A 144,179-nucleotide genomic window follows, 5' to 3' on the forward strand; every position below is an offset into this window, starting at 1 on the left:
AAAAAACTGCAGTACTCAGAACATCTTACATTTTAAGGAGGTACCTGGTTGATACCTAGGATGCTGGCAGCAACCCGTGTCAAACATTAGCACCAGTCAGTTTGAATGTTCAGTTGACTGAGGTTCACGTTTAATGAATAAGATAATAATTCAAAAAAATTCAGACAGACAAGCACCTGCAACATAACACCCTGGACTTAACAATTGTTGATAAGAAAGACAAAAAAGTCTAGATAGTGGACGTGGCAGTGCCTGGAGATAGCAGAATATATGAGAAAGAACTGGAGAAGATAACAAAATACAAAGACCTACGAATAGAAATAGAAAGACTGTGGCAAAGGCAAGCAAGTGCAGTACCAATAGTAATAGGCGCCTTGAGTGCAATCCCAAAACAACTGGAGCACCACTGGCACTGACAAATTCACCATTAGTCAATTGCAAAAGGTGGCCTTACTAGGAACTGCTTCCATCCTGCGATCTGTAATACCATCAAACATCCACATCTGCCTTGGTAAGGACTAGATAGGTAGACAAAAATGCCAAATCCAGTCTGAACATCTGGCTGACTGCGACAAATAATAATAATAATAATAATAATAATAATAATAATAATAATAATAATAAAATAAATAAAAATAATTGCTGTGCATAAAGTTAAATGCATATTCGAAAACCACTGTTCTTAGAATAAGAATGGGGAAAAGGGGTCATTCCCCGATCGGATTAAAAAAAAGCCCACTGAATTTCAGCAGGCGAGTTAGAGGACGCAAGGGAGGGAGGAATCGCGAGAGGAACCCGAGAACAATATTTGGCCTTCTCGAGAAGGCACGGACTCTTGTGGGCGGAAGTGAAATCCCTTTTCAAGCTATGCTGCAGGCAGTTCGGGCGCGATAGGCATCCTAACGGTTTCCCTCCGGCCGCCCAAGGCAAGTTGACTTGAACATGCGGACGCGGGACCCAAGAGCATTCTTTCGCCAAGAGAGGTGCCATATTTTAACGAAAGCGCTGAAAAGACAGGCACGGCAGACTTCTGGCTTATTTCCACGAGGACTCTTTCGGAGGAAGAAAAGCGAGGGAAGGACGACGAAAGCCACCGCCACGGAAGCCCGGCCATGAACGCGCCGCCGCCGCCGCTTCCCAACCGGTGGCGCGCCCCGGTCACAGGCGACGCGCGCAGCCGGGCCTGTCACGTGGCCTCCCTAAAGAGGAGGAGGAGGAGGAGGAGCCTGGGCCGGGCTTTGAGGGTCGGTGTCCTAGAGGTCCGGGTCCGCACCGACCGCCTCCCCGCCCCGTTCTCCCCCGCTATCCTCCTGGCCTTCCTCGCCTGGGCGTCCGGTGGCGGGGAGGGCTGCCAGCTCAGGCGCTCTGCAGGCGCGTTGGGCGGGAGCAGCAGCGCCACCAGGTGAGCGCGCGGCTCGGGGCGGTTGTGTCGCGCGAGGCGGGGCCGACCGGGTGGGCTGCGGAGGTGCGGGGGTGGGGGGTGGGCGCGAGAGAGAGCGGGGGAGGGGGGCCGCCTGAGCTGCAGCCCCGCCGGGCGAGCGGCGAGCAGGCCGGCTGTGGGAGGGGCTGGTCTGACAGCCGTTGGGCAGCGGGAATGCGGGCCTGGTCAGGGGCTGCCGGGATTAAGGGAAGGCAGTCGGACGGATGGGCCTGCCAGGCTGGCTGGGGAAGGGCGAGGAGGCAGGGAGGGGGGAGCTGGAAAGCCGCCTTCGGGAGCCCCCGCATCTGGAGTTGGAGGGTGACGGAGTCTGCCTGGGCCAGGTGAGAGAGAAGAGGGGAAGCTGCTCTATTGAAAGGAGAGGGAGTTTTAGGCCAGGCGAAGAGATCCTGGCATTGGGCCTGGCTGCCTTCCCCCCCCTTTTTTGGGGGGGAGATTGTAAGAGAGAGGGAGCTCTTGGATGAAACGGGGGCTCCAAAATAAAGCACAATGGCTGTCCTTTTTCCTCCCAACGCCCAGTAGCTTAGGCCAGCGTTTCCCAACCTTAGGAACTTGAAGATGCGTGGACTTCAACTCCCAGAATTCCCCAGCCAGCTATGCTGGCTGGGGAATTCTGGGAGTTGAAGTCCACGCATCTTCAAGTTCCTAAGGTTGGGAAACGCTGGCTTAGGCAATCTAGATTCGATTGCTTGACTGCGCTGTGCAGAGTACTGTTGCCTCATTTGATTTCCTTTGAGGGCTTCCTTTGAGGGACGTAGTGGTAAGTATCCAAAGGAGCACGTGAGCTGGGGCTTGCACTGGGAGTCCAAAAGGGTGGACTTCCATTTCAGTGAAGCTAATCTACCTTGCTCTGTTTCCACCTTTTGTTGTAAAATCAAGACAACAATAATTAGCCATTTGTCTTGAAATTGATTGGTCTCTCCACAGGATATCCAAAGTGATATGTGTAAAATGGGTTTATACTGTTTTTCAGAATCCAGAGGGACAGTAACCAAATAATTTCTCTGTATGCTTGACTTTTTCCCCGTTAAATAAGTCACACAAATTCATTTGACATCAAATTTTATTTATTTAATCCCATTTATATCCCACCCTTCTCCGAAGACTCAGGGCGGCTTATAATTTAAGCACAAACCAATGTGCTTAGCAATAGCCTTCATTCTATGTATATGCCTGCTTATTAGGGCTTTCACCCCCCACCCCAGCAGCATTATTACAAAGTCAGCTTAATTGCCCCCAACAATCTGGGTTCTCAAATGCATAAAGGATGGCATTCTCAGGCAGTAATTTAAACATTGGTGCATTGCATCAATTGCCTATTGTTTTGTCTGTTGATATTAGAAAATGACCCTTGATCTGACATCTAGATGGCTTGATGATTTTGCTGATGTCATACTGGATATAGTAGTGTAGTTTAGTTATTTCAATAATAAAGTAATCTGATATTCTATTAGTTGTGATTTATACTTATTTTGTGTTTGAATAACAGTCTCAACTTAATTCAGTTTCTGATTATGAGATATACATATTTGTATTGTGTTGTCATTCTTTCTGGAGAGGTTTTGTTTGTTGCTCTGGTGGTGTTCCATTCGATTATTGTACCAGCCAGGTCTAATCCTTCTTAATTTTTTTGAAATCAAAATTTCATTTATTTTAAAACGTATTTTGAAATGTGACAGGGCAAGTAATATAGGAAAATTTGTGAAGTTTGATACAGCTTACAATGTTTATATGGAAATATGTTTACATAACCACATTTTTGTATTATAATTTAAAGACATAAATTGTCCTGAGATGACCCCTTAATCTAAGATAGGGGAACTAAGACCCTGAAATCTTCAGTTCTGTTTTATTTGCTTATTCCCTATATTTGAATAATGTGTTTTAATGCCTTGTTTTCTAAAAAAAATATATCCTTAACCACAGTATGTATTTTAAAGATACGGTTAAAGTATAAAGCAATCTATATTCTTTTTGATTTGCAAGTCATAACATAATTACTATTTATTTTTATATTATGAGCTTTCAAATCTTAATTTTTCACATTTCTTAATATACAGCCAAATTCTGGAAATGGTCTATTCCATATTAGGATTTGGGACGGATTGTATAAATATACTACTTCTCTATGTGCTAATGTAGTTTTAATTTTGGTTTGCTTGCAGTAATTGCCTAGTTTGTTTTGAACTGGAGTGGGAGGCTATATTAAATCTAAATAATATATTAAATAATAACACCTATTGTAATTGCTGCTGAAGAGGAAGGTGCAAATGTTGTTGTTGTTGTTGTTAGTTGCGAAGTCGTGTCCGACCCATCGCGATCCTATGGACAATGTTCCTCCAGGCTTTCCTGTCCTCTGCCATCTTCTGGGCTCCATTTAAGCTCACGCCTACTGCTTCAGTGACTCCATCCAGCCACCTCATTCTCTGTCGTCCCCTTCTTCTATTGCCCTCAATCTTTCCCAGCATTAGGCTCTTCTCCAGTGAGTCCTTCCTCCTCATTAGGTGGCCAAAGTATTTGAGTTTTAGCTTCAGGATCTGGCCTTCTAAAGAGCAGTCAGGGTTGATCTCTAGGACTGACCGGTTTGATCGCCTTGCAGTCCAAGGGACTCGCAGGAGTCTTCTCCAGCACCAGAATTCAAAGGCCTCAATTCTTTTGCGCTCAGCCTTTCTTATGGTCCAACTTTCACTGCCATACATTGCAACTGGGAAGACCATAGCCTTGACTATACGCACTTTTGTTGACAGGGTGATGTCTCTGCTTTTTAGTGTGCTGTCTAGATTTGCCATGGCTTTCGTCCCCAGGAGCAAGCGTCTTTTAATTTCTTGGCTGCAGTCCCCATCTGCAGTGATCTTGGAGCCCAGGAAAATAAAATCTGTCACTACCTCCATTTCTTCCCCATCTATTTGCCAGGAATTGAGAGGGCCGGATGCCATGATCTTGGTTTTCTTAATGTTTAGTTTCAACCCAACTTTTGCACTCTCCTTCTTCACTCGCAACAAGAGACTCTTCAGTTCCTCTTCACTTTCTGCCATTAGAGTGGTATCATCTGCGTATCTTAGGTTGTTGATATTTCTTCCAGCAATCTTAATTCCAACTTTTGATTCATCTAGCCCTGCCTTTCTCATGATGTGCTCTGCATATAAGTTAAATAGGCAAGGCGACAGTATACAGCCTTGCCGGACTCCTTTCCCAATTTGGAACCAATCAGTGGTTCCGTGTCCAGTTCTCACTGTTGCTTCTTGGCCCGCATATAGGTTTCTCAAGAGACAAATAAGATGTTCTGGTACTCCCATCTCTTTAAGAACTTGCCACAGTTTGTTATGATCCACACAATCAAAGGCTTTAGCATAGTCAATGAAGCAGAAGTAGATGTTTTTCTGGAACTCTCTAGATTTCTCCATGATCCAGCGTATGTTGGCTATTTGATCTCTAGTTCCTCTGCCTCTTCGAAATCCTGCCTGTACTTCTGGTAGTTCTCGATCCACATACTGCTGGAGTCTAGCTTGTAGGATTTTAAGCATAACTTTACTAGCATGAGAAATGAGTGCAATGGTGCGATAGTTTGAACATTCTTTGGCACTGCCTTTCTTTGGAATTGGAATGTAAACTGATCTTTTCCAATCCTGTGGCCACTGTTGAGTTTTCCAAATTTGCTGGCAAATTGAGTGTAGCACTTTTACTGCATCGTCTTTTAAGATTTTGAATAGCTCAGCTGGAATACTGTCACCTCCACTAGCTTTGTTGTTGCTCAGCTTTTCTAAGGCCCACTTCACTTCACATTCTAGGATGTCTGGCTCGAGGTCAGTGACCACCTCATTGTGATTATCAGGGACGTTAAGCTCATTCTTGTATAGTTCTTCTGTGTAATTTTGCCATCTCTTCTTAATCTCTTCTGCCTCTGTTAGGTCCCTGCCATTTTGGTCCTTTATCATGCCCATTTTTGCATTGAACGTTCCCTTCATCTCTCCAATTTTCTTGAAAAGATCTCTGGTCCTCCCTATTCTATTGTTTTCTTCTATTTCTTTGCACTGTTCATTTAAGAAGGCATTCTTATCTCTTCTAGCTATTCTCTGGAATTCTGCATTCAATTGGGCGTATCTTTCTTTTTCTCCCTTGCCTTTTGCTTCCCTCCTTTCCTCAGCTATTTGCAAAGCTTCCTCAGACAGCCATTTTGCTTTCTTGCATTTCTTTTTCTTTGGGATGGTTTTGGTTGCTACCTCTTGTACAATGTTGCGAACCTCTGTCCATAGTTCTTCAGGCACCCTGTCTATCAGATCTAATTCCTTAAATCTATTTGTCACCTCTACTGTATATTCAACGGGGATATGATTTAATTCATACCTGACTGGCCTGGTGCTTTTCCCTACTTTCTTCAGTTTAAGCCTAAACTTTGCAACAAGAAGCTCATGGTCTGAGCCACAGTCAGCTCCTGGTCTTGTTTTTACTGACTGTATAGAGCTTCTCCATCTTTGGCTGCAGAGCATATAGTCAATCTGATTTCTGTGTTGACCGTCTGGTGATGTCCATGTGTAGAGCCGTCTCTTGGGTTGTTGGAAAAGAGTGTTTGCTATGACCATCGTATTCTCTTGACAAAATTCTATCAGCCTGTGCCCTGCTTCATTTTGTACTCCAAGGCCAAACTTGCCTGTTATTCCGGTTATCTTTTGGCTTCCTACTTTAGCATTCCAATCCCCCATGATGATAAGGACATCATTTTTTGGTGTTAGTTCTATAAGGTGCTGTAGGGCTTCATAGAACCGGTCAATTTCATCCTCTTCAGCACCGGTGGTTGGGGCATAGACTTGGACTACTGTGATATTGAATGGTTTGCCTTGGATTCAAACTGAGATCATTCTGTCATTTTGAGGATTGTATCCCAGTATTGCTTTTCCTACTCTTTTATTGACTATGAAGGCTACTCCATTTCTTCTGAGGGATTCTTGCCCGCAGTAGTATACCTGATGGTCATCTGAATTAAATTCACCCATTCCTGTCCATTTTAGTTCACTGATACCTAAGATGTCAATGTTCAGTCTTGTCATCTCTTGTTTGACCACGTCCAGCTTGCCTTGATTCATGGATCTTACATTCCAGGTTCCTATGGAGAAAAAATCTTTACAGCATCGGACTTTCCTTTCATCACCAGACATATCCACAGCTGAGCGTCCTTTCGGCTTTGGTCCAGTCGCTTCATTATTTCTGGCGCTACTAGTACTAGCCCTCTGCTCTTCCCCAGTAGCATATTGGACGCCTTCCGACCTGAGGGGCTCATCTTCCAGCGTCATATCGTTTTGCCTTTTGGTACTGTCCATAGGGTTTTCATGGCAAAGATACTGGAGTGGGTTGCCATTTCCTTCTCCAGTGGATCACGTTTTGTCAGAACTCTCTGCTATGACCTGTCCGTCTTGGTTGGCCCTGCACGGCATAGCTCATAGCTTCATTGAATTACGCAAGCCCCTTCGCCATGACAAGGCAGTAATCCATGAAGGGGAAGGTGCAAATATAATCCATTAAATAATCTGAGCCGATAGGGTGATTTAAAAGGCCTATGAAAAGCATTCAAAAGAAAAGTTTCACAGAACTTCTTAGTGTAAATGAAACACTGTCCTACAAAACGTTGAAGCATGTCTCTTTGAAGACTGTATCTGATGAGATCACATGCATGCAAAGAGATCCCAGCAGAACTGTTGTTTGTTCATGAACACAACTTGGAACAGCTTTTGAAATAATACTGCAAGCCTTGCAAAAGATGGGCTATTTGGATGCTAAAAAGAGAACACTTTGTTCACCTTGTTCAAATGTTTTGCACAATTGTATGTTTGAGCATCTAATTCTAAGTACTCTGAAAAAGTTTAGTATCAATAACTTCGTTGCTCTTTACAGAGTTTTTGTATAAGTCACTATATATAAAAAAATCTCTATATAATCTAAATATTGACTAGTTTTTCTCAAAATTCCATCTATTAGAGAACCTTTGTTTCACCTAATTATGGTGAGAATATTTTGACTAATAGATTTTATATTTTTAAAAGTGGTTCAGTCAATGCTTTTTTTCATCTCAAAAATTATAGGTATGATCTAAAAGTTTCATGCTTATAGAAATTTCAGTTGATGGAAGGCTGTTTACTTAGCAGCTGCTTCTTGAGTAAAAGGGCAAGAAAAGCAGATTTAATAAATCTTGACTCCTATATCATTCTAGAAGTTCTTTCCAAATATCCAGTATAGAAGAATAAAATTACCTTCTTCATCCTTAACTTTCCACATAAACAAGAGTTCACAGTTCTTCCTTTCTTTTCTTCTCCTGTCCTCCCTCATTTATGTATTATCTTCATATTTCCCCCCTATTCCAACTTCCTTAAGTTTGCTGCCCTCCACATATACGGACTTCATCTCAAGAATTTTCTGTTTTTTCATACATCCAAAGACTGCCTATTTTTGTACAATTGCCCATATTCAGAAGATAATACAGTACAGGAGAAGACCCACCAGTGGAATAGAATAGCTAGTCTGCATACTAGTCTATGGTGGCAAAAAAATCAAAAGTCTGATAGCACCTTCTTGTGAGACAGATTGCAAATGTGTATCGAATAACAATTGTAATATATTAAAAATCCATTCTGTTTGTTCAGGCTTATGAATGTGAGTTCAACAATTTCCTACTCAGAGTTGGTATTGTTGTTAGCTGCGAAGTCGTGTCTGACCCATTGCGACCCTATGGACAACGTTCCTCCAGGCCTTCCTGTCCTCTACCATCTTCTGGAGTACATTTAAGCTCATGCCTACTGCTTCAGTGACTCCATCCAGCCACCTCATTCTCTGTCGTCCCTTCTTCTATTGCCCTCAATCTTTCCCAGCATTAGGCTCTTCTCCAGTGAGTCCTTCCTTCTCATTAGGTGGCCAAAGTATTTGAGTTTTAGCTTCAGAATCTGGCCTTCTAAAGAGCAGTCAGGGTTGAACTCCTCTAGGACTGACCGGTTTGATCGCCTTGCAGTCCAAGGGACTCGCAGGAGTCTTCTCCAGCACCATAGTTCAAAGGCCTCAATTCTTTGGCGCTCAGCCTTTCTTTTGGTCCAACTTTCACTGCCATACATTGCAACCGGGAAACCATAGCCTTGACTATACGCACTTTTGTTGACAGGGTGATGTCTCTGCTTTTTAGTGTGCTGTCTAGATTTGCCATGGCTTTCCTCCCTAGGAGCAAGCGTCTTTTAATTTCTTGGCTACAGTCCCCATCTGCAGTGATCTTGGAGCCCAGGAAAATAAAAGTTGGTATTAAAGTCCTGCTTTTCCAAAATAGTTTTAAGTCTGCTATGGAGTGTCTTGGCAGGTTGAAATGCTCTGATATTAACTTGTTTTGAGTCCTGATGTCAAACTTTGTATCCATTAATTATTTTGCACGAAGTTTATTCCACTTGGTTTTCATAGAATCCAGATGGCTATTGCTGGCAGATGATGGCATATATCTCATTAAGGGTGCCTTTACACACTCTTCCTCCAATCTTGTGAGTATTTGTTGGACCCTGTGATAGTGCTTTTTTTGTAGATATGGAGGCAAAGTAGTCATCTAGTTTTATTGCACAGTTTGATTCCCATGCTGCTATCTTTTTCTGTTCTTGTTGCTTGTGGAGAATATACTTCAGATTGGGCGGTTTTTTGTAGCTAGGTATAAACCTGAGAAATTACAGTGTAATTTCTGTTATGTCCTGTAGCTTATTGATAATATCTTTGAGCGATTTGAGCTCTTAGTGGTGTTCTGTTTTTTAATATGTTCTTCCTGGGAATTGATCCGGCATTACGGCTTTGTCTATTGTCTATTGATCTCACTGAATGGTAGTTATCTCCTGGATGTCTGGTTTAACTCTGTGCATTTGATGAAATGAGCTGCAGCTCACAAAAACTTATGCCTTTTAAGAAAATGTGTTAGTTGGAAAAGGTACTGTCAAACTCGATTTTTTACCAAATTGAGAAGGCTATTCTAATCTATTAAACTTCAAAATTTTGCAACAAAGTAAATCTCTTTTTAAAAAAGCAAGCAAAATAATGGTTAAGCTATTCACTAAGGATTCCATTCACTTTCACAAATATTTTATTTCCATTGTACACTTTTCTTATCACATTCAACAATTATCAGTAGTTGTGATCCTATGTAGAGTTAAAGGCCCAAGCTATGGTAACTCATGCCCTTATATCAGTTTAAGTCACTAAAATATGCTTTATATGGGTCTGCCTTTGAAGACTAAGGTACTTGGAAATTATAGTTGTTACAGTATGCACTATTCATGCATTGGCAGATAAAAACTGCTATAGTCACGTAACACTCATATTGCAGTTTTGTCTTGGTTCTCAACAGGTTTCTGGGTACAATTCAGAGTGCTGTTTTTGACATTTAAAGGTCCCCATGACTTAGTTTCCATCTCCTCCAGGGACAAACAAACAGACCATTCCATTTATTTGTTCCAGTCGGGTCTCTTTGGTACTCCCTATATAAAAGAAAACAGAATTGTGAAGACCCAGAGAAAGTGTTTTTCTCTGAGCGTTACAACTTTAAGGAATATTTTTCCCAGTTGTCATCGATCCTTACAACATAACTATTAAGACAAAACTTTTTCTTGGGGTTTTAAAAATATGTCATATTGATATGATTCACTGCTTGGCACTTACAATAGTTATTTTACTACTTTCACTGTTTTTATTTTGTGTTTTTTTGGCACCTTTTGTTATCTATGTAAACCATTAGCTACTTCAACACTGGCAGTGTACAAATTCAATAAATAATTTTGAGCAGGTTGATAAAGACCAAAAATCTCATCTTCTACCTTAACATAAAACCACATTCTAAATTTTTGCTCATGTAGACCTCTTGCATCTTTTCAATCAGATTTTTACCAACTTCCTCATGGACACTTTTAATAAACTAAACCCCACTTAATTTTTCATTCATTCTTGCTACCTTCCCTTTGCATAAAGAGATTTTAAGGGCATTCTTCTAATCAACCAGCCGATCTATAAGCATGACACATCCATATGTTAATATTTTGCAAGTTTATTATGTATATGTATGTCCCTTTTCTTCACTTCTTTTTTTGGTGCTACCATTTTTAGCAATTATTTTAGTTTCTTTAACATATTATGATTCCTACATAAATCTCTAAGATAGATTCCCTCACTTCAGTTTCAGTTCAAATCATTTCACTACATTTATTTATTTATAAATAATACCATCATATTAGAGAGAATTGTTTGGCTCTCTTCACTAACAAACTAATTCTATCAAAATAATTGCATTTTCTCTGCCTCTTTTAGTGGTTTTTAGTGATTTTTTGTTCTCTGGAGTCATCATTTGTAACTATCTTTTTCAAGAACTGATCTTGGGAGAAAATGCATGTGGAAGAAAATAAAAGAAGTAAACAGAGTGAAAGTAAAACAACTGCAGGAAGAGAAAGTACAAATGGAAACTATGTTACAATGCCATGATTTACATAAATTTTTATACACATGTATAGCTGTGTTTTAAAAAGTATAAACATATCTGTAGTTTTCCAGCTATAATTTGCCCCTTGGCTTTGTTTGTCTTTCCCATCTTTTTTCATAGTCTTTGTTGCCAAGGATTCAGAGGATTTATCCTTTTTTGCATTTGTGTCTTAATATTTGTGCATTTCTTGATAATTATCTTCTGAATTTTAGATTTTATTTTAAATTGTATGTTTATTTTAGGGCATATGCTATAGTTTTATCTATTTCCTATTTCAACACTTAGGAAATGCTGATTGAGAAACCAGTTATCCTGTATCCTCTGAAACAGGAATTTTAATGTGGAGTACAGAACAAGAATTGGCTAGATCAAGATACAGAATGAAAAATAAGGATAACAGTGAATGAATTAATAATTAATCATTCTGCTTCTTAATAGGATAGAGCAAGATATTAGAATAACTAAGCATGCTGGGTGCCATTTTGAAAGCGGGTTTCAGACAGAAGTCTTTAAAATCAGGGCCTTTTGGAAGCAGCTGCAATTTCCTCTATCTCTCAGAAGGGGGCAATTTTCTAAACTTAGTGCTTTGATTTAGGACTACAGGTACTTTCAAAATTTCATTCCTGCAATATCTGATACCTGATGTTTAACAAATCATAAAACTATGAAACAATAAAGCAATACAGCAATAAAAGAAGAAGTGAAGATAGCAGATATGAGGGAAGGGAGGTAGCCCCTCAGGTAGCTGAGCTGTTTGCCATGTAGGGTTTTATAGACCAGCACCTTGAATTGTACCCAGAAGCAAAACGTAACCAGTGCAGCTTATGAAGCAGAAGTGTTATATAGGCATACTGAAGCCTGTCCATCACTGCCTGGCCACTGGATTCTGGATCAATTGAAACTTTGAGAGGGTTTTCGTGATAGTTAGCTAATTGTTAGTGATGGGCAATTTTGTTTATTTGTGGATTTGGCATAATAAAACCCTGAAATATAATAAAACCCTATAAATATTTAGTATTTATAGCCTGAAATAGAGAAATTGCAGGGAGCCATGGCAGCTTTCTTCAGGTGTCTGAAAGATTGACATTAGCAGGTAGAGTAAACCTGTTCAGTATTGTTCCGTAAAAGAACAAAAAAACCCCACTAAGCTTAAAATTACAAGGAAGCAGATTTTAACTAGGCAGCAGGAAGAATGTCCAATCCATAAAAAATGTTCAATAATGAAACAGATTACCTCAGGTGGTAGTAGATATTTCTTCCAATGGAAGTATTTAGGTGGAGGTTGGATGACCATCTGTGGGTGAGGCTGTAATATTAGCTTCTTGCCTTGGACACTGGGTCGATTTCCACAATCCTTTCACACCTTTTTATTATAGGTGGTCCTCATTTAGTGGATTGCAATTGCGACTGGCAGTCATTAAGCAAAGCAGTTGCTAAGTGAAAATCCTGTGAACATAACTGTGCTTATGTTTTTAGTTCAACTTTCCTTGGTTTTTACAGTGTCAGGAGGACACAACTCCAAACAGTCCAGTGAGCCTAAATGGTGGGGAAGGTTTCTGGAACTCAGATCACAAAGAAGCTGGAGTAAACAGGCAAATCTTATAACCCTTATTCCCCATTCCCCTGCCATTTGGAATGCTCACCTAATGCTGGGATAATTAGCAAGAGGGGAATATTTGTATTTACATACATTGGAGAGGAAGGGATTACAAGAGAATAAGCAGGAAAACAAGAGGGAATACTCAACAAAAGTAATGCACTAGTGCTTGCTGTATGCCTAGCACCTCTGAACCACTATATACGTTAGGAGCAGAGGACAGGGTGGTGGCGTACAGGTGGCTAAAAGGACCAAGATGAGGGGAGATGGAGGGAGGGAGTTAAAGTGCAACCTTGTGGTTGTAAATCTGGATGGGTTGCCAAGTGCCTGAATTTTGATTACAAGACCATGGAGATGCTGCAACAGCTATAACTTTGGGAACCAGTCTTAAATACTATTCATTCAGCATTGTTATATTTTCAAACGATTGCTAAATAAATGGTCATTAAACGAGGACTACTTGTATGCATTCAGAAAAATACTCCTAAATATTTTAATATATACTATTGTAGTAGTTCATAGAATGAAGCAAAGTGATTCTACATTGATCAAGATGAAAAATGTTAAATACAAATGTGGAGGTGCAATCTTTCTATGTGCAGCAATTTCATATGTGCTTATTTTGTCAGGATTTTTCTGATTAAGGGAAAGCTGATCTAATCCTTACTTTTAAGGTAGGCAAAGCCTGCCATCTCTGGATGAAAGAAACTTAGTACTGATTCCAACTTCAGTTGGAAACTACCTGGGATTGATTTGTATATCTATTGGAAAATGAAATGAACCCTTTTTGTTTTTGTTTTTGTGTGGAAAAGTTTTGTAGTGATAACACAAAAAAACTTGATATAAGAAATATTCTATAAATTGCTTGTGTCAGCCCTTACATGGAGAAAGCATAGAACAATCTTAACGAAAAGTGTAACTGGACATGCCATGTTGCAATATGGCTATTCTTATTCAGTTTCTAGACAAATAATTTGATAATTTGAGTTGCTGTTATTTGGTTTCCATCTCCAATTTAAAACTGCTTCTGGTACTTTTATTTCTGCTTTGAAGCTAGTGACACTCAGAGGGTGTAATACTGGCTTAGATGACAAAATTTTTATAATTCATGAAAAGTTATAAAAAGTTACACTCTAAGAGAAGCTTTTGTTTGAAAGTATAATACTTGGCGAAAAGAGATTGTAATACATATTCTGTGTCTATGCATGTGCATATATTTGCAGTAAAACTTTGAGCTTTGTAAACTATTATTATATAAAATGTTTGCAAGGCCAAAATTGATCAATATTATTTTACAAATATATAGTAAAGAAGTTCTGAAAATCAATGTAAAATAAGAAAGAGTAGGTGAACTAATAGGTATTTCGTGTATCTCTGAATCTTTTTATTCAGATCTCTTTTTTAGGGACCATTATATTGGTATAGTATCTGTGTTGGAGGTCTTTGTTCCAATAATACTAAAATAGTTATAGTTATAGTTTATTTGATTTATTTGATCTATTACATGTTCAGCAAATCAGCATTGCTAATAGCATAGAATCACTTTTGCTTTGTTACCAAATAGCTTGTGGATGCATTAGCAATAACAGTGATTTTCAGGCTTCTGGATGCTATTTAACATTCATTCATTGAAGGGGAAGGGAATATCTCATTATTCTCTTTTTAAAATATGTGGCATTTTGTATTACGACCGGACAATGGTTTGATACTTTATGAAAAGGTAAGAGAATTTGAAGTTACTTTCCCCTTTTCTGTTGTTTTACCTAATTAGGGTTTGCCTTCTTTAAAAAGCTTTAGGCATTTATTTGTTAGTATTATTTGGCAGCAATAATAGATTAAATTCATATTTTACAAGTTTTCTATCATTCTCTAGTTATTCAACAATACTAGTAGTCCTTGACCCACAACCATTCAGTCAGTGACCATTCCAAGTTATGATGGTGCTGAACTAATGGTGGTCACAACCTGTCCTAAAGTTCTGACCATCCCAGCATCTCTGTGTCATGTGACTGTTATCTGTCTGCTTAGCACCATTTGTAACTTTCTTCCAACTTCCCCAAATGTCAGTAGAGAATTTGGCAGGGAAGATCAGAACTCACTGGTGTAAATAATGCCCACCCATACATCCTCCCCTAGCCCTTCTTCACTCACACCTTCCTGAACCTGTACAATGTCTCTCATGCATTTCCTGAATTCTCCCCAGCCCGCATGGCATCTTATGCATCCTCCTCAACCCTTCCTCATGCCTTCATTCCATGCCCCTCATGCACCTTTCTTGTGCCTCTTGCACAGGCTGTCCCTTCCTTGTACCCTTGCAAACCCTCTCATTTCCTGTCCCACCCAGCAGCAGCTACTTAGCTGCCTGCAGGCCGGGGACTTGCAATTTGTTTCACCTAACAATCATGGGATTCAGTTCACAACAACACTTGGGACTGCTTTAAAGGTAAAGGTTCCCCCGCACATGCATGCTAGTCGTTTCCAACTCTAGGGGCCGGTGTTCATCTGCGTTTCAAAGCCGAAGAGCCAGCGCTTGTCCGAGGACGTCTCCGTGGTCATGTGGCCGGCATGACTAGACGCCAAAGGCTCATGGAACGCTGTTACCTTCCCACCGTAGTGGTCCCTATTTTTCTACTTGCATTTTTACGGCTTTCGAACTGCTAGGTTGGCAGAAGCTGGGACGAGTAATAGGCGCTCACTCTGCTACGCGGCACTCAGGATTCAACCCGCCAAACTGTTGACCTTCTGATTGACAAGCTCAGCGTCCTGACCCACTGAGCCACCACGTCCCCTTGGGACTGCTTTACTGCATCGCTTAACAATGGAAATTCTAGAATTGCTGTCATAAGTCAAGAACTACCTGTAACTAATATAATAACTATAATGTGATAACCTGTAAGAAACAGCCTAGTAATCATTTGGTTTACTATTTTTTTGTTTTTAAAGAGGTTTGTGGGGAATTAATTGTTTCCTTTTCTTGGTCATAAAGGTCTGTTCTTATCCAAGAAGAATAACAGGACCTCATCCAGAATCTAATCCAGCTCTCAACTATGCTGAGTGGTTTTGTGGATAATGTGATGGCTACTCAATTTAAGATGATTGTGGATTTATGACTAACAGGTATCTAACCTCATGTAAAGAAAATTAGTTTATTTTATTTAAACAATTTATATGGCTTCCCATCTCCCAAAGTTACTCTAGGAAGTCTACAAGAGTTTTAAAAAAGCAACAGTTTAACAAATATTAAAATTTAATAATATTAAGCAAATAGCAAACCACTACAATGTGAGGTTTTATTGTATTGTATACCAATATTCTTTATTAATGAAGTTATTGCAATGATTCAAGATGCTGACATAATGTTAACATATATTTGGACTGCCTAACTTTGTACAGTGCATTCATTAATCTTGAAATTACAATTTAGAAGAGATTTATGTATACCTAGCTCACCTAGAATAAGTACCATAAATGTGAGTGAAACTTGCTCCTGAGTACTTTAGATAAGATTACATTTTAAGTTAGTCATTATTAATGTCAAAGTGGGAGACCTGAACTGTCACTGGCCTAAGAAAGTGATGAAGTTTAGGATTTTTCTTACACAATGGAACAGAGCTTTAAGTTTATAGGTTTTATAAAACCTAAAATGCATTAATTAAATCTTCATGCAAAAGGGTAGCTTTTAAATTAATAAAGCTTGGTCCCAAACCTCAGAATAAAATAGATTTCACCATCCTATCATATTAGAGAACTCATTATTTTATATAACATGCATACAAATCTCTAATATGTTTTAGGAAGAGAAATGCATTTTTTTACTATTATTAAACAATTTAAAGATAGAAATCTTTGTCAAACTATAAATCATCCTGAAATATAACAGTAGATTTAGAAATTTATTCTACCAACCCATAGATTATAGTGTATAATCTGTTTATAAAAATATGTATAGTGGGGATAGAGAATCTTCTTAGAATGGGAATTGGGAAATATTGCTTTTATTATCAGAAAATGATTAAGGTTAACTTTTTTAAAACACCTTTTTGTTTCTGTCAAATCTTTCTTTAATGAAAATGGAGCTTCTAAAAGCATGCACCAAAAACAAAGAATAGGAATAACAGCTGTTTTATTCATCTAAGTCAGAAGTAGGGATCCTGTATCTTCCTGACATTGCTAAATTACAATCCAGTTCCCTTTAGTACAGGCAAGTTGTGATGCAGGCTGGAAATAATATCTAAAAAGTCATAGATTACTTAAACCTATCCTAAATTACTGGGATAATTAGTGGTGCTGATATTGTCAACTTTGTGAAATTCATTAAAATTAGTCTGCCTGAGGCTATTCAAATTCAACAGTGCACTGATGATGTTACCTAGTTGGGAAATGAGTTATCTGCAAGCAAACAACCAAGCTCAGAGAGCACCTACGACTCCACTCTTCAACCCTGAGCTACATGTATTCTCTTTTGTTGCCATTCAACATTTCTCAGGTCTTAACTTCAAATCAAGAAATCTTTGCTAGTTTAATAATCTTTGCTTCCTGGAGTTTCATCCCATACCAAGAGAGTTTTCTCTGCACTTGGAGATTCAAGGAAGTGTCTAGAAATAGTTTATCAATTAAACTTTAATTCAAATATAATTTAGGAACTGACGTGTATGCTTCTTCTAGAAACATTTCTTTAATTCTCTATTTGGTTTAACAATAAAATCTTTAGAAAAGTTATGCATGTGTTTTACTGGGAATTCCATTAATTCAGAATTGAGAGGATAATTTTAATGGGATACATTTATAGGTTTGCCCCGGTAAAGAACAAAGAAGATTGGATTCCCATAGTATGTTGTAGCAAATCAGCAACCTATATGCTGCTATGGCTCAAATGTTATGGACCTCTTTAAGTTCTCATCAAGCTTCTGATGCAAGATCACCTGGTAGGCGATTTTTTCCCAATTAACATATTTAATATTACTATAAATAATATTCATCTCTCTGATTAATAAAAATACTTCACTTTAATATTACAGGAGCCAGGGGGTTGCAATCAAAAGAGCTGTTTTGCACTGAAATTTAAAACGTTTTTGCAAATCCTTTTTCTATGTATTTAATGATTTGCATGCTATACAGTGATTGGATAAAGCTACTTTTGCAAAGTCAGCACCAGGAAATGAATAATTAATTTGGAGAACTTTTTAATTGCAGTCTTAACTTATAGATAAATAACATGAATAAAATAATTCCTTATATTTAAACATGTAAAAACTAAATATTAACCAAAATAACACATGTTAAACAATATATTTCTTTTTTTTTTATAGATTCGCCTTAGTACCTGATTAATTTCCAGTGCAGGATCTTATATTATCATGGTTTGGGGTGACATATCCAATTTAAAAGATAATTACAGTTTATCGTGCTCCTCAGTCATGGAGGAATTGAAAGTGGATCTTGATTCTGTACAGAAAGAAGATGATATAAAACCTAACAGCCCTTCTGATGATTCTATAATCTTTGTAGCTTTTAAGGGCAATATAGATGACGATGACTTCAAGCAGAAATTGGGAGTCATTTTGGACAATGTTCCTGGCCTTTTACGCATGGGTACTTCACTTTTTTATAATTTCAGTTTTCATATTGGCTTTTTATAAGTAAAAGTAATATATATAGAGAGAGTTCAGGTTGCTCTAGAAAATTAGACTTCATTGGAATATTTTTTTGGTAAAACAATACTATATTGTAACCATTGGGAAGATCAGTAGTATACCGTATATACTTGAGTATAAGCCGAATTTTTCACTTTTTGGGCTGAAAAATTCCACTTCGGCTTATACTCCAGTCAACAAAAAAACTTACCGAGGACTTGTGCGCGGCCGAGGCTTTGGTGCTTCCGGGATCTCGCGTACCTCTCCCAAGCCACCACCGTCCGAGACCTGCCGAAGTTTGGGGAGGTTTGGGGAGGTGCGCGCGCACCTCCCCAAACCTCCCCAAACGTCGGCAGGTCTCCGTTCCTCCGCGCCCTGCCTGCCTGCTTCTTTCCACAGCGGAAAGAAGCAGGCAGGCAGGGCGCGGAGGAACGGAGACCTGCCGACGTTTGGGGAGGTTTGGGCGCCTCCCCAAACCTGCCCAGGTCTCCGTTCCTCCGCGCAGACCTGCCAACGTTTGGGGAGGTTTGGGCGCCTCCCCAAACCTCCCCAGGTCTCCGTTCCTCCGCGCAGACCTGCCGACGTTTGGAGAGGTTTGGGCGCCTCCCCAAACCTCCCCAGGTCTCCGTTCCTCCTGCCGACGTTTGGGGAGGTTTGGGCGCCTCCCCAAACCTCCCCAGGTCTCCGTTCCTCCGCGCAGGCCTGCCGACGTTTGGGGAGGTTTGGGCGCCTCCCCAAACCTCCCCAGGTCTCCGTTCCTCCTGCCGACGTTTGGGGAGGTTTGGGCGCCTCCCCAAACCTCCCCAGGTCTCCGTTCCTCCTGCCGACGTTTGGGGAGGTTTGGGCGCCTCCCCAAACCTCCCCAGGTCTCCGTTCCTCCTGCCGACGTTTGGGGAGGTTTGGGCGCCTCCCCAAACCTCCCCAGGTCTCCGTTCCTCCGCGCAGACCTGCCGAAGTTTGGGGAGGTTTGGGTGCCTCCCCAAACCTCCCCAAACGTCGGCAGGTCTCCGTTCTTCCTGCCGACGTTTGGGGAGGTTTGGGCACCTCCCCAAACCACCCCAGGTCTCCGTTCCTCCGCGCAGACCTGCCGACGTTTGGTGAGGTTTGGGCGCCTCCCCAAACCTCCCCAGGTCTCCGTTCCTCCTGCCGACATTTGGTGAGGTTTGGGCGCCTCCCCAAACCTCCCCAGGTCTCCGTTCCTCCTGCCGATGTTTGGGGAGGTTTGGGCGCCTCCCCAAACCTCCCCAGGTCTCCGTTCCTCCTGCCGACGTTTGGGGAGGTTTGGGCGCCTCCCCAAACCTCCCCAGGTCTCCGTTCCTCCGCGCAGACCTGCCGAAGTTTGGGGAGGTTTGGGCGCCTCCCCAAACCTCCCCAGGTCTCCGTTCCTCCTGCCGACGTTTGGGGAGGTTTGGGCGCCTCCCCAAACCTCCCCAGGTCTCCGTTCCTCCGCGTAGACCTGCCGAGGTTTGGGGAGGTTTGGACGCCTCCCCAAACCTCCCCAGGTCTCCGTTCCTCCTGCCGAAGTTTGGGGAGGTTTGGGCGCCTCCCCAAACCTCCCCAGGTCTCCGTTCCTCCGCGCAGACCTGCCGACGTTTGGGGAGGTTTGGGCGCCTCCCCAAACCTCCCCAGGTCTCCGTTCCTCCTGCCGACGTTTGGGGAGGTTTGGGCGCCTCCCCAGGTCTCCGTTCCTCCGCGCAGACCTGCCGACGTTTGGGGAGGTTTGGGCGTCTCCCCAAACCTCCCCAAACGTCGGCAGGTCTCCGTTCCTCCTGCCGACGTTTGGGGAGGTTTGGGCACCTCCCCAAAGCTCCCCAGGTCTCCGTTCCTCCGCGCAGACCTGCCGACGTTTGGGGAGGTTTGGGCGCCTCCCCAAACCTCCCCAGGTCTCCGTTCCTCCTGCCGACGTTTGGGGAGGTTTGGGCGCCTCCCCAAACCTCCCCAGGTCTCCGTTCCTCCGCGCAGACCTGCTGACGTTTGGGTAGGTTTGGGCGCCTCCCCAAACCTCCCCAGGTCTCCGTTCCTCCGCGGAGACCTGCCGACGTTTGGGGAGGTTTGGGCGCCTCCCCAAACCTCCCCAGGTCTCCGTTCCTCCTGCCGACGTTTGGGGAGGTTTGGGCGCCTTCCCAAACCTCCCCAGGTCTCCGTTTCTCCTGCCGAAGTTTGGGGAGGTTTGGGCACCTCCCCAAACCTCCCCAGGTCTCCGTTCCTCCGCGCAGACCTGCCGAAGTTTGGGGAGGTTTGGGCGCCTCCCCAAACCTCCCCAGGTCTCCGTTCCTACTGCCGAAGTTTGGGGAGGTTTGGGCGCCTCCCCAAACCTCGGCAGGTCTCCGTTCCTCCGCGCAGACCTGCCGACGTTTGGGGAGGTTTGGGCGCCTCCCCAAATGTCTGCAGGTCTCCGTTCTTCCTGCCGACGTTTGTGGAGGTTTGGGCACCTCCCCAAACCTCCCCAGGTCTCCGTTCCCCCGCGCAGACCTGCCGACGTTTGGGGAGGTTTGGGCGCCTCCCCAAACCTCCCCAGGTCTCCGTTCCTCCTGCCGACGTTTGGGGAGGTTTGGGCGCCTCCCCAAACCTCCCCAGGTCTCCGTTCCTCCGCGCAGACCTGCCGACGTTTGGGGAGGTTTGGGCGCCTCCCCAAACGTCTGCAGGTCTCCGTTCTTCCTGCCGACGTTTGTGGAGGTTTGGGCACCTCCCCAAACCTCCCCAGGTCTCCGTTCCCCCGCGCAGACCTGCCGACGTTTGGGGAGGTTTGGGCGCCTCCCCAAACCTCCCCAAACGTTGCGCAGACCTGCGGACGTTTGGGGAGGCGCCCAAACCTCCCCAAACGTCGGCAGGTCTGCGCGGAGGAACGGAGACCTGCCGAGGTTTGGGGAGGCGCCCAAACCTCCCCAAACTTCGGCAGTAGGAACGGAGACCTGGGGAGGTTTGGGGAGGCGCCCAAACCTCCCCAAACTTCGGCAGGTCTGCGCGGAGGAACGGAGACCTGGGGAGGTTTGGGGAGGTGCCCAAACCTCCCCAAACTTCGGCAGGAGAAACGGAGACCTGGGGAGGTTTGGGAAGGCGCCCAAACCTCCCCAAACGTCGGCAGGAGGAACGGAGACCTGGGGAGGTTTGGGGAGGCGCCCAAACCTCCCCAAACGTCGGCAGGTCTCCGCGGAGGAACGGAGACCTGGGGAGGTTTGGGGAGGCGCCCAAACCTACCCAAACGTCAGCAGGTCTGCGCGGAGGAACGGAGACCTGGGGAGGTTTGGGGAGGCGCCCAAACCTCCCCAAACGTCGGCAGGAGGAACGGAGACCTGGGGAGGTTTGGGGAGGCGCCCAAACCTCCCCAAACGTCGGCAGGAGGAACGGAGACCGCGCGCAAGTCCTCGGTAAGCTCCGGGCGGTCACTTGCTTCGCGTCTCCTGAGGGAAGGGGGGGCGACTGGAACGGGCGTGTTTCGTCGCCTGCTGGGCGCCGCGATTTGCCCGGGGAACGCGCGGGCTCCGAATGGCAGCGTGGAGTGAGGAAGCGGACAGCCAGGGCTTCCCCGAGAGCCGCGGCCACACAGGGTATTCCTGTGTATTCAGGCTTGCAAAATGGCGGATCCAGCCTCCGCCGGCGGCGGAGGCTTGCAGAACGGCGGATCGGCTTATACTCGAGTCAACAACTTTTCCCAGTTTTGGGGGGTGAAATTGGGGGTCTTGGCTTATACTCGAGTCGGCTTATACTCAAGTATATACGGTAGTTATTATTCTCCTTTTTTAAAAAAAATACTTTGTTAAACACAGCCTGTGTGTTTACTGCTGTGAAAAGCAACTACACATTTTATTTGCTATGGGAGGCATCAATTATTTTTGAGGTTTTCTCTTTTTTAGACCTGAAAACAGATAATGTTTCATTAATGATTTTTCTTACTTCATTCTCTGTCAAGTGAAATAGGTTTTTGCAGCTGCTTCATTTTTAATTGCTTTTTTATTTGAAACAAACAATATATGTTATATTTGAAGTATACACAAAATCCATCTAAATGTAGGATCTTGTATAATAACAGCCATGTTAAGCAATCAGTATTTCTGCCTCCAAATAGATTCATTTTATTAAGAAAACTCAAGCTGTTTTTGTTTTGGAGGAAACACTGGCACATTCAAAAATCATTTATGAAATGAAATCATAATTTTATATAAACTAATACTTTGTTGACACCAGGCCTTCTTTTTAGAAATCAAATGTAATAAATGTATGTGATATATGCAAACTCATACAACCTATTAAGATTCATTACATATAACACTGGTTTAAATATCTTCTGCCAATTAAATCCAAATCTTGGAGTCGAACTTCCGTAATTTTTGCACTTCAAATAGAACAAGTTATTGAGACTGGTTCTACCAAAGCTTTTTTTTTCTGATGATAAAGGTAGGTTCTTATGAAGATGGCAGCTAGCCTTAGTTTGAGAGTTAACTACAGTAATTTTATGTTTAGTTGAATGGTTCCTTTTATAAACTAGCCTGGAGTTGCTGAGATAGTTTCTTAGCCTCTTGTTAATAATCATTTTTATATAAAAAAATCTGCCTTGGTATCAATGAACAAAAGTGAATAAAGCTTACCAACTTCTAATCTCATGTATATTGGGTTGCAATTCTTCTAGTCTGTTATCTTTTTTATTCTGTAACAAGAATCTACCAAGTTAAAACTGAAGAAAGTAGAGCCCTGGAACAGTGTACGCGTTACTTTTAATATTCCTCGTGAAGCAGCTGAGAGGCTACGAATGCTAGCCCAGAACAACAACCAACAACTTCGTGACTTGGGAATTCTGTCTGTTCAAATCGAAGGTAATTGCAACTACTTTGTGGCTGGGTTTGAGCCATATAAAGTAATGCAGCTAATTTTATTTTTTAATGGCTTTTATTAGCTTTTTAATAATTTGATCAAAACAGTAGGACTAAATAATCTTTTGGGATCAGCTACACTCTCCCAAGTTCATTTCTTTACCCACATCTTTGTTACTAATGTGATTAATGTGAATGCTAGCTATGAAACATGACAGGACAGCTCCATGTCATTTTTGGGAGAAATCACCTAACAGGTAAAATGAACATGAATCATTAAACTGTCTTGAGAACAGGAATAGGAAATGTAATGCTGTAGTAACCTTGCTTTCTGTGACAGCTCTCTCTCCCTATGCTATATATCCTTTCCCATCTCAGTCATCATTTGAGTAGCTCTGGGAATAAACTTTTAGCAATTATTTTTAGAAGTGACAAGAGAATCAGTGCTTAAAGATCCAATTATGCATGCATAGAACTTATATATAGCTTTTAGCAACAATGCCATTGTTAATAGGATGAAATTTGTATACAATTTGCCCTGCTTGCGTGATACATGAATTATTGGGCAGACCAATTCATTACTGAAAGAAAGGAAAAATGATGTTTTCCCTTCAATTATTTGAATGGAGAAGCATCTCTAGGAAGTTTGCCTCTGCAGTAGAATATCTGCACGTAACAGTTGAAAGAATTGATTACAGACCTAAAGTGAATTTCTCTAGCTAATTGTTTCAAATTCATATTCTTTTAACTTGCGTATAAGACTTTTGAACTTCTAAAAAAGTTGCTTTTTAAACTTCCTGCTACAAGCCACATTTATATTCTCTATTGCTCCTAGGTGAAGGTGCCATCAATTTATCATTAACTCAAAACAAAAGTCAGGATTTAAGGATTAATGGGCCTGTTGGACAAGGCAACCCAGTACGGATGGAGACAGGATTTCCTATGCCAGGAAGTCAAGGCAAGTTTAGTTTTTAAAATTTAGATAATATTCCAGGAAATTTGCAAATACCATAGCTTATTTTACAACTCCAGACTATTTCTGCTCGATATGGAAGGCCCAGTAGCAAGTAAAGTTTGAAGAGAAAAGGTGTAATATGTGTCATCCTCTGGGGCTCAAAGACGATGTCAACTGACTGGATAAGTCAGATATGGATGTCAACTGTGAAATAAGCATTTGATATAAATAAACTGATGCAAGTTTATTTCTGTAATAAAGCACGGCTTGATTGCAGAAGCAAGTATAAGGAAGAAGTAAAAAAATTGGATTTTAGCTTCTTTAAAAGAAATACAGAAAAAGATCCCTTCATAAAAAAATTATAGGAGAGAGAGAGAGATGTCCTTTCAAATGTTTAAATCCTATAGGTCTTAATTACATTAGGAAACATATGGACCACTGGTAGGTTTTAGGAACAAGCACATATAATGTTGATAATGAAAATATTTCATAATTATGTTCATAGTAAATGAAGAATGTTCATAGTTCATTACATAGGTGAAGATGTATGCAGTATCATTGCTGGCAAAAATCCAGTTACTACATTATGAATGAAAGAGATATGGGCTTTCTTTTTCTTTGTTCACATTCAGCAATTAAGCTGAAATATACTAGAAAACAGGAAAATCGTGCACTAATAGTAGAACGTGGTATTTATGTTTGTGGTATACAGTATTTTCCTGTGTATGGTCTAACAAATACATATAATTGTTAAACTGCTTGGGTGTTCTTTTTCTGTTTTTGTTTACTTCAATCAGACATGTCCAACTCACGGACCGCATGTGGTATTGCACCGCTAGTAATGCAGCATCACAAGATTATTAATTTTACCATGATGTAATTTATATACATTAACTACTGTATATTGTATATCTTATATGTGGCCCAAGACAATTCCTCTCCACTCGTGCGGCCCAGGCAAGCCAAAAGGTTGGACATACATATTTAGATCCAGTAAGGAATGAGTTTAAACTGTATTTCAGTAACTAAACATTTCAGTGCTGTTTTTTAAGATGTTTATAATTTGATATTTTAATGTAATATATAATAAAAATATGTTCACATTTCTAGGTTTAATTCGAATAAATAATCCTGCATCTGTGATGATGCAACAGAGTGGGAGTGTAGCATCCTCTGTGATGACAAATACAGCTACCACAGAACTACAACCCAGAACACCTCATCCAGCATCTCAGTCAGGTAATTTAACCCTTGCAAATTCTAAATGCTACTGTTTTCCATATTGGTGAATATCTCCATGGGAAAAACATCGTTTTCCTGTTTGCATTAATTTAGAACTATTTTGCATGTATAGAGAAGCAATTTTGTTTGAGCAATAGAGCCCCAATGAATTTTTCCAACTGTGTTATCCCATTACAACAACCTCATGCTATTCAAACTACTGCTTGATATTCAGAAATGCCATGGTAGATTGGGTGGAATGGATGGAAGAAAAGCTCATTTCCTGAGCAAAATTCCATTCTGGAACCAAGTTGCCCTCTAAACTGATCTTCCACTAAGTTAGAAAAAGTACAGAAGTAGAAAACTCAGTAATCAGAAATCTCACACACATTCTCTAAAAAAGAACATCAGAGATTCTTAGCTTGAGAAAGGGGGGATATGATCAAGATGTAAAATCATGCATGCATGGAGAAAAGAAACATTTCTTCCTGTGTCAAAACATTGATCAGAGGTTATAGAATGAATTGATTGGAATGGACAAAGGAAAGATTTCTACATACAGCAATCTTAGGATAGATTAATAGAAGATATGTCTATGAAGACCATTAATTTTTAGACTTTTAACTTCTGAGTTGAAGGTAATATGCCTTCAATTATTAGTTGCAGTGGGGTAAAAGTAAAAGAAAGGTGTCTCTCCCTGCTATTTGGGAGCACCCCAGAGTATCTAACTGGCTATTGTGAAAAACAAAATTTGGACTAAAATTGATCTTGGTCTTGGCTGTTCTTATGTTCTTCCCAAATGCAGTGTTCTACATCTGCTGTCATCTCTAGATCAGGGCTTTTCAACCTTTTCACCCATTGTACCACTTTTAGGATAAGGCACTCTCCGAGTACCACCAGTCGCCCAGCAAGGTGTCAAAAACGTGACCAAAAAAAAAGAAGGAAAAAACTGATAAAGTACAGGTAGTCCTCGACTTACAACATTTCGCTTAGTGACTGTTTTAAGTTACGATGTCACTGAAAAAAGTTACTTATGACCATTTTTCACACTTATGACTGTTGCAGCATCCTCAGGGTCATGTGATTTACATTCGGATGCTTTGCAACTGATTCATACTTACAACGGTCAGTGTCCCAGAGTCATGTGATCACCGTTTGCAACTTTTTGACAAGCGAAGTCAATGGCGGGTGGGGGGCAGCTGATCACTCAGGTTGCAGGGTGCCTGTGTGGGGGGAATCCATGGGTCTCTGGTGGAGGGAGGTGGGACTGGGGTGAGTGCCCTCCATCCCTCCCTCTCTCTCATTGTCCCTTCTTTCCTTCCTTTCTTATCTCCTTTGTCCCTTCCTCCTTCCCTTCCTCCCTTCCATTGTCCCTCCCTCCCTCCCTCCCTCCCTCCCTCAGGTTACAGGGTGCCTGTGTGTGTGTGCGGGGGGAATCCATGGGTTTCTGGTGGAGGGGGGTGGGATGGGGTGGGTGCCCTTCTTCCCTCCCTCTCTCCCATTGTCCTTATTTCCTTCCTTTCTTACCTTCTTTGTCCCCTCCTATCTCCCCCTCCCTCCTCCCCTTCCCTCCTCCCTCCCTCTCTTCTCTGGGAGCTTGAGGTTGCTAAGTGAGGCCAGTAAATACTTGCTGCAAGGAAAGCAATTGGGACGGCGCAGCAGAGGGAATCGGCGTTTCTCAGCACATGCTGATCAACAGAAAGCAAGCTGAAACAAAGAGAGGGAGACTGTCAGGAGCGCAAGATCAGCGCGGGCTGAGAAACGCCGATCTTGTGCTCCTGGCAGTCTCCATCGATTTCCACTTGTGAAGGTCGGGGCCAGCCTTACGGAGTCACCAGAGCTCCCATGGGCCCGAGAGGACGCGTACACAGGGCCGCTGATCAGCTGACGACTGTACCACCGGCCCTGACCTCCGCTGACGGACTCGAGTTGGCGGAGGTCGGGGCCAGCTGTACAGAGTCACCAACAGTGGAGGGGGGAGGGAGTCAGGTGGGCACGTTTTTCCCTCCACATTCTGATCGCTTCGCCTACCTTGGCGCGGATCAGAAAAAAAATGTGGGCCTTGATTCCCACCTGCTGCTGGGGACTCATTGCCACTTTGCTTTCCCCTCCATAAAGAAGGAGAGGGAGGAGGAAAAGAAAATGAACACCTACCTGACAAGGATGTCTCTGTCCCCTTCAGGCTCAGGCTTGCTTCTGGGGGAAGGTTGCTGACAATGAGTCCAAGGGGAGGGTGGGGCCTCACTCTGAGCCTGTGCTCTTCGCCTGCAGGCTTCTGGCAAGCAGCATGTTTTCCGGCAGCAAGTGAGCTGGTAAGGAGCGGGGGGGGGAGGAGGCAGGTGTGAGGAAGGCAATGCCGCGTACCACCAGCCAGGTGCTCGTGTACCACCAGTGGTACGCATACCACCGGTTGAAAAGCCCTGCTCTAGAGAACATTGCTAGAAATGATGGGTCCAAGAATTTGGAAGAAACCTTTTTTGAGTAGAGTGAGCATTAGCTTTTGAATTTTCAAATATTTATACATTTTATATCATTGTTAACCTCTGATACCATAAAATTTGAGTGAAAAATTACTGAAGAATGCTACTAAAAAGGCAATTTATATAAAAGAAGATGGACTGTGCTTGTTCCTCCAAATAATCATTGGGACATATGTTTGTTCTGCTGCTACTTGTATGGAGCTAGTTACCAATGAATTTCCTTTTTTATTTTTATTTTCATAGATACAGCAGATCCACTTTTATCAAGCCTCACTGTCCAACAGCAGAATCATCCATCTGGCTCTGTGATGCCTCAGCTCCATTCTGTACAGTCAGTTCCTGTTAATAGGCAAATAAATCCAGGCAATTTTCAGCAGATGCAAGCTCAGCAGCAGATTCAGCCACAGCAACAACTGCATCCACGCCCTCCTCCTCCACAACAACAACAGGGCATTCGACCTTCATTTACAACCCCAGCTCCAGTTCCAGTTCCTCCTCCTGGTTGGAACCAGGTACCTTCTGGAACAGCTCAACTTCCTCCATCCCAAGGAACAATAGGTGCATTGACAGTTAACCAGGGTTGGAAAAAGACCCCTTTGCCTGGGCAAATGCAGCAGCAAATCCAAACCAGACCCTCATTGGCAACAGTACAAACACCTGCTCACCCTCCGCCCCCATATCCATTTGGAAGCCAACAAGCTTCTCAAGCACATCCAAACTTTTCTCAAATGAACAACTCTGCTCAATTTACTGCTCCTCAAATGAAGAGTCTTCAGGGAGGACCCTCACGGGTTCCTACTCCACTACAACAGTCCCACCTGTCCAGCAAGTCTCCTGCATCCTCTCCCTCATCTTTTCAGCAGGGTTCTCCTGCCTCTTCACCAACAGTTAATCAAGCACAACAGCAGATGGGACCAAGGGCCCCCCAAGCTAATACTCTCCCCCAGGGATTCCAACAATCTGTAAATTCTCCTGGCCGTAACCCTATGGTACAGCAGGGAAATGTACCTTCTAATTTCATGGTGATGCAGCAGCAAAACCAGGGTCCACAGGGTCTGCATCCTGGGCTTGGTGGTAAGTTATCATATTTAGGAAAAATGTTTGTGTATTTTTATAGTAAATTGATGTGTTGTAACTTCATCTGAATCATCATAAAGCATTATATATGAGATAATAAATGCCAGAAGTATACCTGTAGAAGTTGTTTTGCATCTGCACAACAGATAAATGATGGATTTAAAATGATCTTTACCCCAAAGAAAAATTACATGAATTGTGATTGAGCTGCGCAGATGTTTAGTCTTGTGCTTGGGAAAAAGGGTACTTCTATTTTTAACCATGGTTTTATGGAGTGTTGTGAACCACCTAGACCCATTATATGAAGCCATATAAATCCTGTAAAGACACAAACCCCTGAAAAGACACAAACTGCTGAATAATATGCAGTGTCTAATTTCTATGCCTTATCAACTGAAGAGTTGCCAATTCCAGCTGAAAGCAGTGCTGGACATTTTTTTTTCTCACAACTAATGTGCATCTGTGTTTGAGGAAAAGAAGATATATATAATACAATCCCACCTATCCAGTGTTAGGCAGTTGGGCTAAAATTAAGAATCCTTTTAGAAATAGAAGTATTAATAGTTGATTAATTAGCAGGATGGGATATAAATGAACAGAAGAGAAATCCAAATCAAATCAATATTTGGTGCTTACATCATGCTTACCTCCTTTTGACACCAGAAGATATCCAGGAGTGCTATCAGCACAAGTGGCAGAAACCAGTGCGACCCAGGTACACCTATCTACTGTCCAGAGAAGTCTGGCCAGAAGTGGTCTTCATGGAAGAAGACCAAAAGCCATACTTCTGATGCGAAGACAAGGCTCAACAAGTGACTCAACTATGCATGAAAACATAGGAATTGGGGCGTAGAAAAATGGCAGGAGGTGCTTGGGTCTGATGAGTCAAAATCTGAAATATTTGGCTATAGCAGGAGGCAATTTGTTCACCAAAGGGCTTGAGAGCGGTACAATAATGAGTGCCTGCAGGCAACAGTGAAGCACGGTGAAGGTTCCTTGCAAGCTTGGTGCTGCATTTCTGCAAATGGACTTGGAGATTTGGTCAACAGTGTGTTTAATGCTGAGAAATAAAGACAGATACTTATCCATCATGCCATACCATCAGGAAGGCGTGTGATTGGCTCCAAATTTATTCTGCAGCAAGACGGTGGCCCAAGCATACATCCAATGTCATTATGAACTATCTTTAGCATAACGAACAAGAAGGCCTGGAACCGATGGTTTGGCCCCTGCAGAGCCCTGATCTCAACATCATTAAGTCTGTTGGGTATTGTATGAAGAGACAGAAGGATCTGAGGGAACCTACATCCACAGAAGATCTGTGGTTAGTCCTCCAAGATGTTTGGAACCTTGCTGGATTCCTTCAAAACTTCTGCAAGTGTACGTAGAAGAATTGATATTGTTTTGAAGAGAAAGGCTGGTCACACCAAATATTGATTTGTTTTGGATTTCACTTGTGTTCGTTTACTTTCCATTTTGTTAATTGACAAAAATAAACTATAATACTTCTATTTCTGAAAACATTCTTAATTTACAGCATTTTTGCACAACTGCCTACATTTGCACAATACTGTATAGGTGTGTGTGTGCGTCTGTATGCACTATGCATAATAATCAGAACCTGTGCCAAAAAAGATGCAGGATTAGGACAAAAATTTCATTAATCATATAAATTAATATTAATTGAATTAAATACTTATTAAAATTAATTTCCTGTAAAACAACCTGTTGCATAATTAATATCTACATACATGTGTCCAATTTTTCTCATTTGCATTTCACAATGGACTTTATATGCATTTTTTTAGAGCTCTCTAGAAAAGAAAAGAGTATCTGGTGAATGTGGATCTTTGCTGCTTTAAAGTAAATTATTTTGAGAAAAAAACTAGTCTTCCTTAACTACTTCTTGATTGTGTGCCATCAAGTTGGTGTCAACTTTTACTGGCCACGTAGATAGATTTTCTTCATAGCCATCTGTTATGTATATTCCACAGCTTGACCTGATTGACACAAAAGGCTTTCTGTAGTGAAGTATATACTGACTTCTTTTTTATATTCTTTGGGTTTTTCCAATTATCTACTGTGCCTCAGTAATAACATCAGATGTTCCTTGGTCTTTTTTAAAGCCAGCTTGAATATCTGGTATCTCCTTTTCCATTTAGGGCTCTGACTTGTTTTGGATGATTTTAGGCATTATTTTGCTGGCATGTGACATTTGGAATGTTGTATGATAATTTAGATACACTGCTAAGTCTCCTCCTTTTTTTGGAATTGGAATGTAGTTTGAATTCTTCCAAACTGTTGACCACTGTGTGCTTTGCTGACGTAATTTAATTAGAATCATGTCTGATTCTTTCATCAATTCTTGTCACCTTCCAATTAGAGTGTGCTGGTTTAATTATCATCTAGTATTGTTGTAAGTAGGGAATATTTTCTATACTTGAGACTGAAACCCCTTCTGTGTTCAGAGATCTTTTAGAAGAATTTCTTTATTTTCCATCATTCCAGCCTCTTCAAACATGTTGTCAAATTTCCGGACGTATGGGCTTTTCAAATGGCTACTTCTTCATCTCTTGTCAAGCAATAACATTTGATGTTAGCAGCGTTGACACATGTTGTGTAATACTGTTGTTGTTGTTAGCTGCGAAGTCGTGTCTGACCCATCGCGACCCTATGGACAACGTTCCTCCAGGCCTTCCTGTCCTCCACCATCTTCTGGAGTCCATTTAAGCTCACGCCTACTGCTTCAGTGACTCCATCCAGCCACCTCATTTTCTGTCGTCCCCTTCTTCTATTGCCCTCAATCTTTCCCAGCATTAGGCTCTTCTCCAGTGAGTCCTTCCTTCTCATCAGGTGGCCAAAGTATTTGAGTTTTAGCTTCAGGATCTGGCCTTCTAAAGAGCAGTCAGGGTTGATCTCCTCTAGGACTGACCGGTTTGATCGCCTTGCAGTCCAAGGGACTCACAGGAGTCTTCTCCAGCACCATAGTTCAAAGGCCTCAATTCTTTGGCGCTCAGCCTTTCTTATGGTCCAACTTTCACTGCCATACATTGCAACTGGGAAGACCATAGCCTTGACTATACGCACTTTTGTTGACAGGGTGATGTCTCTGCTTTTTAGTGTGCTGTCTAGATCATGTTTTGTCAGAACTCTCTGCTATGACCTGTCCGTCTTGGGTGGCCCTGCATGGCATAGCTCATAGCTTCATTGAATTACGCAAGCCCCTTCGCCATGACAAGGCAGTAATCCATGAAGGGGTGTGTAATACTACATATCGTTTTTTCTAATATCTCTCTGAAACTCTTTTCTGTCTGAGATTTTGGTTTTTCTGGGCTTTGCCTTCTCTTCTAAGAAAAGCTACCCTGTAACTAAGTACCATGGAAGTCTGATTTTCATTCCTACCAGATCCCTGGCCACTGTTTATAATTTTCCAGGGGATAAGATCCCACATCTTTTTAAGCTTTTTACATGTATTATATATAAGACACAATACTCTGTGTCTTACATATAATATATAAATGGGTGTTATATTTTCTAACGGGATTGTGATAATTCACATTCTTTCTGTATATGTTGAACCCATTACCTTGTTCCTCTTTCAGTATTAAAAGCAATTATTATTACTTGTTAAATTTTTAGTCATATATTGTTTTTCGTAGGTTAATTTCCAGATGCCTTTCCATTCTTTTTCTTCTCTTAGTACTAGAATGTATTGGTTAATATTAATAAAAATCTTCAAATGAACATTTTTTTCTGTCCAGGAATGCCCAAACGTCTTCCAACTGGCTTTACTACAGGGCAAGCAAATCAGAATTTCATGCAAAGTCAGGTGCCTTCTGCAACACCAGGCACACCTGCAAATGGTGGCACAACCCAACTGCAAGCAAGTCAAAGTGTGCAGCATACAGGTCTGTTATGTTTTGTTGGATTACTTGTTTTGTTTTCTAGAGCGTGGCAGCTACTGTAATGGAGATGTAGTTTTGGCTACGGTTGTGACTAACAGCTATTTATAGTTGAAAACAAAACAACATTTTGTATTATATAATGTATAACAACTGTCAACTTATAAAGTAAAGGAGATAAATGCAGAGAAATAATTGGTTTCAGAAATTTTAGCATTCTGTTATTTGGTTTTCCCCAGTTGACCAATCTGTTGCATTTTAAAGCTGCATATTTTCATTTTGTGTTATTACACAAATATTAGTATAAAATAAATATTAGAAATCTATTTTATTTCAACCTTCCTACTATATATTTCAGGTCTTGATTGTATTGAGTTATTATTGTTTTTTAAGTTATATGTATTTGTATTAATTCAGTTTAAATATTTTTAAGGTGGTCAAGGAAATGGTCCTCCCCAGAATCAATTACAAGTTCAGCATGGTCCATCGAACATGATGCAGACCAATTTAATTGGACTTCATGGGAATGTAAACAGTCAACAGACAAATACCAATGGAGTTCCACAAGTTAATATAAGCAACATGCAGGGACAACCTCCACAAGGACCACAATCTCAGTTAATGGGGATGCACCAACAAATAATATCCTCTCAAGGACAGATGGTTAGCATACAGCCTCAGGGGTCTCTAAATCCTCAAAATCAGATGATACTTTCTAGAGCTCAACTCATGCCACAGGGCCAGATGATGGTAGCTTCTCAAAATCAAAATCTTGGTCCATCACAGCAAAAGATGACTCCACCGAAACAAATGATTCCCCAACAAGGCCAACAAGTGATGGGTGCACATAATCAGATTATGGGACCTCAAGGTCAGGTGCTGCTGCAGCAAAATTCAATGATGGAGCAGATGATGACCAATCAAATGCAAGGAAATAAACAGCCCTTCAATCCTCAAAGCCAGTCTAATGTTATGACGGGGCCAGCTCAGATGATGAGAGGACCAACTCCCAATTTACAGGGAAATATGGTGCAGTTCACAGGGCAGATGATGACTCAACAGAGCTCTGTAAATAGTAATCCTTCTCAGGTAATGGGGATTCAGGGACAGGTTTTGAGACCTACAGGACCTGTCCCTCATATGTCTCAACAGCTGGGTGATAACACCACTACAGCCAACAATGATGTGAATTTGACACAAATGCTACCTGAAGTTTCTATGCAACAAGGAAACATAGTACCTCCACACTTGCAAGGGATGCAGGGAAACAGCAACACACCAGGAAACCAATTTGCTGGACATGGGATGCCTTTCAATGCCCCTTTTAGTGGAAACCAAAATGGGAATCAGATTTCCTGTGCACAAAATCCAGGTTTTCCTGTCAATAAAGATGTCACATTAACAAGTCCATTGTTGGTAAACTTGCTACAGAGTGATATATCTGCAGGACATTTTGGTGTGAACAACAAACAGAACAATCAAAATGCCAATAAACCGAAGAAGAAAAAGCCTCCAAGAAAGAAGAAAAATAATCAGCAAACAGAACAAATTAAGTAGGTTTAAGATTTTTGTTTTCTACATAAAGTTTATTTTTCAGTTGAACATAGTATTCAGTTTGGGCTGTTTTAAGAATTTTTAAATATCAAAGCAATAACAGTTTTGTGATCAACATATTTAAGGATTGAAGAAATAATTAACAACAATTTGTATATTTATGTTAGTGGTTAAACTCAAGAACTTGTGCCATAAATGCTGCCTCATTCCAGAGGCAAACTGATATAAGAGTGATTCAGAAGTAATCACAGAAAGGAATGCTAACGAAAGTCTTAAGTTATCATCCAAAATTAAATACGTGTTTGTATTTCAAACATCTTCATTACTCAGGATTTCAGTTCAGTATTTCAGACAAGGAGAGAAGATAATTGAATCTAATAACGGGGATACTTTATTTCTATAGGATTATAACTATAAACATTTAAATCAAAATGCACTCACCAATATTAGATTGCAGCTATTCAGTATTCTTTTTTATTTTTGCCCCAATATATCATTATCATTATTATGACCCTCATCAAAATATTTAAAAATAAGAGCACTTTACAAACTAAAGTAAAACTACAGAAAATAGGAGTAAAAACATTATGCAGTTCTGCAAACAAGCCAGTAGCCACTTCTGGAGGGGTAGAATACATATTTGCATTAATATCTTCATAATTAATATGAATTTTCTTTTTGATCTGAAAAAAAGCTGGTAGGCCAACTCAAGCTAACTAAACAGCACTGTGGCATTAAAGTGGATTAACTGCATAATAATATATATAGGAATTTTGATGGGACAAGTAATAGTTATTAGTGCTTTGGGATTAGAGTAACAGAAATATGTAATCATTTTCTTTTTACATTTTCCGCCAATTTACACTGAGTAGTAGATTTATTCTCTCTTGATTAATAATTTAAAATGTTCATTTAAGTTCTACCACACCAATAACAAAAATAGTTCTTATCCACATATATTGACTGTATCCAAAGCATTAGTTTGGATCTAGTTGACGCAGCAATTGTATTGTATATAATTCCCTCATATAGTACAATGCAAATTTCCAACTATATATGTACAAATGGAATTAAATTTGAGGCAGAGTTTAGACAAATTGGTTGATTTCCTACAAGTTTAATTTTCTAAAGAAGGGGTAATGTGTTTTAGGCAAATCATGGATATCACTATATACCTGTTAATGTGTTGGCCACCTGCAATTTCATGTGTGCAAACCTGAAAGGCCATTCTGCAGACTTTGTTACACCATTATCTATATGAAATTCCTGGTCCTGCTCATTGCTCTATTCTTTTTGAAGACTTATTATATCATACTATAATGATTCACTTCAAAGATCTCTGCGTGGAAAGAAATATTGGCTATTATTATCTGAATAAAAACTTGCAGAAAAACTGGGGAAATGTTTGTTGAAAGAAGATAGAAAATAAAAATTGAAAATATAATTAGAAAAAAGTTAGATTGGTTAATAGTTTTTTTTAAAAGAATTATTGGAAAAATTGATTATGCTATTTTGATATGAAAGACTGTTGTATTTTTTTATAAGTAATGTGTTGGTTGATTTCTTTTAATGGGAAGAATTGTAAAAAGCAGTCCTTAGAGGCAGCAATTCTTAATCTTTTTGTCCCATGGTTGCGTTTGAGAATCTGGTGAAACATACTGGACCCTTCTCAGGAAAATGTTTAAATGTATAAAAGAAAATACATAGATACAAATTGTATGAGAAAAGGAACCAGTTATGCTTCGATACAGTCTTTTTCCTTTGTTCCCCCAAAACCTCCAGAGTCAATTTATGAAATATGGAGAGAGGTTAGGAAGTTAAGGACAACAGATTGAGACTGAAAAAGACCTGGCAAAACCGAGTGGCTTTGGGTGCACAGAGCGTCAGGATTCATGTGTTTGTCATCCTTAGTTTTGGATGGGGTTGCACTACCCTATTCTGACCCAATTTGCAACATGGAGGTTCTTCTGGACTCATTTCTTCTGCTCAAAGAGCAGGTGACATGCATGACCAGAAGAGTTTTAGCACAGCTCTGGTTTATGCACCAGTTGTGGCTTTCCTGGATCATGACTCTCTGTGCTCAGTTACTCAAGCCATTCTCATCTTTCACCTGGACTACTACAGTGCTCTCTCATGGGGCTACCCTTGAAATCCATTCAGAAGCTTTATCTGCTGCAAAGTGCAGCAGTGAGAGCAGTCTTTGAGCCCCAGAGGATGACACATATTACACCTTTTCTCTTCAAACTTTACTTGCTACTGGGCTGCTTCCAAGTGCAGTTCAAGATGTTATATATGACTTTTAAAGCCTTTTATTTCCTGGGTCCAGCTCCCTGATGAATTGTCTCATCCCGCTTGTACAAGCAGAGAAGGCTTATTTTGGATCTTCAGCTAGCGGGATCCAGAAGAAGAGCCTTCTCTGCTGCAGCACTTGCCCTTTGGAACATCTTACTTTCTAGGATGAGATCCATCCCCACCCTCCTACCCTTCTGCAAGAGTCTGAAGATGTGGCTCTGCCAGTTAGCCTGGGGATCAAATGAGGAGTTCCACATTGGAACTGGCTGTTAGATTGATGGCAGATTCCACCCCCACCCCCCCTTGTTCTCTGCCCTCTACCCATTCATCTTTTTGGTTATCATATTGATGTATTTATTCTCGTTGTGTTCCTCTGTCATTGTTTTCTTTATTGTTCTATTATTTTACTTCTGTTCTATTTACATTTCAATTTTTCTTCCTTTTTATTGTAACTGCCTAGAGTAGCCCTATGATGAGATAGGCAGCAAATAGATTTAACAAACAAGCAAATAAATAAGCATTCTTCTAGTGCAGGGGTAGGCAACCTTGCCTCTTTTATGACTCGTGGACTTCAACTCCCAGAATTCCTGAGCCAGCATGGCTCAGCTTGGAAACCTCTCCCTTTTCCCTCAGCATGGCTGGCTCAGGAATTCTGGGAGTTGAAGTCCACGAGTCATAAAAGAGCCAAGGTTGCCTACCCCTGTTCTAGTGGAAAAGCACCAGCAATCCTGTGCCTGCATGGGCTAATTATACACACTGAAGTACTGATTACAGTAAGAAGAAACAATTCAAGGCACAATCCGATATACATTTATTCAAAAATGCCATTAAATTCAGTTGGTTTACTGCATAGATTTGTAGATTTTAATCTAGTATAATACACACAAAGGCATCAGAGTGGTTCTTCAGGTTCCTCAGTAAAATATCTTTATACTTACCAATTTGTGCTGTTCAATGAGCCTTTTTAAATGAGAGTTTTAGTGATTAAATAACAAAATGATTCCAGCCAGGATTTAGCGAGTCACAGCTGTTAACTTGATGGTGTTATTTTGGAGTAATTTAAGTTTTAGAACATGTTTCACAGATAGTCCCTCATATAATGCATTGCAGTCATCCAATAATTCACAAAAAATGAATACTATTAAATTATCTGTTCAAAATAGATTATAGTTAGTATATCAAGTCTTCTACTCACTAACATCTCTTATATCTCTAGAAATTTTCATGAAAGCAAGAGCATACTTCATACCTGATTTTTAAAGGGAAATTTAATGCCATATTAATCTAAATACTATTCCAGGGCATTTATCAACAAGAACTTCATCTTATCTGATTTATAGTAGCCTAGTAAGAAAGAAAGAAAATAAAAAACCCCTAATGTGATGATGATCATATTATGCTCATAATATTATCATCAATCCATTTATTAGCTACAGGTGAATTAATAAATGTGAAGCTATATTACCATTATAGTTCCACCATGGGATTATTAATCAGAAAATAATATTGTGACTTAAGATCTTAGTTACAGAATTTCAGCATAAATTGATATATAGAATATACATAAGCTGTTCTATTTAGTCAGAATTAAGAAAATAAATACAAGAGTACTAAGTTTGGTTTGTAGGCAGCTGGGAGGGATGAATGGGGTTATTGTCCTGAAGTTTCAAAGAAAAAGTTTGAAGAAAGGATGAAGTGTTAATGGTTCCTACTGTAGAGATAGGATTCAAAACCCACTATATGTGGTCCTCAGCTTACGAGCAGTCACTTAGCAACTGTTCAAAATTACGACAGACCTCCCCAGAGATGCTTATGACCCAATTTCAAAGTTCTGACAGTTGTACGTCCCACTCCCACAATCACATGGGCAATCGGCCTTCATTTATTGCCATTACAGCCTTTGTTGGCCACATAACTTGATTTTCAGCATTTTTTGATGGAAACCAGCCTTTACTTCTGGTTTCTGGCAAAAAAGCCCTTGCCCATTTGCTAAAATGGGTTTGTTTCATGATTGCTGCATTCGCTTAACAACTGCCACAAAAAAATTGTAAAATTTGGTGTGGTCAGATGGTGATCCACCTAATGACCACTGTGACTTACAACTGTAATTCCAGGCTTTATTATAGTTGTGAATTGACTTCCTGTAGCATTATAGTTATCTCAGCAGTGAAAGGATTACTGTCATTTTGCCATTACAAAATGCAGAAAAACCAGACTGCTTGAAGCAGCCACCCTACGGAATCTAAGTTGAACTAGGTCTCACCAGTACCTGGGCAGCTGACATCTCCAGGTATGCCATCTTGTGTTTCTGATAGGGAAAAAAGGCAGGATACAAATGCACTAAAACAAATAAATTCAAATAAACCAATAAAACAAAAATAAATAAAATTCTTTTTACATGATTTATCATTACACTGAGCAAGACTACCAGGAGACGTGTGTGTGTGTGTGTGTGTGTGTGACTTGTATTTACTCAACATTCCCACAGTAAAAAGACAATTTTCTGACACAAAGGTTACATACTTTTACTTAAAAAACAAAAGATAGCAAAAGAAAAATGCAATTTGATACTTTTCAAATGTCATCAAATCAAATCACTTGGTTCATAAAAATAAAAACATCACATGGAATTTATTAATTGAAATTAATATGCTGCTCATCTCGCTAAAAGCAACCTGGCAGATTAAAACCTGATAAAAACAATATAAAACATTAAAATGACAAATACATTAAGAAAAAATTAGGTAAGGAATGAACCATTACTACAGATCAGGTAGAAACACTTATTTTTCCAAAGTGATAATTATTCCTACTTCCAAAGTCGTTTTTTATTAATTAGTCTATTATCCTCTTCCCACATTTTTTACATCATCATATGTATCATATTGAAGATTTTTATTTAGATTGTTTCCACTGAAGAAAATGTATCAGTAGAGCTCATGGGAAGGGAAGATTCAGTCTCCTGCTGATGGATGCTTTCTGCATCCCCTGACGTGCTAGCATTTGCTTAGGACAGCTTTATCTCAGTTTTTCTTCCCAAAGGGCTATGTTTGGAAATCAAAAGCCTAATAATAAACATGTACAATTTTTTTAAAAAAAGTAAAAAAAGAAGAGCAATTGCTTAAATGTTATTCAAAAGCTCAGATTAATTTAGCAGTCTAAGTTATGGTGCAAAATAAAATAATGGGTAAAATATATATTGCCTTATATGCAGAGTGCCATTTATTAATTTAATATATGCAATAGCTGGTTTTTAGCAGTAAATATTAGAACTCATGCAACTCACATCTAATTTTCTACCTGTTTTAAGAGTACTGCGTCACAAAAGTTAATATGTCCATTAAACTAGCTACTGTATTCAGCTAACCCTTTCAGTAACATTTACATATAAAAACTATGCCTGGCCCCAAATGTCAAAGTATAGCTATAAAGCAATCTTTCTCAACCTTTTTACTCAGGAGCATCCTTTGAAACAAAGTTCAGTTCTCAAGGAAACCTCAGTGTAAAAATAGCAAAAAAAATATAAAGACTTCACAGTAGAATTCAAGTCAAATCTATGTAATCCATGTTTTACAATTTTTTTTAAAAAAAACAAAATACTGACAGGCAGTAGCTGAATTGTGGGGTGTAAAAATTTCCACCACTTTAAGTGCTAGCATTGTGAAGTGCTGAAAGTTCAAAGAAAAAATTCAATCATGAGCTCTTAGAGAACCCCTAGTGACCTCTTGTGGAAGACCATCTGAGAAGGGCTGTTATAAGGTATAGCAGTAAAGCAAACAGCTCAGAAATTGATGTCATCCGCCCAGAAGAAATGATAGACTGTGTCCTGCCTATTGACTTTAGCCACAAAAAACCAAAAAAAGCATGAACTGTACATAAAAAGATTGTCTAATATATAGGGTGACCTTTGCTTTGTTTGTTCATTTTGTACTTTTATTTTGTACTTTTAGACATTCCTGGCAATTTCCTGGACTAGTCGCTAGATTTTTCTTGGGAAGTGGTTTTTCATTTTCATCTTCTTAGGACTGAGAGAGATGGATTAAAGGTCACCCAGCTGGCTTCTTGCCTATGGCAGAACTAGAATTCATGGTCTGGTGATTTTTAGCCTGATGATTTAACCACTGTACTAAACTGGCTTTCGTAGTGGTATAGATGCTGTGTTAATTAGGAGAAAGGGAATTTGGTTTGAAGAAGAAACAATACAATTGAGATTTAAGGAAAGCATGTGAAAAATTACTTTTGTAATCTTATGTTGAATGAACCAAAGTTAATGAAGAGAATACACTGAATTGTATTAACAACAACTAGGCAAAGATGACATTTCTTAGGTCTAATAAGAAATCAATTAAAATTAATTTATAATTTACTTTTTTATTGTTGTGCATTCAAATTAGTGTTGACTTTGGCAACGGCCTGAACTAGCCCCTGCAGTTTCTTGGGGAGGTTTTCAGAAGTGCCATTTCCTTCTTCCTAGGGCTGAGAAAGAGTGATTGGCTTAGTCACTCAGTCGGCTTCATGCCTAAGATGGGGCTAGAACTCATGGTTTGTAGCCTGGTGCCTTAAACTATTACACCAAATTGGCTCTTGCTAAGGTTTAAACAGATATATTTCTGTATTGATAAACATAGAATATATTCATAAAGTTAAAATAAGTATTAAATTTGCATTAGTCATGCATGTTTCTGTTCTTAGTTCTTCAGAATCACGCCCAGTTGGCCTTGAAGAAGCGGAACAGCCACCATTGCCAGGAGAGCAAGGTATAAATTTGGATAACAGTGGACATAAACTTTCGGACTTCACAAACAGGCCAACAGGTGATAAACATATTTTTATAATAAATATATTTGGTATATTCAATAATATATTTTGCAAAGATCCTAAATCTTATTTCCCTGCTATTTCAAACCCTTTTAGACACTGGATCAAATGCTGTTCTTTGTTAGGAGCACAGCAAAATGGTCCATAAACAAGTAGAAAATAAAAGTTTTCTTCCAGCATTACGGTCCCCACTCATAAACAACTGATAATTCAAAAAATTATTGTCTGGAATTAGGTAACAATATTTGAAAAATAAATTCTCCTATTATATATTTCACAGTTACAATCAACATTCATTATTAACCTATACTAGGCTACCGCTTTCTGAGAATCTATCTAATTCTCTTTTGGTCAATGACTGTTCACATACTAACACATTCTGTAGGTTAGATATGCCTCAAGTACAGAAATATTTTCTGACTTAAGTGCTAATTAAAGTGATTGGTTAACTCCATATTTCAATACTGATAGTATGAAGAAGAGTGAGAAAAATAAATGTTTATTATTTTTCTTAGTAGTCTTTCTAAACAGCACCACAAGATTTCAAAAGATGCTGCAGCTGCTTTATTATCTTAATTACTTTTCTTAGTCTTATTCATACCATAATAGTTACACTAGTTACATTCCTAATGTTGTTACATTAGAACACAGGTCTGCAACCCGCGGCTCTGGAGCCTCATGCGGCTCTTTCAGCCGTCTCCTGCGGCTCCCAGTCCTCTGCCATGTGCAGTCCAAAAAAAAAAAAAAGTGGGACTAAAAAAGTTCAACCAATCAATTCAAATATGCAGGGTAGGTGCATATCTTGCCTTGGCTCCACTCTTCAGTCAAATCCTGTTCTGCGCATGTACGCGCATGTGAACACATTTTTTGCGGCTCCCAGTTTTTCCTTTTGTGAGGGAACTGGTTCTGAGTGGCTCTTTCACTGTTTCAGGTTGCTGACCCCTGCATTAGAAGCTATGTATGACTTTAACAGTAGTTACTGTATCATTGAACATTTACCTGTTTCATTTTGACCTATAACAACACAATGTTTTTCATTGAGCTATGTGCGCTGACCTTAAAATCTTTCCTTGTTAGCCATTTGTAAGTTGGACCTTATTAGTCAGTACATAGTATGTAAAAAGTTGTAAGATGGGATATTGCCTCTACTTGCATTTCTTTACATTGAGCCTCATTTATATTTCTGTTGATTAGTTCATATGGACAGAAATCTCTTAGAGGTTTCTGCATTCATAGATTTTTTTTCCATCATAAATAATTGACAGGTTTGGTGAACTTAGGGGTTTTTCTTTCTGTTCAATTAATTTAATTAGCATCAGTCCTAATTCAATCCAGAGATACTGGGGGAGGGAGAAGAATCCACAGTTAGCTTCTCTCCATTCTTCATATAAACTTAACATTCTGTTTATTAATTATCTGTTGTGCCAATTTAAATGCGAGAGATTGTAACTTCTTGTCTTCCTGCCTAACCCATGATTATTATTTAAAAATGTTATATGCTGCAACAAAGAGACTGAATTTGACAGCAGTTCACATATTTTGATAAATGATTGCTTTTTCATTTACAGGCTACCCATCTCAGTCAGTTGAACAACGATCACTTCAGCAAATACCTCCTCAGCTTTTGCAACATGGTCAGCAACAGCAGCAGCAGCAGCAGCAGCCACCACTCACATCTCAACAGACGCAGCAGCAGCAGCAGCAACAGATGATGATGATGCTCATGATGCAGCAGGACTCTAAATCGGCCAGGCTTCCCGTTTCCCAAAGTGTCCATCAGTCTCGGGGCTCTCTAAATGTGGAAACACAAAGAATGGCAATGCAGCAGGGAGGCAACATGCCAGTTATGGTTAGTCTACAAGGTCCTGGTATAGTGCCTCCATCTCCTGATAAGCAAAGAATTCCAATGTCAAACAATCCAACTCTAGTGAACAATTCACGGAAGATGGTTTACACCGATAATACACAGAACCCTACCAGCTCTCCACTGGGAGATGTTTCATCAGTTTCCTCTGTTTCTGAAGGAAATGGACCGGAAGCGCCATCTGTTTCAGGTCCTCAGAACACTATAGCATCCCATTTAATAGTTTCACAAAACCAACTATTGATGGCTGGGCCAAAACCTGGACCTCCTCAGATGTCAACTCCCCAAGGAACAAGTCCCCAACAGCAGTCTAATTCTCTTCCAGGCCCACATTCGCATCATTTTCAAAATATTGCCACCACATCACAAACATCAAGACCTAAAACACCAAACAGGGCAAGTCCAAGACCATATTATCCTCAGACTCCCAATAATCGCCCACCAAGTACAGAACCATCAGAAATAAGTTTATCTCCAGAGAGGCTCAATGCTTCTATTGCTGGTCTCTTTCCTCCTCAGATAAATATTCCTTTGCCCCCCAGACCTAATCTTAACAGAGGATTTGATCAACAGGGTCTTAATCCAACCACTTTGAAGGCCATTGGCCAAGCACCCTCAAATCTCACAATGAATAGCCAATCCAGTTTTGTTTCCCCCCAGACCCACAAGTTGGATCCAATGGCTATCAATCCAGGAAAACAAACAAATGTAAGTGGGGCAAAGCGAGCCAGTCCAAGTAACAGCAGAAGATCTAGTCCTGGATCCAGCAGGAAAACCACACCAAGTCCTGGAAGGCAAAATTCAAAAGCAGCTAAATTAGCTCTGACTTCTCAGCAGAATCCCACACTTATGCAGAACATGGATTTACAGAGAAATATTATGGTTGGCCCACCTTTGCAAACAGCTATGCCCGGAAGTTTTCAAAATAATAGTATGTTAGCTGCTCAGAACCCTGCAATTCCCATATCTGTAATGGCTGGTATTTCAGAAGATAGCAAGGAAAACTTAAGTGTTCCTCAAGGTAGTATATGCCAAAATGTGCAGGTTGTCCCACTGAACAAAGATCAGCAGAACATTGAATTAAAAGGAGTTCCCAGTCAAGAAATCAAAATATTGATACGTGAAGAGCAACAGAAAAGAGAGGTGCATCTTGCAGAATCTTCTAAACTTCCCAGTCTAGAAGAAAATAACACTATTTTATCTCCAGCTATGCGTGAAGCACCAACATCATTAAGTCAACTCCTTGACAATTCTGGAGCCCCTAATGTTACTATCAAATCTTCTGGACTCCCTGGCGTTGAGGTGCCTCCCACAGTAACTTGTGGAGATGAATTTAAAAAGGTTACTGGCATACCCCATCCTCCACAAGATTCCTCTTCTAATAAAGATCCTATTTGTTCCCTAAACTTACCTACAAATACAGAATCTTGTTCAACTCCGGTACAACAAGAGTTGGGAGACATAAATTCAAATGTTTCTCAAAATATGTCTCCAGCGGTACAGAGACCTATTAGTTCTACTTCTCTTTCTTCATCAATTTCACCCAATCAAATAACAGTATTTGTAACTTCCAATCCCATTACATCATCATCTAACACTTCAGCATCATTGCCCTCTCATATGCAGCCCACGTTAATGTCTACTGTTGTCACCATGCCTAATGCTGGTAATAAAGTTCTTACTTCTGAAGAACAGACAGCAGTTCAAACTAACGCTCGGCCTCAATTTATTACTCCTGTTTTTATAAATTCATCCTCAATCATTCAGGTTATGAAAGGTTCTCAAACAAATACACTTCCTACAACCCCAATGACAACTAATTCTAGTTTAATATCACAGCCTGTTACAGTTGTTGGTCCTTTACATTTATCCCAGAATATAAAGTTTTCATCTGGGCCTTCTCCACCTAGCTCTTCGACTATTACTGCTGTCACAAGTATGTCAACAAACCGACCATTGGCTATTAATTCTTTAACAACAACTACTCGGCTTCCTTCTCCTTCATCAACTATTACTTCAAGCACTTCTTCACATCCTCCTGGTCACTTAAATAAAGATTTCAGTTTAGAGGAGATTCATTCTCAAACTTGTGCCTCTGTTGATCCATCCACAGAAACAGCCTCACAGTCTGCTGCTGCTGGGGTTTCTCCATCTCATGCACATAGCCCTGCGTCTTCCAGCAACAGGCGAAGTCCAGTTTCAAATGCTAAGGGAAAAGGCAAGGTGGACAGAATTGGTCAGTTTTTGCTGACAAAAGCATGCCAAAAAGTCACAGATGTTTTTGATAATGGGGAAGAGCAATATGCTGTGGAGGGAGAAATAGAATGCCAGGAACAAGATGTTTCAATTCCTAGCAGCATGGAGGCAGAACAGTCTGTAGAAATAGAAGACAATATTGTCGGAGCTCCGGCTTCCACTCTTTTGAAACACAGCACTTGTGGAACTAGTAATTCAAACGTTAGTAATACTGCTACTGTTCCTGCATCAGTATCACTAAGTTTACCAGGTGGCACTCCTTCCACTACTGTACTCTCAGTAGTAACCACTCCTGTGATGTCTGAAATATCTTCAGTTCAGACTACTAATGGTAACCCTGGTAGTATAACAGATGAACAGGTTGGGATTCCATCTGAAGATGAGAAGGTGGAAACCCACCATGAATTGCCACGTAATATGGGTATGTATTCAATGTACTTTCTCAGCCTTTCTTTCCAAAACAAATGCATTTCATTAATATTCTTCATACAGGAGTTTTAACTAGAAACATTTGGAAGAGACTACTGTGTTTGCATATGTCTGAGACCTGAAACTTTGGACAAATTGGCAGGGGAAGATATTTTATGAAAAATGTATAGTTCAGATGAAATATTGTTTTAATTTCTGGTTTAAAAAAATTCAGCCGTACTACTGCTCCAAAATTGAAAGTTCATGTTGTTAATGCTAGCCCTGCAGTATTAATTGTCTGCATTATTAAACAAGTAGCATGATTACAGTGAATTTGGGGGAAATATTTTTACATATCATACTTTGTTTCTTATTGTTGATATCCAGTGGAACATACTAATATTTTAAAATCCATACAAATGAAGAATAATGTGAAAGAATTGAGAGAATTTTAGTTTGTGATTCAGTTAAATGATTGAGTTAGTGTTTTTCACCAGTCCTTCAGCTGACAGAAAACTGAATTGATGTAAAATTTGTTTTCTACTTTGGTGATTCTTTTCTTACCTAAAGCACAACTTTGTACTTGTGCTTTACTTACTTACATCATATAAGACCGTGGTGGTGAACCTATGGCATGCGTGCCACAGGTGTGGCACGCAGAGCTCTCTCTGTGGGCACGCGCACCGTCGCTCTAGTCCTAGGTCTTCAGCTGGGTTTTATAAAACCTTTTCGCTTTAGGCCTCCGCTGCCGTGTGGGGGGAAAAAAAGGTTCAATCAGTCAATCAATTTCAACTTCTCGCATGAAAAAAAAAGATCTTGCAAAGTTGGAATTGATTGAACTTTTTAGTCCCATCCAATCTGCCGTTACCATCACAGCCACTCCCACCCAATGGGGCACCCCCACCTGGCACCCGATGATACATAAGAGGGTTTGGGGTTGCAGCTTGGGCACTCGGTCTCTAAAAGGTTTGCCATCACTGATATAAGACAAGGAGTGGTGAATTCCCGTGAATTTCTCTCCTTTCCCACATTTGTTGTTATTAAGGTTTGGATAAGAAACATCCAGGTATATATACATAATTGATAAGTTCTTATTTGAAGCATTGGAAACAGTTTTGAGGGTTGTAGTTGAATATTAGGAAAAGCCTCCTAGCTGCAAAAGTAGCTTGACATAAAATTTGGGGGAACATGATGGACTTCCTTTCACTTAGTATGCCCAAACCAAAGCTAAGCAGCCATCTGCCAGCAATGCTTTTGGATTCTTGCACAGAGCAGGAGTTCAACTCAGTGGTCTACAAGTTCCCTTCCTCCTTCATACTTCTGTAACTATATTTTGAAATGAGTCTCCTTAAATTTAGTTGGCTGATGCCAAGTGCATATGCCCAGTCTGTAGCAATAATGGATAACACTATTTGAGAATTAAGTTGTACTCTAAAGATTAATGACATTGGTTTGGATTTTGAAATATGTGGCAGTGTTTCATATAATGGACATTGTTTCTGGTGGAAGAAAAAAGGATACTTTTTTTTCCAATTCTTGTATGATACGATCTTTCAAATAATTGCAGAAGTTTATGTGTATGTTAATGAAAAGCAAAAGAAGTGGTAAAAGGGAAAATGAAACTAGTTCTCTAAAATGTTCTCTAAAAATGTCTCTAAATAGTTTTCTAAAAATGAGAGCTTTTTTGGCAGAGTGATGTTGAATACATGAAAAGAACTTGGGTGAGTACAATGTCACTGATTGTTATCTTCTAACTATCAGAGCATTGACTTGCCATTGTAATGCTGTAAAATTTCAGAAGTAGATATGGGCTGGGAACCATTTTGCTGCAGCAATTAAGATATCAGACTAGAAACTGGGAAACACTCTGAGCCCTAGGAAGAAGGCAAAGACAAACTACTTCTGAAAATGTTGCCAAGACAGTTGGCAGGACTAAACACTAATTTGAAGGCACAACAACAAAAGTACAATATAAATTACAATCCTAAACCAGGCAGTCACTAGTAGTCAGCACTGATTCTGAGCCCCCTCCCCAGCCCCCCCCCAAAAGAAGATGTGGGTTACTATCTAATGAACAGAAACCAAAATCTTCTCTGTGAAACAAAAACACTTTTGATGATTTAATTCCTAATTTTCAGTTATCAGAAATTAAGGTATTTCTAAGGATACAGTCATAAACGTACAATTGAACATGTATAAACAAACACAAAAATTGAAATTTGTGGCAATATTTTTATAGTTTTTAAATGTAACAGTGTGGTAGATATATCAGTATTTCAAGTTGACAAAGTAACTTTTAATGTACCAAAATTCAATTAATTCATATACTAGCCATCATTTTATAGTTAATAAATTTTTGCATTTAGCACATTATTTTATAGAGTTTTCCCTAGCTGGTTATAGTATTCTCAAAACATTGTAGAACAATATTTTCTGTTTCAGGAATTTAAACACACAAAATAAATCTCTTTTTCCTTCCCTTGCATAGTCTAAATGAATTTTATAGATAATGTTTCTTAAGATTGTAAAGTAGATTGATTTTTTAAAAAATTTCTTGCTTTAGCCTCTTCATGTCAGACTCTAAGTGCAACACCAGAGAGTGCTATTCAAAGAACAGGTATGTTTTTTAGATAACTTATGGAGGGCTTCATGGTATGTGTGTGTCTGTGTGTGTGTGTGTATACACACAAGATGTATCAAAAGTCAGGCACCGTAGGCTTGTCACAATATGTTATATTTATTTCATGAGTGTATATTTTTATAGAAAATGTAACTATATGCTCAAAGGTCATGCATCAAAGGAGAAAGGAAATGCTTAGAACAACAAGACAATCATTTTGAATATTTAATGTAATTTATATAATAAATTATTGTTGAGTCTGACTTTTGTACACCCTACATAATTAAGCAGGGTGTACATTATATATTAGATCCATTAGAAAAATTGTATATAAATTACAAGAATTGGGCCTTATGCCCTGTGAAACAAAATTGCCCCGAGATTCATATGACATCCCCCCTTGATCTTATTTAAATACAACTTCAAGACCTGGTTGTTTCCCCAGGCTTTAGGTCAGAGTGGATAATGGACCCAGTTTAAGTTAATATTTCATGTCCTGGCTCTTCCTTTTTACATTCTGTACCTTTACATTTTTTTATTCTTTTGGTGTGATATGTTGGGGGAACGTATACACTTTAAGCATAAATTAAACAAAATCCTGTGTATATGCAAAATTAATTTTTATGTTATATTGGATCTTATATTGAATTTTATACTGGACAGTTCCTTAGACAAAGGGATACATTTAAAGTAATTTTGAAAATAATTTATTTTGACTTTAGTTACAAGGTAAAATACTTTGATTATTGCAGATGAATTTGGTTTTGGGGTTTCTGCACAAAGAGGCCATTTGCAAAGTGTGTTCCCTGACCTAAATTCCTCTTCTAAGCATGAAAGCAGCTGCACCTAGAAACCTCAGTGTCAGTTCTTCGAAGACCTTCTCTGACTATCCTTGTATGTCCACATGTGCATGCACTATATCCACTGCTTTAATATTTTAATGAGGAATATATCACTAATGAGTGTGCCCTTCCAAGCACCTCTCAAATGTGATGCACAGCGCTACAATTTATTTTAAAACAAATAATAACCAAATGTTAAAGGAAGCTTGACCAAACACCAGGCAAGAATCTATATTTATGTTTGTTATGGAAGTAAAAGAAGAAGAAAAAAGAGTCTTGGTTTGTCTTCTATTTTGCATCCTTGAGCAATTGTCTGACTGATGGTGATGCTAAGTGCTGCAGTGTTCTGGATTCAGAGTTCAAGAATTAAATTGGAATTCTTAAATGTCTACTATGACAATTTTGCAGATTAGTGATGATAAGCCTATTAGAATCCACATGGATTTACAATAGATACTTTATTGTGGCATTTATCAGTGGACGTGTGATACACATACGTCAGGTTTTTTGCAATCTGTTTCAGGTTTTATACCTAGGGAAGTGGGCAAGTTGTTTGAATCAGTCCCATCAAGTGTAGGTTCAGTCTTTTCTCAGTTTAGCTGATAGTACCTCACAGGCATTGAATGCCTTATTAAGTTAAACTCTGGTGCCTGCTATGTCGAAGATAATTGGTATGATGCTCCCTTCTAGACAGACTATCTGGGCAAGAATTATATGAGAATTAATATACTTTTATTCTGCTTCAGATATCAGTTTGATACATTCTGAAGGAACATAGCTCAGAACGTAGCTGACCCTGAGCTGGAAATATTTAACAAAATGATAACGTTAGCATTGTGCATAGGCATTCTTGAGCAAAACTAGAGCATCACACACAAGCACAACTTGAGAATGTGGGTTGGGAATGGGATTTAATTTTTAATAACTGTAATTCAGGGCAGGGCAGACAGAAATGAAGGAAAACATTCTAACAGGTATATAATAAAATATCTTACCAAATTTTGATTACAGGTTTACAAGGGCACAGCTTAAATATCCAGTTAACTTACAGATAGTCAAGTAGAGGAGGATTCTGAAATCTAGTGAACTAAGTATAATTATTGTAATTTGAAAAGGCCTTTATTTTTGGATGAGAATCCCTGTTGTGCATGACTATTCTGTTTTATACATATTTCTGAATATTATAAATTAATTAGTATTGTACCCATCACTTATTTCAAATAATAATCCCAGAAATTATTTTCATACTTATAAACACACACACACACACACATACTTCAAATTTAGATTTGAATAATTCTTTTTCTTTTCAGATCTGGAAGCAAATCCTGCCATTATCACTGGCCTTTCGTAAGTAATTTGTTTGATGCTTTGTTTTAGTTTTTGGGCATATTTATTCTTGATCCCCTCTCCCCCGCCCCCCATATTAGACAGAGAGGTAATACAAATTAAGATTTGGTTCTTAGATTTGCATGTGAAATGGATTTTGCATTCCAAAGATATCCTGTTTACTGGCATAGGCTATAACTCATGTAGAAAGTGGTAACACTTCTCTAAGAACTGTTTATGAAAAAGCTTACTACAATTTGTCTTGCAATTAAAAGTTGTAAACCAGATAGTCCTTCTCTGAATGAAATGAAAGCTTTTTTTTAACATAACTCCAATTTCTGTGCTTTTTGTTTTATTTTTTATTTAAAAGTTATATGGCTACCCATCTTATGTACTATAAATGGTAGATTTTATAACAATAATAACATAAAAAAGCAATAAAATCACCATCAAAAACTCCTAACACTATAGAAACAAAACTCCTCCATATATCAGCACTTAGACTTACTGAGTTCCAGCCTTACCAATACCTAATGCTTGGGAAAGAACCAACTTTTTAAGGCCTTCCTTTTACGCATTATATTTCTGTTCAGAAGGCAGAAATAACGTTTTGTCTCACTCTGCTGCAGTGAAATGATTACCAGATCTAATTTTATTCCCCAAATGCAAACTGTGTGTACCTTGAAAGATTAGCCTGGGGTTTATGAAATATATGAAATAGTATCTTCGGTTATGTTATCACCTATTAACGTTTCTAGAAACATTTACAGTTGAAAAGGTAATGCTGAAAGTGTGTTGCTTATAGGTATTGCTTTTCTTATGCCATGAATTGCTTATAAACACCCAACTGTTATCTCCCTTCTATCAGTAATGAGTCAAAGGAGAATTGTGAAAAATCTAAAACTCCAAGTAGAAGAAATTCAAGGACAGAGGAACCTGCACTAGTACAGGAGACAATGGAGAATGGTCAGCGCAAGAGGTCATCAAGACCAGCGTCAGCCTCCAGCACTACAAAAGGTAGGGAAGAAAGTCTTTGAGCAAAGAAGCAAAGATAAAAAAAGTAGCTAGGTAACAATTACACTTGGTACATTTTGTTTTATAAGTGGTGTTGAATTTCAGAAATTCGAACAAAGATGAATTAAAATTAATTATCCAGTTTTGGCTTTTCTGTTGTCTAGTCCCTTCTACAGTGTTAAGTGCAGCAATTGCAAACAAAGCAAATGGCTTGATGAAGTTGCATGTAAAAAAATAGGCATCCTGGCCAAATTATATTTTTCAAAAGATCCCTAAATGAACAAAAAGTGAAACAATTCTGATGATACAAAGTTGTGCAGGGCCTTTTTTCCTCACTTTATATAGGTTCCAGAGAAAAAAAACATGAATATGGCAATTGCAGAAATTTGGATACTCAGCTTTTTTTTAGAGTAAAGATGAAATGAGCCCCTCAAAGTCGATTGACTTGTTAGGCCTATGGTTAGGTTATATGTTTGTTTTTAAATCAGTGCTGATTCCTGTGGATTGCCTGGATAACTTCCTGCAGTTTTCTTGGCAAGATTTTGGAAGTGGTTTGCTATTGACCTCTTCTTAGGGCTGAGAGAGAGTGTCTGGCCCAAGATCACCAATTTCGTTTTGTGCTTCCAGTGGCACAAGAATTCCCAATCTCCCAGTGTCTAGCCTCGTGCCTTAATCACTACAACAGGGTTATCAAATTGTCAGCCCGCAGGCTGGATGCGTCACATGGAAGCCGCGCCCACCCCAGCTCTGGCAATGGGAAAAAAGTTGTGATACATTGTGATACTTCATGTGACGCGGCAAGTTTGACATCCCTGCACTACACCAAACTGACTCTCACAGTTATTAAGCGAAGGCAAAGTTCCACAGATAGACTATTAGAAATCCTGGAGGAAATCCAAAACACACAATATGTGCAAGGGGAACTAATATTTTTGACCTAGAAGAGTTCTGCAAGAAGGGGGGGGGTATTCCAAAAGCAAAAATATAAGGACTTTAATCTGGCTGTATTAAATGTATGGAAGATGGTTGTTTTTGCCAAAGGAGGTGTTAGAGAGACACATTGGCAGGGTGCCCAGACTTCTGCACCTGCCATATTGCCCTTTTAATTATTTGAACCTGTAAACAAATTCAAAATCCTAAGCATGCTCTTACTTTTTCAAAAAGATTGGTTTAACTTTATTCTGGTAGAGGTTGTGTCTGTTCATTTAGGAAGTCACTGAAACTTCAACAGTTTTACTAGGGGTGCCTACACTAAATCTTTGTTAGATATTAAAAGGCTTAAAATAGTTTCTAATACACAAAAAATTGTATCTCTATTGGGCAAGTCTTGCTTTGCGTAATGTCTGAATTAATTTTAATTCTCAAGTTTACATATAATCACTTGTACATATAATAGGTAGACCCTAAGTTCTGTTATGGTATTGAAACCAAACTAAATAAAATCCAATATAAAGTCTATGGGTTCAATTGTACAAGAGGTTCAATTCACAGACATTCAGATGTTAATTCTGCAATATGACAGCTGTTGGCTGCTTCAAAAAATGAGATCCCCAAAGGAAGCTGTTCCCCACTTCTCTCCACACACAATGAAGTATGTGGGCTTTTTTAAAAAATGATTTAAATGAATAGATATTATAATTCCCATATGGAAAATAAAATATGTCATTTGATATAAAATTACATTCTATTCTCCAATAAGAGATACTCAAGAAAAGATTTTCTAATGATCATTATACTGTATACTTCCTCTTCCATTAACATTATGCCCATCATAATATAGAAATATTGCTTTGAAGTATAAGAAACTTTTATTCAAAACTACATTTTCAGCAGGTTTAGGAGGAAATATAATCCTGGTATAACTATCTCATCTGAAAAATTGGTAATCCTATTTTTGTTAACATTACTACACATGTTGTAAGATCTATTTAAGCAGAGTAAACATCTTAAACATCCATAGGGTTGGAATGTTCAGATTATGTTGATAATTTGTCCAGATATAATTATTTGCTCCTGCTTCTTTTTTAAATATTGTGATAGACACCATTGTTTATGGAATTTTAATTTTCTAGTATAGACTTCTACTCAGTGAATTAAATAAACTTAAATTATCTAAACATGGTGGACACAGAACAGAAAATGATTCGCTGTATCTATTTTTATGTAAATTATTTGTGAATAATTTTTTTCAAACTAATTTCCCTCCTGTAGAAACAAATGCTGGTGCTATGCAGTCAAAAAGAAGAAAATCCAAATGAATTACTGAATGGATATGCAAACTGTATAAATGTATGAATTTTACTTAGCAATTCAGAGTTATGATCTCTTGCTAAATATAAAAAATAAGTTCTGTACAGAAATTAATTTTATTATTATACATTTTCAATAAATGCAAACTTTTTTCCTCTAAAGGTGTAATAATGGGAAGATATCAGGCTATTTGTTAAATTTTCTGGTTTTGTAAAGTCTTGCTTAGCACATCCAATCTAGCGTGTTGTAAAAAAAATCTCATAATTGTAAATTTATTTTTGTGTTTTCACTTTTCATAGCATAAATAGAGTACAGGGTTGTCGTTTTTTAGACATTAAAATATTGTATTGTGCTGTTTGTCAAGTACTGTATGTGAATAGCAATTGAAAGGGTTGTATATGACCCAATCTTGGAAATGTAAATAGTTTTGTTATATAGTAGGTTTGATGTATTTGTTGTAGAAAAGGACCAGTGAAACATAATGAAATTGGGGGATTTGTGAAATGTGGATTATCCTAGTGCTCTAAATAAATGTCATTGACTTATACTTCATTTGATAGATAAATTATTTTGCCCCCACATCCTTCTGTATAGGAAGAAGGTTATTGGGGAGTTTCAGAACAGCATGAAACATTTCATTTCTTTCAGATTCTGATCTACAGTTGCTGCTACTATAATATTGAAGAAAACCTGGACAGAGCATTAAATCCAGTTTAGAAATTATCCTCATCTCTCCCATATTATTGCAAAGTGAAATACATCATCCAATAGTTGTTTGTTTGTTTTTGGAAAACAGGAAGCCTTGGTTCCTACAGTTACTCCTCCCTCTATTTATACAGAAACTTCCTCTGCATGAAGAAGACCAGATATTTACAATCAGGAAACTATGCAGTCTGGCCAATGTGTAGCAGCAAGTGGGGACACCCACACTTCAAAGAAAGTTGGTCTGCTCTTGTTAAACTCAAAATTTCAGGTATCTTTACAATTACACCACAGCATACTACAAAATAGTTTGAAGCAATTGTGTCCTTTTTACTGCCATCAAATTGCAGATGCAAAAGTAAGGCCATCTAAATATTGGACAACCTCTTTTTGTTAGCAGTATTTGTAATGGAACCAACTAACCCCATAATTCGAAGAACGGTGGTCTCAAAGGACCTCTGTATCTTAACCAACTGATCCCAACCTTTGGAATATTGGGCAGATAATTCTGTCTATTCTAGGGAGGGATTTACCTGGCTACATATACTTAACCCTTGTGTATGCAAATGTTCTCACAACTGCTGGTGCATAGTAAGTACTATTCTTGCGTAGTTTACAATGACAGTCTAAAGGGAAGTTTGTCTTGGCCATGATTTTTGATTTTTTTTTGTTGGTTAATACTAATGTACTGAAATAAATAAAAAAAGGACAGAGGTGCAAAAGACACACAAATCAACACAGCATGAGCAAATACCATGCATTTTTGTGCTTCTCTATTCTGCCTTGGTCAGACCATCTAGAACAGTAATGGTGAACCATTCGAGCTTGGCATGTCAAAACCTCAGAAAATGCTTAATTTGATTCTGCTGATGTGTCATTCCCCCCCCCCTTCAGCAAAAGAACAACTATTCTGTATCTCCCCTTCCTTCCCCATCTAGGCTATGCTGAAGAGCAGCACTCAGCAGTAGCAGTGCTGAGGTTGGGCCTAAAGTTGAGGCCCAGGACTCGACTTCAGCCTTAGCATCATTGCTGCCACACAAAAATGTCACACCGCTCCCCAAGGAGAGTAAGCCTTGGGGAATGGCGGGATTGTCCCCAAGGTCCAGTACTCCCCAGGTTCTGCCAAGTGCCGTTTACTTTCAGATGCTGTACTTTTTTTGTTGACAGGTCCCTGTGGCTTACCCAAGGCTGTTCTAGGTCACGCAAGGCCTTCATTCTTGAAGCAGATTCAGAGAAGGCTCTTCATGGCCTCTGCAGCCTCCAAAAATTGCATGAAAGCATGCCTCATTATTGTGTGAAATTTTCAAAGGGTCCCAAAGCTACGTAAGAGCACATCCCATTCTTGCGCAGCCTCCACAGCTTCTGAAAATTGTGTGAGCATGGAGCGTGCTTTTGAGAATTGAAGAAGATGGGTATTGGTGAATGCCAGTGTGTCACCCAAAACTTTGTGGTGTGTCACCTTTGACATATGTCTATAGGTTCGCCATCATTAATTGAAAATGTGTCCATTTCTGGACATTATATTTAAAGAAAAAAATTAATATATTGGATTGTGTCTAGAAAAGAGGAAATATAAAGAGTCATGAAGGGAAAAAATGTATGAATATCAGCTAGAGATGGTATGATGACAGGACATATTGGTTCAGAGCTTTTCTAGCCAAGAAACGGATTAAATTACATGGAAGTAGAAGCTGAGTTGATTTTTAATATCAATAGTAAGAGATATTCAACAAAGAAATAAACTGTTTGGGAAGATAGTGTTTAAACAGAAGCTAGATGGTAATCTGTCAGAAATGCGATTATTCCTGTACTATGGTTTACAACAGAGGTCCTCAACCTTTGGGGCACTAGGGACCAGTTCCGTGGAGAAAAATTTTTCACAGACCGGAGAGTTTGTGGTTTTGTGTGCTACCTGCATCCCATGGATGGGGCTTTGCTTGTTTATGTGGCATGCCACAGATCGGTATCAGTCCATGAACCTGCTGGGGACCCCTGGTTTAGACGTTAATAGTGTAACTACATGCAAAAATGAATTATTGTGCTACTTAAACATAATTAGCTAGATCTGGTAAGTATTAAGGCAAAACATTTTGAATTTGAAATATTTTAACTTTGGAGCACTTAACAGTAAGCTCTGAATAGATCTGAGATCCTTGTAATGGGATCAGAAGAGTCTTTCATTTTATCTACATATTAAGCTTGTGAGGTAGATTGGACTAAGAGAGAGAGTAGCAAGTTCAGATTCATTCATTCCTTCAAGTTCTGGGTTAGGATGCTGTGTGAGCCCATTTCAATGCATCAGATGCGAGTTATGTATGGCATTTTTTTATTCTGTTTATTTTCCTTGATATTTTGAACTCTGTTAGCCACATCAAGTCACTTTGTGACTGGGTAGCCATAAAAATTGAAGTGTTTGACTTCTATGATATTCATATAGTCTAAACCATTCCACCTTTCATTCACTTGTATGCAGAACCTTTCTTCAAATTTCTGGAGGGTTATACAGTGTGGCTTGTTTGTTGGCAAACACATCAGTGATGTTTTTAGTGAACCACGGCTTCTGCCTTCTGCCTGGATACTCTTCCATGAATCCCATGTTACCAAAGTGCATTTTTGATACAGCCAAGGTGAAAGAGACCACCAGATCTGGTTGGATCTTCTGGCTGAGATCAAGTGTAAATAGACTGCAGATTCTTGGGCATTGTTTTGGCTTCTTTGTGATTTTCCACAATGTTTTTAAACTGATTTTGATAGGCTAGCAATTTTGGAAAATATGTTATTGTCCCAAATTGTTTTCATTTCAAGACCTTGTCTCTGACTCTGAAGCCAAGAGCTCCAGAGCTTTAGAAATCATTTTGTAGGTCTTTTTCAGCCTGGCAAGCATCAATTACTTCAAAAAGAAGTAAAAATAGTTTTCAGCAAGATATGATGGGCTTCTAGAATCCGTATGGTGAGAAACTCATTGTAATGGTGGAGTGGGGGAGAGGGATTTGGGAGACTTATATACGGTAGGCAGGCCAAATCTCCCAGTTTAATAAAATATTCATACAATTTACCCTTCTTGGTCCTGTAAATGAATTGATTAAACTAGGAAGGCAATATGTCACACACGAACATTGCTTGTTAGATCACCTTGTTTATGAAATAAAGGAAAAAAGCACCAAGGCTTGGTGTAATCTTTTCACTCTTTCTCTGTAACTAGGAGCCACATGAAGCTCTGATAACCTACAGTGGCAAAGATGTGCAAAATTTATAAAATTCAAAAAGAGATGAAGACTTTTTCATAGAACTGTCTATGTCTACACCTATATATTTTACTATTTCTAAATTCATATGTTTCTTTAAGAGACAAAGATTAGTAACAGACACAGACATTTAGAAAATTTTCCATTCAAATCAAAACATTTTTGAAACATGTATTTTTAAGATAACAACAGTTTGTTTTGTCCCTGAGTCCATGCCTTAGATTTTCAAGATACAAAAGAAAAAGACAAAAAACCTAGAACTCAGCCAGTCTTTCAAGTCTGTCATTATAACAGTCTCCTACTGATTCAAAATCATTGCATAGCTAACTCAGCTTTAAATGTTGAATATTAATAATGCTCTTACATGTATTTATATACACATGCACTGTAAGGTGTTTTTGTTTTTAAGTACCCTTCTGTTGATTTAACATTACAGAGTGAACATTATAGACTTCTGTATAGTTGTGATTTTCAATGTTATTGCAATAAATTACATTTTGTAAGAGGACCAATTTTTGAATTGCAGCCATAGTGAAATAATGCTGGCATTTTACAAATGTATTAGATGACAGATTGCACAACAATTGGAAGTCTTTTATTACTGGTAAGTATTTGGAATTTGCTCTGCAATTGTGAATGTTGGTGTTTATACAGTAACTGGTGCAGATTCTATTTTATTTTCAGAAGTCAAATATGAAATGTAAATATGGTGTTTACTACCTCCATTTTACCTATAAAAAATCAGGATGTGGGGCCTCATTTTACCCTTCAATGAAAAAACAGCTGGAATTTCTCTTTACTAGATTCAGCTGCAAAAGAATAAACAGTTACGCTTGTTTTCTTTATTGGTTCTACACATATTGTTCAAAGAGGTTAAAATTCTAGTTATATTTTTGCATGTTGGGAAGCTTTGTTGCTTAGCTTTCAAATGGTGTTGGATTTAATTCTAGATGAGAAGAAGAAAGCATTTCTTTATTTTGATCCATGTTGCTGGAAAATATTTTTGAAGTAGAGAGCTGTGGAGAGGAGTAAAACTGATCTAAATAATTTGGGTTTCTGGGAAGTCCATGCTTATACCTTTATTTCGTCTATATTACAGGGATCTAAAATTATTTTGCTAGCCTAACCAATGGTCCTGCTTCTTACTACAATATAGTAAAGTAATTTGTCCCCAGCAATAGCCAGGCAGAACTATTGCAGGACATTGTAGGTAGGGCATGCTATAATGTGCCTGCAATTTGCTTTGAGCATCTCTGACCATCAGAGGCATATGACAGAACCTTGCTGCTGTAAACATATTTAAGGCATCTCATGCTTCATGAATCTGGTAATCTCTTGCCACATAGCTGGCATGTTGATTTCCCAGTTGTCTTTATAGCATTCAGTTCAATTGGAATAAGATTGCATTGTTGTAAGATAAATGTTATCACTGGTGAGGTCCAAGGCATGTGTGTATGCATGCATACATGCATGCCTTCAAGTCAGAAATATTTGTGCACATGCACAAACATACCTATAAATATATCAATTTGTCAACTGGCCATTCAGTCTCTTTCAGGTTAAAGTAAGACTATGCCTAGATTTCAGAAGTGGTTTGCCACTGCCTTCTTCCTAGGGCTGATAGAGAGTAACTGGCCTATTGGCAAGAAGTTGCCAACATGCTTTATTAATTACCTCACTCAAATGGTCTGGGAGAAGCAGCAGCATTTATCAAATTTTGGCTGATCTTAAAAAAATCTATGCACATTTAGGCCAGGAAAGTGCTTGGGCAATTACCAGCATATCCAATGGCTTTAAGCTAGACTGGGAAAAAGTTGGAGGCAAACCACTAACATTCTAGTAAAACTCAAGGAAGTCATTTGTAATTTAAAACAGCATACCCAACTTAGTACCACCTAGTTATGTATGTCATCTGTGGAAGGTCAACATTTAGGAAAAGCTGCTGATGTACAACTAGGGCTATAGTCAAACATAATGCATCTTTTAGTGACTTTTAAAATAGGAATCAACACACTGGAACATTGGAGGTGTTTTGGGGTTTCACAATCCAATTATCAAGTGTTAGATCTTTAACATTTGTAACAGTAACTTACATCAATGGAATTTATTTTAATTTTTCTGAAGCATTTAAATTTTGTTAAGTATTAAGTAGAAGAAGGCTGGGAAGCAAAAAAATTCAAAGGATTCATCTTTGTTGATCTGTAGAAATCGAACCTTCTAATTTTACGTTTAAATATCAAAATTTGATATTAAAATATACAGATATAGCTTGGCTAACAATGGCAACTTGGACTGGAGTTCCTAAGTGATGCAGTCATAAAACACAATGCCATGTGACCATGCTGCTTAGCAACAGCAGTTCCGGCAGTCCTGGTTGCTGCACCAGTCATTAAGCAAGGACCTCGCATGACTATAACTTATCACTTCCTGACACTTCCTCATTGATTGATTCTGAGAAGCTGGCAGGGAATGTCATAAGTACCACTCATTTAGCACCACCACAAATTTCAGCTACCCTTATAGGCTCACCAAAATGTGTACTCTATCCCCTAAATTTTCTCAGAAAGTTATATACAGTATTAAAATATCACATTAGTAATTCCCTATCTTTCAACTGATAAATCCTGCATGAAAATCTAGGCATCTAAAACATTTATGTTTGACTTACATTGATAAGTCATCTTGATTTCCCAATTTCCAACAAGCTGCTGTTACAAAGTAATTTAATCAGAGGATAAAAGTTGAGAGCACAAAATTAAAAGAAGTTAGAATAACTTGGCTTATTTGCATTTGAAGGGAACCGGAATGTTCTTTGATGACTATAATGTTGGTACATCTGACTTATATTTGCCTAATCATATTTGCCTCCTGAATTGTTTTCTCAATAAGTCTTAAGAAGCAGAAGATGCAGTTTGGGAATACAGTCTATTTTAACTATTTGAAATATAGTCTATTTCGGCCCTATTTCAACTGTAAATTAAATAAATGCTCTGAAACCAATATCAATTATATTTGCCATTCACATCATCTGTACCTCATGAGTCAGAATTCCTATAGCTTCCTGGAAAAGCATGATCATTAGCACATATTGACAAATATAAATATTATATTATTATATTCTGAAACAACCAAGATGCTGACAGAGTTGGTATTCTTGGCTGCTATCCTAGAGCTCAGAGATTGTGCCAAGGAAAAGATAAGAACTTCCAGTGATGAAGTTTTGAGCTTCTGCCCTGCTGCTATTAAGATTTCTTGCAGAGGTCTCCATAGCACTCACTGGTGAACACCAACAACTGTTCAAGGCAGAAAGGCCAATCCATTGGAGGTAAGGAATGAATTTGCCACCAGTTTCATTAGAGTAAGAATTAAGTGATTAACACCAGCTAATTCCTTGATAATCAGAATGAGCGATTTAGAAACTCTGTTCAAGTATCTGATTATGGACGGGAAAGAACAAATAGGTGAGAATGACAGTACTGGGGAAAGAAGCAAATCTTTTAATATCACTTGGATCTCTATTCTTTTTGCAAACCCTTTTTCATAGTTTTATACTTTTCTAATGTTTAAATGAATTGTTTTAATTTTTGAGATAAGTATTTAGGGTTACCATCTTTATTTCTGGCAGGATAGTGTTCCTCAAGAACATAACTGAATGGGTACTATAATTTATTTTATTTATTTATTTTAATCCCATTTATATCCCGCCCTTCTCTGAAGACTCAGGGCGGCTTACAATTTAAGCACAAACCAATGTGCTTAGCAATAGCCTTCATTCTATGTATATGCCTGCTTATTAGGGCTTTCCCCCCCAAGCGGCATTATTGCAAAGTCAGTTTATTGCCCCCAACAGTCTGGGTCCTCATTTTACCTACCTCTGAAGGATGGAAGGCTGAGTCAACCTTGAGCCTGGTGGGACGCGAACCTGCACTAATTGAAGTCTACCTCTAGATAGAAAGCATTCTATTCATTCATCACTTGTAAGTTTTAGATATATAGACCCAGGTCCATAGATCCATTATACTACATAATTCTTTTACCATAAGGATTTTGTTTTTGGATCATAACATTTTCCAATGGTATATGACAAATTACTTTGTAGTTAAGATTCTTCAAAGGTAATTAAAACATGAGAATTTGTCATTCAAAATAAAACTGTATAAAACTCATGATACCTGTGTTCTTCAATACATCTAAATTACTCCCTAGATTTAAATATAGAAATATCAGAGGAGAGAATAGAAACAAATAAACATATATTTATCACATTTCTACTTGTTCAGTTATATTGATATGAAATTCTTGTACTTTAGGGGGGCAATATTATCTCTTCATGTACAGTATTGATTTGGATGGTGTTTTTCCCCAGATCTGGTCAATAAGTGTGGCAAAACCAAGGATTACTTCTGCAGTGCAAATAAATCTCCACTTTTTAACTAAACTCAAAAGAGAGTTTCTAAGATGTTATTTTTTTAAAAAATATAAACAAGTCTTAAATTGTTCTGAGGTAAAAGTTCCTAAAATCAACACAGGAAATGAATTTAAATATGGTATCTCCATCATATTGAAAAGTATTTTTAAGAATAAATGTAGCTGAAAAACAGGATGTGAACATTCTTATTTTCCTAATTAGAAGGAAGAAAAACACGAACAGGAAAAGTACTAAATGAAAAAATTACCCTACCTCTGTTGTGGCTTTTAAAAAGTGTTCATTTTTAATGGAGCAACACTTTTCCAATTCAACCTCAAAGAAATCTAGCTCACTCGGAAATAATGTTGATTTGAAGAGATAATCCCCATGCTACAGGCAAGGAATAATACCATTCAGTGTTGAAATAAACTTTGAAGGGCAGTCCAAACTTTCAAAATTTAGATGCACATTTTTTAAAAGCAAGGTGGACAAAGAGGTGCCTGTGGATCCTAGTTTGCCTGGAAACGTTCTCTTTCCTATCTTCAGATTCTTGCCCCCATTTTGTAAAAGACCCCTTGAATTTAAATAAACATAGGAACAGCACAAAGTAAAGCCCCAGCCACTAGCATCAACTTATTTCATCAGAAATCCTCTGAGTCCCATTCTTAGAAAATCGGGTGTGGTCGCAACAAAAGCCTTATTGACCTTCTCAACCAGAAAAAAAGTATTGGGAAGTGGGAAGGATCCTGCATTGCTAGAGAGAGTAACAAAGCAACTTTGCCAAATTGGACTTCTGATAAATGGGTGTTTTGTGATCCAGCCACACTGCTGTGGAAATCCTTTTATGAGTACTCCAATGATAAGCTTTGAGAATTCTAACCCAAGTAGGTTTCTTATCCCTACTTTAAAGGGCACTTCTGTACTGAAGAGCCGACACATTTCTCTTTGGCATTCACTTATTTAACACTTCAAAATCCTTCCTCCTTTGATGTGTAGTGTAAATCTATATATTCATTAATGAACTAGCATTTTCTGTTTAGTATATTCTTCCCTATATACAACGTCTTTCAAATATGTTGGACTACAGTTTCCATCAGCCAGTGTGGGCCTTATGATTTCAACCCATCTAAATGGCACAAGATTAAAGGAAAACACTTTAGAAATGCTCCCTATGAAGGCTATGTGTATTTCTCTTGCAAGAGTGTCCATAATCAGCCTCATGGAAACATTTTTAAAAGCTGTAAGCCTGTAAATTTTTATGTTTCTTTTAAAATTTATGTATGCATACATGAGGCTCTTTACTCAACTTGATTTTTAGATATTTTTAATTAATAAATAACCAGAAGCTGGGATGCTGCAAAACAAGCATACCAGCTTATAATAAGAATGCCCCTAGACCTTACAGGCATCCTTTAAAAGTCCTTAGGAAATAAGGATTGGTGGGTAGCTACAGCAATGCTTACATTGAAAAATGCCCATCTGCCTAGAAAGGTAAGCTGGGGTAGAGGGGAGCAATCTCTTCAGTTGGCTTTCTGGTAAATGGGTGTTTTGGGACAAGTTATGGGACTTATTTGGATTTATCATGGGCCTTCATTTCCAGGTGCACCATTTTCTAAAAGTGCCCCAAAGCTTCCAAATGTGCCTCTGATCCCTCAAAGGTTTGCATCTTTTTCTAAACACTTGATCATTAAATTATAGAGCCATTAATAGTATTGTAAGAAACTCCTTGATAACCATGCAACTAACCAGACAGAGGAAAAGTACTCCTACCACTTTGCCCTTTTCATAATCACACATCCTCTGTAGTATTTGTAAACTGTTAGTGTTAATTGCATCTACTCAAAATGGGCTCTCAAAGTTGCAGTTTTGCATCATGTGACAACCTGAACAGAGAATTTAGGTTCTGTCTGTATTCCATTTGAAGTCAATGGCAAAATTCCCAGAAATATTCATTGTATTACCTTGCAGCGTCAAGGCAATTAAGGATACAGTATTCTTTGAAAATTCATAAGCAGCCATTACATTAATTCTTCAAAAGAAACAAATATACAAATTATTTATTTTTCACGGAGGGAAGTATGTTAAAATACATGTCATTAATCTTTAACTTGGGATCCGTTAGGTTTCTTTCTTATTTTTTTGTGTTCCATTTTGCACAGAAACCTGGTATCTCCAGTTGACATCACAATCTGTTAGGGATTTTTTTGTGTCATGAGCATGATGTCAAAAAGAAAGGCACTAATGTCACAGGCTCTCTAGTGCAATAACAAGGGATGAAAAATGACAGGGCACCATGTTCCTCCTGTAACTTATTTAAATTAAAATAAAGGTGATATATTCACTGGAAGCACCAAATTAGTCTAACACTGGCAACTGCTACAATAGCCAGTGTGTGAATTCATGCTACCTAAGGACCAAGAAATACACTCACACAAAAAACATGGTCTCTCTTAACAACCAACATACATATATGTTTTTCCAACACTTAAAAAAACCCTATATATTGGAGTTTTAAAGTTGACTTGCTGTCCTGTTTCTTAATGCTAGCAAGGCATGTTGTGTTTCATTCACTATGAGATCCAAATCAAAATCTGGAAATAGGATGTAGAGTAGGAGATGGGACATTAAACACAAAAAAGTCATTGATCAGAAAACGTACTTTTTGCTAAAAATGGTGGGGAATTAAAGCTCAAGAAAAGCCCACAAAAGATCTACCATTTAATGTTGCAGGTTCATGAGAATGTAGGAAGTTCTCACAGGGAGGGACGATTAATTTCAGAAAATGAGTGAAGACAACCCTCTTGGATGGAAAAAGCATTGTGAAGAGCTAGTGAAGCTAAACGTTAAAAGGATAATGCCCCACAGTGTAGACTTCCTGAAGTAGCTTAGTAGTTGTACTGGCGCTGGCATGGTTGGTAGACAAAATGGCCTTGGGGTTTGGCCCGTTGTGGGCGGCACTCTCTGGCACGGTTCTGCCTCTTCATGACTTTCTGACTGAACTTGTGCTTCTCTGCCAACTGCTTTGCCCTCTGAATCCGACGCACTTGATTAACCTTCTCCAAGATGGCAGTCTTGGTAGCAAGAGAAGTGGAGTGATGTGGGGGACGGCGCTGTAAACAGTTTTCAGGTATTTCACTGTAGAAAAAAAGGAATACAAAGTGAGGTGGACGGAGCACTTCTGATAAGCTTGTAAGCTGCCCTGAGTCTTCGGAGAAGGGCGGGATATAAATGGAATTAAAATAAAAAAAATTAAAAAATATGGCAAGTCCCTACTTCAAAGAACAAAGGGCATATCATTTTCTCTAAATAGCAAAAGAGCGATTCATAAAAATTAATGTAAGCAACTCATCCATAAATGTAGTAAGGAACACAAGCTACAACTCCCACATTATACAACAAAATGCACAATAGCTGTATGTGTAGACAATTCATAATGTGTCCCTACTTTTTTCAGGGGTAAAAGTTATGTAACTATGGATCTGTTCAGGCAGTCAGCTCAAGTATGCAATGAAAACCAACGGAGAGCAAATGGGGATCGCTGATGGCCTCATGTATCCTGGCAGCAGGGGGCACATTTGAGCATGGATCTACTGTAATGTACACTCACTGTCCTCCACAGGTAGCAAAATTCCTGAGTTACATCATTCCAGCAAGTAGGGAAATGTACCGATGTAAATGTTAGTAAGTGCTTCTTGCCTGTCTATATGATTCTAATCACAGAGAGGAATTGAACGTCCAAATAGGAATTCTATCATATTTGTAGGCATATTTGGAGCTCACAAGTATGAAAAGTACTCTGTGAAAGTTGAGAATATCTGAATATACTTTTATTTTGCTACATAAAAGAATCCATCTGGAAAACAAACATTTAACTGGGAGAGTGACATTCCAGCCAGCCTAATAAAATACGAAGGGATTGTCAAATAAGAACTTAGCAGCATTTGCAAGAATGAAATTCCTTAAGCATTCTTTTTACGATAAATAATAAAATCCTGCTCACGTATACTTTGAAGTAAGTCCCACGGATTTCACAGAGCCTTCAAAAAATGGAGGGAAGAAGTTTTTCTAAGTTGTCGCAATCCTCTCCTAACTTTTGGCTCCTCTCATACACTTACCTGGATATACTTTTATATAAGTTTAAATGTATTCATACAGTATTCTCTTGCAGTACTGGGAGATATAATCTCAAAACACTGAGAACCCACCAGCTCAGAAAATGTTGAGCAACGGTAAATTTTTCCCTAACACTGAATTTTGTGAAAAGGAACTTGGGAGGCTCTGGAACTATTAGGCCCTACCCTGAACTTACTTCTCCTGGATGTTCTCCTCAGGATCCTCTCTTTCCACAATGATGCTGCTGGTGGTGGTGACATATACAGACATGCTGGGATGCTCAATCAAGAGGTCCTCCATAGGGCTGCTCTCCATACTGACAGAATCTGGACCTTCTGCAGTAAAACAGGGGGGAGGGGTAACAAACCAACTCTCATCCATCAAGCAGGGGTCAGGCTGAGAGGGCATGGACCTGCTGACACAATCACTGAGGGAGTAGGGTGAAGACGTGGTAGGTGGAAGGGACCCATGGCGGCAACGGGAAGCGCAAACAGAATCCTTCTCACCTACCCACTGCTCAGTGCCAAGACTTGAAGCCAAACTATCTAATAAGAGATGGCAGCAATCACCGGCCACACAAAATGGGACAGCCAGAACAGCAGCAACAATGACACAACATTCCAAAGAAACGGCATAGTGCAAAGCCATTCAACAGGAAACCATGGCAGTGCAGGGTGCATACAGGAAGGAAAATGGTGCACACATTCAATATATTCAATGGATGGGAAGGAAAAGGGAGGGAAGGAGAAGAGAAAGGAGGGGCATTATTAGTGAAAAAGATACCCCAAAGGCATCGGTGTGACTCGTCCTGAAGTCTTCCCTGAGGGCTTAGGACTGGCCAAAGAGGTTTTTCTATCCTGTGACTCCAATACTCAGCATCACTTGAGATTGCAGTTATGTGTCACTTGTGATGTGCTTTCTGTCATTCTTTGCCACATTGTCAGGTGTTCCATTTGGTATAAACCTCTGTGCTATTTTATTTGTGGCCATAAAATAGGTCTACTTCAGTTGCCTGTGTAAATATCCCAATAATTATCATGCTGCATAAAGGAGGGAGATAAATATCCTGAACCAAATCAGGTGGTAGGTTATGCTACTGGGTTATTAAATAACCAGACACAAGAGTAAAAAGAGTATTTGCAAATAATAAGAATGCCTAAATCTCTCCCAGAGGGTAAAAATCAATTGCTGATCAGCTGTAGATGCTAGTGTCTTTAAATGTGTGCTGTTCTAAATTCAAGGAGATTACAGTGAGATTTTATTTTTGAAAAAAGGAACAAAAAATGATTCCAGAAGGAAACTTGGGAACAGGAAGGATGATTTAAAATTAGATGAGAGGTATTTCCAGCAGACAAGGATTATTTTTAAAGTGCCTCCCTCAGTAAAACATACTTTCTAGCTTATCCTACTAAAATTGACCCAATCACTAGACAGTGGAAGAGAATTTTTTTTAAAAAAATTAAAGCAATAATCCTATACATTTTTAGAGAGACCTATCAGCCTCAGGTGCATAATTTTAACAAATATTACACCAAAATTTGTCATATAATTGTCACTTGTTTGCAACTCTTGGAAGCATCGCTGTCTTTTCTCAGGCTCGTGTAGTAACCTCACCGGCTTTACTTAATTTATCCAGTTTCAAGGGTGTGTGGGGGGGGATTGGATTGTTTTAAAGATTGGATCAGGTGCTATGTTTGTACCCCACATGCTTCAAAACTTCTCTTTGGAATTAAATACAATGTATTGCACATTCCTATTAAGCATGTAAACCTCAAATGATAAAAGGTCTATCAAGCTGGATGATCACCAAGTTTGCATTGCAATGACCTGATTCTCTCCCAGCTCCTGCAAAATATCATTTGAGGTCTCTGTACAAAGAAAAAAAATGGCCTGATTATCTAGATGTCATCCTTCCTGTATATGAACTCATACTGAAAGCTGGGATGGTGGCACGCTAGTTATGCAGCCAGACAATTTTTCTTCCAGTTGTTTGTTGCAGCAGAGAGCCTTTACATGGGAGATTGGGGGAGGGGGGGAAAGGAACAATGGCCTATTTTATCCCAGAGACTGGGAAGGAAAATGAAGCCTGTTTGTTACAGGCAGTTTATATAAGCAGAGAATGAGGACCCAGATTGTTGGGGGCAATAAGCTGACTTTGTAATAATGCCGCTTGGGGGGTGTATGAAAGCCCTAATAAGCAGGCATATACATAGAATGAAGGCTACTGCTAAGCTTGTAAGCCGCCCTGAGTCTTCGGAGAAGGTTGGATATAAATGGAATTAAAATAAAAAAATAAAAAAAATAAAACCAAGCTGAACAGTTTTTTTTATAGGCACCATAAAACTGACTTTAAAAGATGGTGGTGAGGTTTGTTGATACGGTTCCTTCTTAAAATCTTCAGTACTAGAGAGCTCCCAATTCAGGCAGTGGGAGCAGAATTAGCCAAGAGTTCTCACAAACAGGAAAGCAGGCCATGTCTAATCCACCAGATTGTCTATTGTCGCAAACTGCAAAGCAGACGTTTTGCTATTTGAACGGTGCCACAGCTGAGCTGGAAGAAAATGTCTTTGGCTGTTAAGGAGGGTGATGTCATGGGAACATGGCAGCATGTTGCTATGTCAGAATTGATGTAAACATCACTTGTGGAGAGCCCTCAGGAGTGGATTTTCAGGACACAAAGGCAGCTGTGGTTGACAGAGATTTGGAGCTGCGTCTCACATTATATGTATTTCTGCACAAAGCCAATGCTCACAGTATTAATTCTTTATTGTATTTGCCTTCACGTTGCCATTTCCTTCTCTACTGCGGTCATTCCCAATGTGATATTCCAGAAATCTTTGCCACCTAAATTAGAATACTTGTGTTGGAATGCCTTTTTCCTTGATTTGTTGGTTTCAAAGGTAAGGTTTGGAAGTATCTTTACTAACTCAGATCATTGCAGAAAATAGAAAATTTTAAAAGTCTTCTTTTCACAGTGTTTCTATTAGAGCCAAACTGGACTTTTGTATGGCTTTCACTACCCAAGCCCATGGGCACAGCATTAAGATTACACATGGAGACATTTGCTTCAGTTACTGGGGCATTGTGGACATCCCAAATCAAGTATCTGGTTAGATCTGCCTACATTGGGGGAGGGGATTATCTAAAGAAAAATGAAGTGGCTTCTTGTTTTGATTAAACAACCAAGCTCTTTCCCTGTGCTGTTTACCTAATTCTGAATCACCCTACCTCAAAGCATCTCTAACTGCAGAAAGAAAAAAGCATTGGCTGCTGTAAAAATTTTTATTTTACCCTCCATAATAGGGAAGCAAAACTTGTTTCTTCCAAAGGGTAGCAGGAACTCCAGAATCACTCCAAAAGTACCAGTCCAATATAATGTGTTACTATAACAAAGGGAGAAAATAACTAAGTGCATGTGGGATAATAAGATTAACCTCACTGAATGGAAGTTTCAATTTAAATTATATCAACTTTTGTTCTTGTCTTGTTTTGCGGAATTTGCCTTCTAGTGCAGAGTTCACCAACTTTCCAGCTCTGTGGACTGGCTGAGGAGGGGTGGGAATGTGATGGTTCTATGTGAGCGGTGGGCAAGCACGCACAGCTCCATTCACACACACACGGCAGGCACACATGCCTGCTGCTCATGCAAATGGAACATGTGCATGTGCACTTGCCCACTGTTCATGCAAATGGGAATGCATGTGTGCACTCGCCCATCATTTCCACAGCCCAGTTTTGAAGGGCTCAAAGCCCGGTAGTGCCTCTTCTCATGTGATCTTGGGTTTGAAAGCTGGGCATTTCTGCCCTGGTACAATGGTATGCGGGAAAGACCTTGGGAGACAGGAGGGAGAGCTGCAGGCTGGACAACTAGTATATAACTTGTATCTCAGCCCACAAAAGAGGGAGAGTGTGGGAAACATTTCAGAAAAGACCCTCCCTAGTTTTCTAGAGAGAGAGAGAGAGAATATGGAAGAAATACTTTCAGTCTTGTAAAATTCTGTTAATATAACCTTACAATAAAGATAGAGCTAGTACTCAGAACTAGTACTCCTGAACATATCTTATCTGGACTACTTCACTGGGCTAACATCTGGGCAATGACCTCAGCAGCTGCAAATTACTTTGCTCCCAACACACAGCTTTCACCACATCTTCTGAAACTCTATGCACAATTCTAGGGTCACTTGCACAAATACACCAACACAGTCTTCCTTACACACCATTCTCACACTCCCCTATAAGGATTAATGTCAGTAGGCAATTTAAAGGACAGAGAATGAGGTGGCTGGATGGAGTCACTGAAGCAGTAGGCGTGAGCTTAAATGGACTCCAGAAGATGGTAGAGGACAGGAAGACCTGGAGGAACCTTGTCCATGGGGTCGCGATGGGTCGGACATGACAACAACAAATGGCAATTTAAAACAAGGGAAAACATGGAATCCCATGCAGTCTCTGTCAGAATTCTGATCAAAACCAAAAACCTCAGCAGCTTTTCTAAAATTAAATGGAGAAATCATGGCAGCTCACCTGCCTGGCTTCCATTTCAAACAGCAGCAGCAATTCTGAATTCTCATGTATTTGTATACAGAACACAGGAATATAAAGTGTTTCATACATCAGGAATAACTTCTTTTTCAAAGTATTTAAATTAGAATTCTCATAGACAAAAAATTGCATACGGTGTACCAGTGCACTGATCCAATTATCTCATAGAATTTAATGTAGATTATGATTACTTAATCCAGAGATGTGCCTGCAAATTTTAAAGGCGATTATCCTAACTGCCTAAGGACAACAGTAGCCTATTATTTTATTAGCTTGCAAAATATATTGTTTGCAATCTAGCCCTGGAAAGAAACTTTACTGAACTAAATGGTGCTTACTTTCTGCTTCTAAAACAAAATGAATTTTAATAAAAGGCCTTGATCTATTGTAATTCATATAACCCTGGCCCTTAGATTTAATTAGAAATCTAAATCATCTCACAATTAAATATTACCATTTACTCTGCTAGGTGAACTAAGATCTTGTGATAGAAAAAGATTCTGGTTTCTATTTAAAATTGTTTTTCTTCATTCTTTCATTTTCTCTTCGTTAGCCTATTATAATATCAAAATAGGAAAACTTTAAATCCTTATGATAATCCAATTTATTTACAAAAACATTAGTTTGATGCTTAAACAGATGACATCCTCTGTTGTAGAAAAATAATGTCTATGTCATTGGACTACTCATCACAGCTGATGGATTTGAAGGTGGATACTCTGCTGATGTCTTAATAAGTCTTGTGCAATTCTGGTACCAGGAAGAGGGTGATCATAATTATATCCCTGATTAACCAGAGGAATGTGGTTTTTTGTTTTTGTTTTTTCTCCCAAGCAACCAGCATTACATTTTAATTAAGATGTATACAGACCATGATTATTTTCATATAATCATTGCATATAGTAATTATTTTCATTTAAACCAATCTTCTCCAATTGATGCCCTCCAAACAGAATTAGTTTTAATTCCAATACCCCCTAGCTAATATAGTAGCTATGCTGGTTAGGAAAATAGAAATGAAAGAAACACCAGGTTACCAAAACTGGATAACATATATATTTAATAAAATAAAATGTATTGTAATGGGGGGGGTGATGGCTCAGTGGTTAAAGATGCTAAGCTTGTCAGTTGGAAAGCTGACAGCCTGGATTCAAGACCTGAGCACTATGATACAGGGTGAGCTCCCATTACTTGCTCCAGTTCTTGCCCACCAAGCAGTTTGAAAGCATGCAAATGTCAGTAGATAAATCGGTAAAACTTCGATGGGAAGGTAACAATATTCCATGCACCTTGGCGTGTAGTCATGCTGGCTACATGACCACAGAGATGTTTTTGGACAATGCTGGCTCCCTCAGCTAGGAAATAGAGATTTATTTTATTTATTTATTTATTTTATTGGATTTATATACCGCCCTTTCCTGAAGGACTCAGGGCGGTTTACAGGGTAATTAAAACATTGATACAAAAATTAAAAACAATGAGCATTGCCCCCTACAGTTGGAAACAACTGGACAGGGGAAACCTTTTACCTTTATTTACTGTTGTTATTTGTTTCAGGAAATTTTATGAAACATCCATCATTCTCACCAATGTTGGCTGGGTTAACTCACATACTGCAATGTGAAGGAATTAAAAAGATGGAAAAAATGTGGGCCTTCAGATGTTGCTAAATTGCAACTGTCAGCATTCCCTAACACTGGCCATTTTGCCTAAGCCTATTGGGACTTATAACTCCAGCTATAAATTCTGGAGGGCCACAGGTCAGGAAACAGTTGAGGCAAGGAACTATATTCTTTCCTCCAGATGTCTTTCTCTCATAATGCCACATTTGTAAGACTTGTGTCTGTCATGAAAAAAAGGCAACTCTACATTTTCCCCTTAGTGAGAAACTGCTGGTTAATGAACAGATTATCCTCATCCTCTACTGGTAGTTCACTTGGCTTCCATCCCTGCCATTCAATGCATTCTGGTTTTTTGTTCTTGTCTCTTTTCCAAGGAGAATTATGCACTGTCCTCCAAAATGTTTTGAATAACGACTACAAATGCTCATTGCATGATCAGATTGTTGCATGGAGGGGAATTGTGGTTTAAAGAAATTTGGAAGATACTGAGTTGACTCTCCCTGTCTTTTTCAAGAAATAGCTGCGCTAAGGCAAGAGGGGGGCCTTGGGCCCAATTTTTTGGCTGCCTCATTCCTGTCTCTCAACTGTTTCCCATAGTTAACCTAAACAACATTTGAATTATATTGGAGAAGTTTAAATTCATGCATCTGTATTCCACAACAAATAATTGATAAATGTTGAATGTTGGGAAGGAATATTGGAGAAACAAGATTGTATGCTGCCTTGCCCCATTTTCTCAGTCATTCAGTAGGAGAGTATGTTGCGTCTGCTAATTCTCCATGCCTTATTCATGACTGTAGCACTCATTGCTTAATGCTCTAGTTTCTGTTCAGAAGTGCCAAAGGCTCTTACTGCATGAAACACATAAAGCCCAAGACACTTATCAAATGCAATCATGTTCTTAAGGAAACAACAGTACTTTTAATCTGAAACCTATTTTAAAGTAAAAAGGGAATTATTGTAGTTTAGTTTTATGTCAAGCTATTAAAATGTCAAAGGGACGCGGTGGCTCAGTGGGTTAGGACGCTGAGCTTGTCGATCAGAAGGTCGGCAGTTTGGCGGGTTGAATCCCGAGTGCCGCGTAACAGAGTGAGCACCTGTTATTCGTCCCAGCTTCTGCCAACCTAGCAGTTCGAAAGCACGTAAAAATGCAAGTAGAAAAATAGGGACCACTACGGTGGGAAGGTAACAGCGTTCTGTGCGCCTTTGGCATCTAGTCATGCTGGCCACATGACCATGGAGACGTCCTTGGACAAGTGCTGGCCCTTCAGCTTTGAAATGAAGATGAGCACCAGCCCCTAGAGTCGGAAACGACTAGCACGCATGTGCGGGGGAACCTTTACCTTTACCTATTAAAATGTTACTTAATAAAAATAAAGAGGATTGGTAAGGAGAAATAAGTTAAAAACTAAGGTATGGAGAACATTGTTGACTTGGCTTCTTCACTTAATTTGCAAGCAAATTATTGCCATTAGAAATGGTTGAGTCATATAATTTCTGCTCAACAGCAAGGCAGAAATCTACAGTAGTTGGCCTGAAAAACTAGTCTAGAGAATTTCAAGCTAAAAATGTTGTAAACAGATTATTTGGATTCTTGACAGTCATGGTTTCAAACATGGATATGAGAGAGAAGCTCTTGCAGATAACTAACATAACCAGTGATCAAAGACGTCTCTGTGGTCATGTGGCCGGCATGACTAGATGCCAAATGCGCACGGAATGCTGTTACCTTCCCACCGTAGTGGTCCCTATTTTTCTACCTGCATTTTTACATGCTTTTGAACTGCTAGGTTGGCAGAAGCTGGGATGAGTAACAGGCGCTCACTCTGTTACGCGGCACTCGGGATTCAACCCGCCAAACTGCCGACCTTCTGATCGACAAGCTCAGCGTCCTAACCCACTGAGCCACCGTGTCCCTTGATCAAAGACTACCTGTGTATAAATTTAATAATTGCTGCCTAACTTTACTTTTCTTCCAATCTCTCCTTATTTCTTTTTTCCTCTATATCACTTTTTAAAAGTGCAACTAGTCACACTCCTTCCATTGTGCAATTTGAGAACAGTTATGTGAGAATCCAATCATTTCCTCCAATGTTTCTCACCTGGCAGATCAATAATAAGCCATCCGTCTTCTTCTTCCTCTTTAGAAACAAAAGGCTTAGGTTCTTCAATGACTTCACATGAGCTGCTATCATTGAAGAAGAGGCTAGTGAAACGCTGGAACATGGTGGGAAAAGATTTCTAATGCGGACTTTGAAAGAAAAGTGGAAGCACGGCTATAAATGCTTGTTTCAGTGCGTGTAGCCAGAAGATGCTTCGTTGGTGTAAATTTGGGGAGAAATTGATGGATGAGTCTTCCAAAAATGCAGGAGCTGTCTGATGCTGGGGTATTTTCCCCCCTCTGAAGTCTTATTTGACTTGAATTCTCTATAGTGCAATCATAAGGTTCTTCACTTGGTTTCAGTGCAAAGGCCTGCAAAGATTAAGGGTGGGGTGGGGAGAGAGAGAGAGAGAGAGAGAGAGAGAGAGAGAGAGAGAGAGAGAGAGAGAGAGAGAGAGAGAGAGAGAGAGAGAGAGAGAGAGAGAGAGAGAGAGAATAATTTAATTTTTTTTAAAAAAAAAAGCAAAAGTGCTTTGAATCACAACGAACTCAGACAATCCTGAGAAAGAAGGGGAAGAGAATTCCTGGCATAAATCATAAACTTAAATTTGCTCTGAATCTGACCTTTTCCTGATGTCTTTTAATTTCATCTCTATAGGGTAGCCTCCCTTCTTACTCTCACTGGAAACCTTTCTTCAGTGATGACTTGAGCTCTTTGAAGACCCCCTGAGTCCTGGGGGAGGACTTTTCCTACAGGCCCAGCCTAATTGTATTAATGTGAATGTGTTTTCCCTCATAAACATGCAAAGATGCTTCCTGTTCTAAGACCCTGGATTTGTTAAGAGGACAAATTCAGGATTTCTTTTGATACTCATATTGCAAGTAATAGTTGCTAATTCAGGATATCAGCCAATTAACTGTCTGTTTTCTTACTCCTTAGTTTCATTCTACCCTTGAACTTTTCTACTCCAATGAATCTTTCCAATTTGAGGCCATCTCTTGGGATTATAAAGTTAAAATCTCCTTCAGTTGCACTCAACTCTATGTAATTTTCCTTGGCATCAGTAAAGCACACATTTATCATGGCCACCTTCTGAGGTATTTTATTTGGCTAACCCCAATCTAGTCACATCTATGGGATTTCTTGATGACCTTTCACCCAAGCACCCTCTTCAGTTTTTGAGACCTGGCAAGATTCAATAAGATGTGCTATGTGTCCCATATTTGACTATATTAGCTGGAGATTTTAGACACTGCTGTTTCAACCCCTCTGTAAGACACAATGTTGGGAATATTACCTCAATATCTCCTCACACCTGATATTAACAATTCCAATATCATCACTGTCCACAATATGGAATTATAGCATGTTGCTGTTTTTTAACCCAGTAACTCTCTATTACCTTTTTTAAAATCTAATTTTTATGTAGATCAGTGATACAACTAACTTATTACTTCATTCTACCATAATTTTATAATATTTATAAAATATTCTACCATATTTTATAATATACAACCCCAGGTTTCTTTGTGTGGTTTTCTGAATTGGATCCTTTTATAACAGAAGTTTGGCAGACATTTTTACTAACACAATACACAAAACAACTTAGCACACTTATTTTACTTGCAGACATAGTACGCCACCTCTAATCTCTCTTGGATTTATGTTTTGGCTTTTTCCCCAAAATCTATCTTCCCACCCACAAAAAGGTTTTCTGCAATTACTATAAAGCACTAGGCATAATTGCTGGTATTATTGTATTGTTGCTGCTGCTAACTATCAGCTTGCTATGCTAAGTCTAGATACCAGAAACAGACTAACAAAGGTTCCTCAGTGGTCTATCTATTCCAATCTTCTTTACTGAATGTCCCTAAATGAGTTGGATTACAAAACCAATGACATCTTTTATTTTTTATTTTAATTCCATTTATATCCTGCCCTTCTCCGACTTACTTAGCAGTAAGTCATCTTGCCCATAGGACATGATCAGCTTTGCAATCCAACTTACTGGTGGGTTTTAGGTTGGGAAAATTAAAGAACTTCAAAGAGAAAAATCCTCCCACCCACCCCCAGCAAATATTTCCACTGTTACAAGATCCCCCCCCAAAGAATCAGTCTGTAGTTTCAATCTGACATTTAAACTAGTGTTATGCATTTCTGCCTTGCAGTTCCTCAACAGCTTTCTTCTAATATGAAAGAGGTTTTTTGTTTTTCTATCTTATTTTCAGAAAAATTGAAAATGTATTTCAAAATTTTCTTGATTTTTAAAATGTTATCTTATTGCTTTAGGTGAAAGGCAAGGCAGTTTTGGGGATTAGGGTTTGTTGTTACCCCTCTTTCCATCATTACAAAGCCCTCCTGGCTGCTTTCACATCCTGAAAAAGCCAGATAAAGGGGGACTCCTTCCCTTAATGTAAGTGGGAAGCCAAGAAATTTAAAGAGCCTTTGAAAGATAGATAAAAGAGATAAAACATTTATACATCTCTTTGCCAACATATGCTGGTAATGACCTATAAAGGTCTAAATGGCTTGGGTCCGGATTATCTAAGGGAACACCTGCTGCCGGCATCAACTTCCCATTGTCCTGTGCGCTCCCTCAGGGAGGGCCTTCTCAGGGTGCTGGCGGTTAAGGAGTGCCGGCGGGTGATCCCCATGGGGAGGGCATTCTCTGTGGGTGCGCCTGCCCTTTGGAATGATTTACCGGTGGAACTTCGGACCGCCCCCGATCTGCGTTCATTTCGCCAGGATCTGAAAACCTGGTTTTTTGATCTATCAGGCCTGGACTGAAGGGGTTTTAGCTTTTAATATTGTTTTAATTGTTGGGCTTATGTAATTTAATCTATTTTAATTTATACTATTTTTATATTATATTTTACGCTGCCCTGTAAACCGCCCTGAGTCCTTCGGGAATAGGGCGGTATAAAAAAATAAATAAATAAATAAATAAATAAATAAATAAATAAATAAATAAATATAGCAACACTGCAGTCTACTCATGAACATTTCATTCATATTCTTAGTTGAAAATAATGCTCAAACCAATTTTATGTTATCTAGGTCAGTATTTCCCAGACAGCTTGGAAAAGGGATTGAAGTCCATTCTGGCTGTGAAATTCTGAGAATTGAAGTCCACCCATCTTAAACTTGCCAAGGTTGAAAAAAGTTGAGAAACCCTGATCTAGATTTGGTGAGGATTGGTAGAAAACTAATGCGGAGAATGTTGTGCTACAGCAATCATTTAAATCTACGGTTTCTTCTACTGCTAACATTCATCGACTTCCTCTCAGCCGAAAAGACCAGCATTATTTCCACCCTTGCTATCCTCACAGCAACCTTGAGAGAATTTATGCCAACTATCCTTACAGCGACTCTGGGATCACAGCTGACAGAAGGTCATTTCCTCTACTGAAGAGAGATTTGAAAATAAAAGTCCAGCATTCTTAATTGCTATGCTGAATTGGCTCTAAAGTTATTCCATCCTTAGTAAATAAAGCAAAAGGCTTGCTTCTTTCCCTCTCTTCAAATAACTGAACACAAGCAATGCATTCATCCAAACTGATGGAAGAACATCAGGAGCTGGTTCCTCTCTTAGCTACAAAAGAAGGATGGATCAGAACTCTGCTACCATTTCATAGTAGGAACATTTGCAATTGTTTGCTAGAAACTTTTTTTTTTACAGCGGTACCATTAAGCCTAGACTTTGAATCAGAAATCCAGGAATTCACTTGGTAGAGCACTCTCAGATACTGCCAAGTGTCAATTCCACTTCCAAACTGAATGTAGTAAAAATTCTGAATTAGCAATTTTACTTCTTAATTACTAATTAAACAATAATGTACTCGTTTTTATTTTTATCAAAACTACAGGTTTTCAGTTATGTCCAGTCTATCATACTAACAGCAGAGAAATTAATGAATAATTGTGTCCATTCATTACACATTTTTTTTAAAAAAAATATATATCCATGCCACCTTTTAGGCTAAAGCTCTGCCAAGAAAATATGCCTACACTAAAAATGCCAAAAGATCTATTTAAAACAGCAGTTAAAATTATTTACAACTAATTTAACAACTAAGAAAGATAATTTAAAATCCAGGTGCATTAATATTGACCATACAAAAAGTTTTTTTTTAAAATCAGCCTACCAGTTCAGTGTAACACATCTTCAGAGGCATTTTTATAGATTACTTTTATGCAAATAAGGTTTTCTGACATTAGTTCAAATTATCTTTGTCAAATATTTGCCTAGTAGTAAGATGATTAGTAACACAGATCCCTCCAGGATTATAATTTTCTTCAAATTGTAGTAAGGATGGAAGAAATATGTTTAGTTCACTCTTGAATGCAAGCTTATTTAATTTCCTATTTATTTTAACCGATACACAACCTACATTTTTGCCCAATCACCCCAAATTTCTTTTACCATTGTCAGTACAGTTCATTACCCAATTTTAAAATGCACATTCAGGGGAAAAATCTTTTTAAAAAAGATATGATGGAAAAGTGTTCGCAAAAGCTAAATAGTTTGAGAAATTTGTATCAAAAGTACAAATTTTAGTCTGAATTTACAGTATTAAAAATTCTCAGTGAATCACATTTACCATATTTACAGAAACAAGAAACTGGGAAAAAAACCTGAAATGGACAGAATGGCCAAGCTATAAGACAAAGAGGAAAAAATACAGTTACCCTACTGATTACGTGGCCAGAACTTAAGCATCAGTTGGCACTATCTACAGCAATTGGCACTTTTTGTAGAAATGTAGGGATGCAATTTTTAAAAAAATAACTTGAAGGGAGAAGTCTATAAATACAGTTTGTAGAATATTTACATGTGTGTGTGTGTGTGTGTGAGAGAGAGAGAGAGAGAGAGAGAGAGATGTATGTGTGTGAATGTCTATAATACAGTGTAGAAGTACTTGAAAAGTTCAGGTTTAATAATGCAAATCTCACTACTAACATTGTTAATAGTTGCTTAGATACCAGAAAGAACTTCATCTGCTCTAAATGCTTTAACAGACCTTGCATAAAGGAGGGGTGTGTGCCGCATGGTTCCTATTCTACCTTGCAACTGCATGATTTTATGATAAGGTGGGTCTGCACCGGAAACAGTGAAAATGCTGTTAAAGAAAGGGTTAGGGTTAGGATTACACAGTGTAATCATTTGGACATTTATCTAAGGCCTGAAGAGGTAAGGAAAGGGTATCTCGGGCCCCATATGTAGCCTAACAGTATATATTTTGCATTTCTATTTCTTTCCTCAGAGTTGGTTCCCCCAACAAAAAAAGCTCCCATAATTTTTGTCTGCATGTATGCATTTGAGGTTTGGGTCAGATTAAGAACTTAAAAGAGGAACTTAACCTTTGCAGGAACAAGCTACCTAAATTTCCTTGGGCTCCAGTTACTTACATGTAAATGCCATGCAAAGCTTGGGGTGACCTTTTAGCCAACTGGAATTGTGCCTTTCTGGGATCAGAAGATAAGGCTCTGGAGAAAGAAAGTTCTTCCACCTCCCTGAGGCTACATCCATTATTAATCTCCAACTTCTACTTTCCATTGGTAAAAAGGTTACTATTCTCTTTAACCAGGATTATATACTCAATACTAAATCCCACTGAATAGGACACTCTGGCAGGCAGGATAGGATTGTAGTCTCAATCTGGTTTTCTCATATCCCATTTTTCTCCAATGTTGTGTCCTCCAGATGTTTCTGATTGCAGTTATTATTGCCAAACTCTTTTGGCAGATCAGAATTCTAAAACTACACTTAATCTATCTCACCCAATTAGGAAATGCAATGATATAGAATCTATCCTAGAGAGAATTCTGGAGTGAAGAATTTAGGAAAGGAAATTCTGGGTCAGAACTGGTAGGATGTGATTTCCCAGCCAAAAATGTTCCTAATGTACTCTAGAAGTTGTTCAAATGAGTGAACATATGGAACACATCTTAACCGAAACGAGGCCTTTTTTTCCAGAGTTCCCTCCATCACTTCTGCTGTCTACAGAAAGTACATTTTCTACATCCCAATGTGTCTATCCAGTTAAATTTGCACAAGAAGATGGTTTCATTCAGCAACAGATGGTTGCCTTTCTTTCCTTCATGATGATGTTTGTTCTACCAGTATCCCACGCCTATTGTTTGTTGTCTTCTTGGACCTATCCATGGCAAGGTTGGTCTGAAGCAATTACCTAGGGAGGAAACTTCAGTGCAAGCCATTATGATGCCAGCAAACCTGTATCTAAGCTAACACCCCTAAATGATCCGGTAAGAGGAGTAAACAGCACAAGATAGATCCCAGAAGACAATGACTTGGCACAGGAATCATTTATCTGTCATTTCTATGAAGTATGTATACTGGTATTAACTCATATCTCCAATCTTATGTTTTGTTTACCCTTAAGAACAAAGTCCATTTATTTCAACAGACTTCCAAGAGGAACATTCCTAAGCATATATACATTCCTAGGCAGAGTCACTGCTGTGAGATGGGCTAATATATATTTAAACAAATAAAAGAAGCAAATAACTATCTAACAGGGTCTCTATCGTATTTCTATTCCAGTAAACATGTTTAGAATCACACTATTGGCTTGCAAAAGCTATTTCCCATGTGGTCAATGTAATGTGATTGCCTATTCTTAGTTATTCATGTCTAGTGGAGGTCTTGTATGTTCCAGGATCAGAACAACCTGAATTATATTTCTGAGCAGATGGTAGGCTTATTCAATACAGCTTTAGTCAGATACATTTAGAAGCTGGCCTAACTATTAAGCAGAATGAAGTAGCTGTCTCAGGCAGCCAATTTGATGGCATCGTATTGCCTAGTAAAATGTTGTTATTATACTGCCTGGAGGTGGGGGAGGTGCTTGTGGAATTATTTTGCCTTACATACTAAAATAACCATGCTTGACTCAGAGCCATGGCCTTTGGGTACTGCAAAAGACGCAAGCAAATGTCTTTGCAGCCTCGTTGGTGGAAGATAAAAGAAAGCATTTTGTCATAGGACTGTTGTTCTGGGAAAAAGTATTAGCACTAATAGGAATTAGTTATAGTGCTAGCACAGTATTTTTTTTTAAATAGCAATTTATGGAACTCATATAAAATGCCAAACAGCAAAGGATTAAAAAAGTTGGTTCTGGATATATGCTACTGTCAAGCATGAAGGTCCTTTTATGAGTAGGTTACTCTTTTTCAATTCTGACTGTGGAGGAATTCTGATTAAGAGGAAAATAATAGAATAACAGAATAGAGTTGGAAGGGACCTTGGAGGTCTTCTAGTCCAGAGCTTTTCAACCTTTTCACCCATTGCACCACTTTTAGGATATGGCAACATCCGAGTACCACCAGTCGCCTAGCAACGTGTCAAAAACCTGATGACCAAAAAAAAAAAAGGAAAAAAGTGATGAAGTACAGGTAGTCCTCAACTCACAACAGTTCGTTTAGTGACTGTTCAATGTTACAATGGCACTGAAAAAAGTGCCCCCGAAGCCACAGCCAAGCAAGACACCTGCCTGCCCACCCGGCAGCGCTCTTTCTCCTGTCCGAGGTTTTCATTGTTGTGAGTATTTCTGTTGAGGATTGGCAGCAGGGGTGAGCTGTGTTTGGGTTTTATTCCCCCCGTCTGCTGGGTGGTTGCAGCAGGTTTTGGTCACTTCACATGACCCTGGGACACTGTGACTGTCATAAATATGAATCAGTTGCCAAGCATCTGAATGTAAATCACAAGACCCTGGGGATGCTGCAACATTCCAGCTGATCGGCGCTTCTGGGCTCAGCAGAAACACCGGGATCAGTGCTGAGCTCCAGCTGGAGCTTGGCGCTGATCCTGGCGCTTCCGCTGAGCCCTGACAGTGGTGCAGCTCCAGCCATATCTCTCTCAGGCTTGTGCAGTGCTGCCACCAGTTCAGCAAATTCCCCTCCCCTGCTACCACTTTTGTAGGATGGTTGCATACCACCTGCCAGGTGCCAATGTACCACAGGTGGTACCCATACCACTGGTTGAAAAGCCCTGTTCTAGTCCAATGCCCTGCTCAAGCAGGAAACCCTATACCATTTCAGACAAATGGTTGTCCCATCTCTTCTTAAAAACCTCCAGTGTTGGAGCAACAATTTCTGGAGGCAAGTTGTTCCACTGATTAATTGTTCTAACTCTCAGGAATGTTCTCTTTGGTTGGTTCTCTCCTTAATTAGTTTCCATCCATTGCATCTTGTCCTACCTTCAGGTGCTTTGGAGAATAGGTTAACCCCCTTCTTCTTTGGGGCAGCCCCTCAAATATTGGAACGCTGCTATCATGTCACCCCTAGTCCTTCTTTTCACTAGACTAAATATACCCAATTCCTGCAATGTTCTTTGAATGTTTTATCCTCCAGTCCCCCAATCATCTTTATGGAAGAGGTTGTCTGCACAAATCCTTTTTTTAAATAATCAAATACCTAACGTTACTTTTCCAGGATTCTTTTAAAGCCCCAGGAACTCCAGTTTTGAATGGAATCCTTCAAAGAGAAGTTCAGCAAGGAAGCTGATGGATCTTCTTTAGTCATTCCATCAGCACCATTAATGGCACTGAAAAAAGAACTGGCAAGAGTATTGGGTGGGGATGAGGGTCCATTTCCATCACATAGCATGGAGGTGGCTGAGAAGGAGGAGTGTAAAAAACGATCATGAAACATGGGCTTCCCAAGCATTGGGACTGCCATGCTAGCTGGGAATTCTGAGTACTAGAGCAGAAGTTTATCCAAAACAAGAGGCTGGCATGTTTGCCAATAACAAAGCATTGCTTGCATCATATTTTCACAATAGTAAGTGGTAAAAGGCCAGATTGCTTTTTTCTTCGAAAGAATGGTACATCTGTGGAAAAAGCAGTTACCAAAGTGTTAGGCTAAATAATAAGGGAGAAACTCATGAATTCCTGCACTGAGCAGGGTGTGGGATTCTGTGACCTTAAATGGCTCCTTCCAAATCAGATTCCCCGATTATGAGGTGTTTACAAGGCCTTTTTTTTTTACAGTCATGCTCCCAGCTCATGAGTTGCATGGGCTTAACCAAAGAAGGGATGTCAGAGGAATGGCAGGGATCATATACTCTCTGTCTGAAGTTATTTACATCAAAAGAGTAGCTGAACAGAGCATATCTTTAATAATTGCAAAGTGGCCAGAGACCACTGCAATGGCCCCCACATCAAGTGCAAGAGGACTCTGATTTGTAAAATGTTTGTGTTTAGATAAAGCAGAAGTGTACAAGGTTCAGGACTTCAGGTGGCTCCAGAGAAACCTAGAGCCCTCATTAGAGTTCCAGGAAACAGCAACTTTGAATGTGATAAGCAATCATATTAGCAACTAATGAATGCTCTAATTACTTTCCAAACCTATCTTAGTTTTTCTATAGACTTTACCCAAGTTTTGGCTCTAGTTATTTATATAAATATATATTTGTATATATTTCACCTTTATTATCCTGCCATTTGGAGGGAGGCAGGAAACCCCTGGCCTGGTGCTCAAAGATCAGTGTGGTTTTTGGTTTTTTTAAAAAATGCTCTCCAAGGAAACAGTTTGTCCCAACTTCTGTGAAATGTGTCCTGTTTCAAAGGATCATTGTTTACCACTAAAGTCATTTTGAGTTCTCAGAGCCTCAGAAGCTAATCTCCCAAAATTTTACTCCCCAGAACACAACAATACATCACATTGTTTCATATTTGTAATGCAAAGTTGCTCTGTTCACCCAGCTCTCTTGGTTACTCAGCCCATTTTTTAGATTTACATAACTCTAGGATTACCATATTTGGGCTGCAGACATCAAGACAGAAGCATTTCATTGCTGCTGTTAGTGGTAAAGCTTTTGGCAGGCCAGATCTGGTAGCCCTAATGTACTGAACAATAGCCACATGGACTGAGTGTCTATAATATGTTAAAATGCTGAAAATAAAAAGAAAAAATGTAATAATAACCAAGTTTAAGCATGTTTGAAATGACCTGGTTCAGCATGTTGCATAAATGCAGCCAATTTGTCTTTCACTCATTTTGTTACCAAGAGCTATTTTTACAGCTATTTCTTTGCATAGCAGCAGTCAGTCCATGCTGACTAACATCCTGGACCAACCAATCAGTTCTGTAACTACCATCACATTGATCCTCAATCTGTGTTAGTGATGCTTCACTAAAACCTTCTCTAAGTATGGCTTGCAGCAACTAAAAGTGAACAAGTCAGGCTTTTTAGGTGACTATAAAAGTAAAAATACTTTCATAACAAGCTCAACTTTTGGTGACTACATAAAAACAAACACCTTTCTTGGCTACAGTACAGAAAAAGTTTGCTACTATTGTTTTCTGAGAAATTTATCAGCACTCCAGTGAAGCCCTCAATCCTGGTATTTCTTGATGCTTGTAGCTTTTATTTATCTCACCTGGATGATTTTTCTCTTGCATTTTTTGAATGAGAAACTCTGGAATATATGTTTATTTTTGCCATGCTCTGTTAGTTGGCTTCCTCACAATTGCCCATAGCAATCTGACTTCTACGGTAATATTTCTCAACCTTGCTAATTTTTAGATGTGTGGATTTCAATTCCCAGAATACCCTAGCCAGCATCATTGAAAAACCTAGAATATTAAATGGGCTGAAGGATACCATACAAAACTTAGGATTTCATTATATAAATTCCTGGTAATGAAGCTTTGAAATTCACTTGATGGTCTCATTTATTATTTGACTCAGCTGATGAATCTAAAAATTGCCTGATCATTTTTTTCTCCATTAAAAACTTGTTGCTATATCTTTTGACACACTTCTGGTATCTACAAGCAAAGAAAATATAGTTCTGTGAACCATTTGCTATGTGACCTCTGGAGAGTTGCTTCTTTAGTTAAATTTCAATGAAGTGAATAAATATTAAGTCATACACAATGGGAATTATATTTTCCAAGGAACTGGAGCTAGGAAAGAATTTTCAGAAATCTACATCAGATGTGAAGAAATGAAGGATGTTAACAAAATAACAGAATTTGTAGGGATCTTGGAGGTCTTCTGGTCCAACCTCCTGCTCAGACAGGAAACCCTACACCATTTTAAACAAATAGTTGTCCAATTTCTTCTTAAAAACTTGCAGTGTTGGAGCATTCACAACTTCTTGAGATAGGTTGTTCCACTGATTAATTGTTCTAATTGTCAGGAATTTTTTCTTAGTTCTAGGTTGCTTTTCTCCTTGATCAGTTTCCATCCTTTGCTTCTTGTCCTGCCTTCAGGTGCTTTGGAGAATAGCTTGACCCCCTCTTCTTTGTGGCATTCCCTTAGATATTGGAACACTGCTATCATGTCACCCTTAGTTCTTTTCATTCAACTAGACATACTTAATTCCAGCAACTGTTCTTTATATGTTTTAACCTCCAGTCCCCTAATCACCTTTGTTGCTCTTCTCTGCACTTTATTTAGAGCAGGCATGTCAAACTGTCGGCCCATGGGCCGGATGCATCATATTGAAACTGCACCCACCTCATTGCCAGCAATGGGGAAAAAGTCACGATACATCATGTGATGTCATGAGTTTGACATGCCTGATCTAGAGTCTCAACATTTTTTTACATTGTGGAGACCAAAACTGGATTCACTAAGTATGGTCTTACCAAGGCATTATAAAGTGGCATTAGCACTTCAGGTGATCTTGATTCTATCCCTCTGTTAATGCAGCCTAGAACAGTGTTGGCTTTTTTTTGGCTGTTGCAGCACACTGCTGGCTTATATTCCAATGTTGATTGGAACCTTTGCATATTTGCAAATAAAACCAACAAATGGAGCTGTTACTTGCCAAAAGTCACAGCCTTTCTACTAGCTTTTATTACAATGAAAAACATATGGATGGACACATGGAATATGGTTGAAATCCATGGTCTCCTGATAGAAGGTGCTAGAATTCAAGAGATCATTCTACTATGAAGATTTTATTTCTCAAACATAACATGTTATCTACCTTCCATTTACTTGGAATGGTGGACATGCACATAGTTTGACCCCAGAGGTAGATCCTGTTTATGTTTAATTTGGATCAGAGAGATATACCGGTATTTAAATTTAATTTGGATTGTAATTACATTATCTCGTGGGGTGAGTCCTTCCATTTCACCATTATTTCAGCGGCAAGGCTTTTATCAAGAGATCTTACAAAGTTCCCTCTTAAATTGGGAAGTAAAATATACTTGCAATTGAAAAGGGTTTAGGGAGAGGATTAATATCTGCTAGTCCTGATAATACTGTTATGTTGACCCTTCAAAGTGAGGATGGGGAAAAATGCAGATTGAAAGAGATAAAACCACATCTGTACAATACAAATATTAAAACCAATGATATTAAAACAAAAATAATAAATATAATAAAGCCTGGTACCATAACTAACCTTAGCTCACTCTGTCCTAGCCCTTGGAGGGAAAGCCAAGTTGTGAGTCCTTTTGGGAAGTTTAATATTGTGGGGACCTGCCAAATTTCGGGGGGGGGGGGAAGGGTGCTCCAAAGGGAAGGGGTTGCCTTGGAAAAGGCACATTTCCTAGATTCCATACATGGCAACACATATGGGAAGAGACTAGAGATCCTATTCAATCTGGTAGAAGCGGCAGATGTTTTTTAGGGAGAGGCATTTTCATGATATAACCAGACCCCATGCAGACATGTCAAACCCATGACATCACGTGATGTCACACAACATATCGGAGCTTTTTCTCATTGCTGGCAATGGGGTGGGCGCGGTTTTGGGATGACGTGTCTGGCCCGTGGACCGGCAGTTTGACACCCCTGAATAGGCCTTTAAAGGTAATAAACAGCACTTTGAATTCCATCTGGAAGGAAACTGGGATCCAGTGCAGCTTGTGTAACAAGCATGTAACATGAGTAAACCTAGGGGTATCATCAATCACTGCATGTGCTGTCACATTGTAGATCAGTTGTAATTTCCAGGTGGTCTTCAGTGGCAGCCCCTTGTAGTGTGTGTTGCAGAAATGCAACTGGGAAGTGACCAAAGATGTATGACTCTGAGCAAGACCTCCCAGTCCAGGAAAGGTTAAAATTGGTACACATGACAAAGCTGAGCACAGGCCCTGCTAGCCAGAGCTGCCACCTAATACCTTGAGGAGCTGTGAGTCCAGGAGGGCTCCCAAATTGCATACCAGCTTAGTCCAGGAGAAGGCTTCCTTGTCCAGAGTCAGAGATGACACATGACCTGGGCTTGGGGGGAACCAAAGATCCAGGGCAACAAACAAACAAAGAAAGACACACACACATACACACACACACACACACACACTATTAATTTGTATACATAGTGGATGAATACCACATTTAGTCCTAGACCTAACACTTAGAAGACCACCAAGAAATATCTGCAAAACATTCAGAAAGGTGTCAGTGGCAACCCACATCAATATTATTGCCAAAGCAACTACATGGGTGTGCCCTTGAAGTGAGCAGAAATCAGGCTTGATTCAAAGGTGTTATCCTTTTTTTCAGAGTTGAACCATTAAAACAAAGGTTCTCAGAATATTAAAAAAAATTCAGTAGTGGAAAGAGCCTCCAAAATAGTACACTAAAGACTGAAAAGCCTCATTGATTTTCAAGCATTAGAGAAGAAAAATGGGAAAAAACATGAGCATTTGAGTGTGAGGCGTGTGTGAAAAAGGCAACAACTAAGCAATTGAAGCACCACCATGCCCTGTTGGTGAGACCGTTAAAAGTCATTGGCGCTGTCTGAATTTGTTCTGCCAGCAGCAAGATCTGACTGCTGGCCTAGTGATGGATTATATTGCAAATCAGGGCTGTTTCCGAAGGAACTGGATGAGGCTGTCAGCAGGCCCAGAGGAAGAGAGAGAGGCTTTTGGAGGAGTAGGTGGTGGCAGCAGCGTGCTCCAGGGGCAAAAAGAAGCAAGGCCTCTTTAAAGGAAAAAGCGGAAGAGTCAGGATCAGAAAAAGGAAAAGCGAGGTTGTCAGAATACAAGCTAATTTGAGGGCTAATCCACATGGAGCTCTATTTCCATCTATCCTGTTTGCCATTGTTCGCTCCCTTGAGACTAAAATGGATGCTCTGAAACTTGAGCTGGCCATGAACAAGGAGTGTATATTGGAGGTGGTGACCCTTTGAGAACTGTATGCAACGAAATTTCATTTTGATGTATGCCAATTGGTGTACATACAAAGTGACAATAAAGTTGTTGTTGTTTTCATTATTGTTATTATTTATTAGGCATTGTACAGTCATGGAAACCATCTTGATTTTTTTGACCCTTCCCCACAGATCCCTTGGAACAGATTACTCTGAAAAAAGCAGAGCTGGCTGAAAGACTAACAGGAGCCTTGTACAACTACTGAATTTAACTGAAAGTCCTATTTGTTCAAAATAAAGTCAGTCATAAATAGGTAGTAGCCATAACCTTTGTTTTATGCCAGCTCTTCCTTGCTGGCTCCAAGAATCCCCTTAAACTGCATTTCACGGCAGGGTTTACTTGTGAACAGCTAGACAGAAATGCATAAGCATCTTCAGGATCAGAAATATTAGAAATGTGGCTATGCTGGGGGCACGAGCAAAATAAACCTGCTGAGTAGACATCTGTAGGTGACCCAGTTCTGAAAGCATCTGCCCCAGGATAAGGCTGGATGGGGGATAAACATACGCATCCCCCTCTCCCTTTCAAGGGGGAGAAGGAAATGATACCATTGGGATTATGGATCAGTAAGCTTAATACCATCTGTTGTCAGGGAGAGGAGATTAAACACATGGGAGACAGTGACTTTCCTCCCCTTTCCAGCATAAGGACGAGTTACAGCTTTCCAAGCTCTGGTATGGAACTTAAAATACACTGGGTAATCTCCTTCACCCAACTGCACAACCCCAAACCTTTCAGACACAACCAATCCTTCTAAAACATCCTTCCAGAGGAAGCTCTTCAGTATGTAGTCAGAAACAACTCATTTGGATCGTTTCTGCCTGCCCACACTGGTCTGACGGGTTCTGTTGTAATTATTGTTTTAAGGTAACTATCTTCTGCATTTGGGCAAAATTAGGGTTTAATTTGTTTTCAATATCTGTATTTGTGCATTCTGTTATTTATGTCACTGTTCACCGCCCTGAGTCCTTAGGGAGAAGGGCGGTATACAAATAAAATAAAATAAAATAAAATAAAATAAAATAAAATAAAATAAAATAAATAAAATAAAATAATAAAATAAAATAAAATAAAATAAAATAAAATAAAATAAAATAAAATAAAATAAAATAAAATAAAATAAAATAAAATAATAAAATAAAATAAAATAAAATAAAATAAAATAAATAAATAAATAAATAAACAAACTCTGTATCATTCAGATTAACTTAGAATCATAGTTTTAACATAGAATCAAAACTTTGCAGGCTATCTAGCCCAACCTTTTTTAAAGGAAGAAACAGCAAGCAGGTTGTTCTGTTTGACAAAAGACCCACCAGCCTCCGTTTGAAGAGTAGTGGGTACAGATCTGCCCTTAGCAAAGTGGTTCATCTTGAAGAGACATATTGCTCTTCCTTTTTTTAAAATTAAATTTTATATTAGGCATCTTTCTCTTCCTTGAGGGAGGCAAAGTGAAGCCAATCAGCCTCAAGTGACTGATCCATATCACAATCACGTCTATCTGCATGCAAAAGCCATTGTCCCAAGGGAAGGAAAGCAGCATGGTCTCTTCATCGATTGAAAGCAATTTTCATGGAGGCTTGCCTAAGGGACACTCCCCTTGAATCACCATCAAATCATAATGCCAGCTGTATCAGCCCAATTGTACACTTGAGAACTGGAAAACCATCAACTAAAGTCTTTCTATAAAAATAGAAAAGCTTTAAAACTTGCCCTGTCTTTTCCCTTTCTAATGTTTATACAACTCAACCATACGCTGCTCCTAGATCAGAGGTGTCAAACTCACGTCATGTGACATGTCGCGATGTATCATGACTTTTTTGTCTATTGCAGACAATGGGGTGGGCGTGGTTTCGCTATGAAGCACCTGGCCCACGGCCCGGCAGTTTGACACCCCTGCTCTAGATCTTCCTTCCAGTTTGCTATGTCTATATGCATCTCTTACATTGGGGCAATTTAATTCCTCCTTGTCACAAATTTATGTGAGCACCATTTCCCTCTCCCCAGAAAGGAATTGATCTACTTGTGAGGTGGGAAAAAACTTATCCTAAGTAAACTTTTCTGGATATAAGAGTGGAGTGCCTCTCTTAATTTTAACTGAAAAAGTGTATCTAATTAGTAGGCAATACTAATTGTGGCTTATGACCACAACAGACACCAGAACTTCCAGCAATAAGCAATGTAGTAATTATGTGAGTCATGCCCAGTTTTATGATTTTTTGCTGTGATTAATCACATGGTGGTTAAATGAATCTGGCTTTTCCTGTTGTCTTTGTCAAAAGCTGGCAGGGAAAGTTGCAAATGGCAATCATGTGACACACACACACACACACACACACACACACACCCCTCCAAGATGCTGCACATACTGGTTGCCAAGCACCTGGGTGGTGATCACGTGACTGTGGGGGATGCTGCACCAGTCAGAAATGCGAGACCCCCATCACAAGTCCTTTTTTTAAGCAATGCCATAACTTTGAACGATTGTTAAACAAATGATCATAAGTTGAGTTGCAGCCAATACAAATTATTTTTCTTTTGAGGGAAATTTTGTGGAATTACAATATTCACATATTTGCCTCTCTTATTTTTATTTTACTGTAAGAATCTTTAATTTCCTACCTCACCCCTGGTAATTTTAAACGTATTAGGTTATCCATTGGCTAGGGCAAAGATGTAAAACAGATCACTGTAATTCTAAACAATCAAATGACTGTTGGTGCTTATGACCAATATACCCTGAAATCCTATGTTAAAGTTTATCAGAAAGATGATACTAATTTATACACAAATGTTCTCATATTGCTTGATTGTATGAGGCAATAAACAGGCCGGGTTTAAAATCTAATGCCAATAAATACTGCAGTTTCTTGGTGTGTGAGAAAATGGAAATGCAAGATATAGTCTCATTCACTTTATCAATTTCACTAAAAGTATGTGAATGTAAAAATTGATCTCACTCAGGAAAACATCTATTATAGTACTTATTATACAAGGAACAAAAATAATGACAAAAGCTGAAATGGCTGTTGCAGAACTAATCTATACAGCACAATTTTCTTCACCTTGGTACCTTCAGAAAAGAGGGGACTGCAGTTCTTACATTTCTTAGCTAGCCTAATTGAGTCCCAATATATTTGCAGGCTCTCAGGCTGCAGAAAGGTGTTTGGTGTATAATTTAGACAGGAAATCAATTTCTTATTTCATTTTGATTGCACTTCCATATTTTTGCCCTTGAAAAATTGGGAGAAAAAACTAGGAAAGAATATTTGGCAAAGAGATACAAAGGGTAAGATAACTTCCTGTGTTCCAAAGTTGTTACTACATGATACCAAGGAGGGAGGGAGGGAGGAAAAAACAGGGGAAAATGAATTATATCAAAGAAAAAGAAGATCTTGTTCAGCATTTTAATTTTTTTAAAAAAATGATCTATTCTGTACTGAGTAGGCAACATTTTTGGCAGAGGGCATATTTTGAATTTTGTGAAAATGCATTAGACATACAGGTAGTTATCAAACTACAATCACAATTGAGCCCAACATTTTTGTTGCTAAGTGAGACAAATGTTAAGTGAGGTTTGCCCCATTTTATGACCTTTTGTACCGTAGTTGTTAAGTGAAACACTGCAGTACATTGATTTGAACATTTCAAGCAACAGCTTAATTCTTTTTTTGAGTTCTGTTTTATGAAGCCTGGGCTTTCCAAAATTATCCTGTTAGATAAGATCATAAGAGGGGAGAAGAATGATACAAAAAGGAGCAGGTAGGTCTTGTTTTGATAATCAACCAAGTCAGAGTTTTTAAAACAAAAATATTTTTAGAATGAAGACTTTTTAGTGGAAACTTCAGAGCAGAATGGCTACTAATGATTGCCTAGGAAAACATTACAAAACATACCTAAGAATACTCATAAGGTCACCATCACAGTATAAAGACACTATGTGCTTATGATCTTTGTGGAATTAACCAGCTTCTATTCAGATAGGACAGTTATGTAAAAATAGCTTCACCCCTCACTTTGGTGTCTCTGCTCAACTGTATTTCTTATCTCAAGATATAGACTTCACAATCTTCGTCTATAGCAAATAAATATTTTTCTTAAAATAGGAGGGATTTAAGTGCCATCAAACATAGCTGATAGCTGAGCTCCACAGCTAGAAGAACATGACTAATATCACAAAAATTCTACTATACATTTACATTTTACAATTGCAGTTCATCTTTGAGATACCTGGTGTATCCAAATCCATTATTTGTAATTTCATGGATATAGATGAACTTATGAGTACTTTCCTAGTTCATACAGCTGCAGAGAAAAACTTGAAATAATGTTTATACTTTTATTTTATTTCACAAGTGGTTTACTTTAACATAGCAATTAATAAATTACCAGATCCCCTAGCATTATTAGTTCATCTTTTAGACATCTTGGAATCATATGTAATCATGTGCTATAAAAACAGATGGCAGCCAGATCAGATGAGCACTATAGAGCAGGGGTGTCAAACTTGCAACATCATGTGACGTCACCACATATCGTGACTTTTTTCCATTGCTGGCAATGGGGTTGGTGCGGTTTTGCCATGATGCATCCGACCCGCGGGCCAGCAGTTTGACACCCCTGCTTATGATGCTTGGTATATATGTCAAAACTGTTGACATTTCAGCAAAACCTAGACTATTGGAATGTGGCTGCATTTTAGAAATTACACTTCAGACTTTCCCAACCTGCTATCCTCCAGATGTGCTAGAATTTGAGTCCGATAATTTTCAGCCAGAATATCAAAATCTAAAACATCTGGAATGTACCAAGTTGGGAAATGCTGCTTGATTATTTAATCAATGCAGAGATGAAAACAAGTTCTTCCAGTTAAGGAATGCATTCCTACTGATTAAATAATATTCCGTGTAAAAAGGACATCTCAAAATAAATACACCTGTTGCCCTGCTTTCCTCTCACACAGAGAAAGAATCATGGTTTGAGGCCTAGTGCTGTTTAAATGTAAAATAACTTTTTAAAATAACTTTTTAAATTCCTGATCAAGATAAGAAAGACATAGTGGCAGTGTATGATTAGGGAATGAATGCTCATGGAAATCTCAGACACTGAAAGGTCTGAGGAATAAGATGTTCAGTGGATTAGGATTTTAGAGTCATAACTATTTCAATGATGTGCCATTGAAAGTATGCCAATCAATAGAACATGAGTAATTTTCCTATTCAGAGCAGGTTAGTTTATAGTTTTATAAAGTGTAAGTGTGTGTGTGTGTGTGTAAATTTCAAATTACCCACTTACCATGCCGTCATGGATAGGCAACTTTATTAAAAGAATTCTATTTCAGCTAAGTTGGAAGGACACACATAGGGCATGCAGAAGAATAATTTGCATTTTGATATTAATTGTGGCAATGTCACATTTTAAAACAGCCATGATTAATTATATCCACATTTCCACACCCACAGAACACTTCCATTAGCTTTCTGAAAATCCCCCATTTGCAGATCCCATTTTAGCATCGCATCTAAGATTTGACTCGCCAGCCACTAGCATTAAATCATGCTCGCTAAAATATGAAATGAAATATTAACTACCCTGCAAAGCTATCCATAATGAAGATAAGTTGATTTCGATGTCCATCCTCCTCAGCCTTTCACTTGTTTTTTTTTACTTGTTACCACTGCCAAACCTCCTTTTCCATCAGTACCAAAATAAAAAGGTGACATTGCTCCCCTCAGACCTTTGCCATCCAATTATGAAAGGCCTGAGCCCAACTCCAGCACTCCAAAACGTGACAGCCCAACTACCCAGGTCAAAAGAGGACAGCTTCAGCCTGCGTAGGTGGGGAGCGGGAGGAGGGAGATTGGAAAGGGCTGGCCTTGGTGACGTCACAATGTCATATGCAAATCACGAGAACGTCCACACAGGTTTTTAAGTCCCAGGCAGCCAATCGCAACAGAAACCAGTTTGTAATCTTAATCCGTTGCCGAAGAAGCGAATAACAAAAGAAGACAGCAAGAGAAGACAACGGAGATGCGGAGAGGAGAAGAAATCGCCGTGAAATTAACGAAATTAAAGTGTTCTTTTTTTTTCCCTCTTCGGAATCGGATCTAGAAAGTTGTCATTTCACACGATTGCTCCCCTTCTCTTTCCCCACCCCCCCACCCCCAGCTCCGTTTCGTCTTTAAAGAGAAAAGACACCCATCCGGCTTCATTGTATCTGACCTAGTGGGCTTTTAATTCAGAAGCTGATGTCACTCAACAGTCAAGTCCTTTAAGAAAACGCCAGGCCCTGCCTGGTTTTACCCAACGCTTACTTGCCAGGGATATCAATGTTCAGATAAAGGAGGAGTGCCAGATTCCTTTCTTTCCAGCTCTCCGCCTCACCCGAATCTATTCAAGGGCACGCCTGAACCAGGTTTATAACTCTCCTTCTAAACCCAGATCAGTCCGCTTCGCCCTAGCTCAGGGGTAGGCAAGCTCGGCTCTTTTATGACTCGTGGACTTCAACTCCCAGAATTCCTGAGCCAGCATAGCTGGCTCAGGAATTCTGGGAGTTGAAGTCCACGAGTCATAAAAGAGCCGAGGTTGCCTACCCCTGCCCTAGCTCCACAAAGGGTTGAAATCGCCAGCGAAGCATAACAAACGGAAGGAAGAGACCGAGCCACCAGGCCAACAGCCGCGCTACATCTAGCTGGGCATCAGCTATTAGGAACCCACCCATCCCCACAACCCCACACAGCCAGAGCGAGCCGGCCGGATTGCGGTGCGTAATCCCTCCCTGGCTGAGCTACGGTAACCTGGCGCTCAAGGCTACAACTTAAATCCCCGCTCAGACCTGCAGCCTAATTACGAGGAACCTTTCCCAATCCGCCCGCGGCTGCTTTGACCTCGGTGAGAGGGGAGAAGCGAACCTGCGCACCCCACAAGGGCAAAGGATGCTTTCGTCTTCCCTTCCTCCTCCTCCCAACCTCTTTCCTTCGTCTCTCCCTGAATGTTAAGTCCTTTCTGCGGGTCGGCTGCGTCTCTTCCTGAGGATTCCCGAGACAAAAGGCTCTTTTGGCACCGTCGCTCGAGGAAGCCGAGTCAACGGCTCAAATCCCGAGCTCCTCGCGGGCGCCTTCTGACATTTTTTTTCCCCCGACGGCCTTTTGTTTAATACCGATTCATTTCCCGAATGAACTAACAATATTCATTACGAATAGTTATGAAGCGGGTTTGTTTTTTTAAGCGCAACTGGTTTTAAACCTGGGATGTCCTCGTCTCATAAGTCTTACACTAATACGATATACGCGCACAGACCACAGCAGTTTTCATCTATCTGCAAGTGGTTTAAAGTAAACAAGATACCACAAAATCGCCCCCCCTCCTCCCCCGCGCGCCATACCAAACGAGTCTGGTTTCTCAACTCAAAACAAAGATCTTGATCTATTCTGCCACCGCCAAATAAGGCTGCTTTGGTCTCTGCCTGCTAACCAGAAGAGGAAACCACAAGGCGTCCATAACAACATACCAAGAAATCAGCGAAGCACCAAGGCTCACAGATGTACTGCCAAATATAAAGGAGAATTAAAAATGTCCCTTCCGAAAGAAAATCGGCATCAAAACTGAATGCCGTGGGCTACTGCAAAAAAAAAAGAAAAAGAAAATATGCAGTACAGTACTGAATCAAAGAAATAGAAAACAAAGAAACAAAGACACCAGCAACATCTACAGCGTACAATGTCTACCGCAGGTGGTTTCTTTCCCACAAAGAGAGGGTACTCAAGTTTAAAAATAAACTGTCGGAGAGAGGGAGAGCATCACTTACCTTCACTTGCCTTTTAATGTCATCAGCTGTTTTGTAAATCACGCCCCAAGCACACACACATAAAAACCCTACAAGTTTTTTTTTTGAAAGCACCAGCTTTAGGCGAAGTCTGTGAGGTAGTTTTAATTAAAATCAACAACTAAGAAGGTTCATAATAGAACTGAGGGCTGTTTTTTTTTTAAAAGACACCCCACCGAAAAAACATATGCAAGAAAAGGAGGTGGTTGCGGTGGTAATGTCAATTGTGTCTCGGATCTTCCCAGAAGATATGCAACACTGCAAAATGCATGCAGATGCCCCTACATCCGGACGCTCTCCCTCCCCAAATGTAGTTTTCGTGTTATTATTTTTCGGTTATTGCTGAATCCCCAGTTGATCTTGGCTCAGAAATTGGAACGTTCAAACAGCTGATTGTGGCGTCACAAAGGAGCCCGCCCGCCGCCGGAATGGTAAGCGCTCGGAGCAGCCAATAAGAGGCGGCCAACGGCTGAAAGGCGGGCCTTTTTGTGCTTCGGTGGGGGGAGTTTCGAGGCTCCACGTGAGTGTTGAGACCCGTGGTGGAAAGAAGGGCTGGGCTTGCGACGCGGTGGTAGAGGTAAGTCTCTAATGCAAAATAGATCCGTGTAGTCAATTCGTCCGAGGGATCTGCTGAGGGAGGCGGGACGAAGAACCGAAAATAGGGGGCACCCCTCTTATGGGATCGCTTTAGAGCCCGATGAAATAAAGAACCTTTTCTGTATCTTCCCCCCTCGCCTTTTGAGGTGTTAATGAGGATCTAAAAAAGTTGCTCCGTTCGCTTTCAGATTTCCAAGGAATCGCCTTGTCAAAAAAAAAACAAAAAACATAGACCCGTGGAAGTGATATTCGTAATGACGTTCAGAAATCACGTTATGTTACCTAATGTTTTGGCTGCCACCATCCACGAATTCACAGTAAATGTTGCGCTTGTTTTGCATAAGAATTGTGTGGTTACATATCCTGCATTTCCTTCCCATTCTTAGACACTAACATTGTTTTTTTTTCTCCAGACCTCTGTGCCAAATGAGATGGAGTTTTGTCCATTCTGAAGTAGGCCCTTGATTTAAAAAGTTTATGGTGAAGTATGCTTTATTTATTTAGATCTTTCTCTTTTTACATAAGAAGAATGGCATTCATTTGAAACATAAGCAAGTTTTTTACAGTTTTATTTTAATCAATCAATCTTTAATTATGGTCACAGACCAGAATACAGTTTTAGTTTAAAGGTGGCAAGCCCATAAAATTAAATAGAAACAAAGGTATTTATACTAATGCTGAAGGACACTATGCAAATGTGTACTGTGTTTACCTATGAAAATGTATGAGAAGCACTGTTGAGTGGCTTCTCTTTCCAAAACCTTTGGATCAGCAGATACTCTTTTAAAAAAAACCTGTAACATAATCTGGTGCCTTTCACTGTGCTATTAGATGGTGATATTAAAATTTATATAAGCTATTGTAGGACACTAGAATAGGTAAGGCTACTGTAACAATATTTAAAAAGGAAGCCAAAGCTTTAGCTCCAACAATGAATTAATTCTGCCTTCATCTATATCTTTTGAACATATCAGATAAGATACTAAGAAATAGAATTATATAACCCTACATTATAATCCTACATCATATCACTAAAATATGGAGATTACTATATTTGTTTAAAAACCTCTCTCGAAGCATTTTTAAGGACATGTTTACACTCTTGCCTTCTTGACTCCTAAGTCTATCCAAAGGAGCTCAGAGCTGACCTTTGACCATCTGCACTTCTGTTGACTTCAAAACACAGAAGAAGCAGAAAACGCCACAGGCTAGCCAGTACTCTGTCTTGCATCAGTGTGTGCCTTCAAAAAATGTTTTACTATTGATACTTCAACAGAATGACTTCCAAGGTAACAACAAAAAAAACACAACACAACCCCCCCAACCCAAACTCCACACCAAATGGAAAGAGAAGAAATTGCTAATCTACCTGTCCCATCATGCTTTCTGTTCAAGTTGCATGCTTTTGTTCGGTTGATTGTAAAAATAACAGAAATGACCATTAGCAAGAATGGAAGCAACAAAGCTGCCCAGAGTTCTTTCTGCATTTAACAGACTCTATAAGCTAGGATAGTGAATAACAGCTTGGTATATTCTACTGCAGCAATTGGTAGAGGGGAGAGACCTTCATGAATAGAATCTGAAGTAACAAAGATGCTGCTTTGAATCTGGGAGGCATAGGGAGGGAAGAATTCCCAGTGGTACTCGTGAACTTCTGTTTACATGTCATCCACATAATACACCTCCACACCCATGCTTGAAATTTTGTCTCTGTTTCTCCTGTACTTAATAATCCAGGGGTGTTTTGTGTTGTGGAATTCTTCAAAGATCAAGCGTTGCCAAATGCATTTTTCTTTCTGTATGGTGATCTTTCTGTTACATGAGCCTTATGGTCCCCATCTCCACTCCATGGTCCAACAGGTTTCACAGCTTTGCAAATCTTCAACTTTATTTGCATTGTGCAGTGGTAAATTGTAAATCTCTCTTAGTTCTCCCCATCACCTCCTGCCACAAAATGAGACATACTGTATTTCAAAATATTAATGATTGTGCAAACAAATAACGCCCCAAACATAACCTGCTCTTTAAAGGGCTGGAGGGGACCAGCAGACTTATTGTGACATGTTTAGAAAAAGTGACTTCTATTTCACTAGTCATTTAACCTTTGAGGTGCCTAAGAGGCTCTTTATTGCTTTTGTTGTAGCAAATTATTCTAGCTGCCTGTGTCCAAATGTTGGGAACTGCCCTGTCTGTGAAGTTGGGTTCTTATCATAATCATACTGAAAGTGTTTCAGTTGAGTCACGAAATAAATAGTATGTTTTAGGTGTGTGTCATGTATGTTTTTCACTTTGAGAGCAGGCAACTAAATTTCATTTTTGATGTCTGCCATTGTGCCCACAGTAAAAAAATGACAATAAAGATTAAAGATAAAGGAAGAGCTAAAAAATTCAGTTGTTGGCTAAAATTATAGTGTAAGAATTACTAAATGAATAAATTGCCATGTCATAGAGACAAGTCTAAAAATCTTCCCCCACTTGCATTAACTACAGCACAAAAATGCCCTTGGCAACAGTTTTTTTCCCTGTTATGTCCTCATAACATGGCCTTCATCTTACTCTCAGCCCATAAGTGAGATGGCCTTAGCTTGTCCTTAGATGTACCAGATTAATATTTTCCTCCTTCTTCCAGTGCTCTCCAAGGGCAGATCTGTTAGGCTTGGTCACCTTTATTTTGGAGGGAGGTCGGGTGACTGAAGTGATTTGAAGCAGCAGCAGATGGGAACTGGCAATAGGAACAGATAATGTTATGCAGGCAGCTTTTAATGTCTGCTTAAGGATGAGTGGATAGTACTTCAACTCAGCAGTGGGGAAAGGATCTGTGAACTTGACAATCCAGCTCTGTAAATCTGAACCTTCTTTTTAGACTTGTTTTTATTGTAGTGTGTAGTGAGGGGTAAACTACATTTAGAACTCAAGTAGATGACCTATGAGCAATTGGGTCATCCTTTCAGAGATATTTCCTTATTTAATAAAGAAGCAGAATAATCATGGGTGGACAAAAATCAGTGGGAGTGGGAGTGACTTTTGATTTCCTGCTGGCTTTCCCAATGACTGGGAAGCTGGCAGGCAGCATTGGACATCAAGATCATGTGACTATGGCTGACCCAAGCTTACTGCAGTGGCCACAAGTTCACAAATACAACTGTTCTGGGAGTAATGGATCCTGGATTTTGGACCCATTATTTAAATTAGCTCATTTGACGTACTTTACTTGCGATTGCCCTGCGATTCACAGTTTGGGCTAATTAAAGGTAAGAAAGAGATACGAGAGTTTTAGAGACATACAAATTAAACCATTTTGAACACTTATTGGCTTCCAGCTTTTTGACCTAATTGCTGTGAAATGAAAATTTCACTCTAGTTTTAACAGCCTAAGATAATGGATTCAAGAATTATAGGAATTCTTAGTCCTGCATAGCAATTCCTTCTTTTTATCTCCAGTCTGCTTTACATGGTGATGGAATATATGTTAAAGAAACAACTTATTATGAAAAAAATATTTGAGTAAAACATTTAAGGAGGCTTAATTGGATAATTTGCTATATCCCATCATTAAAATTCCCATGTGAACTCATGAATTTCAGATGTTGCTATGCGGTTATATTATGCAGTATTATTTTCTTTTTCACTTTCATAATCCTTTTACAGTGGAGTATTTTGGTTGAGAAATGTTACATTGCAATCCCTTTCTGATGTTTATGATATTCCTTTTTTCCCCTCCTTTTTTTAAAAAAAACAACAATGAAGCAGGGGATACAGTCAGCGAGCTCAACACTGAAGCAGCCAAAAAGTTCTAGAGATGGAAGTTTCAGTATAATGGAAATCTCAGTATAACTATGCAAGTGAAGAGTGGTAATCTGTCAGTCAGATCTCAGATTGTCTTATGGTGGTTCTTTAACCCTGGAAAACTTGATGTGAAATCTCTTGATAAGAACTGATGGTTCCATTTAGCCAACAGAGACCAATAATGGCATCTCATGAGGATCTGAGTTTCCCACCTGAGGTTTCTGCTAAGATGATTCTAGAGTGATTTCATAGCTGCATGAGATTTGTTTAAAACATTGCTTCTTGCCTACTCTGACTAGTATGGCTGGGCCAGCTCTTCCAGTACAGAATGAGTTGGGAAGAAATAGAAATAAGAACAGGCAGATTATACAGGAAAGGAGCATTAGGACAGCAGAGGAATATATATCTTCCAAAATCAGCACACTAGTCTCTTTTTGAGTCATCAGTGATTGTTATGACAATTTTCCATTTATGCAAGGCTAACCTGAGCTATATTGTGCTCCCAACCAATTTTATTTCTGTGATTGGTTGCTCCTGGAATTCCCTTGTATGGCAGCTGTGGAACCTTCAAAATAAAGCAGATAAAAAGAAATATTCAAAACGTTGTGAGATAGTGAAATATTATGAGATGTGAAAATGTTAAAAAATAAGTTCTTACATAATTTTACATAATTTTAGGATAAATGCCCAAATCTCACTATATTACGGGAAAAACACATGAGATTTTGGCATTCAATTGAATTGAGATGGACAGCTATAGAAATTGAATGAATGAATGAATAAATAAATGAAAATAACAAGTTCTGAAATTGTGGAAGATTATGGAGATTTGACACACTTATGAGGTTTCACCTATTCTGAAGGACTCTTGCACAAGTTTGGGCAATGGTGAAAAATCTATAATTCCTACTGTACTACATAACCTGAAATGTGTATCCCAACTTCTGATATACCAGCGCAGAGTATCCTGCAATGTAACTTTAACATTATATATTTTATAACATAAACCAGGAGACTGTGAGTTCTAGTCCCACCTTAACCATGGAAGCTGTCTGGGTGACTTTGGACCGGTCACTTGCTTTCAGCTCAACCTACCTCACAGAAGAAGGAAGGAGTATTAGATATGTTTGCTGCCTTGAGTTGTTTATAAAAATAATAAAGGCTGGATAAAAATAAATACTGTAAAATAAATATTAAAAATAAAAATATTATCATTGCAAATACCTTTGTTTCAGCAGTCAGGAGTTTTTTGTCTTCCATTTCTCAAAGAAACATTTGAGAAAGAAACATTTCTCAAAGAAATCTCAAAGGATTTTATTGGCAGGCTAAGGATGTTGAATAGCAGACTGCCAGACATACAAAGACCAGAATGAGCAGGTCTTAGGGTTACCATATCAGAGTGGCAAAAATATAAAGAACGCCTAAATGTCAGGAAAGAGTATAAAAAATGCTAATGTTCTACTTCCATCTAGTGATATCTAATTTTTGCAGCCCACGTATAGCATCCCCAGCCTCAATAAACATTGCAAAGTAAGAAATAAGTTTTTGTAGAAAATGAGAAGTTATATGTCAGATTAAAAGACGTCATAATTGAAAAGACTTGAATGTTGATAACACAAGCTGATTATGTGTTGTACTTTAGGGAGGTTTGTAGTGCTTCCGGCCACTCGTAATCAAAAACAATGTGCAATTAGTTCTTCTTCATTTTATTAAAGATGCCAGAAATTAAAGTCAAACCATGCCCTACATCTGTCCCCTTACATATTTTAGCAGCATTTTTACCAACCCTCATATTCAAAAGTAGTCAATAGAATTCTGGAGGCCTGAAAAACAGATCTTTAGTCTTAGCAGTTCATGTCTGTTTAGAAGAGAAGATTCTAATAATATCTGAAGATAGCTGGAGATGGGTGTGACAGTTGCTGCCCAAAACCTGTTCGTTTGTTTGTAATAATTTAGTGTTGCTTTGAGCATTGTACCATGGCAACTTAATGTAGAATGAGGCTTCCCGTAACCACATCTATTTCTCAGACTCTGCATGCTCACAAAGACAAATACTCTTATCCTTGATTTCACTTTGTATGTGTGTTTTCTGACCTTCATGCACAGCCAAAGTGCATAACTCTTTCCATGCAAAGGGATATTCTTAGCCTTTGAGCATTGGTTGAGGCTCATACTCCCAAAAATGGTAGGTGATGGATTGGTAGGTGCGATCACAATAACATCCAAAAATCATTTTATTTCATTGTGGGTGAAATGTTTTTCTACACCTTTCATCACCATGTTTTTCTGCATTGGCTAAGCTAGTCTAGAAACTTGATTAGGTTCCTTTTTATCCAAATCAATTCATTATAATTTTTAAAATCTTTTCTCTTGCCCTTTAGGAAGCTTTTCATAAATTCAACCTAGCCTGCCTGCCTGCCTGCCTTCCTCCCTCCCTCCCTCCCTCCCTGCCTTTCCTGACTTCCTTGCCTTCTTGCCTGCCTTAATCTAGCAATATTCTTGATAGCATCATGAGTATTTTTGTATTGTAGCTATTATTTGATGAGAAAATGAATTTATCATCAGGGTGCATGTTGGCAAAACTGACTTTTATCAGGATTGGCTGCTCAATCTGTTGTCCAGGAAATTATTATTGATGGGCAAAATCATGGCCCCAGGTTTGCTCTTTTTTTATAAAGCATAAACCAGCATTTTGACCTCTTTATTGTATAAAGAATGGTTGTTTTCAAATAGGATACATGGCCACATTAAGAATCACTAAGAAAAACTGATTATCTATGGTGCCTGGCCTTTTTTCAGAAGCCCCTCAAAGGGATAAATTAAGATTTCTAGGAAAAACTAAAGGTATTTGGATCATACTAAGCCATGATTTGTGTTTCAAATTAATTCTGTGGGTTTTGAACTCTGTTATTTGTAAACTACAGGTTATTGTTTATTTTGCTGTGCAAATGCAGTCAATTGTGATTTATTAAACAAATTATAATAAAGCAAATTTCAGCTTTCTGATCTTTCCCCTTTTTTCTAGAGATGTAGAAAAAAGTCAGAGATGTCAGCAATAGGCGAGGCCAAGGCACATGTACAATTTGCAGATTGATTTCATACACCCCTTTAGATGCAGATCTGCCATCAACAGACATACAGTGCAGTGGGCTTTAATCCACTGTTGTGCCTATTCCCCCATTATGGACAGCTCTGCCAATCAATACTGCAATATTAAGTTTTTAGTATGTCTTTAGGATTTTCTGACAAACATCTGTTAAGATCATTACCTAAAGAGATTTCAGAGAAATAACATGTTCAAGTTAACTTAAGGACAAGTCTACATTTTACAACCTAATAGACTTAAGATTATATTGCTCTTGTGGAGATAACTAAGAATGGAAAAAGATGTTTATTTCAGTTATTTATAACTGCTAAATTTCAGCAAAATACCCACGTTTAATCTATTCATCTAGGGGTTCTTTGCCCAGGAACTTGTTCATTATTGCACCTTCCTAATAGGGTTATTGTGAACATAATGTGTGTTTGTATATGTGTGAGAGAGAAAAAGGAAGAATTCTGCGTGTCACTTCAAGCTCTTTTGGAAGAAAGGTATGGGGAAAAATGTAATTATGTGAGCTAATACACTAACATTTTTAAAGTACAATCTGTCTATATGCCTGAATATTAGTAGTGATACCAATAAGTGAGCCACAAATTCAGGAATATATACATATATATGTGAAGCAGTTTTATTACTTGGAGAAACAAAGCTAATAGCTGCTTTTGGCTGCCTTCTCTTTAGAGGAGATACAGCAGCACATTTGGTTAGAATGCAGCTTGCCTCCAAGTTGTGTATTCACTTTCATATCACTTGTATTATTATCCTGACCACTGAGTCATCTCTACAGTATTATGATCTCATTGTGCATTTTTTTCTTTTTGCAGTTCGGTGTTAAAGTCTTCTGCACACAAACTTGAATTTCACACGCATGGAATTTTTCTCCTACTGTTAGTGACAGCAATCACATGCTTGTGAAGGGCTTGGCTCAGAACCTTCCCTGGTTTGATGTGTTATCAATCATTTTGTAGCCATCCACAGCACACGTTCAAATCACTCTATTAATAGTGCATTGGCAAAAACAGTAGGCGTTGACATGCTGACACACATAGCTGTTTGTTTGGTTTTTTGGAGATGGAAAAAAGACTCCTGTCTGGGTTACTCTGAATGAGAAAACTCATTATGATAACATTTATTTCTGTGCAGCAAATAATAGCCCAATTAAGATTAACCTGCAAAAAAAAGAGGTAGATAGTTTACTGAAGAAATGAAGTTTGCACCTGCAGTTCTTTTCATCAATATTATGTGTACATTCTATATACAATAAAAGCATACACATAAAAATGCATATGTACAAACACATTGCAGAGCAAGTGATTATTTTAAGAATCAAACTCTTCTTTCAGTATTGTTTGTTCTTTGTGCACCACATTTTCTGTTCAGGTGTTTAAGATTGACCAACATTAGAAAAAAAGGTATTGTTTTCCTTTATCTTTTTAATAAAATAAAACAGTGAAAAACGTAGTGATATAAAAAAAACAGTACAACATCAATAGCAAAAAGCCCATGCTACAGGCTAGAGAGGGATTTTAAAAAAATGCAGGAAGAGGCTAATTGCAAAGCCGTTACATAACATTTGCAAGAAAACTGCTTTTTCTGTCCATGTCACTAGGCATCAGTATCCGTTTGAAGGCACTTTATTTTTTTTTCTCTTTATGTTTTCTGATGCTTCTAACAACAGGTCCAACTTGCTTCACCTGCACAGCATAGTTAGCATGCTGTGTCATCTCCCCCTGATTCTTTAGGACTGGGAGCCTTATTGTTTGGTACCAATACTTCTGAGTCATGCATATGTGGTTGCAGTGCTGTAGAGCAGGTGGGTAAGTTTTTCTTGTCAGAGTGGCAGAGCTTAGTGCCACTCCCTGCTGCGTCTCCATTCCCTGCTACCACATGACCTGCACAATCTATTCTGTTGGGCAGTGACACAAGTTCATGCAACTGAGAAATACAAATACTGCAGTAAAAGTACAGTGATGTGACTGTCTTTATTTGTTAAAACATCAAATTTCATCTACTATGAAATGCCACCAAAATAATGGGATAGAGTGGTTGGCTACGGCAACAGCCAAGCAAATGGAAGATGATCTCTCTCTCTCTCTCTCTCTCTCTCTCTCTCTCTCTCTCTCTCTCTCTCTCTCTCTCTCTCTCTCTCTGTGTGTGTGTGTGTGTTTGTGTGTGTGTGTGTGTGTGAGAGAGAGAGAGAGAGAGAGAGAGAGAGTTGAATATAACAAATATTATGAACTGAGTTAATGATTTAAAGTAGAAGGTAATTTTTCATGACTGAGGTCCCCAATTAACATTTTGGCAGGTTGAGACTCAGAGTGGATAGAGATTATCAGGCCTAGAATATTTTTCACTAATTTCCTTAAATTTTACATTGCAGTTTCGTCTGTTTGTCGGCCTCAAAATGGTGGACACAGACTTGAAATTTTCAATACTTGAACCACTGAATTGTAGAGTAAGACCTTCTGGCTCAGTCATGGCCCTAGAGCCACTAAGATACAAAATTATTCTGGATTTTTAATCAGGAACAGTGGGTGAAACTATTCCCAAGGTTTTTTTTTCCTAATTCCAGGTGCCCCCTGCTGAAGTAACCCCACAAATGGTTTCCAATTCTTCATAGACTGCAGCAGAAACTAATTAAAACTGCTTGAGCAGATACCTAAAATTATAAAAAGAACTCAACTAGACCTGAAGAGCAGTAAAGGAAACAAAGGTTGTGGAAACTGAATGATTTGTGTGTGCATGTGTTTCTTCCTGGTATTTGCATCGTCTCCTAGTTATGATAGTTAGAAGAATCCAGATGGTCATATCTGATTGCTCAGGGCTTTTGTTTTAATCTGCAATCAATCCATAAATCATTTAATCACACATTAATTGGTTAATTACATTATCAATCTTCAATGCCTTGTGTTGTAGCATTTCTCAGTTGAATCCTTACTGTTAAACAGTAAAGAAACTTAGCACTGTGCACACTATCCCAATTTAAATGAGGATGGGAAAGAGAAATGCAATATCAGGGGACTAAGAAAGATGGCAACATTACAGAGAGCTGTTCTTCTAAAAAGGCACTTTGAGACTGTACTGGTATAGGGAATGACCTTGGGAACCAGGAGAGCCTTAGACTAGACAACTCTCATACAAAAAGAGTCCACAAAGACAAAGAGGATGTGGGAAGCATTTCAGAAGGGACTCTCACTCTCACAAGGAAAGGAGAGGAGGAATACTTTCAGACTTGCAAGAGTTTGTTAATGTAATCTTTCAATAAAGGTAGAACTGATATTCATTGTACGTCTTGTCTGGACGTGAAGAGCTAACATCAATCTTGCAAGTCTGAAAGTGTTCCTTAGAACGGGTTCCCCAACCGCAGGGCCATGGACTGGCACTGGTCCGCGGCACACCAGAAAATGGTCCACGCAAACCAGTGAAGTCTCATCTGCGGGATGCAGGCAGCATGCGAAACCACGCGCCTCCGGTCTGTGGGAAAAACCTCTCTCCAAGGAACAAGTCCCTGGTGCCCAAAAGGTTGGGGGACACTGCCTTAGAATCTCGGTGAGTGGCAATAGTGGCCAGTTTTTTCTGGGATTGGAAGCTAAGCTGGGCTTGGTGAGTGTTTGGATGAGATGCTACCAGTAATAGCAGGGCCATAGACTACATTAAGAAGCAAAAAAACATCTGAGAAGAAGGCAATAGGAAACAATGACCATGCTGTTGCATGCACACAATCATCAGAAGTCAAGCTTGGTTTGAGGGCAATAGTACTTTTGTTTTATTACATAATATTGCAAAATAAACATAAGGATCTTTCAGTTATGACACCAAGCTGTGGTATGAAAGTGTAGGCAGAAAAATGCCTCCTATCCAATATTGGAGTTCATGGTCATCCACTGAAATGAAATAATCACATTGCACACAGATTCTTTCTGGCTTCCTCCAAGGAACAGGTTTTACACCAAAGGTGCCATTCATGCTTTTTACCAGTGGAAAAGTTGCTCTTATTAGACATTTCCTCAACTCTTATGGCTCCAGTGTTGCACTGAAATTCCAGTTTACTCATTTATTTTTTTAAGCATGCCTTTTAATTTGTACAAAGCAGCAGGACGCAGGAATACTATTCTTGATACTGCCAAACAGCACTGAACAGGAAGAAGCTGTCATCTATTTTTGCTTGTTGATGTCCTTGGGTCAATTACTGGCTAGACAAATATGCTTGTGTAATCCTATGGTGTGGTGGGGGAGCAGAGAGGTTGCAAATCATTTCAGCAATACTGGAAACCTGGTTGGCTACACATGTCTTGGTTCATGTTGCTTTGAACTCTTTTGAGGGGACACGTAAGTCTTCTACTAATCTCTTCAGATACCTAGGTCTGGTGTAGATCTCATCTTTAGTGTTAAATGTTTAACACTAAGGTCTCTGCATTGATTGCAATGATTACCTGAAAGATGAGGAGCATAAATCCTTGGTATAAGAATGCTGACTAGCCCAGCCAAATTTTACAAATCTGTGAAAGCTCTAGTGAGATATCAGTGATGGTAACAATATTGTTTGTCAGACTTTTCTTTTGGAGTAGGTGTGTGTGGGGGACTCTGCCTACAAAGCAGTCTTGATGACTGGCAATAAAAAAACCACAGTTTTCTTGGCAACATTTTTAGAAGTAGCTGGTCCTTGCTTTCTTCCTAGGGCTGAGAGAGAATGACTAGCCCAAAGTTTACCAGCTGTCAGCCCTTCACATTAAATTAAATAAATCAATGTCATGTAGGTCAATACTACTTTTTTTTGTAAAGCTATAGCAATAGAATCCTGAAAGTCTGAGTGAGCTTCCCTCCTTCCTCCCTTTTCCTTCATATGAAATAGGGAGGAACTTGCCTGAAACATTTACTCAAATTGTGTTCTTGTCCCTGACTCTGGCCTCTTTTATTTGACTGTTGCCTTCCTCCTATTACTCAAGGCCATTCCCTATGCCCTCTATACCACTCTTCAGTACCTTTGACCCAGTGGTGGGATTCAAATATGTGAACAACCGGTTCTTTGTGTGGATGCCACTTCCGAAAATCTGTTCTGAGCCTGGGCAACAAAAAATTAGCTACCGGTTCTGCTGAACTAGTGCGAACCGGCTAAATTCCACCACTGCTTTGACCATGTTATCCTTCTGGCCCAATTTAGGGGTTGGGAGGGTGAAATCCAGGATTGTGGTAGTTTTTTTTATTATTATTGGTTATTCTGTTGCTTATGAACATTGAAGAATTTGTCAAATAGACTGTCAATCAATTTATCAGTCTCCAAACTCCATCTACTCTGCTTATTAGGAGTATAGGCAGTCTTGACTTCCAGAAACCAAAATATGCTCTCATCTTTTAATCTCATCAAAGAGTTTATGGGAGCAAATGACAAAATCTTTGATATGTGGCAGGAAAAGTGAAAGAAAAACTTGTAACTAAACTTTCCTCTTCTGTAAATGTTTTTGGACCATTTCCCATACTGATCAGGGATTATCAATCAATTATATACCTGGAGACTGATTTGGAAAAATCAATGTAAATGTCTTTCCTCAGGAAAGTCCAAAGACTTTTTCAAGATCTCTTCTCTATAGAGATTTCATTGTGAATTTTAGGATTTGCCCAGAGTCATAATCTGTTTCTGTTTCTATCTGTTTAAAAGTTCTTCCCAACCAGTTCTTTGTCCCAGCTAGCAGTATCTCTGAAGGTCAAAGTTAATTTCTAAAGCATGGCCTATAAATAGTTCACCTGTAAACACTGCACTAAGGCCAGATAAATTAGGTTTAACTGTGGGTTAAGCTGACTTTAAATTGGAAGGAAACTCTTATCAACTCAGCTTACTTGCTCATGTATCTCAATGTTAATTGACTGGTGTTGGCTCTTCAGGGTCTCAAACAGAAATATTTTCCATCTACCAGCAAGATAATTTTAACTAAGATATGGGATTAAATTTAGGGAGTTTTCATATGTGCTACACCACTGAGGTGTATCTTTGCTCCCCCTTAGTGGAAACTAGTGGTGGGCAAATCTGAAAACTTAAAATAGTAAATTTTGAACTGGCCTTGGGAAACTCAACTTGTCATCTTCAGTGAAATTAAAATAAAATTAAGTGAACCAAGTATCAAATATTAGGATTATTTTTCATGTAGTTAATATTTAAGTAATGTAAGTTGTTTACAATTTTTTGATGAATGCTGCAGTCTTTGGATTGGGAATCCCTATTATACGAATCAACTGTGACCCACTGGGAGATGAGGGAGAGAGGGAGGGGAGGGATCCTATTATGGTCCTAGCATTAATGGAATCTGAATCTGAAAAATAATCCTAGAATAATTCTAGAGTTGTCCAGCATGCATATCTTTGCATGGTCCTTCCGCCGTGACCTGAAGACTTGGTTGTTCCAACAAGCGGGTCTGGACTGACTACGGTTTTTAATTAGGTTTTTATCGGGTTTTTTAAATTGTCACATAATTATTGTATTTATTGTTTAATTCTTTTTAAAAACTTTTCATCCTATGTTTTAAATTTTTTATTGTTGTGAGCCGCCCTGAGTCCTCAGGGAGAAGGGCGGCATATAAATTTAAATAAATAAATGGATGATTATTGATCAGCAAACTCCCCAATGAATTACATTTAAAGACTTCCATTTCTGATTCTGTGTCTCAGATTGAAGCCACCATACTGTCCATGAGTAGCCCAGAAAACCATGGCAACAAAATGTGGCTTCCTTTCATTTGGAGTTGCCTACATTTGATTATGAGTTACATGTACAGCTGATTTTAGATTGAGGTCTATTCTTGGCTAAACAGCAGGTACAAAAAAAAGGCAAAAATAAGATATGATTAAAGTTTAAAACTAGATTGAAAATGTGATTAATTAATGAGTAACTCCTGAGATATTAAATAGATTTCTCTTTGGGTCACAGTAAATACTGCAGCTCACTGGTAGGTTTTTGAAGAGCTTTGGGGTTCAATTCCAATAGTGCAAAAGGGAAAGGACAGTTTTGGTTTCTAAACTTAAAAAATTGTTTTAGCTGACTCCAGACACATGAACTTCACCTGCTGTCTCATGAATGCATTCCCAGCTGGATTGCACACATATAGGGATTGAATTTCCTTTCAGCCAATGCTTGCTTGCTGTCTTTCATTTAACTCAGCTGTTTGACTTGCTGATGCAAAATGCCCAGTTGGTATGTCCGTGGTCCTGCTTTAGAAAGTTAATCACCCTGGAGAAAGGAAGGCCAGATGGGTAAATTGAGTGACAGACTGAGTTATTTAACGGGGGAGGGGGAAGAGAAAAAGTCAAGATGAAAGGTATTTCAGAGTGCTTATGTATAGCTACCAGGAATTCTGTACTTCCACAGTGCTTTTTTAAATCTGATTTCAAAAATGGCCAACATTAGATTATGGTTGGTCTCCTGAAGGCATTGAGCGAGCTTCCTAGCTTCAAGTGAGTTCTCATACAGTCAGGAGATGGGAGTTAGGAGATTTTGTTGTAGGAAATAGTCAAAGAGTATGATGAGGGTTACATGGCTAAAGCTTCCATTTATTTTCAGTTTCCTCAGTAAAACTCTGCACACCCACTTGTAAAAATAAGGCAGGAAAAAGAAGGGTGTGATCCTTAGTAGCTAGGGAAAGTCTGGTCTGCTTTGATATGAAAGGCTCTACATCTCAAAATAGAAGCAGGATAGGAATGGGAACAAAATCATCAGCTCAGTGAATTTGATAATGGCTGTAAGTGCCTGAACATGATCCTTTTTTCGTCTATGTCCTTGGCATTAAATTCACAACATGTGTCATTTTATTTTGGAATCAGTATTTTGGATTTAGTGTACAAGTGTTCACCACATTTTGGAATTAATTGGAAAGCTACATGACATTTCAAGGTGAAAATTTCTTTAAGGCTGTTCCCTGAAGACATTACCTCTTTTTTCCTGTCTTCATAACAGTAAACAATCTTCAGAGTTCAGTCAAAGGATATAACCTCCTATTATCTAATTTCCTGAATAGTATTAGTTTTGCAATTGGCCATAAGTGGGGCTCCTTGGGCCCCCAGGCAATCCTCTCAAATGGAGCCCCAGAATGAGTTAAGATTATTTGCCTGTTGAGCACCCTCTGGGCTGCAACAATTGAGGGTGGGTGGGACAAAGGGTCCCTGGGCCACTTCCTTCCTTCTGCTGCCGCAATCCAACTGATCAGAGAAAGAAAAGGAGGCTGCCATCTTGGGTGCTGCAGTTACTGCTGTTAGCAAAGGCAAGAGCTGACATCAACAGCAGTGGAGAAGATAATAGTGTAGCAACCGCAATGGCTGTTCCCTCCCTCCCTCCTGCTCCACTTATTGGAACTTTATGCATGCAAATTTGTTGAAAATTGAGACAAAAAGGAGCATGGGACTTCCTGTTCCTGCAGGTCCCAGGTCAGCTGCCTCTCTTGCCTTCACTGTTTGCATGTCCCTGCTTGCAGTGCAATCTTATTGCAATCTAATAAAAAATAGCCTGATTTAGTTAAGACAGCTTACTCCCAAGAAAATTAGCATAGGATTACAGTTGTAAAAATTAGAACATATCATTTAACAAGCACACAAGTGATGTGTGGATTCAGCTTTAGCAAATCTCATCGTGACAGCAAATGAATAATATAAGAATAAAATACGGTGGGATTTCTGAATACAAACTGATAACGTCATGGCACATAGTACACCAGATTTAACTGTAATTGAAAAGAAAGTGTGGATAATTGATGGAGCAATACCAGGAGATAGCAGAATAGAAGATGAAGAAATGGAGACAATCGCAAAGTATCAAGATTTGAAAACTGAAGTTGGAAGATTATGACATAAACCAGGATGGTGATTCCAGTGGTTATCAACACATTGGGTGCCATATCTAAATAATCTTGGCTGGCACTTGAAATTTTGTCAATTAGCATATTTTTTATATGTCAGATAGAAAAAACCACACTGTTTGGATCTGCACATATACTCCACCAACACACTACAACATCCTAGGCTTTGGGGAAGAATGCATATGAAGACGAATACCAGCTAAGGAACTGGCAGCTATAATTTCACATTATTGTTTATAATTAATTAAATGCATATGGCTCCTGTCTCCCAGCAACAATATATACATGTATATGCATGTAATTTTGTTCTTTTCAAATATTTCTGTCATCCTTGTTATCCAAAAGCCTTTGAACTAAAGGTGACATTAGCTTATTAAAAATTTTAGACAAACCTGCTCCGAACACTTAGAATTATTCAAAGCTCAAAATAACTAATGTATCCTATGAAACAAATACATAAAATATCAAGTAAAATGTAATTGTGTTACAGTATTTTTGTATTTCTCATTTTTCCCAATAGTTATTTAATTCAAACATATTTCACCAAGTTCAACTGTCACACCTGTAGAAGTATTTGCAGGTGTTTCCCATTGTTATAATGAAGTCATAAAAGAGGGATGAGTATTGTTTTGGAAATTTTATATTTCTGGTTTTTTTTATTCTGGTACATTTAGACACTTTTTGTTGTTGCTACTGTAAATTACGGTAGGTCTCTCTCTCTCTCTCTCTCTCTCTCTCTCTCTCTCTCTCTCTCTCTCTCTCTCTCTGTGTGTGTGTGTGTGTGTGTGTGTGTGTGTGTGTGTGTGAACCCTCATTTTTCCTTATTTTACTCATGGTCATCTTAGCTTAACTCTGTATTTCCTTTCTCCTCCTTCCACTTTCCTTAAATTTTCCTCCTTGTTTTTACATTGTTATTTCAGTATATCCTCTCTGTTACTGGATATTCCCCCACCCCTGAAGAGATTAAATGTCTTCCATGGAGCTCAACTACTTTTACCTTATTAGAAATATGCATTACTTGAATTTCTTCCTGTTTTACATTCTCAAACCTTTGGTTAAATGCCTCCAATTCAATAAATATTGTGACTGAATATGTCCAGTTCTGTCCATAATTGCTACACTCTTCTGACCACTGAAGCCTAGGAGGGTGCCATTGTTTCTATTATTTCCTGTCCTTGCATTGTCCTGTTGACCCTAAGGCTTATCTATTTACAAGAAATTTGATACAAGCTTGCATCAAAATCCAGTAAGACAGGGTGTATAGTAAGGCAAGAGAGTAACATAAACTTGTGTTGTATATTAGAACACAGTATATAGAATAATAGAGTTGGAAGGGACTTCGGAAGTCTTCCCCAGTTCTGAATTTTTTTAAAAAAGTCTGCACAATTGTCCATGGACTGTGGTCAAAAAAGCCTAGTTGGCAGATGAAAAGGTGCGATTGAAGCTTCACCTATTTTTATGTGTGTTGGGCGTTGACATCTTAAGTACTAACCAGGTCTCATTCTGCATAGTTCTTTCTAGATTATCCCAGATTAGCTAGACTTTTCTTCTGCTTAGATGCCTCACTTTTATTAGCACTCATCACTGCTTATTTCAGTTAATTAATAATGTATGAAAGAGAGGAAGGTTTTTTAAAGGTGACATACTGACCTTGAATAGTCCATGATCCAATCTCACCGTTGCATAACTACATAATACAATGGAAGTATTCCAGGATGCTTTAGCTTGTTACTAGGTAGCAACTTCATTAATTTGCATTTCCATTTTGGAATTAGTTCTCATTGTCAGTATGGCATACTAATGGAAAATGTTCTATAAGGTTGCCCAGAACTTTCTGTCAGAATTTTAATGTAGATATTAGTGTAAAAAAGTTAGGTTTTCCTGATTTAGGCCTTCATCCTTTTGCTGTGAAGAGGCAATCTTGTTAAATATCCATTTCAAATGACTTTTCAATGGTAGCCAGAAATATCTAGTGAATTAAAACTTCTGTTATGAAAACTTAAACATAGAATATACAATCTAGTGACATGGATTCTGGTAGCTGATTCAGAAATCTCTGTATTAAATAGGTCATGCAAGACCAAGTCAAACAAAAAAGTATTTACAAAACACTCATTTCTTCTAGTCTTTGACTAATTCTAATGCCTGCTGAAGATCAGGAGTTGTCCAAGGCTAATGCCACAGCAAACTGTTAAACAAAGGAGCAGAAAATGGGGGGTAGCCATTGGTTGACCAATCTTTGGAAAAACATATTTGTTTGCCAGGACAACTCATGGCAACTCATGTTGTTTTGTTTTGCTGAACAACAATGTGTCTGGCTGTTTTTTAAGCTTCTGGAGTTTCAAATAAAAGATAGTTTTTTAAAATTCCCCATTAGAATTTCCTTGCCCATTCCATTCTGTTGCAAGAAAATTATTTCTGTACAACTCTAGTCTGTCCATTAGGGCAGAGACATGGATGGAAAGTCATGTGGGTGCCAGCTGAAGGACAGTGACAGGTGCAATTGTTCCCCTATATTACTACTAGTAGTAGTAGTAGAGTACTCCTACTACTACTCCTCCTCTATATGTTTATCATCAACATATATATCTCTGGGTAAGCCACAAAAGCAAAGAAAAATATAATATTAAAATGTGTAATTATATATACAATAAAAATATCTCTGTATGTGTACCTTCAGTTTTGACTCATGGATAATGCCTGGATAAATTTGTGTAGTTTTTTTAGCAGGATTTTTTTTAGTTTGCCATTGCCACCTTTTTCCTAGGGTTGAGAGAGTAGCCCAAAGTTACCCAGTTACTCACAAATTTCTTTCTGGTGGAGAAGAAACCTTTTAAACCCTTAAAATTGATATTCAGGATCATGTGCAGTCACATCACGTGCAAAATATGAGCTATAGAAATACATAGTGCCTACTTTACCATCTCTATGTGTGACAAAATAATTGTGCAAGCATTTCTCATCCTTAATTGTATGACTACTCCACATCTGAAGAAATTTTGTGTGATTCATTAAATAATGTATTAAGTTAGTGCAAATTTTCATGTGACTCTTATTTGTTTTGAGAGTATAATAATACACAATACCCTTCAGTTGAGAGAAATGGAGAGTATGGAATATATACCATATTTTTAATACACCCCATTTTTGCAGAGCATGACAATAGGATGCCATGCAACTCTACCCTGTAATTAAAATTAATATATAAATTATAAAATTAAGTCAAACAGTCATTTAGTTTAGTTTGTCATTCTTATGGCTCAGTGTTGAATGAAAAAATGCCCAAGAAGTGGCATCTACCAACAACTATAGCTTCAGTGCCCCAAGACCTTGCTATCATCCCAGTAATAGTTCCTTAATCCCCAGAATTTTCATGGGAAAACAATAAGGCAGCTAGCTGTTTTGGTAGTTCCATCACCATCACAACCCTTTGAGAAAAGTAATCCCAGCATAAGCAACTCATAGCTCCTTTTGAATGACTTGGCACAGTGAGGGAAGCATAAGCAGATTTGGAGTTGGTCAGTATTGGGTAGGAGACTATCAGAACTATCAGACTCTGGGCTAAATTGGGAAGTTGGGAAAATATTCCAGAGGAGACAATAGTAAACCCCTTTCTTACTGTTGTCAAGAAATCTGTTCATGAAATCATCAGCTTAATTTAACAGAATTGGAAGGGACCTTGGAGGCCTTCTAGTCCAATCCCCTGCTTAAACAGGAAACCTTTATACCAGCATTCCCCAACCTTTCTGGCTTTGTGGACCAATATCGGTGGGGGGGGGAAGAAGAGGGAATGGTTACCTGCAAGGGGTAGCAAGCACGCACATGCACAGCTCCATTTGCATGAGCAATGGGCACATGTGCCTGCCGCTTGCAAAATGGAGCTGCACACACATGTGGAGCTGCATGCGTGTACATTCTTACCTGCCATTTCCACAACCTGGCTCTGAATGGGCCAAGGCCCGGTAGTGGGCCACAGCCTGGGAGTTGGGGATCCCTTCCCTATACCATTTCAGATAAATGGTTGTCCAATCTCTTCTTCAAAACCTCCAGTGTTGCAGCACCCACAACTTCTGGAGGCAAGTTGTTCCACCCATTAATTGTTCTGTCAGGAGATTTCTCCTTAGTTCTTGGTTGTTTAAGGTAGTCTTTCCACATAGTATTAAAGAGGTGCTATTACTTACCATGACATTGCCCCATAGTTGCTTAATATGTTTGCTAATTGTGTTCACAGCTGCTACAGAGTTGATAGGGTCTCCAGAGTATTTTTTATTAGAGACCCCCCCATTCTTTAACTTACTATTTGCGCTGCTGATTAACAGTGAATATATATTGTAAATGTATTTTCTTATCAGAAAGATCCAGTTGTATTAAGCACCATCTGACAATTGAGGACACACTGGAGAAATAAAATTCTCCTGGAAATATGTAATAAAAGTGTTAACCTAGAACAGGGGTCAGCAACCTGAAACAGTGAAAGAGCCACTCGGAACCGGTTCCCTCACAAAAGTAAAAACTGGGACCCGCAAAAAAATGTGTGCACATGAGCATACATGCGCACATGCGCAGAACAGGGTTTGACTGAAGAGTGGAGGCAAGGTGAGATATGCACCTACCCTGCATATTTGAATTGATTGGTTGAACTTTTTTAGTCCCGCTTTTTTTTTTTTTGGACTGCACATGGCAGAGGACTGGGAGCCGCAGGAGATGGCTGAAAGAGCCTCATGCAGCTCCGGAGCCGCGGGTTGCAGACCTGTGACCTAGAAGGACCACATGAATCTGGGGGCTTTTTTCAAAGTACTGTTTTCAAGTGTCTACCCAACAACTACATTGTCATAAAGCGATTAGGGTTATGAAGGCTGCAAAACAGGAACAATAGTTTTCTGAAAAAATAAGATGCTTAAAATGTGTATGAACCATCTACATTACTTCTTTCTAGTCTCCTTATAACTTTTTGGTTGAGTAAATAATGGTTTCACATTGATTTGTTTAACATTTGACTTCTTTTTCTGAAAAAAAAACAGTGCTTGAGAAGGAGTGAGTATGCTGCATAAAAATACTTGTATTATAGCTTTCCCATTTTCTCTTTAGGGCAAAAGACACCGTGAAGTCCAAGTACAGGACAGGATTGTATTTTTGAAGAGAGGCCGTGAAATTCATTGTCAAACACTTTTGCAAACCTCAGATAGCCTGATGACATGATGGAGGGCCACCTCTAACTTTTCAGCAATTTTCTTTTGTTTTTGTTTTTCCACTTGGATTAAAGACTACCAAACATGCGGCTACCATCTTGACTATTTTGATCATACCCTGTAGAAACCCCCAACTAATTTTACCATTAAGTTTAAAGCAATTTTACGTTATAAAAAAGAAAGAGAACTAGCACTGATTGTTGATAAGCAATTGCTAAAGTTCATGCTTCAGCAATTCCACTGCCAGTTCTTGGAGTCTCCTGACACTGATTTTTGTTCACTGTTTATTTGGCTGCTTGAAAGAGGGAGGGTAGGGATAGACTGAAAAGTAACATCTTTCACTCTTTACACTTAAGGATGGAAGTAAAATTCATTTTGTCTTCTGTGTATGAATTTACCCAACTTATCTGCCTATATGTGTGTGTGTGTGTGTGTGTGTATAAAACATAATTATAAATAAACACAATTGCATGTGAGAAGTTCATGATGCATTACTCAAAATTATTTTCCAAACATACCATTCTCCACTCACTGATCCTTTATAAAGCAATTTGAACGAAGCCAATTTGTTCTTGGATTCATTTCTGAAGATCTCAAAACATTGAGAATACTCAGAGAACCTCATGAGCCAATTGTCGTGCCTACCAGCTGCCCAGGGGGAGGCCACAAAGCATGGAATTTAATTGGTGCCACATTTTCTAATTTGCTCCCAGTTCAGAATAACAAAAATGTCCTTCCCTGTGCTATGGAAAACTGATACATGTGACTGGACACCTCCCACTTCCAACTCCGTGCTTATTTGAAGGAAGGCATGGAGGCAGAGTTGGATGGGGGAAGAATATGGAAACTTCCAAGCTATTTGGTCACTATTCCTTTGTTATGCTGACAGATAAATGGGGTGATATGAGCAGTTTTGCAACCAAACAAAGGAAACAAGGCCTAAACAATGCCAACAGGCTTTAGGAACCGATAGTCCAAGAGGCAGTTTGAGCAAGAGTTCCCATCAAATCGAAAACTGATCCACCTCCACTTCAAATTATAGCATTTCAAAGAAATCACATTTTTGTTTCTGTTTCAAATAACCACATTAGAACCAGAAAAAAGGATCTCTGCATTTACATAGTCTAGAGTTGGTTCCAGAATGGGGCAATATCTTCAGAAGGTTTAGGGAAAGTTATAAAAAAGACACATTGAAGGGAAACACATGCATAAAAACATGCATATATTAGAGGAATTGTTCACAAAAACATGCAAAAATTGACTATCAATATTTATATAGGAGTGCCCACAGGAAAAAAATGAGCAAAGTTAGACATAAAGTTCAGATGAACTTAAAGCATGCAAAAATTAGATTTCCCCCATCTCTACCATCTCCTCCTGGCCGTTGGTACAGCTATGATACAAAAGCCATATCTAATTTGTAAGTTAGTACAATCACATTAAAAAAAAGATTTTGAAAAGTATCATAATGGGACAGACAGAGAGCAAATGCATGTTTATATTGCAGTATAACAAGGTTATTGAAGCCAGTGTAACTATAGAATGGCTTGTCTATCTGGAGAATGCACTATATATAGCCAATATATATAGCCAACTGGATTCTGCTACATATGTCATTCTTTCCTCACTCACATAGCTAAATGTCACTTGGAAGCAAACCGCAGCTATCTTGCATTCTTTATGCACACAGAGTTATAAAAAGGTTGGCTCAGCAGTTCAGGAAAAGACTAGGGCATATTTTTATCATCAAAGAGCCCATGGGATATTGTAAATGATAAGCTGTGAATGCAAATGAGAAAAGATCTCTTTTATTGCAGAGGACTGTTACACAGACACTGAACTTAATTGGTAAAAGGTAGAAAAATTCCCATTGTCCATGTTCACTAGGTTTCCACATGGGTCAAAACTGGGTCCTGCCCAAATGCTTTCTGTATCCAAAAACTGTAAACAGACTCAGCAACCTACCGGTAGCTGATCCCATTATTTCTTTTCTTTTTTTAAACTCTTAATAACAAGCCCTTGGGTCACATAATACATGTCATTCTCAAATATTGTGCAAGATATCTTGATACCTTTTAAATAATTAAACTCAGTATTAAACAATTAATGAAATATTAATGAAATAAAGTTCTTCCAGGTCACTCATAGTCAGCACTGGCAGGGGCCTCTGCAAAAGAATTTTAGAAAGTCAAGGGGGCTGCCACAATCACAAGACTGAAGCCTCATTCATTTTTACAGGTAGTCCTTGGCTTACCACAGTTCATTTGGTGACGAAGTTACAAGGTTGCTGAGAAAAGTGACTTGTGACAGTTTTTCACACAACCATTGCACCATCCCCATGATCAAAATTTGGATGCTTGGCAACCGGTTCATATTTATGACAGTTCAAGTGTCTGGGGATCATGTGATCACCTTTTGCAACCTTCTGACAAATACAGTCAATGGGGAAATTAGATTCACTTAACAACCGTTTTACTAACTTAACAACGACAGAGATTCATTTATCAGCTACGGCAAGAAAGGTCATAAAATGGGGCAAAATTCACTTAACTGTCTCACTGAGGAACAGAATTTTTGGAGTCAATTGCGGTTGTAAGTTACAGATCATAACACTACCTGTATATGTGTTACAACACATAAAAAGGAGCAGGGTTTCATCATATAGTTGCCATCTTGCTTTACCTGACCACCCACACACAAATGCACCGGACTTATAAATTTACAGCAGCTATTGCTCAAAGACTGAAATATTGAGAACTGCAATATAACAACATCTGGAGGGCCAGAGGTCCCTCACTTATATTTCTTCATGTAATATTGAAATCTGCCAGGTAAAAATATGTTAGTGATATATGAGAAGTACATACAATTGAAATGAAGGACCTGAGTTCCTCTAAGCACGCGGTCAGCTCCAAGATCTTTTTTATTATTAAAAAAAAGGCTTTTTGCCCTTTCATATCATAATCTGCTCCTGGCTTCCAGCTTCATTTTCTTTATTTCTTCAGACATACTGAAGAAACTGACAAAGCTTTTTTATTCTGTTTTTAAAATGCTTTTATTTATCCTATTAACTTCCATATTGCCCCATTATGAGACCCTGTATAGTTTACAGCAACACCAATCAAATAAAAAAACTATAAATTGCTAGCGTATAAACTAACAACAAACTTATTTTTAAAACAGTGGGAACCCTTTTGTTCCTCAAAGCACTTGCCCGATCTCTAATTCCCATATACCCAGCAAAATGTTGTCCTGTTGTCCCATTACAAAGTCTAATCAAGCAGTAATTAAAGGACTGCTATTATTCTGTGGTCCCAACTGTTCCCCACCCACAGCCAGCATTTAAATCTATGCCAAGTATAGTTTCTAAGTGGTTCCCTAAAGAAGCTCCAGGAGAGCATGTTAGAGAGATGATAAGGACATTGTGTAGTTGTCCAAGTGTTTCCCTGATCTACAATGGCTGCCATTTGTACACCAGCTGTATCTGGGCAAAACTTCCTTGAGGTTGAATGGGAGCGATTGTAGGAGTTGGAATCACACCAAGGTATTTATTTACAAACAGTAATTCCATCTTTCTGAGGTTCAGTTTCAGTCTTTAGTATCTGAACAATAATCTTTAAGCAAAGTAGTGTGTTGGTTTATAAAACCTCGCCTTCACAGGCAGAAGAGTTGTAATCAGTTTTCCCAACATAATATTGAAATAGTTGATTAAATTTCATCTTCATTTTTGCTTACCACATAATTCTCAAAAAAAAAAGAAGAAACTTTGCCAGGAAAAGAAAAAACTTGGCAAATTTATAAAGGATCCATTCCATTTCCTGAGACTTGCAAGCCAGTAAGCTATCTAACTAAATTACTTCATTTAGCGCAACCTAAGATCATGTGAGGGTAGAGAGGGAGGGAGAGGGAAGGTCAGGCCCCATTTCTTGTTTGTTATTACCAATTTTGCCTTTATCATTCTAAGTGAAAATTAAGCTGTGTATTAAATATCATCATAATTGAACTTTTGATTTTTTAAAAAAAAAATCCATCTCAGCTTGATATTTTGCAGTCTGTTCATTTACGGACTTTTCCCCACAACCTTTTGTTCATATTATTGATACCACAGATCCTCTTGGATTCTTTAGGCCTCTCTGGCTAGGAGGGCCATACTTCCTCTGGTAAGTGGAAGGGATTGGAGAGAGAGGATGGGTGAAGAAGAGGAGGAGAGAGTACAGAGAAAGGGTCTAACTCAGAATTTTTCAGAAGATTAAGCTCATATGTATCCAAGATTAGACTTCTTCAATGGAGCTTGCAGCAAAATCATGGTAATGACTTTTCTTAGATTTCCCTTAACACATGTTCAGACCAATGTTTGACCTAGATTATCCCTTGACCCACTAATGAATTTGGATAGATTCAAGTATTGCTAGCCCATACTCTTATATACACATTAAGGCACTTAAATTAGCTACTAATATATCATGGAAGCTAAGAATAAAGCATCATAATCTACCTAATATGCAGAACCCCTCAGGTCTCCCTTGCTTGGTTGAAATTAAAAGGGTTCACCTTTTATTGAGTCTATAGCAGAGATCAATAATGTTTAAATTACAGGAAATCAATATATTAATCTTACATCTTAACAATTCACTGACAGGTTTTTCATTTATTTCTTAATATGACCATCTGGAGGTTCTCTTTATTCATCTTAATCACAAAAAGTAAATGGTAGGGGTTAAGGCATAAGGCTAAAAACCAAGAGACTGTAACCCTGCCTTAGGCATGAAGCCAGCTGGATGACCCTGAGTCAATTTACCTTTTCTCAACCCTAGGAAAAAGGCAATGGCAATCCACTTCTGAAATCTTGCCAGGACAACTGCAGGAACTAGCCTAGGCAGTTGCCAGAAATCAATATTGATTTAAAGGAAAAGAAAAGAGGAAAGAGAGAGAGAGAGAGAAAAAGAAAGAGAAAGAAAGAAAGAAAGAAAGAAAGAAAGAAAGAAAGAGAAAGAAAGAAAAAGAAAAAAAGAAAGAAAGAAAGAAAGAAAGAAAGAAAGAAAGAAAGAAAGAAAGAAAGAAAGAAAGAAAGAAAGAAAGAAATAAATTTCTTTAAATGATTTCAGTTTCTTTATGAGGAAATGAAGGTACCAGTAACTATAATTTTCTGTGATCTGGTACATATTTTTTTCAAAAACCGGTTCTGCTGTATTCAGTGTGATGTAATGCTACATAAGCATAATTGGATTGCAACCTTAAATTAACAATATATTACCACCTTCTACAATAGCTATGCTGCTGTTCCTAAATGAAAGAGTCATAATTTGTTTAAAAAATGAGAATTGCAAAATACACAGGAAAGGTTTCCTCTGATTTTTTTTTTTGAGAACATGTGAATTATGGTGCAACTACATTTTTCTACAGTTGTTAAAAATGTTTCTCACTAACATTTGTTTGATGCATTTTTTCTAAGTTTGAGACTTATAGTCTTGTGTAATGTGAAAAAGACCATAATATTGCATTAATACTACCAGTGAAAACCAGAGAACAAGCTACAAAGGGTGCAAGATGAATTGAATTGAAATTGCATAGCAATACAACTTGAACTTACAAAGATGACAGTCTTTGTGACTACACTTCTATAATATATTCTAATTCTCTTTCATGCAATGTTGTTTGTTTCTATTAAAACCTCATTAAAAGTAGAGCATAGCTTACACAACCATGACAGAGGCACACCTCTTTCTTCAGCTGGAGCACCTTGTAATTAAAATAAGAGCCATAGCTGAGGAATATGGCGGGGCTGTCGGGCAGGTTTCCACTGCAACTATAGAGGTTCAGAGAGAGTTTCATTATGTACTGAATTACTGACCAAATGAGCAAAGATGAGACAGGTAACTAGCATGTTTATGAAAGATGCATGGAACACCTTCTTAACAACTTGAAAAACAAAATATTTATGAAAAGATATGTTGGTTTTAAATTCTGTGATACTAGATCCTTCTTCCATTATCGTGATATGGCAGTTACTATGATTGTTTTCCATAAACTCAGGTCATGTAAGAAATCCTTCTACTAAAGGTTTTGTCCCATGCCAATATTCTCTGAATTTCCGGAAGACTAACAATGAAGTGGGGGAAAGTTGCAAGGTACATTCCTTAGAAATCGTGTGAAGCTTTTCATGTAATACTGGAGAAATCGATGCAGCAACAATTGTTCCCACAGTGCTAGATCAGTATAAGGGAAAGACTTGCATCTCATACAATTCCCAGGCCTTTTAATATTTCCTCAATCATCTGGCTTGCTATTTCTGAATTAGAAGATGTAAAATATTTTTGCCTTAATCTTATTCCCACAAGCAGATGATCTCCAAGGTCCCTTCTATTGATGCCTCTACACACCTTCCCTTGAAACCCTTAATGTCCTATATCTAGTCTTCTCCTCCATCGTAGATTATCTCCTTCAGTGGGTTTGATATGGCTGACTAACGGGTACACTGGCTGTATTCACAAGACATATATGAAAAGGTACAGCACAATGTTACATGATTCTGTTATAGTCAATCTCAATAACATTTATTTTAGTCTTTCTGTAGAGTTGATTTCTTGGTCTGGTCTATCCACAGGTAGTACTTGCTTAATTACCACAATTGGGTTCGGAATCTCAGTCATTGAGCAAAGCAATCATTAAGCAAGATATCAGGTAACTGCTTTGCTCAATGATTACAACCCTGGCACTCCTGATTGTGGACATTAAGTAATTTTGTGAGTGATTAATCCTAGGGAGAAAAGGTCCGCTTGGGAGCTGAAAATCTTATTGAAATCCAAGAATTTTCAGCCCTTGAGGAAGAGACACTAATGTATGCCCTCTACTGGGCTTCCCAGGACCTCCCACACCCTCTTGAGGCAGCCCACAGTCCTTTCCTTGCCTCCTTTCAGAAATCCTGTTTAAAATTCCTTGAATGATTTGTACACAGCTTCACCACAAAACGTAATGCTTCCTGCACTCAGTAGGTTTATATATTGAATGATTGATGTGTAAACATGTATATACCCATGTGGCCTCTGACCTTACAATTCATACAACCCAAGGATGGAAAACATCTGCACATTAGCACAATTCATATTTTATTAATTATTACAGTAGACATGACATTGAAACCATGACATTCTGATGTTTATAGTCCAGTATGGAATTCCAGATAGGGGACAGTCATTTTATCCAAGAAAATGTTGGGCAGTTTTGTAATAAATGGGTTGTCTACAAATATTACTTCACAAGGTAACTGCACAAACTGTGGCTGTTAAGCAACTTGTCCAGTACTGTATTACAAGATGACTAAGTAAGAAACTGAAACCAGGCCTTAATTTGCGTAATACCACTCTCTTGTTGCAAGTTTGATTTTGAGTTTATATTTAAACTTAGTTCTGGGTATGTTTTAAAAGAATGTTTGCTTTAAGGATTAGGATAGTTGCAGTATATATTAAAAGCCATGGAACCCTTCAGCAAGTCTAACAATAAAAAGTTTATGTTTGTTTTTTAGTGTTACACTCTTGCTAAATTCACCATTAAGGCAAAATACCTGGGTCCATGGAATGGACCCTCCCCCACCCTCAAACCTGGTGCCATCCAGGTTTAAGTTTAAGTTTATTATATTTGTATACCGCCCTTCTCCCGAAGGACTCAGGGCGGTGAACAGGGCATATATAAAAATACAAATTACAAAAATTAAAAGAGAATTAAACACGAGCCCAAACTAAAAACAATAGAAAAATGTAAAAAATCCCCAATAAAAAACCCCAACGCATCCCCCATCAGGCCAGGCCGGCCTGTTCAAACAGGTAGGTCTTCAAGTCGCGTCGGAAGGAGCGAAGTTCAGGTGCCATCCGGAGCTCAACCGGCAGCTGATTCCATAAAGCCGGGGTGCCAACAGAGAAAGCCCTCCCCCTGGGGGCCACCAGCCAACATTCTCTGACCGGTTGCACCCTGAGGAGGCCCTCTCTGTGGGAACGCACAGGGTGGAGGGAAGTTGACGCCGGCAGCAGGTGGACATGTTGCTGGAAGTTGTATGATTGTAGTCTCAAAACATCTGAATGGCACCAGTGTGAAAAGGTTGAAAACTACTTTGCACATTATGGATTTCTTTGTCCTACTTTGTCTTACTTTGACTAAAAATTCCTAAAAATTTAGAAACCAAATGGCAATGGAAGGGGAGGAACTATAGCTTCATTTCAGTTTCTTTTAAGTTGCTAGATGGGTTTTGTGCTGTACATAAAAGAAACAAACCATTTTAAAGACAACAGTTTTCACAAGTGACATGACTAATTTACCATTTACAACACTAGAGGGATTATTCAAGAAGTGCTCTTAACATTCACACAATTTAATTCCATAAGGCCATATGAAAAGCAATGAACCCAGTTGCTGGGGAAAATTCCAATTTCCTTTGTACTAAAAATGTAAGCTTGGAAGGCTGGAAAAGTATAACATATTATCTCTACAATGGGAATATTATTCTGAGAGATCAAGTGATAATTTATATTAAATTTTATTCTAGTTTCACTTGAAAATATTTATAGGATTATAAGGTTGATTCAAACATTGAAACAATCATATAATAACTCAAACGATTCTGCACCTTTCATCTTGCTATTTATTCTTGTTTCTTTCTCACACCAGGGCAAAATTCAAATTTCACTGGAGGATATGACGGGAGAAATCTGAAGCAGGAGGATTGTTTTCAAGATCAACATTCTGTGGCTTTATGGTTTATTGTACATGGGTTGATTTGTAAATACCTGAAAATGTGCTATTACCAGAAGTTATTACAGATTTGTCAAAAACACATTTTGTGGGCAGCGAGACTTTTAGTAGCGCAATATTGGAAGAAGGAAGAACTGCCGACTATAGAAGAATGGACTTTAAAAGTTTCCAATCTGGCGGAAATGGCAAAGATCTCAGCGTACTTGAAAGACCAGTCGCAACAGAGATATATTGTGGAGTGGAGAAGATGGATTGATTATATCCAGAATAAATATGGGACTAAAAAATTTCATCTAGCATTTGAATAAGTATTGATGTGATATTTAAATTGCTTGTAGTTATTTTATAAGAGTTAAAGTGCGATAGATTTAATATTTTATTGTTGTTTGCATAAGGTAGACTATGATTGTTTGTATATTTATACCCTGTATTGAGCTCTGGGAAGTCGGAGAGGGGGGAGGGGGAGGGGAGGGAGGTGTTGGGGAGGGTTGGGGAGAGGGGAGGGGGTTGGGAGGGGTTTTGTCTTTTTAAAAAATGTATTGTAAAACTTTTCAATAAAAAAAACACATTTTGTGATATTAATCCTCTATCTTGTATGATAGGGTATGGTTCTTAACAGAGGTTTGGACTGCTGTAGATCTAGTGTATTTTAACATCAGAAAACATTGGACAAAGAAATCCATAATGTGCAAATTACCAGCTAGTTAAGTGTGGGTTGAATGTCAGTGACAAGCGGATTTGTAGCAAGCTCAACAATTCTATTTAAAAAGTGCTCAACAGTAGTTCACCATGAAATTGGAGAGCAGAATCAGGTAGGGTGCCACAACAACCTGTATGAAGCCTCTCCTCTTTAATGACTTAATTAGTTATTTGGGCAAAGAAAGAAATGCAATTTGTAGATTATGCATTACCTGGGTGCATGAGTGAGGGAGCTTCCTGCTTTCTTTAAAATGTTGAAAGCATTGTCAGGCTGTTCCTGTGCAATCTCCACCCTTCTGGATCATGTATGTAATGTCATAATGCATGTGCAAAGGGCTGGGGCTTGCACTGCAGTGGCACAAGGCTGATTTTGTTATTCTCCTCTCCTTGACCCCCATTAAAGAGACCACTGTTTGGCTAAGATAGCTAATAGCTATATTTTAACAGTAATTGATTATTGAAATAAGTTCAAAGATGTGTTTTGTTAGAGGAATGGGATGAAAATATGGAAATTATTGGATGGGATATATACATCTTCAAAAGGGTACTTGGTGGAAAAGGTTTTGGAATAGATGATAGCAAACTGAATTTGAGCTGGGAGTGGGCTATGGCAAATACAGTTTTAAAATAGATACACAGGAATGTAATTTACAAGTCACTGGGAATAATTCTTTCCCTTCCTCCTGACTGATCAGGCCCCATATTCAACACTGGATGCAGTTCTGAGCATCACCCTTTAAGATGGATTCAGAGGAAAGAAGAACAAGTTCAGAGAAAGGCAATAATCAGGGCATTTGAAACTAAGATCTATGAAGAAAGATGGAAGGGGCTGGGTACTTTTAGCCTTTAGAAAAGATGATGAGTAGGACAAGGAGAGGGAACATGATAGCACTCCTCAAATACCAGAAAGAACTTCAGATTAAAAGGGCAGGACCTGTTCTCTCTTGTACCAGAACACAGGAAAAGGAATAAGGAGCTTAAATTACAGCAAGGGAAATATGATTGAATGTCTATAAAAATCTTTCTTTAATGATAGACAGTGGAATCAATTGCTCAGAAAAGTGGTGGGCTTACTTTCATGTGCTTAAGCAGAGACTAGGCAGGTTGGGCCCAAGACAGAAGAGAGGTTAAAGCTAATGATCTAAATAACCCCTTCCAATTCTCTGATGTTAAGTTTATTTGATGTTGAAAAATGGACAAAATAAATGTAGAAAATTTGCAAGAGATATTTTTGCAAAATTTCCTATATGGCTATAGTTAATGATACCAATAGTTGAGAATAGGTGTAGTTCAGGGTTGAGGACACCCAAGACTTCTGGTCCTGCGTGGTAGCAACTGGTCATGGGCTTGCGGACCGCCGCACCCCTGAGACCAACTTTTTTCCTGGGTCCAAGCTGCCAGAGAGAGGTGGTGAAGAAAGAAGGGTGCCCTGGTGACTCTGGAATGATGGCAGGTGTTATGTACCGGCTCTTAAAGAATACCATGTGGGTTGCTGGAGCAGCTAACAGCTCTCCAGCAACCCAGACTACAAGTCTCCTGTGCTGCAATTGGCTATCTCCAGGCGGCAATGGTTGATTCAAACCTATTGGCTGCTGCCTGGGGGCTAGACTATATATTGCAGCTAGTTGCAGCCTTTTCCCCAGTACAGTTTCTGCATGAAATAAACTATGAGTTACCTTGTACTCAGCTTCGCATCTTCATTCCTGCACCAAAGAACCCGCTATTTAACAGCAGTCACTGGGGAAAGCCTTCTAACCTGACAGGAGAAAGGCTGTATTTCATCGATCGGCCCAAGCTACTTGCAACTGGAGTCCAAAACAACTAACCAGCACTACAGTAAACAGTGAGCTTGAAACTGGGTGAGGAATCTGATTTTCCCTTTTCTATTCTACACTTAATTTCATGGAAAAGATCTCCAAGAAGCAAAATACCTCCGAAAGGATTTCTGCCCCATCCTTATACTAACAGAAGCGGCAAATTAAAATTTCTATGGAGGATCAAAATATATGGTAGTGAAATAAATTTATAAACTTGAAAGCTAAAATTTAACTTTGGACAAGTTTAAGATTGTTGAATGGTTAAGACTCTCATTCTATAGACCACTGTTCATATTGAAAAACTAGATGCTGATACCTAGTGGTGGATGAAGATTACGACAGCTATGATTTCCATAGAGAACTTGCCAAAACCTGGGAAAAGCTCATCTGTGTCTGTGACCTTCAAAGCTTTAATAATAAAGAACAGCTGTGACAAAAAAAAGACAACAATCTGGGCCGCAGACAAAGAGAGAATTATAAACTTTAGGAAAAACATCTTTTTTGAACTCTTTGGATTACAAATATCTATTTAGCCAGGACTGTAAAACTATTTGCAGATAAGAAGGAAAACTCCAACTTTTGGCCATCATGGATCAGAGACATGTAGACAGAACACACCAAGAAAACATAAATACCTCTCAGGAGGAGATATATAGTATACTGCAATTAATTCAAATAACACTGAGTTCAAATCACAAAGAAATCCAAAATAACTTTAAACATACAAATCAATTTAACTCTAAGTTAACTTTACAACAAAAGTACTTCCAGGAAACAGCAACAGAGAGGGAGCAGACAAAACAAATAAGTGGACATAAAACTGAAAATAGAGACTCGAAGATGGAACTTAACAAAGCAAGAAAACATGATTTAATCCTAGTGGGGGAAAATTTACAAGTAATGGAAAAAACCTCATCCCTTAAGAGTACAAAATAAATCTGAGTACAAAAAAACAGATTTGATAAGATGAAATGTAGAGATGTTGAAAACATCAGAGAGAAAGGAAGTGATAAGAGAAGCAAAGGAGAAAGAGAAAAACATTTTCAAGAGACATGGAAAGGCAAAAGCCTCACATAAAGACACTTTATTCAATTTACTTCTTATACCTAAAGCAACAGTCATGAATATATGGAAAAACTTTTTGATTCAGCAAAATACATTGATCAAGAAAGATACTGGTCAAAGGAAAAAGATCAAAGTGAAAATTAAGAAAATAGATGATGGGATCTACCAGAGAGAATATTTAAAAAAGAAACATTTGTTTGAATATGGTTAATATGGTTAAAGAAATACATATGTCATTCTAAGAGAGATGAATTCCTCCATTTTATTTCTTGATATAAGCAGGGCTTTTTTTCTCATAGAACGCTCAGAATACTTTGAATTTTATGGGAGAAACAAATCTAAATAACAGGATATAAGATGAGGCAACCAGAATGATTAGATAGAAAAGAAATATTATATTGATGTGATCATTTTTTCTAGGAATATTGGAAAAAATCATATTTGTAACTGTTGTTTATCAAAATAATAAGAACTGTATTATTTCAGGGTTTGCAAAGAAGACATTTTGGGGAAATGGGGAAATCAACTAAATGTACTATATGGATTATGTATTATAGAAACCAATTGTTAATGATTTTTCTTTACAAATGTAAACCCAGCAAACACACTGTTTATCAACTATTAAGTGATTTATGTTTTTAAAAAATCAATAAAATATAAGGTGTAGTTCAGAGATGAACTGTGAGGTCGCTGGTGCTCTCTGAGCATGGTTGTTTTCTTGCAGATATTTCATTACCCAATTAGGTAACCTCACCAATGCTAGCATATAATTAATGAATCATCATGTGTGTGGGGAAATTGACACAACTTGTGTACTTGCCTCACATCTTATGACAAGTTGAATCCTTTGCCAAAAAACCTTATGATGCATCTTTCATTTTGATGTCATCATAGTTGTTTATAGATGCTGCTGATATGAATTCTTCTATTGTAGTAATATCATTTTTTCTTCTGTTCAATTATATCTGATTCTTAGAGGCTGCCTGGACAAGTCCCTGCAGTTTTCTTGGCAAGGTTTTTCCAGTGCTTTTTGATTGCCTCTTTCTAGGGCAGCGAAAAAGTGACTGGCCTAAAGTCAGCCAGCTGGCTTTGGGCCAAAGGCGCAACTAGAATTCATGTTCTCCCAGTTTCTAGCCTTATACCCTAGCCACTACACAAACTGGCTTTCGGTAATAACCTACAGACTGTATATTATGGGAATAAATGGCAACAAGAGAAAGAGAGGAGGAGAAAATAATTTATTTTATCCTTATAGTAATGCCCACATATTCTATCTTGGAAGAAACTACTCCAATGACATAAAAGTGTGCTTGCTTTTATGAGACATAAATCATATTGCCATGCCAGCTTGGCTTAAAATAAAGAATTTTGCTCAATCATGCCCAAATGCTGTGTAGATCACTATTCCCATCTTGTAGATGCCTCTCACCTACAAAAGTTCCTGAATTAGTTTCCTCCGATCCCTTTGGTCTTCCAGAAAGCTGTTTAAACCTGGCTCCCCCCTCCCGCCCCCGCAAATATTAGGATCAGGCAATTAGGGCATCCAAAAGTATATTTTTGTTGATGGATTTGTTATATGGTATTATATGGTGCTCTATTTTCTTAATGAGTTGGGATTCTTGCACTTAACAACCATTGCAGCATCCCCATAATCACATGATCAAAATTCAGGTGCAACCAGCATGTATTTAGGACAGTTGCAGCATCCTGGGACTGTGTGATCACCATTTGTGACCTTCCCAGCCGGCATGCAACAAGCAAAGTCAATGGGTGAAGCCCAGACTCGCTGTGATTCACTTAACAACTACAGTGATTCACTTAACAACTGTGGCCCAAAAGGTCATAAAATTGGTCCTGACTTACTTAACAGTGCCTTGCTTAGCAGTGAAATTCTGGTGCCAATTGTGGTCGTAAGTCAAGGACTATATGTACATTTTCTAAATAAACTGTGTCTAGCAACTCATATTTAGAAGGATACTTGACAGGTCTGCTGCCTCCTCAGGAATAAGAAAACCCCTCTCCCTGATATTAGACTGGTGTCTTCTATGCAGTTTTTGCAGTTTTGCAATTGCAACACCCCATTGCTCACACTGTAGCTGTCCACTCCCTGCACACAAAGCAATGTCTATAGGGCAGACTGCAGAGTTATGAGCTGCTCTGACAAGCCACATACTTTGGCTACAATGAACACGTGTTTCAGGCAGCAGACTTGCATGGCAATAGAAAATCTGAAAGTATCTTCTTCATTTGTCCCAGGGTACAATAAGCCATGAAAGTTGATGAACATAGAAAATGACCGTAGGAATGTGTAGTTAATTGAATGGAAATAGTTATATGAATGCCCATTCAACTTTTCCAGCAGACCTAGTTAACTGACCACTGTACGACTACTCCCACTTGGCAACCTCCAGAGGTATTGGATTACAACTCCAAACAGCTTTATCAGGCCACCTTTGTGGATAGAAGGAACTGTCTGATTGCTTTAGCCCTCCAAGATGTGATAGATAGTTAAAAAAAATTCCATTTGCTTCTAATTGTTATTTATTATCAACTTAAAAATGGGTTCTTAATAATTAAGTGTAGACTGCTGTATATAACTAAAGTATTTTTAATACAGTGCGGGGGTTTTAAAAAGTGAATTGTAGGCTATCCATTAAGAATTCAAGGATGCTTCACTTTATCAGGAATAGAGTTGAAAGAGAATAATATTATTTAGTTCTGACTTTTCCCAAAAAGCTGACCACAAGTGCATATTAACATTGCAACAGCAACATACCACTCCTGTATAGTCGTATACCTTGAGCTGATGAGAAACTTTGTCAGCCCGGCCCCTAAAGATTGCAAACAGAAATAATCCAGGCAAAGTTAACACTGCAATTTGCAAGCCCCTGCTTAAACTACTGCCACTGAAGCGGACAAGGATTTAAGCATTTGAAGCCAGCTGAATCATGCAGAGACTTTGGGGCTTTAAGATTGGCCATTGTCTATATTGTTTTCATGTAGTAATAATGGGACTGCATTTAATACAGTATGTTAAATGTGACACATAAGAAACAATAAAAAAGGAACAAGGAAGAACTTAATATAGCCGTCAGAATAAACATTTTTCTCTCTATTCAGTCAAATCACATTTGCAGTAGATAAGCTGATACAGTAATGCAATTGGAATGTGATTCCAAAAAAGAAAAAAAAGTATTTGGAAACAGTTACAACCTGTTGGACCTGAGGAAATGGACAAGGTCCTTAGGACTGTGAGCTCAGTCTCTGCTTTAGACCCATGCCCTGCCTCGCTTGCTAAAGCCACCCCAAGAGGCATCATGTGACTGGGTTCTAATGGTGATGAATCTTCTTTTGAAAGAAATGGACCCCACTATCCTGGACTAGACTCATTGTCTGCTTTGCTTAAAGACAATAACTTGAATAAATTCCTTGTGACTTGAAAACAACTATTAGATTTCTTTCAAGACCAGGAGAAAAATCAACTTTTGACTTTGGGATGTGAGGATTAAAATTGGAATTAGAGAAATATTGTGCTTAGGACACAATAAGGATTGGTGGCAAAATAAAGTAATTCTGAAATTTGAATTATCATCTAGAGCTATTGTCCAGAACCATATAACTTTATGTTGACAATGTTGACTTTTACAAAAGAAATAAACCAAAAAGATAGGCTGATAGAATGTTTACTTCACCAATTTTTAGAACTGTTTTTAAATGATCATACGCAGTCAGAGCAGTTCTCTCTATTCATTGGATTTGTTTATGGCCAAATTTGTCATAATGGCATACATAGAATGGCCTGATGGGGGATGTGTTGGGGTTTTTATTGTGGATTTTTATATTACTATCTGTTGTTTTAGCTCGGGCTCCTATTTAATTCTTTTTTAATTTTTGTACTCTGTATTTTTATATGTGCCCTGTTCACCGCCCTGAGTCCTTCGGGAGAAGGGCGGTATACAAATATAATAAAATAAAATAAATAAATAAATAAATAAATAAATAAATAAATAAATAAATAAATAAATAAATAAATAGGATCAAAACCCATCTAGTTTTATTGTTCTTGCTGTTGATGTTGCAAAATTATAGCACATTTACTTAAAAAATAAATCACAAAATCAGGGAAAATCAATCTATTCTCCAAAGCATCTGTGGGCAGAGCAAGAAGTAACTGATGAAAACCGATCAAGGGAGGTCCAATCTAGAACTAAGGAGAAATTTCCTGAGGGTGAGAACAATTAATAAGTGGAATGGCTTGCCTCCAGAAGTTGTGGGTGCTCCACCACTGAAGTTTATAAGAAGAGATTGGACAGCTATTTGCCCAGAATGGTACAGGGTCTCCTGATGGAGCAGGGAGTTAGACTAGAAGACCTCAAACGTTTCTTCCAACTCTCTGGTTTATATGATCAGAACTGAAATCTTAGTCCAACAGTAAATGTATACTGTGTGTGATTTAAATTAATTTCAATTGACTGGATCAACTAGTTGACAATTTCCCCCTACGCACAGAAGAGAAAAATGCTCTTAACTTGACAGTAATCAATAGAGAAGAAGTGGAAGGAAAGGTATAAAAAGAAGGTCATAGAGCTGGACAGAATCAAACATGTATTTTAAACTTTAGAAAAACTTACAGTAATGATGAGTTGAATCTCATCACAGGAGAAGCTAATGTGAGAAGCAGTTTAAGATGGATGGAAATTCCTAAAGGATACTTTAACAGTGCACCAGTATGAAGGTCAATTAGGAAAAATACATAAAACAAATGGAGGATAGGATAAGAAGATAAACTAATGACACCAAAAGCTTTTTGAGGATCTAAAAAGAAAAATGAACACAGGAATAAGCAGGGATATATCCATATATCCAAAACAGGCAAGATGGTGTTTATGGCATAGTGATCAAAGTCCTGTCCTTTTTATATTTGTAACAAAGATGTATATACATGCAAAGAAGCAAAACACACCAACTTGCAAATGCTGAGGAACAAACACCAACCCATAAAAAACCAGTTAAGTTATAATCAGCTTTACCACACTCATCATACATAATAACATAGAAGAAATCCATAAACAATTAGAAATTGGACAAGAACAACAAGATAACATCAGCCACCAAAAGACCTCAGGAACAATTCAGTTTTAATGTTATTTGGAAAGTAAACCTGATATTCAGAAGGATACCTTCTTCGGTACTGGAGCAATATATTATATTATATTCAAAATGTCTGCCTCCTCCTCCTCCAACATCCAGAGAAGGCTATCATTATAGGGTTATGCAACACTATGGAAGTAATTCAGTAAAGGTGTTTTGTAGTATATAGGAACACACACATAGCACCTCCTCAAATTGTTAAAGTGACTATGCAGGGGTGTCTGCATGACATGGCCAAAAAAAGTCAAGATGGCAGACATATAAAGGTGATCAAATTTCTGCCAGTTTTTTTTACACATGATGCACATAAAAAGGGTAGAGTTTCAGTTGCATGATTGTAGTCACCATCTTAACATTTTTTGTCATAGCCTATGAACTTTCCTGAGGCTGTCTTTTTCCCCTCATTCCAAAGTAGTCCTCTGCAATTGCCATGTAATACCAAAAAAGAAAAGACTAGGCCACTTTTAAGAACAGCAGAGAGATGCTAGATTTGCCCATTCATGCACAAGGAACACTTCTTCCAAAGAGGATACAAAATACTGCACAGCCTCTTAGAAATCAGTTAATTAATCGTAAAAAATAAACCGTCTTACAAAGGTGGTGGATCATCCCTCCAGTATTTGATTTTTATTCCAGTATTTCAGAAGATCGTTCCATCTAATCCTACTACTTTACGTTCGAAATACTTTTTTTCTGTGAGTGCCTTGGGAAAAAACAACTATGGAATCCCTCCTGATTGTCCTCAAATAAATGTGTTTTTAAAATCCAAGAAAAGAGTAGAGAAAAAAATATTAAAAAGAAGTGTCATTTAACAAAACTGTTTTAGCTGCCTGAAAACAGGGCAACTTACAACAGCGAGTCCCTTTTTTCACAATCCTCAAACACCCTTCTACTATGATCACCAAAAATCAGTTTACAATTTCCTACCATTATATAAAAAGCCACTTCAATATACCGTAATTTTACAAACACAAGTTTGGTTGGAGATTAAATGCAGCAGGGGAAATTTGGACTCATACATGTTTATCAAATTTTGTTTGAATTAGTGAATCTTCCCTGTCATAATATGTTCTTTGTCATTATCTTATATTTTCTTACCTTTGGGGAATTCCACTTAATCATCAGAGAAAAATGCCATTTCTTAAGTATACTGTCTGAGGCTGAACTTATCCACATACTATCAGTCTTGTCACCCTAATTCCAAAGAACTAGAAAGATGCTTTTTATTTCAAATGAGACTCATGTATCCTGGTTGTACAATATGCCCTGCCTTGAAAATTAAATGTAGTCTACTAATATTTTGTCATGTGCATTTCAGTTTTAGCAATAAGCAAGGACTATTATTTTTGATGACAAAATGCTACAGTCACTCTAAGTCAAGGGAGAAGAATGACTCTAAATTTTGTTTTTCTTAGCCCTCAGTATGTATAGTATGTAGGATGTTACAGTATGTAAACAAATATGAATAATACTGGGAGAGAAAGAAAACTGCCAGAACTAGTTACAAATAAGATCCTTATCTTTGTCTTCTGGTGTTTTAGATGCTTTAGAAACCAGCCTAGGAAACATTATGTTCTCCTGTGTTAGGACTACAGTTCTCAGAATTTAAAGTTATGTCACTTTGATTTATCTCAAGGACACCAGGGTGGCCTTAAAAAACATAGGCATGCATTTTCTGTCCTGAAAATATGAATTCTGTCATCTAATATGTGTGATAGATTAAACCATGGAAAAATGACATATACACCTGGACCAAATATTGCATTGTGGTTAAAAGAGTAATGCCTTTACTGTAATTAATTACTGTGTTTTGTAATAGTCTTACTTAGCTCAATAATAGGTCCATGGGTCATCTTAATTTCAAAGCTAGAGAGTTAATGAATGGCAAAATCTTCCAGCCTTCAGATACAGAGATAGGAAGAAGAAGGTGCCATAAAAAGATCACTCCAGCAGTGTCACCACTATTCCCAGCTCCATTTTCATTCTCCATTTTAATATAGAAGAGAGATTGGGAAGCAGAAGGGAAGAATTTCAGGTATCACCGTCCAAACTCTAGCTGCCAATGCAGTTTAAAAAAAGAAAAACCTATCTTGTTATTCAAAATTTATGTCAATTATGGTATCATCAATATGCTTGTAGCACTCAGCTTTATCTCAAGAAAAACCAAATGCACAGGTATAGAATAGGTGGTACCTTGCTCAACAGTAGTAACTGTGAGAGGGTACTCAATATCCTAGTGGACAATCACTTAAATATGCGCCAGCAGTGTGCTGCAGCTGCCAAAAAAGCCAGCACAGTGCTAGGCTGCATTAACAGAGGGATAGAATGAAGATCAAGTGAAGTGTTAATACCACTTTACAATGCCTTGGAATACTACATCCAGTTTTGGTCACCACAATGTAAAAAAGATGTCGAGACTCTAGAAAGAGTACAGAGAAGAGCAACAAAGATGATTAAGGGACTGGAGGCTAAAACATATAAGGAACGGTTGCTGGAATTGGAAATGTCTAGTCTAATGAAGAGAAGGATGAGGGGTGACATGATAGCAGTGTTCCAATATCTCAGGGGCTGCCACAAAAAAGAGGGAGTCAAGCTATTCTCCAAAGCACCTGAAAGCAGGACAAGAAGCAATGGATGGAAACTAGTCAAGGAGAGAAGCAACCTACTGTAGAGCTAAGGAGAAATTTCCTGACAATTAGAACAATTAATCAGTGAAACAACTTGTCTCCAGAAGTTGTGGGCGCTCCAAGTTTAAGAAGATATTGTACAGCTATTTGTCTCAAATGATATACAATTTCCTGCCTGAGCAGGGGGTTGGACTAGAAGACCTCCAAAGGTCCCTTCCAACTCTGATATTCTGTTATTCTGCCTTTTTCTGGAAGCTATTGCTTGGCAATAATGGTGGACTGTGGGAGGACCATTCAGCTAATGCTGAATCTGACTAAGATGATGATAGTGTGGATAGGTGTTCTCAGGCCTGAGAAACAAGAAGATGACTCTGCTAGGTAAGGTAGAGTTCCTTCCAAAGGAACATGTGTCTTCTTTCAGATGTCTCCTTGATTCCCACCATCAATGGTTTGGGATTTTTCCTGCCCAGATGAGGTAGTCCTACCATAGCTTTCATTATGTAAATATTTGAAACTCCTACTGGTGGATTCTATCATAAATATTTTACAAGAATGATTCAAATGTGGAACAAAATATTATTATATACACAGAAATATAATGCCATAATCTTTCAATTTAGATTTTTGGATCTTGATAATTTGTGAACTTCTCCAATTCTTTGTCTTCTATTCTATTATCGCCTGTAGTTCAATTATCTACACATTATTCTTTTCAATCACAGTTAAATCTGGTGTGTTATGGCCCAGGCATTATCAGATTGTATTCAGAAATTCCACAATATTTTAACCTGCTCATTTAGACTACTTTTCAACTCTGTGTTTGTTAGTGGCACATGGTAATTTTTATGGATGTCACAGTGAATCATTTTGGTGACTGTGTAATATTGTTTACAGTCAGTTTGTGCAATCTTCTTGCATGAGCTGAGTGTGTGATCTACTGTTTCTTCTTCCTCTTTGCACAATCTGCACTTTGAATCATTTGACAATTTTTTGTTCTACCCTTGATTGCATTCATTTGAATAGCTTGCTTTAGAGCAGTCAAAATCAAGTCTTCCATTTCTTTTTTTAAAATGTTCCAGTTGTAAGATATTGCCAGGTTTTATCTTTATTCACTTCATACCAGAGGCTAGACTTTTTATAGAAATTGACTATATTATTCATTACACAATTGATTAAAGATTGTATAGAATAATACCAAATAATAGTAGTAGTTATACAAATGAAAGACTTCTTGCATAAGACGAGATATAAATACGTGTTTATTTTGCATTGAGAATAAATGTATATGAGCCTCTGTAGAGCTTTACAGCTTTGTGGGAACAAATCCAAGTGTTTTCAGGAGTCTTCAAAAATGTATTCTTAATATAATATTACTAAAAATGGAAAATAACTATTTAAAGCAGTAAAACTACAGTTTATTTAGTGAGCACTAGATGGTGCCATTAAACAAGCCTACTTTGAGATTCTCCTAGTGGAGCTGACATGTCACATGCTCTTGGAAACTTGGCAAAAATCCTGATTCATTAGGGATTTTTATCCCACTAGGAACAAAACGTGGGAGCAGTGTGAGTGAAGAAAAAAAAGAAGCAATATCAAGAATACATAAAGATGAAAATAAGCAGTGACAAACACTAGATGGATTAGACAGAGTAAGTGATGAAATAAATAAAAAGCAACTGTATATTTGAAAAATGTGAACTTGCCAGGGCTGCCTAGATTGGTGGCCCCCAACCTTTTGGGCATCAGGGACCGGTTCTGTGGAGAGAAGTTTTCCCACAGACCAGAGGGGGCGTATTTTCATGTGCTGCCTCCACTCCGTGGATGGGACTTCGCTTGTTTGCACGGCCCGGTTTATGGCATGCCATGGCCCGGTGCCAGTCCACGGACGGGGGGTTGGGGACCCCTAGCCTAGATGAGAAATAGTACAGTATCAGACAAATGGCAGAAGAAAAATGGAGGAAAATGTCAGTTAGAAAACTGCTATCAAACAACTGCTGTGAAACAACATCTCTTTTAGGAAGAATAATAAGATTATAAGACTTAGTTTGGTCTAGTTAGGGCAGTGATGGCAAACCTTTTAGAGACCGAGTGCCCAAACTGCAACCCCAAACCCACTTATGTATCATTGGGTGCCGGGTGGGTGTGGCCCATTGGGCGAGTATGGCCAATTGGGTGGGCATGGCCCATTGGATGGGCATGGCTGTGGTGGTAATGGCAGACTGGGTGGAACTAAAAAGTTCAATCAGTCAATTCCAACTTTGCAAGACCCTTTTTCCCCCCAAGAGAAGTTGAAATTAATTGATTGATTGAACCTTTTTTGCACACGGCATCGGAGGCCTAAAGCAAAAAGGGTTTATAAAACCCAGCTGAAGGCCTAGGACTGGGGCGACGGCACGCGTGCCCACAGAGAGGGCTCTGCTTGCCACCTGTGGCACGCGTGCCATAGGTTCACCACCACAGAGTTAGGGGTTAGGCATCAGGCTAGAGACTGGGACACTGTGAGTTCAGTCCTGCCTTAAACGTGAAAGCCAGTTGGGTGACTTTTTCTCAGCCCAACTCATCTCACAAGGTTGTGATTGTGGGGAAAATAGGAGGAGAAAGTAACTTCAAAGCCTTGAGTTATTTATAAGAACAATAACGGCAGAATATAAATAAACAAATAATCTGGTAGTTAAAATTATACTGTTGTCTACAAATAGCAAGGACTTCAAGAGGACTGATATATGTTTGGATTAGAGCAAATCTCCCTGTCCCTGTTAAAAATATGAAAAAACAATAAAACCATCTAAACAAGATACATGGAAACTTTGGAGATGGTTTTAAAGAAGAAAAGTCAATTGGAAATCTCACAAGGCCCAAGTGAACTATTTTTTCTAGAAAAAAATCTCATATTTAATCTCATATTCATAAAACATGTCTTTGTACACCAACCCTACCTTTCTTCTTATATATTTACTATCCATTGTAGAGTGCAATTATGAAATTAATGGATCTTTTTATTGGATTTGTCATCTTTAGCTATCATTTTAATATCTGTATGTGACTTATTTCAATCTTTTAAGTTCTCTTTAAAAGGTTTTTTTACAGAAAAACAAGCTATGTATTAATTGAACTAAACAGTGATTAACATAGCTTGTGCGTGTGTGTGTGTGTGTGTGTGTGTGTGTGTGTGTGTGTTTTAAATCTATCTCAAGAAAAAGGAGCCAAACAAGACCCAGATAATATCATGCACCCAAGAGTTGGTGGTTTCCCCCCCCAACAACCTCAGATGCAAATTCAATGAATAAGCCTCCACAGCACATAAAACACACACAGACACACGCACACACACACAGAGAACCATGCTGTGATTTGGCTCAGGCAGAAGATATTTCTTGAGTGAATAATCTGAAACTCAAACAAATCAGGCAAATACAAAGAACAGGCCCTTCTTTATCATCAAGATGAGTTTCCAGAACTTTCCTTGAAGAAGAAAAAGTGTTGAGGTTTTTGTTTGGTTTTGTTTCTTACAACAACTTTATTGATTAGCCCTTGGGCCATATCAAAGTGCAAAGTTCCAGCAACAATCCGTCACCAAAACTTGATAAAAGCAATCCAAAATGGAATTTGAGTTTGGTTTTGTGGAAGTGAATGACATTGTGAACAAAAAGTACTTTAATTTTCAAAACACCAGATACTATGAATTGTAAACAGAAAAGTTTACAAGTACTAAGTTTGCTGACAAACAGAGAAATCCTTTACTTAAAGAATATGTTTTGTTCCACTAAGTGGAACAGTTTGAGATTGTGGACTATCAACAGTCACCCACCATTTTTTGGCAGGAAAATGGGTCTTGTACAATGGATTTCAAGACTAAACTCCATGTTTTGCTCACTAAATATCAATATATTGTAGAGAATAGATGAACAAAAAAAAAATCTTCAGCAACTGAAAGCCATCAGAACCTACGTTCATAATTCATTACCCAACTCATGGAGTATGAATAATTCTTAGGCTTTAAAAATTAAACTCATCTTGTTATATATTCAGACACAAAACAACCCCTCACACTCATAAGGGATCCCCGGCAGCCATTGACAGCCGTCAAAAGGCTGCCGCGGCATTCCCCCACACACACACGCGGCGAGCGGCCGATTCTGACAGCTGTCAAACTGCCGCGCATGCGCAGTGCACTGACAGCTGTCAAACCGGCCGACTCTGACAGCTGTCAAACTGCCGCGCATGCGCAGTACACTGACAGCTGTCAAACTCCATAGAACCGCGCATGCGCAGCTCGGCCGGAGCTGTCAAAACTGCCAGCTGGCCCCGGCAACAAGCCGCCTCAGCCGCAGTCGGTCTCCTGCTTATTGGCTGTCCCTATCTGGTGGGAGATTCTTGCCTGTTTATTGGTTATTGAGTGTTATTGTTGTTGTCCCTGTTTACTATAAATACGAGAGATTCCCGGCGGTGTTTCGCCCGGGACCTCTGCCCAAATAAACGCTGTTGTTTGAACCTGCCTGCTGTCTCGCTGTCATCCCTCAAGACACTACACCTGGCGACGAAGGTGGGATACGGGTCTGCTTGATAGCTGAAGTCACTAGCTGAAGCCACAAGTGAAGGAGGGAAGCCGTCCCACCAGCCGACACCGCTGAAGTCACTTGCTGGTCGGGAGAGCCCTCCACGCACTCCGTCCTAAGCAGACCCGTGGACCTGACAGCATGTCAAACCTTGGGCATGTCCGTGAATTTGATGTCTCCCAGCCCGAGGGCTGGGAATCACATCTCGGGCAAGTGGAGGGGTACCTCCTCGTCAACAACATTGTCGAGGATCGCCCCAAAGCCGCGGCGCTCCTTTGCCTCAGTGGCCCGGCAGTCTACGATGTCGCCGTAGGGCTCTGCGACCCTGCTCCGGTGGCTTCTGTGCCCTATGCCGAACTGGTCGACCGCCTCAACCGCCATTTCGCTCCGAGACGGTCCGAGCTGTACTGGCGTTTGTACTTCGCCCGCCAGTATCAGCGACCAGGCGAGTCGGCCAAGGCGTTCATAGCCACGGTCCGACAAGCGGCCCGACGTTGTCATTTCCCGGACCTCGAGGACCGCATAAGGGACCAGGTCATCGTCGGTCTGAGGAACCTGAAGCTCCAGAAAAAGCTCGTCACAAAGCCGACGATGGACCTGGCCGAACTAACCATAGAAATTATGGCTTACGAAGACAGCCATCGGGAAGACGCACTGCCACCTGGTAATCCCTTCACGGGGTCAGTCCATCACGACTGCCCTAGAAGTACAGACCCAGAAACAACCGAGCAGAAGACTGATGTGCACGCCATCCGTCCGAGACCCTCCAACCTCCAAACTCGTCGGGAGGGAGAAAAAGGGCCAGATCGTCCGGCCGGAGGCCAAAGGCAGACCACCAACCGCTCCAAGTGTGCCAGCTGTGGCGGCAACCATGCCAGGGCATCTTGCAAATTTCGAAACGCCAAGTGCCATGGCTGCGGCAAAACTGGCCACATTCGCTCCGCCTGCTGCAGCACCGGCCGCGAGACCCTTCACGACCTGGAGGCGGCCCAGGAAGGTAATATGACCTCCCCCAAATTGCCAGGGAAGGCCCTCCAGTCATCCGTTATGACCACCAATACGACCCAGGGGACCCTGACTACCAGCTTTATCCGCCCTAAAATTAAAATCCTGGTCCGGATCCAAGGGATCACCTGCGAAATGGAGGTGGACTCTGGCTCCTCAGTCTCCATTTTGTCCTGGGACACCCTCCAAGGGATCGCGCGCCAATGCAGGCGCCGTTTTCCTATCACCCCCTCAAAAATTCTCTTAGCCGATTTCCAGGGCGCCCCTATCAAATTAAAAGGGGAAACGAGGATCCCTATTAGTTATCAACATTTCCAGGGGGAATTAACAGCCCAAATTGCAACAGGGAAACGAGCCAGCCTCATTGGTCTCGACTGCTTCGAGCCTCTAGGGATAAAAATTTCGGGCATAAACCACTTCCAACCTCGCCATTTACAGGCCGTCTGCCAACAATTCGCAGACGTTTTTGAC

At 38.9% G+C, this 144,179-nt stretch overlaps 2 protein-coding genes and 1 long non-coding RNA gene across 5 annotated transcripts; 2 read left to right on the forward strand and 1 right to left on the reverse strand.

The window, feature by feature from the left end:
• Positions 1–1,218: 1,218 nt before the first annotated feature.
• NCOA6 (nuclear receptor coactivator 6) lies at positions 1,219–54,452 on the forward strand. The gene is made up of 16 exons (XM_083358436.1): positions 1,219–1,402; positions 15,497–15,627; positions 17,300–17,435; positions 17,820–18,102; positions 22,799–22,954; positions 23,787–23,909; positions 25,017–25,145; positions 27,851–28,681; positions 32,446–32,592; positions 33,020–34,139; positions 41,125–41,246; positions 42,819–45,791; positions 48,342–48,395; positions 50,554–50,590; positions 51,438–51,586; positions 53,795–54,452. Exons 4-16 carry the CDS (start codon positions 17,868–17,870, stop codon positions 53,839–53,841), a joined length of 6,123 nt encoding a protein of 2,040 aa, XP_083214562.1. The 5' UTR covers positions 1,219–1,402; positions 15,497–15,627; positions 17,300–17,435; positions 17,820–17,867; the 3' UTR covers positions 53,842–54,452.
• A 2,440-nt stretch (positions 54,453–56,892) lies between these two features.
• On the reverse strand, positions 56,893–96,881 carry TP53INP2 (tumor protein p53 inducible nuclear protein 2). 2 transcript variants are annotated; one of them, XM_083358239.1, is made up of 5 exons: positions 96,517–96,881; positions 74,571–74,941; positions 66,498–66,636; positions 61,709–65,323; positions 56,893–61,439 (listed from the first exon to the last, which is right to left on the reverse strand). In XM_083358239.1, exons 2-4 carry the CDS (start codon positions 74,692–74,694, stop codon positions 65,074–65,076), a joined length of 513 nt encoding a protein of 170 aa, XP_083214365.1. In that variant the 5' UTR covers positions 74,695–74,941; positions 96,517–96,881; the 3' UTR covers positions 56,893–61,439; positions 61,709–65,073. The 2 variants fall into 2 exon arrangements, with proteins under 2 accessions (XP_083214365.1, XP_083214364.1); XM_083358238.1 differs by having other exon boundaries at positions 66,498–66,846.
• Positions 96,882–97,043: 162 nt separating this feature from the next.
• On the forward strand, positions 97,044–118,502 carry LOC310637263. Of its 2 annotated transcripts, none has more exons than XR_014491901.1 (3): positions 97,044–97,111; positions 97,545–97,616; positions 117,946–118,502. It is a non-coding gene; the product is annotated as an uncharacterized lncRNA (long non-coding RNA). The 2 variants fall into 2 exon arrangements; XR_014491902.1 differs by having other exon boundaries at positions 97,071–97,111; positions 97,545–97,611.
• The last annotated feature ends 25,677 nt before the right edge of the window (positions 118,503–144,179 follow it).

The sequence above is a fragment of the Vipera ursinii genome, assembly GCF_947247035.1.
Source record: "Vipera ursinii genome assembly, chromosome: 3".
Classification (NCBI taxonomy): domain Eukaryota; kingdom Metazoa; phylum Chordata; class Lepidosauria; order Squamata; family Viperidae; genus Vipera; species Vipera ursinii.

Coding starts and splice junctions, on each gene's coding strand:
- NCOA6 (XM_083358436.1), top strand. CDS start 17,868: ATGGTTTGGGGTGACATATCCAATTTAAAAGATAATTACAGTTTATCG. Junction 28,682..32,445: donor TCTGCATCCTGGGCTTGGTG/GTAAGTTATCAT, acceptor TTTTCTGTCCAG/GAATGCCCAAACGTCTTCCA. Junction 51,587..53,794: donor AGCCTCCAGCACTACAAAAG/GTAGGGAAGAAA, acceptor TCCCTCCTGTAG/AAACAAATGCTGGTGCTATG.
- TP53INP2 (XM_083358238.1), bottom strand. CDS start 74,694: ATGTTCCAGCGTTTCACTAGCCTCTTCTTCAATGATAGCAGCTCATGT. Junction 66,847..74,570: donor GCTTATTATTGATCTGCCAG/GTGAGAAACATT, acceptor ATCTCTTATTAG/ATAGTTTGGCTTCAAGTCTT. Junction 65,324..66,497: donor GAGGAGAACATCCAGGAGAA/GTAAGTTCAGGG, acceptor TTTTTTCTACAG/TGAAATACCTGAAAACTGTT.